Raw genomic sequence first — 117708 nt, 5'->3', positions numbered from 1 at the left:
CATAGAAGAATAAGGACATAGAAAAAATGAAATATTCCTTATCACAAGAAATTTATGTTTTAGGGACAGGGATGAATATAACATTTACATGGATAAATGTAACTCAAACAAATAAAAATGGAACAAAGAGGACAAGAGATAGCGTAGATAAACTATTCTTTAAAAATATATATTTGAATAGGGAGAGAGAACTAATAACAGAGAATTGGGGAAAATTTCATGAAGGAAGTGGCATCTGAGCTGACATTTGAAGGAAAATAAGGATTCTAAGAGGAACATGAGAAAGGAATGCATTCCATAATGATGGGATAATTAGTGTGAATGCACAGAGGTTAGAGATAGGATATAAAATTTAGGAAATGATAGCAACATAGTTTGGTTATAATGTAGAGGGAGTGAAGGTGATATAAAATTAAGTAGGGAAGGAAATCAGATTTAGACTGTTGAAGGCCCAACAAGACTGTATTTACTCTATGGACAATTGGAAGGCATTGATATTTTTGAGTAGGGATTGACATTGTACATTAAGAAGATTATTTTGACAGCTGTGAGAAGATTGGAGAAGGTAAAAACACAAGAAAAGGAGATGAAAATTACAGCATCTGAGTTGGAAGGGACCTCTGAGACTATTTAATTCAACTTTTAAATGAATTATTTCTCAATAACAGAACCAAGATGTGTTTATCCAAGTGAATAGGAGGTTCTTACAATAGTCCAGGTGAGAGGTAATGAAGTTATGAAGAATAGTGGTAGATATATAATTAACAAACCGATAATATGTCATAGAAATGAAATCAGTAGAACTTGCCTGTTGATTATTTGTGGGATGTTGGAGAGGAGGAAGAGCCTGTTTAGAGTATAGGAATGATCAGGCAGAAGAAAGAAAGCCAGGAGACAATTTTGTCACAAAAACCAAATATGGAGAATTTCTGGGATAAGGGGGAACATTTGTCAACAGGATTTTAAACCATTGATGGATCAAAAAGTGTAGATGGTGAAGGTTTAGTCATCTGGGGATTATAACTAACCTTTAAGGAAGCAGTTTTAGTGGAGTACTGGAATTGGAAGCTGATTTCAAAGAATGATAATTGAGCAGGTAGTAAAAAATATAGCCAGTGAATGATTTAAAAAATTCTTTCTAGGAGTTTGCCAATAAAAAAGAGGAGAGGTATAGGATGAAAGCTTGGGAAAATAATATCAAGTGAAGCAACTTTAAAAAAAAAAAAGATGGACAGATGTGTAGGCATCAGGTAAGAAGCCTTTGGGAAAAAGAGATAGAAAATCAGAGAAGGGAATGCAATATTATCAAAGGAGATGGGATAAATACTACTAATACCACTTAAGTAGCATTGACAAGATGAGGGATCTACTCTGAGGCTGGATAAGAGAGGATTGGTGAAAATATAGAGAGTTTTAGAGCAGGGAACCCTGCTTGAGTGATTTCAATTTTTTCAGTAAAGCAAGAATTTTGCTGAATAAGATTGTTTGCAAAATTGTGGTTGGGGCTTTTGAAGATATAGAATAAGCACTGCTGGGGGTGATAGTTACTCACTTTTCAATATTAAGGATCTGGTTGACCTGGGAGGGCATCAAAAATAAGGAATGGAATGGAGAGTAGGAATTATCTGAGGGTTGAAATAAAATGGTCTTTGTGGAAAAACAACAGGAAATAGATGGGAAGTGTATTTAAGATTGAGGATTGGCATTGACATGAATATTTGGAATCAGTGGTACGTTGCTAAATTTTAACATCCAGCTCTCTTAACAAAAACTGAATGCATGACTCACTTTAATCATGCAAGTTTAATCTGCTTGATCACTTTCTTAAGATTAGACAATATACAAAACCATAAATCAAGTGCTATTCATTGCATACCTGACAGTTACCCAGATTTTGGAGGTGTGAGACTGAGAAATAGATGCAAGGACAGGAGATTGTTTTTGGAGAAGAGATTGGTTCCAGATCATGGAGGTGTATAATTTTAGGTCTAAGGCTGATTTAAAGGCCTGGAAGATTTGTCATAGCGAAAGATAAAGTAATTCCCGTGGGGAATGATTTCTTTAGTCCTGGGCATCTACATATGGGATTACTCCATTCCACCAACTCTCCCCAGCACACTCTCCAGGCAGAGATGAAAGGGAATGGAGGGTCTGGAGCTGGGGGTCCCTTGTTGATATTATTTCATTGAGAAGATACATCCCTGCGCTCTTAGGTAGAAAGTTCAGGCCTCCTTGGGGTCAATGGAACTTTTGTAAACAATTTGGTATCCTCCATGTTCCTCAGATTTTGGACATCTCAGAAATGAAAACTTCCTTAGGAGACCCTACCTTGGAGAAGTGTGATCCTGGATGTTGTTTTAAGATCTGATCTGTGGGTAAGTGAGAGAAGTAATAATTTTGTAGAAAATAATTTTATAGACAAATCCTAGATTTTCTGAGATGGATCTCTCTATTGGCTCACCCTCCCTGATCCAAAATAATTTTCTTCTTCATTTTTCCTCATCTAACCTATCTTCTAACTACTTTGCCTGCATATCAGAATATTGGGCCCTGGAGGTTTCATGTGGCCATTTGAATTTGAGCTATGTTACCAGTTCCCATGTGGAACTGTCTGATGTCACCTGAGAATCCAAGTCTCATGCATACCCCAGAACCTTTAAGTCCATTTGGATCCAAACATTCAACTAAGCTCAGTTCTCAGTCAGTGCTGCCTGCTCATTATCACCTTTGGCAAATACAGAGAAAGAGATTTGATGGGGACAGTGGATTCCAACTGACACAGTGAACTGGGAAAACCCAGTCAGCTTGGGGGCTGATTTGAGGGGGGCTATCCCTTCCATCTCAGAAAGCCCCCAGAAGTTTCCTATTAGATAGTTTAGAGCTGCCATGGAAAGTTCAGGTGGGTGAGGAGACAAGGAGGGCTGTGAGGGGCTGTGAGTGATTTGGGTTCCTGGGGAATATTTTTAAAATGTCCCTCTAAGATGTTCACATGTGAGATAATTATGATATCCTAGACAATCAGAGCTTTGCATAAACTATGTAAGCAGAAAGGATTTATAGCCTTAGTGCCTTCCTCAAGAGCAGCTGAGGAATGGTCTCTCATTCCCTAAGATTTAGGATAAACACTTTTTGTAGAGATTTTTAACTATTTTTGCAGCAGAGACCCCTCTGGCAGTCTGATGAGAGCTATAGATCTCTTCTCAGAATGATGGTTTTAAATGCATAAAATACACGGTATTAAATGAAACCCATCATATTAAAAAGCAATAATCAAAATATTAAAAACAAACAAATTTATGGACTCCAGGTTAAAGATCCCTGGCCTGTAGCAAATCAGCCAAAGGCAGCATGAAGGATGATTTTGGACATGGGATAGCTCTAGAAAAATGGCAGCATGATGGCACAGTGCTGAGTTTCCAATCGTGTTTTGCTGTTACCTGACCTATGTAACATTTAACTACTTAACTACACTTCTTTGCATCTACTTTTCCTCATCTGCACAATAAGAGGTTTTGGAGAAAGTTTCCTTCTAGTTGTCAGTGTCTATGGTTCCATAAAGTAAGTTAAGCTTGTCTTTGGCTCCCTTCCCTGGGTTCCTATCACATATCCCATTTCTTTAGGCTGTGCATAGTTGTGAAAAATAAGGGAAAATCTGGCTTCCAAATCTGTCTCCCACACTTAGCAGCTGAGTGACCTCAGACAAGTCAATTAATTGAAATTCCTTGTGCCTCAATGCTAATTACCTTACAAGGCTACAATGCATATTACATACAATGGATCTGTATAAAATGTGTTTTATGAATTTTAGGAAACTATACAATTAACTAACAAGGTTGCTCTCAGGTAGGCTGTTTTTTTTAAAGTGAACCAAATTTCCATGTAAGTCTTTCCATTAATATATTTTATTTCCATGTTTTTCACTCTGTTTTCATTATTTGAAGGTATTAGAAATTTTATTAGATATGCTTTTGAAAAGGGAGATACAAAATTGAATAAGATGTGTTTTGTGCTCTTAAGGAGTTTACAAGTATAATAAAAGAAATGATACACAGATGGCCATCAAACAAAATCGATGATGATTCATACTCAAGGAAGGTACCCTAATTGCTAAATGCTTTCAAGGGAAAGAGAGTCATCACTTTCAGTTGGATTTGATCGTGGATGACTTCTTGAAGGAGATGAGATTCAAGTTAGTCCTTAAGTTAAAAGTAGGATTTCAGTAAGTGGAAACAGAGAGATTGTTAAGGATGACATAAGCAAAGATTTGAAGGCAGAAAAGCACAGGGCATATTAAAAACATACAATGACAGACTAGTTTGTCATCTCCTTAGATGAAAATTTGAATGTATCAAAGATGATGGGGTAGAAGGAAAGAAGAGGGGGAAATATGGGGAAAGGAAAAAGGGAGGGGAAACAATCAGTCCAAACTGTGGAAAATTAGGGATGATAGCAGGCCTCTAAGGAGGTAGTAGTGGTAGACTTAGATTTATGGTGCTTTAAAGTTTGCAAAATGCCTTATAAATGTCTCATTTGAACCTTTCAACAATTCTGAGAGGTAGGTGCTCTTATTATCCCCGTTTTATAGAGGAGGAGAACAAAATTTAAGGAGGATTCTCCCAGGATCACCCAGTCAAGATGTACCTGAGGCAAGATTTGAATCCAGATTTCCTGACTCCAGGGAATTGCTCTCTATTCTAGCTGTTTAGGTAGCTGAGAACCCAGAATGTTGCTATGTGGGCTATCCAAGTGATTCTAGTCAGTTGCTAATAAGTTAATTTATTATTAAGTAAATAATATTATTGTGTTACATTAATATATTATTATTAAGTTAATTATATTACATATGTATATATATATATATATATATATATATATAAAATTAATAAGAGGTAGTCCATTAGTGGCCCAAGAGATTAATTTTGGCTCCAGGCAATCCTGCGAGAACATTTAGAATAGAGTTTCAACAAGAGGTGGTGAGCCTTCAATCTATTTGGTGAGATAATCACCACATGGATCTCATTTTCAGCTATTCTCCTTTAGTATGCCCACTGTTGGGGTATAATTGTTACATACACTTCATGGAAGAGCACAGAACTTGGTCAGAAGACGTAGATTCAAGTCTCAGTGTCCCTGGTGACTTAGTAATGCAGCCTGTTAGGGACAGGTATATTGATATCTCAGCTTCCTCATTCATATGATAAGTATTAAAACACTCTCTATGCCTGCCACACAGCGCTCTTGGGGGCACCAAATAAGGCAATGAGGACCCTCTCTGGTGCCTTCCTTCTCTTATTCTCATTTTTTTTCCTCAGTAGCTTCCTTGCTGGCCAACTCCAAAGTCATATTAGAGACCGATGTACCCTCAACCTCAGAGGATATCACACAGTCTCCATCTCAGTCAGAAGAAAGGAATGAGAATAGACAGAAAAGAAAGAGGAAGGTATGGTCAGTGATTGAGTCAACAGACACAAAGCTCGTTTTGAAAAGGAGAAAAATTGCTGATTTTCGCCCAGAAGACTTAGAGGCTTTCTTCAGGCTCCTGGGTAAGAGACACCAATATCAGGAATTCCCGTTCATATTTGCCCAACCACATTCCCAATGTTTAGAGCCAAGTCTGTTAACTATGAGCATGATGTCCAGGAACCTAAACACTAGAAAAGTCAAATTAAAAATAATTCTACTTATAAGTATAAGATGTCTAACAACAATAATAACTTAATCAACTTGAAGTGAACAGAGGGATTCATCTCTTACTTAAAACTCTTGCCTGGATACAAACCCAAGATTCTCCAGTCTGTTCCTCAAAGGAAAAAATTCCCAGAAAATGGGGGCTCACCAGATGGTAAAATTAGGATGATAACTAACGCCCCAGACAATTCTTCAGCTCTAAAGCAAAACTTCCCATTCCCAACAACTAGAACTATTTCCAAATGGAATGCTTTACCCCACTAGTCACTGATGGTTTTCAAGTTGAGGCTGGAGGACTACTTTCTGGGGATTCACAGATCAGGTAGGGTTTAGGCTAAATGAAGTTAGAGTTTATGATTCTGTGACTCTAGCTACTTCTCACATGTCTAGAGAGACCTATAGAGACAGGGGTGGGGAAAATAAATTAGCCCATAGTTACTGCTTTTATAAGAAGAAGGACACCCAAAGGCCAGTTTCAATGTTTCCTGGCATTTGTATCTATAACCAGAACATTCTTCTGGGGTTGGAGTGTTCATGATTTCCTTGTCCTGTTCTGATGCAGCCTTTCTCCTCCACAGAAGACCCAGTCATTAGGAAATTCTTGGATTCCGACAGTCACTTTAAAGTAGCTGATAAGGTATCTGCTGCTCCCCTGGACACCTAACTGTGGGATTTGTTTTTGCTTTGTAATGATGGGGTAGGAAGGACCTTTCATTGTTTGTTTGAGGCTTTGGAGATAGGTTCTGGGGTTAAGTACTTGCAATGGGGAAACTGAGGCACAGTGTTCTGAGGCTGATTGTTCTATCATCTCTATGTTTTGCCACAACACAGGTATTCAGGGATCTTCTGGAGGTATGGCCTATAGTTTCCTCTAGAACAGTAGTCCCTCCCATGTGGTTCTCTTTTGAACATAAGGAAACTTTGCCTCATTACTCCTTCAAAGCGTAGCTGAGTTTAGCAGAGGAGTCCCATAAATTTTTCAAGTATTTAACTTTTGTCCATGAGATCAGGTAAACCTTCAAGTGCTGTAGAAATGCTAGCTATGAATTATGTTGATGATGATGTAGAAAAGGAAGTTATTTCTTACTTTTGGCTTAGCCCAACCCATAGCTGAGCTCCTTTCCATTAAAAGTTACACAAGGATCAGGGCTAGTTAAATTGTGGGCAAAAATAATTGCAACTTTTCTTTTTTATATAACATAGGCAATAACAATGCTATGTAAATAAAATTTTAAATATATAAGTATATTTTATTTATGTAAATAAAATGCTATATAAATAGTATTTTATGGTTTGCAAATATCTCATTTTATCTTCACAATAACCCTAGAAAATAGGTGCTATTATTATTTTCATTTTATAAATGAGGAAATAGAGGCAGGCCAGAGGTTAAATGACTGCTCAGATTCACACAGCTAATAAATGTCTGAGGTCAGATTTCATCTCAAGTTTTTCTCATTTCGGGTCCATCTATTGTGCTACTAGCTCCCTCATGCCCTCTACCTAACAAAATAAACATTGAAGTCACAAGCTCTCCCAGCCAAGTGGATTATTACTTTATGGATAGTGGGGACCTAGCCCATCCCCTCCATTCCAACAATCCTCTCATTGAACTAGTTTGCTCTTTATAGGAAACCCCCCTTCAATGCCCACTCTAGTCTCTTTCACCTTATTCTCCTTAGGAACATTCCCTTCCCCCTCCCCATCACTTTCATGCAGTTATCATTCTTTTCCCCGTGCCAAATTGCCCCAGAATTGGTTGCTTTTACACTCCTCGGTGCCTTAACATTTGAGCCGAGCTTTAAAAGTGGGGTACAATTTCGAGTATCAAAGATAAAAGGAAAGGGCATTCTGGGTGTAAGGAACACCGCTGCCCAAAGCACATAGATAGGAAAATTTGGGGTGTGTTTAGGGAATAGTTAATAATGCAGCTTGGCTGTGTTTTAAAGTTATATGAAAGGGAATAATATGAGGTTAGACTGGAAAGTGTAGTAACAGACAGTCTTTGAAGGCCCTTTCAAGAATCCTTTGGAGACAATGGCTCTGCCTTTTTTTTTTTGTCTAACCAATTAAGGAACGCAGACATTGGTAAATTATGCTGGGGGTCTTTGAGGGAAATGGGGGGGCACATAGACAACTGCTTAACCTATCACCAACATAAATACTAGTTTCTCTTAAGAAAATCACAATCTCTCTGGACCTCTGTTTTCTTATCTAGAATGAGGGTAGAATGAGGGGTTACATTACACTGGAGGGCCTCTAAAAATATTGTTCAATTCTATGATTCTGATTTCCTGAGTTTGCTCTCATTGACCATGTCCTTCTCTTTTGTCAGTACTTGCTCTCCATAGTTGTAGAATACTTTGGCCGGGTGAGACTTCCAGCATACACCTATAATCGGATCCATTTTTTTGTGGCACTGTGAGTATTCTCAGGGGTCAAAACCCTTATCCCCTTCCTGTCTAAATACATATAGTAAGTCAGAAGATCTCCCAGCCAAGTACATCACTATTTTAGGTGTGATAGGGACCAATGCCATCCCTTCCATTCCAACAATTCCCTAAGCTGACCTAAATAACAGAGACTGCTGATTTATCTGCATTATGAATACATACAAGGGAAAAGGAAGGAAATGAGTATTGAATCTAGTTTTGGAGTCCTAGTTTAGAGCATATAGAATGCTGGAGGAAAGAAAATTAGGATTCAAGGGCTTTTATGTGGGCCACCAGAAACTTTGAATGGGCTACTGACTTACCTTCCTTACTTTGGATATTTATTATTCCAATTTGACTATATCTCATGACTCACCAAATTTTAGACCAGGGGTTCTTGACTATTTTGTGGGTCTTGTGGACCCCCATGCCAATGAATTGAAAACTATAAATTTCATCTTAAAATACTACTTTTAAATGCATAAAATCAAATACATAGGTTTACAAAGGAAACCAATTATATTAAAATGCAACTATCAAAATATTAAAAGTTGCAAGTTCATGGACCTCTGAAGTCTTTGTGGACCTCAAGTTAAGAATCCCTGTTCTAAATTCTTTCTCTTCTTCTGATGTAGACTTTCCAGGACCTGTTATTTGAAATAGAAGGAAATCAGATTAGTTTGATGAAAATTGTTTGGAGTAAAGCTGTTATTAGTTCCTAACCTATGTATTACCTGGGTTATTTTGGGTACTTATTTCTCAGTTCTCCAGTACCACACTTTACTGGTTCTGAGTGAGTGGTCTGTCATTACTAGGCATCTGCTTTGTGTTTTTCCTTCCCTTGTGGGCAGATTCATTGCCAATCAAATTGAGGAAGATGACATGAAATCTAAATTCAATATGATGCCTGCCCTTTTTGGAAAGAGACTGTGGCGTAATCTCTACTATGATTTCCGGCGGATACAGAGAAAATTCATTGTTGCGATGAACTGGAGAGTTCTGGTCACTCGCCAGATCTGTGATGAAGTGAGTGTCTGATGGTGGGTGGCTGCTTCACTGGGAGTTGTGACATTGACACATGGGGGATGATCCAAACTCAAAAGAAGAAAGACTGTTGATGTTTTAGTTCTAAAAGCTGAAGTACTTCTAAAAGATTTCATTAAAAGAAAAGAGGCAAATCTAAAATAAACAAGGCACAGAAATGTCACTGCCCATGCAGGGAGAATAATAGAAGGCAAAAACAAGAGGAGCATGTGATCAGAGATGAAGAGCTAGAAGGGCCTCAGAAGCCCTAGAATTCAGCACCATTATTTTAAAAAATAGAAAGTTAAAATGACTTATCCAAGGTCACATAAGTTGTGAGTGGCAGAATTTGAACCCAGGTCCTCTAGTTACAAATCTAGTGCTCTTTTCATTATGACATGTAGTAACACAACTCTAAAGCTAGAATTTCACTTATCTTGGTATATGTTTGTGTGTGTGTGTGTGTGTGTGTGTGTGTGTGTGTGTACACAACACTGTGGTTGGTCTTCCAGATACAAATCTCTTGAACTGCAGGCCATCTTCCACTCGGTTGTCAAAGTAATCTTCCTAAAGTACTGATCTGACCATGACTATCTACCCTCCTTTCCTCAATGAACTCCAATGGTTTCCTATCATTTCCAGCATCAAATATAAAATCCTGTAGTATTCAAAGTCCGTTATAACCTAGCTCCTCTCCCTTCATTGTCAGTCTTCTTATACATCATCCCTAAATATATTCTTTCATCCAGAGTCACTGGCCTCTTTACCTCCTCAAACAAGACACTTTGTTCCAGGCATTTTCTTTGCCTGTCTCTCATATCTAGAATTCCCTTCCTCTTCATCTCTGCTTACTGGCTTCTCTGGCTTTCTTCTTATCCCAGATAAAACCTACCTTCTTGCTCCCTCTTGGTTCTACTGCCTTTCCTCTTATTTTTAATTTATGCTGTACATAACATATTTATACATATTAAACAACATGTTTACATGTTGCCTTTTCTATTAGACAACTCAAAAGCAGATACCGTCTTTTATCTTTCTCCCCAGTGCTCAGAACAGTGCCTGGCACACAGCTTGAGGAGTACATAGGTTTCACTACCCATTTTTTAAAGATGAGAAGATTGCAATTTAGAGAGGACAGATGATTTGCCCAAAGTAGTGGAATCAATATCTAAACTGAGGCCTTCTGACTCAAATCTAGTTGCTATTTACTGTCTCATGATAACCATTCTAAATATATGCACAGTTTCTGTGTGTAGGAATTGTTTTTTTTTTTAATTTTAATAATAGCTTTTTATTTTCAAAATAGATGCAAAGATAAGTTTGCAACATTCATACTGCAAAACTTTGTATTCCAAATTTTTCTCCCTTCCTTTCCCTGACCCCACTCCCCTAAATAGCAAGCAATCCAACATAAACATGTACAATTCTTCTAAACACATTTCCATATTTAACACAGCAGTTGGTTTTAATATGGAAATGTGTCCTGTCCTTTCACCAAATTCCTTTTCTGATGTCTCACCATGCATTTAACAATTGCCTATTAAGGCACAGAGAGATAAAAGTATTGCGATCTGTCTTAGAAAAGGGATTACACACAATGATGAAAATTTGAATCTTTTAAGTGGGGAAATGGTGTGGTGGAAAAAGTCAGAGGATTCAGACTTCTACTACTTATTATCTCCTGCCTCTATTTACTACTTCTGTAATTTTGGGCAATTGCTTACCCTCTCAGGTTTTGCTCATATAGAAATAAAGGTGATGATTTTGAAAATTCCTTCCATTTTAAAAATCCTAAGAAGGTCCTATGTCTGGGACCCGTCTTCAAGTGTAAACATAGACTCCCAGATGAAGCTGCAGAACATGCAACTTTTGGTCTCAATCTCTTTTTGCTTGTCTGTAAAACGAGAATAACCATATGTATCATTAATATTTCTCAGAGTTGTGAGGTTCCAATGCATTATCCATGTAAAAACACTTTCTAAACTCTGAAGTACTTTATAATGTATTATTTATGCCCAGAAGATAAGTGTCAAAACTTTCATTTCCATTTGACCAGGAAAATGGAGGAGAGATTTAAAAGGGAGATTATAGGAGTTTTTTTTGAAGGAAGAAAGAAGGGATTGGTAATGGGATCAAATGATAATTAACATTTATATGGCACATTGAGGTTTATAGAGAATCTTTCTGTCAATAGCCTTTAAGAAAGGTCTCCATTTTACTGTAATCTATCTAAGGCATGGAGAGGCAGATTAATTAATTTATCAGGAGTGGTGCAGCTAAAAAATATTATTGCCAGGATTGAATTTAATTCTTTTGATTCCAAGACAAGCACTTTCTTCCACCCATATCTGGGGGAGTGGAGGAAAACTTGAGGGTAGATACAAGGATATAGAGAAAAATACATAGAATAGAGTACAGATATGAGTGGAAGTAGGAAAAATAAGTAAAAGGTAGGTATTGGAGAACTGCAAGGTATGAAAATAAGGCTGAAGTCTGTTGATATAAAACCCTTAAAAATTAGACTAGAGTGTCTTGATTTACTCTCAAGGAAGAGGGTGATGAAGAAAAGACGTAGATAAAAAAAAACATGAGGAAAAGATCACACATTTAAAGATGAGACTTTAGATGTTCTTGAGTTCAGCCCCCTCATTTTACAGATGAAGAAACTGAGGCCCTGAGAGAAAAATATAATAGTAGCATTGTTATCCATTATACTACAATGCTAAGATTGACAGGAAATAATGCCAGAGATAGGAAGGCCAGTGAAGTTAGGCAGAGAATTCAGTGTAACCAAGGTCTAAAAAAAAGGATTTGTATATATGGTCAATCACAAACATTGGATCTGACTAGGTTGCAAATGACACAACAAGATTAAAGGGGAAATATCACAAAAACTTTTTAAAATTTATCTTGCTTTTAGATCCAAGCCCAAGCCCCTACACACTGGGTGTGGGACAGGGACCGAGACCTCCTCACTTAAACTCCAGCTCTAGGAGGGTGGGACGGAGGGAATAGAATGGATGATACCAACACTCCAACAAATCCAGGGTGAGTACTCATTCCCAATAGCCCCATTCCCTTGCTCAGGTTCCCACAACTTTGTAATAATCAGTTGGCTGCCTCCTATAGGAATTCAATTTCAGGATATTGCCATATTTCATTTGGAAAGAGGGATTCTGAGGTGTATTATTTCTAGATGTACCTGTTAAGAGAAGTGACCTTACTGAGTGATGATGAACCTATTTGGGATCCAAGTGGTACTCCTTGTCTGATAGTCACAAGTAATTTGTTTATATGCTGAGCCAGATGGGAATATATTGAAGATTAACTGTGCTAACTTACCAAAGACAATTTATGTGATTTCTCAGTGAGCTATCCTCTAAGTTGTATATTGAAATGGATACCAAGGATGAATAAGGCGTGTTCACCCTAAATTTGGGAGGAATTGGAATATGGTATTTCTCAGAATCATGACAGTGGGTCAATAAATTATGAGGGAAACTGTGTGGGTAAGCTATCCAGGTGGGACAAACTAATGAGAAACCTAGAATTTAGTTTAGTGTAAAGAAAGAGAGTTCTCTGTTAAAAGAATCATAATCACTCAAGAGGTACATTTTTTGGTCCCATCTCTAAGTATTTAAAAGTAGGAGGTTCTAAGAAAATGGGTAGATCATAGATCAACCCCAAACTTCTGAATAAGAAGACAAGGGCTCTCGTTCATCAGTAGAGGACTGTTGGAGCTGACTTTCCTAGGAGATTACAGCTTCACATTGACTTTGGGATAAAATGCAAATATCCCAGGTTGTCTTTTAAGTGTTGTTGCTAACTCTGGCACATATGGTGATTTCTTGAGAGTGGGGGGGTCCACCAAGCTGCCTGAGGAGAGGGCAAACTAGCTCAGCTTTGAAACAGAACAAGTCAAAACTAACATGCAGTTTAGCAATGGAGTCTGGCCTATGAGTGGCTGCTACATATCATCCAAGCTAAGTGAGATAGATCTTAGTCTTAAGAAAAAATAAAAGGAACAAAAATCATCAGTTCTACCCTATTTCCTTGATTCCAAGTGAATCTCCAAGGTAATTCTATTTGGATTAGGCTACTAGTCCTGGGTAAGAAAAAATACAAAAAGAACATATTCAACCTCACCCAAATTCTGAGTTAGACTGAGGGAATTACTTCTGGTGGAAGTAAAAGGAAGGACTCTCCCCTAGTTCATTGAAATAGCTTTTAGATAGAAATTAGACTTGGGAAAACACCTTATACTATATGTAACCATCATATGAAAGTTCATACTATAGAAAAAAATAGAAGAAAAGCAGATTATGTACCTCTCAGAAGGATCATGTTATTTTTGATGAAACAGGATAGAGGCAATTATAAAAGAACAGATTATTTAGAAATTGTGGTACAGAATATATAATCTACTATTAACACGATGTAAGAAATGATGAATACAGAGATACCTAGCTAATGCAATGGATAGTGCACTGGCCCTGGAGTCAGGAGACCCTGAGTTCAAATTTGACCTCAGATATTTGACAATTACTAGCTTCACAATCTTGGAAGACCCCCGAGATTTTGCTTCACACACACAAAAAAGAAATGATGAATACAAGTAAAAATGCAAAGATCTACATAAACAAATACAGAATGTAATAAACAGAGTCAAGAAAATAACATGCACAATGACTACAACAATATAAATGAAAATAACTATACATGAATCTAAACTGAATGCTGAAAAATTATAAAGAACAAGCATGTCTTGAAAGAAGAGATATTAGAAAAGCACTCCCATCTCACTTCTTTACAGAGGATGGAGATCTACAAATGTTGCACATTACACTTATTTTCAAATCATTATTGATATGTTGTTCAATTATGCTGATTCCTCTTTTTTTTAATCTTAAAAAATATTATTTGTTAAATAGAATGGCTTTCTGGGAGAGGAAGGAATTATGAGAGATACTGAGGAAAATATGATGATGTTAAAAAAAGTGCATCAATAGAAATGTATTTTTTAAAAAAAAGAAAGCAAGAAAGAAATAACCTTGAGATTATGAACAAAGGGTTCTCAACATTATCTTGCAGTGAAGAGGTCACATAGCAATTTTAAGTCATTGCAGGTCAGTAAACAACCAACAAATGACATCACTAGTTGTTTGGGGAAACATCCAACAGTTTCAGAGAGAAGTGTTTTCGTTAAGGAGTTGGTACTAGGATCATGAATTGTCAGGGCCACCTGTGATATCTTTCCCAATTACCCAATTTCCTACTTATGTATATGGGAGAACATGTTTCTGTGGGTATAGGGATAGGGGTATGAATACCCCTTGTTATTTACTTATTATGTTAAAGTGATTTTGCTTTCAGTTAATATTTTAAAGTGTAGCCAAATAAAAGAAACTGAAAGTGGGGACTTGGATACTGACTTAAAGCATAGTTTGAAGCTGGGTCTAGATTTTAGCGGATCATCTTTGTAGGAGGAGGGATCTAAACTACGTGAGTATTTTTTGCCCCCCCTCAAAACCTTATATTTACTTCTCTGTGTACATGCTGTTTCTCTAACACAATATAATTCTCCAAGGATAGAGCCTATGTTTTAGTCTTTGTAGCTAGAGTGCTTTGTATACTTCAACAATGAAAATCAATGTTTATTGAATGAACTGAATTGAGTTTTACCAGTGTATCACAAAAAATCTGTGGCAGATATATCTATATGAGCAGAGGCCTTTGATGAAGAATTCAATTAAATATTAAAAATATTTAGCACTGTGTTAAAACACTCAGGGAGATATAAGATTTAGATAAGGCATAGTTTCTTTCCCTTGAGAATTCAAGTCTAATAGGAATATGAAACACACACACACACACACACAGAAAAGCAATTTTCTAAGATTCTAATTTGCAGAACAGTTGTTGATCTGCATGGGAGTTATCTTCAAAAAAATCACAAGTCTATTCAGTTCAAAAAATCAAATACAATAAATATCTGAGAAATGCAAATTATGATAAGAGGTCAGATGGGTGAGGGTACTCCAGCAAATTTGTGTAACAAGGACTTTCTTCCATTGTGGAATCCTTGGGATTTTTCAACTTTAATTAACAGATTTTTTTTTTCTTTTTGGAATGAGAAACTAAGAATGGAACCCATCAGGAAAAACCTATTCCAAGAAAAGAGGCATGTAGGATTCTTGGCCAGAGTAAGGTGGGGAGTGGGGGCGAGAGGGAGGGACCTTAAAAACACACACACACACACACACACACACACACACACACACACACACAAAACACATGGTGCTATGTGGCAGAAAAGATAGAGGAAGCTGGTAAGTGGCAAGTACCATGAAATCTGAAAGTAGGACTTGGGGAAAGGGAAGAAAACCAATTTCATAGTTTTCCAAGGTTTTGTCTTGCTCTTAATTAAGGATAGGGAAATAGATGGACATGGAAACCCTAGTTTAATGTTCTCACTCTCAATTTTCCTTGCATTTATCTGTGTATATATGTTTCCCAGTAGATAGTAAGCTCTTTGCAGGCACTGCATTACACATAGTAGGTGCTTAATAAATGTTAAACTGACTTGAAATTATTGAAAAACTATGAAAGTGATACAAATTATTATAAAATGTTTTATTTTTAAGTATTTTTGTTTTAAAATAATTCGTTGCTAACTGTGCAATACCAATACTAGTTTTCAAAGTCCTCCACTTGAGGACTGCAGGGATCAGAACTATAATCACACTGTTCTAATTTTCTCTTAGAAAAAAAGTGTAATACAGGATACAGACACACATACACCAGTCATCCTGCTTAAAAATTCACAAATATATTAATAAAAATATTATCCATTGAAATTTAACTGTATTCAAAAATAGCAAACTTGATATTTTTTAATAGAGAGAAAAATTCAGCTTGTTCCAATGAATAAACTATTGGGTACAAGTAACAACTATGGTGATCTGGAAATTCTACTTTGATTTAAATTGTTGTTCACTTAAACAGTTTACACAACAATCACCAAAAACTTACTGCTCATGAATCCCATAAAATTCACATTTGGACATTTGGTTTAAAAAAAAAAAAATTCTTTGGCAAAAGGAAAAAATAATACACAAATTCCACAGTCTTCTGAGCGTCAGAAATTTGCATTCTTTAGAGCAAAAATTTGATTAAGGGTTCCCAAGACCCTTAAGAGAAAAATAAAGAGATAACTCTACTCTCAAAAAGTAAGGGTATTTAAGGTAAAGGGTATTTATACAAAGAGAATAATAAAGATTTAAATTGTCCCTCAGTAGCAAAAGAGCCGTGAGGTTCATTTTTGGTAAGGCATCTACTCACTGCAAATCATAACCTCTCTGAATTTTGGGAAATTCTGAAACTATAAACTAGAGCAGGTTATGATTTGTATTCATGGAAGGGGCTGCTACACTGATAAAAATACAGGTCTTTGATGGACCGACATGAGTTTTTCCTACAAGTTTAGAGGAGTAGTTAAAAGGATGCTATGTAAATATTTCACATTAAATTATAAAGTGGGGGGCTAGGACAACTGTGCCTCAATACCATAGTTATTTCCTTGAGCCTTTGATATTTCTTAGCAAAATAAAAAATGAAAAAGTTGTAAATGAAAAGAAAAACATTCAAAATTAATAGCGTATTCTTAAGAATTGCCATTTGTTTTTGGTCCCAGCTAGAAAGCATCATCTTCTGATTCATTGTCACTGCTAGGTTTAGTCAGAAGTTCCAGTTCTTCTCCATCCTAAAGGAAATATGTGGAAATTAATATATTAAAACAACATATTATAATTACAGCTTTCAAATTACCTCCTTTCTTGAAAGGAGGGAAATGATGGATTTTGTTTTGTTAAGTTTTTGCTGTCAGATCAAAAAGGCATATTTATAGCTTGCAAAACCAGTTACTGAAGATCTCATAAAACTCATTTTATAATATGATAAATTTTGGTAAAATGTACACTATATTTATTGCAAAGTTAAAAACCACATCAAGATTTTAGTATGGTCATAGTTTTTAAAAGTGTAGATAGCACACTCTGCTGGTCGATACCAGTAATGGCTATGGATGAAAACAAGAAAAACCTAAATTCTTTCTGCCTCCTAATTTTTCCTTTCCTTTCCCTTTTCCTTTCCTTTTCCCTTTCCCTTCTCCCCTTTTCTCTTCCCCCCACTCACCTCCCAGAGTTATCCTTTTCAAAGGTCCTTTAAAAGTGTTGGCTATATCTTTTAGATAAAAAGGACAATAAATAATTGTTATTTGGCCAAGAGGTAGAGCAAAAAATTGGCATAGTCCACTTGACAAATTTCATTCTGAAATAATTATTTCCAAATTTTTGGTCAAGCAAGAGATATGTCAACAAAAAGAATCTTAAATTGTCATTCAACATCTGAGAGAACTATAATGCCATATTATACACATCTGCAGTTTGGCCTCCCACACTCACTAGCTGAGTTAAATTAAATCTCTTAATTCCTGTTTGCCTCAGTTTCCTTATTTATACAATGATGATAAAAACATCCACCTTGCAAGGTTGTTGTGAAGACCAAATAAGATAATAGTTGCAAAGCTCTTAGCACAGTGCCTAATACATAGTAAGCACTACATTAGCTATTATTATTTATGAATGAAGGGAAAATTAAGGAGCTCAGTTATGTTTATTTACATATTATTGTTTACATTTCCATGTTTAAATATTATTTTCTCAACTAGAACACGAGGCTAGGATTTTAGGCCACCTTATTTGTATATTCTATATAGCATCTTGCATCTTATCTAGAGTAAATATTCATTAAATATTTGCTTATCCAAAAGATATTTTCAGAGATTCAAGAAATTGTTTTTCATCTTTTTACATTAACAACTAGCCTTAGAACTCTGATTGAGGAGACAGAAAATAACATTCACTCACCCCACTTGATCGTTCCCAGAGATTGCCACTTAGATCTTTGATCCTTTCTTGAATAGAAGCATATTCCAGACTTCTAGATTTACCAGAGTTATAAATAAATATAGAAAGAAGGACTGTTGGGGCTTCCAGAAAGAACTCCAAAGATGGTTTGAAGTCAAAGATTAGGACAGATATTGTAGTGATTATCACTGTTGTGACTTGGGCCATTAGAACATGGAACATATTATCCAGAAATTTCAAAATAAAGGCTACTGAAAGACCCTGGAGAGCAGTGACAAAAATAAGTGCTACTGAAAATGCATTGTGGCCATAAAAAATTCCACAATTCTCCATCTGGCCATGGTTACTGATCTGAAGGCTTAAAGTCAATCCATTGAAAATCACTCCAAAGGCATAGAGTTTACTATTTTGTATGAAGATATTTTGAGTGAGTTGATCCCCTTCCTTCAATATCTTTTCATTATAGATGTTGGCCATCGAGGAAATAAAACACTGAACCACCACAAGTACATGTCCCAGGCCCAGGCGGATACGACTGAAAGTCCCGGCTGTGGTATTCCATTTCACTTCAGGAAAAGTCCATTGCTTTGCTGTACAATTGTCTTTTCCATGGCACTCATTTAGTGGCCTTGTGAGGAGGAAGCAAGAGTTGGATGAACTGAGAAATACATTGTGATGAAATCTATGTCTTGCCAAGTGTATATTTTCAGTCCCTCTAGTCAGGGCAACAATTGACAAAAAAAGAATCATCAGAGAAGCCCACTGTATCCAGGTGAGATGTCGCCTATTCACAAAGAAAAAAATAAGATTATATTTACTCCATGTATTTTACCCTCTATATTTAATGGTTATCATTAAAACCAACTCATTAGTATTTGGATTAATAAATCCTGCAATGCTCTCAAATAATCCTTTGCTGCCTGAGTTCAAAGGAAATTGATTGTTGTTTCTGGGTCTTAAACTTAGACTTTTAATTAATATTTATAGGATATCCTTCCCTTCAGGTCACTGAATCACCTCACACTGAAACTCATTTTGGAAACCTTTCTTTTAACTTCCATACCTAATTATGATGTTTTAAAGATTAAGACCGACTTTTTTGTCTACTGTCTGTTTGGATATGTTCTTGACATACATTGATTGGGTTACTGTAAGCTGTACTCACAGATCATTGTATCATAATCTTGAGAAACCACCAGATTCATAAAAATTAATAAGAGAATAAATATTTTTAAGTATCTAAAACTGTTTTTTTAAAAAGTACAGAATGGATAGATTTGTACAACTAAATATATTTGTATATCTAAAAATATCTAAACACTTGAGGCTAGGGAAGGGAATAGTTGCACTGGGTTAGAGATTGTTCTCTTGACCAAAACACCACCATTTTACAAAAGCCACATTTTTTTCAAGTGGTCTAACCCAAAACAAAAACATAGTTTTGAGTTTCTTACATGTATTTTTGTGTCTAATTAGACAATGACTAAAATGTCATCATAAAATGGTTTTAATTTGACAAATTGTGATGCAAAAAAAATTATTGCTTTAAGTTTGATTTTCATGATAGCTTGGGACTCCATTTCCCTCCCCCCACACTAGAGGAATACATACCTAATTTTAAAAAGTAAATTGATAGGAAAATACTTTTGTACCCACAGACATTTGCATGATAGTTATTTTCTAGAATTAGTCACAAAGTTGAGTGTAATTTGCAAATATTTCAAAATATATTTCTGAAAAGCTCCTTAAACTACCTATTAGTTAAAATTTCATTTTCATAATTCATAAATAAAAGGCTAGTACTAAACTAAATTAGATGAGATGACTTTTATTTCAGATTCTTTCCCTCCCCTCTCCTTAAAGACCATAAAAGAAAATTTCTTCTGGGCAAAGGAAAAATCCTCAAGGAATTTCTTAGACTTGGAGAATTGCTGAAGATATCAAATTATCATTCTTTGAAGGATAGAAGTCTGACAATTGTATATCCTAAATCATTATTCATAGTGTCACACAGATATGTGATTTGAGGAATCAGAAACAGAAAAAAGAAGGCCATATTATAAACAATTTGATTAAGCTTCCAATTTCAATGAGGATTAAGAAGGATTAAAGATCTGAAGAATCATAAGCTCCAAATGGAGACAGTATGGTTTGTTGGAAAAAAGACAAAAGATCTTGAGTGGAATCTCACCTCTTCAATTTCCTAGTTCTCTTATCCTGGGCAAGTTATTCAACTTTAATCTATGAAAGAAGGAAAATAATACCTCCTCTATTTTCTTCATAAGTTTGCTGTGATCCTCAAAAGACATAATGAATATAAATTATCTAACAGAGAAAAGCAATACATAAATGTAAGCTAATCATTATCTTAATTTAGGACACTTCAGTTACTATACTTTAAAATCGTGCCTAATTAACAAAGCTGAAAATACTTAATGATCCTAATTTTAAATTATTTTATTAAAATACATGCAGAGATTAGTTTTTTCATTAGACTGAAAATTTAGTTCAATTCCTTGCACAGTGTGTTAACTTTCTGACTAGCTTAGAATGAAATAATTTGTTCCACAGGGATCTAAAAAATATTTCTATCATAATGTGAAAAGTTTAAGCCTATTATTATTAATCTATAGTCTATTTGTAACATTCCAACTTGTCTTAAGAGCTATTTTTAAAATGAAAAAAGCTACAGTTTTTTTTTTTTTAATACTTTAACATATTATATAAGTCCTATCTCCCAAACTAAAAACATATCCAAAAATTCATGGCTGCCTATGTTTGCACATATGACTTAGGGAATATGAATGAATGAAAAGGCAATTATTAATTGCTCCTGTGTTAAACTCTGCGCTAATAAGGCATGGGGATACAAATTTAAAAAATCAATTCAGTGCTTCATCTTAAGAAACTCACATTTTAACTGGGAGAATGGGAGGATAGAGAGGAAAGATGGATGGAAAGGCCCAGATGCCTTACTTAGGAATTATTTGCAGAAACCCAGAGTCTCAAAAATAAAATACTAACACTACTTTGCACATTTATCTTTCTTTGGAAGAGCTCAAACTATTTAATACACCTTATCAAGGGGATTTGGTCAAATTTTCATTGGAGCTTTGATTTGAGTTTCCCTACTTTCCAGATAGGTTAAATAACTTATCCAATACAACAAAGAAAACTAGGAATAAAATCCAAATTGGACTCTGAGATTATGGTGTTCAAGGTTATCATCTGAAACAGAGTGAGGCAATTTTAAGGTATGATATATGCTTTCACAGTAAGTTACTTACTTTAGCACTATCCTGAATAGAAGAGCTGTTGTTATAATGCTAAAATTTGAGAAGAGCACAGCCATGGCCTAGAAAGAAACAGAAGATAGGGTTACAATGGAAACAAAGTAATGACCTCAGAAATCTCTCAACTTGGTGTTCACTTGACAAAAAGGCTTTCTGGTCAAAATATAGAGGTTATTAGGGCAGCTCTTTCACTAGAGGATTAAATTCCATTGTTATTGCTGGGTAAATTTATGCAGATATAATCAAGTATTAAGCAGGACTTGAAAATCCATGCTTAACTGCTCATGTAAACAATCTGCATGTGCAGATTCAAAGATAGACATAAATTCTGAAGGTTTGGCTTTGGAAGCTAAGTAAGCACTAAGAGTAATTTTCATCAAATTTCATATTCACAATGAATATCTCAAGTTCTCAAAGTATTTCTTTGAATCATCTCATCAATTTCTATGAGATAGGCAGGGAGCAGTTACTATTATATCCCCTAGTCAGGTGATAATTTGTTCTTCATGAGTTCAAATCCAGCCTCAGACACTTACTGTGTGACACTGGACAAATCACTTAATGTGGTTTGCCTCAGTTCCTCATCTTTAAAATCATCTGGAGAAGGAAATAGCAAAGCACTCCAGTATCTCTACTAAAAAAACAAAACAAAAAACCTAAATAGGCTTAGGAAGAGTCAGACATGATTAAAACAACTAAACAACAATAAGGATAGTAAGAAAAATGGTCATACCAACTGATAAATGACTTGTGGAGAAGAGGGAAGAAGGGAAAACAGGGCTTAAATCTAGGCCTTCTTACTCCAAATCCATTGCTTCTTGCTATACATGTTTCTGACTTACTTTCTTCATAGTTAATTTATATTGTTGATTTACTGGAACTTTCTGTTTTTTAAAGTATTATTAAGTTTCCTTACTAGGAGTTCTCTCTATCAGTGAAATCACGGGTTTTCTATAATCTTGGAGAAGAACTTAAAATCTTGTATTATTTTATTACATATTTATAGAAATCTACATTGGGATGAGGAGTATTTGGTATATTTTGTTGAAGATAAATGTTTGTAGGCTATGCAGTGACAATGATAATTCTGGTCAGGGCTGATGGAAATTTTGTCATATAAAGACAATTTTATTTGGCCAAACAAATAGAGAAAACTATTAACAAAGCTAGTATAGAACAAACAACATATTTAATTTGGAACACTTAGTCTTTTGTTATGTTATACACAGAATAAATATGTAATTATTTATAATATGCTTGACAACTGATCATCCATATTACAGAAAAAGTCCTTTAGTGTTGGAACATTTTCTGAGGGAACATCAATACTGAATATTTTACTGACTATAATTAATAGTTTTCCTTAACATTAAACATTAGACCAAATTAATCTCCTTCTTTAATGATTTGTCCTATTTGATCTTATCCACTTTCAACAATTCTGCTGCAATTTCTTGCTGGCTTTGTGAAATCAAGGATATTATAAATATTCTTTTTCACAACCACTGCCTCCTCTAATAGATCTAGATAATAAAAAGGCTGTGAAATATTTTCATGATTATTTAACTTATTGTGTATCCACAGGGCAGATAGTATTCATTGTTCTACATGCAGTTCAAATACAGTGTCCCAGAAGTTTTAAAGAACTTAAACTTTAAAGTTTTAAAACTATTGAAGCTTGAAATCACAGTAAGACCTTTGGGATACTGAGTATGGCTTAGGTTAGGTGAAATAAAAGTTAAATATTAATAGCAACAACTAACATTTATTTCGCACTTTAAGGTTTTGCAAAGGATTTTACATGTTATCTCATCTGATTCTTATAACTCTGGAGGATAAGTTTTATTATCATCCCCATTTTACAGATGAGGAAGCTGAGGATGAGAGAGATTAAATCATTTATACAAAGTCACAAAGTTATTAACTATAAATCAGTATATGAATTCAGGTCTTCTATAAATCAGTAAATGAATTCAGGTCTTTCTGACTTTGTTCTCTCTTCTCTCCACAATGCCATCTAATTACTGTAAAAAAAAAAAAAAAGACTCCTGTCTTTTGTAAAGAGAAATCTCAAAATCACAATATAATGTGAACATATAGATTCATGTACCAATAATAACACACATATAAAGAAGTGAAGGCACCCTAGATACATAAAGTGGTTGAGGAGATGAGTTATATGCCAAGTTACTAATAAAAGTGTTCCTGGAAGAACTGGATTTTTAAATTAATATTAAAGCCTGGTAGAGCATAGAACAGTTTAGGGTAAGAGCAATCTGGTTAAAGAAACTGTTTGACTTTCCTTCAGGTCAGGTTAACACATTCCTCAATATAAGTAGCCCAGATGAATAACTAGTACGATTAGAATGGCAAGTATTAGGCATGTAGATCATCTAGGTCTAATACCATTGAGTGACAAGGAGAAAAAAGCTTTCAATATAAATATTCCAAATGGAAACAAGGTAAAGACTTAAGAACAAGAATAACTTCTCTGGCAAAACTGAGTATAATCTTACAAGAGGAAAATATAGCTCTTTAATGAAATTGAGGACTTTCCAGCATTCCTAATGAAGAGACCCAAGCTGAGTAGATACTTTGAAATGGAAACCACAGCAAGAGAAGCATAGAAAGGTAAACACATAGAACAATTGGAAGGGACTATATAATAATGAAGTGTTTAAATCCTAAAATTTCTTTAGAACCCGATTTTCAGGGATCACAGAGAAAGTAATAAGTCAGAGGGCAGAGGAGAAGTTTGATTTGGATCATCTTATGAAAATAAAAGGACAAGAAAAGAAGAAAAGAAATACATTAGAGAAGAAAAAAGAAGTAAAGAGGCTAGAATTTGCCACATACTGGAGTGCATGAAAAAGAAGCTGCACAAAAAAGCATATTTTCAACTGTACTGAGAAAGACCATACAAATATGAACAGTTTGATGACGAAATATATTAAATACAACAGAAGGTTAGAGAAGGAAGGAGAGAGGGGAAAAGAGAATTGAGAGAGAGAGACTTAAGCAACATAAATTGAAGGGCAGGGCTTAATAGGATAAAAAGGAAGGAAATACACAAGTAACAATTCCAATTGTGAATGTGATTAAGATCATTCACCCATATAATGGAGGGAGAGCAGTGCAGATTAGAAAGCAGAGGCTCATATGTTGTCTATAAGAAAAACATTTGAGACAGAAAGCTTCAGAGAGGCAAATACCAGAATAAAATTTATCATGTTTTAACTAAATACAGAAAAAAACAAGGACAACATCATGATCTCAGATAAGGCAAGAGTAAAAATGGACTTGAATAAAATAGGGAAATTTCATTATGCATAAAAATATCACAGACAATGAATTAATATCATGTATGTATAGCAATGATTTGTTGTTGTTGTTCAGTTGTTTTAGTCTTGTCTGACTCCTCACAACTCCATTTGGAGCTTTCCTGGAAAAGATATTGGAGTGCTTTGTTGGAGTGCTTTGTCATTTTTCTCTTCAGCTCATTTTACAGATGAAGAAACTAAGGCAAACAGGGGTAGGTGACTTGCCCAGAGTCACTCAGTTAGGAAATGTCTGAGGCCAGATTTGAACTCAGATGAGTCTTCCTGACTCCAGGCTTGGGTCCCTATGTGCTGTGGGCCCACTTAGGAGCTCCAATAACTTATCTTTAGATGGAACATCTTAAAAGGAATCAGCACCCAGTGAGTGCAAAGGCATGGGGCAGGGATGCTGCTGATTGTGGATACTTGCAGGAGGATGAAGCTTTTGGTTTAAGGTTCCTGGTCAGAGGGGAGAACTGAAGGGAAGCTTGAGATACATCCCCCCATTTCATACCTCTTGTTTAAAAAAAAATGAATGGACAAAGAACAAAGAACCCCACCACTGAAATATATTATGGAAACAGGGAAGACTGGGGTCTTCAGAGGAGAGCCCTTTAGTTAAATAAATAAATAAAAAAAAGGTTCTACCCCAAAGAGTAACATGAAAAGGCTCCCTGACTAGAGAGAATTTATAGAACTAAAAAAAAAAAAAAAAGAATTTAAAAATCAAATGAGAGACACTGAAGAAAAACAAAAATAAATAAATAGGTGAATAAATAAATAAATGGATGGATAAATAAATGAATGAATAAATAAATAAATATCACCCAAGAAAAACAAGAAGATTTTGGAGGAAAAAAAAAGATAACCAATTAGAATAGACATACTCAGAGATGAAAATAATTCTTTGAAATTAGAATTGGGCAAAGGGAAGCCAGTGAAGCTATAAGAGATCAAGAAATAACAAAACAGATTATAAAGAATGAGAATATAGAATCTAAACAACAGATCTGGAGAACAGATCAAGAAGAGAAAAATATAAGAATAATTGGACTACCAGAAAGTTGTGACCAAAAAGAGAACCTTGACAAAATAATGCAGAAAATAATCCAAAAAAATTGTTCTGGAGTACATGAGGGGAAAATAGAAATAGAAAAAATCCACTGATCACTACTTCAAAGAGATCCTTTGTGGAAAACACACAGAAATATTATTGCCAAATTTTGAAATACCCAGATCAAAGAGAAAACTTTGCAAGAAACAAGAAAAAAGCAATTCAAATACTCAACAAAAGACTGCAGGTCCTGGAATCATATCTACTGACAATCTAAAGAACTGGGCTGTGGCCAAAAATATCATATCCAGCAAAATTATCTATAATTTTAAATGAGAAAAAAAGGACCTTCAAAAAACTTGCAGATTTTTAGGACTTTCTATCAATCAAACCCAAACTTAATAGAAAATTTAACATATAAAAGGCAATATTAAAGATCAGTTTTAAGGAACTCAATGTGGATAAACTGTTTAAACATGGAAAAACTGCTTGTTTGTTTTGTTAACATGGGAAATGTATACTATAAGTTTAAGATTCATATCAACAATAAGGTAGTTCAAAAGAAAGATTGGCACAGTTAAGGTAAAAATAGTAATGAAGCTATAAAAATGAGGTGCAGAGGAAGAATAGATACAGAGGCATTAGAAGGGGGAGGAGGACTCATAGTTGTGAAAACTTATTTACACTGGGAGTGTGTTCAATAGGCAACACTACATATATACCATAAAGAGTCCTTCAAAATCTAAAGAAATAAAGGGGGAAGGATGGGCAGAAACAAAGAGTGAGAGAAGAAGACAAGAGAGGGATCCTTGGGTGAGGGGAGGTTAAGTAATAGCAAGGCAAAGTATGGAGTAAAATTTAATTAAAGAGTTAGCAGGGTAGGGGCAGCTAGGTGGCTCAATGGATAGAGCACCAGCCCTGAAGTCAAGATGATCTGAGTTCAAATCTGATCTCACTTAATACTTCCTAGCTGTGTGACCCTGGGCGAGTCACTTAACCCCAATTGCCTCAGTGGGGAAAAAAAAAGTTAGGATAGGAAAGATGTATGTCTACATGAGGGGTGTGTGAAAGTGTATGTATGTATATATCAACATATATATATATATATATATATATATATACATACTTATAAAACATATCTTTTCTTAACTGTAGCTTGTTTGGGAGTGGCAGGGGGGATAAAGAATAAAGTAAATAAGGTATACAGCAGAGAATCATAGAAAAATTTACAAAGAAGTAAAGAAAAAATGGACATTCATGAATATAATTTCTGCTATATATATATATATATATATATAATTGATCTGGTAATTTATTTTTACGTATTTTGAATCCTCTCTGATATTCTGTTGAGCACATGACAATGTTCTCTTTTGTTTTGCTTTATTTTGTTTTCTATTCCTTTTCTGTTTTTCTTTTTTCTTACCTTTTTTTCAAATAAACTAAAACAGAATAAATAAATAAAAATGGGGATAATAATAGCTTCTACCTCATATGGTTGTTCTGAGGATCAAGTAAGGCAATATTTGCAAAGTGCTTGGCATAGTGCCTGACACATAATATAAATGCTAGATATTATTACTGTTTGATTTTGTATCCTCAGAACTTAGCACAGTGCTTCATTGTGTAGTAAGTTCTTAACAAATATTCATTGATGACTACTTTGTATAAAGAAAGGCTACTAAATTCAGAATTCAGAATAATCAATTTTTTCTTTTAAAAGGTATTAAATCTTAATTGGCCCAAAGGACAAAAGATCAAATCATAAATGCAGGTTTTTGGTGACCTAAGCACACAGCCAACACAAGAGGAGTCCTAGCAGCTCTTCCCTTAGACTTCTGACATGCCACTAGCATGGTCAACTCAGAGGCAGGTAAGCTATGCCTAATTAAGTCAGTGAATCTATATTCACTTGGATAGCCCTTCAATGTTACGGCTAAACAAACTTCCATTTATTAACTTTTTTAAAAGAAAAAAAAAGTGAATAAAATGATTGGGAATAATGATGAAGTCAGACAATGTGGATTTGCAGGAAATCCAATCTGGATGATTTTGTGACTTCATTCAACAGTATTTTGTACTTCCCAAGTAGTACCAAAGATGGCAAAATAGTACAATGAAAACAATGCTATTGTCTGTCTTTGGAGCCAGGGGATGTTGATTCAAATTCCAGCCCTGCCACACTCTCTGTGTGAACTTGGGCAAGTGACTTTACTCCTCTCCTCTAAAACTTTCTCTTGCATAGGACAAAAGAGCTGTACGGGCAGATCTGTCTTTTTTTTTTTTTTTTTTTTTTTTTTACAAATCTAAATATTGATGATCCTAAGATAGACATTCCTAAGACGAGGAGTATTACAGTTTAAAAGGTTTAAGGACAAAGGGGAGAGGGAGGTAAGGACTGTAAATAGTGCTTAAAAAACATACACGCGCCCACGCACGCACACACACACACACACACACACACAAACACACATTAAATCTAGGTTCCAGATAGTGAAAGGAGAGAAGTAAAGCCAGAACAAGGTGATGGACTAAGAGAACAAGAACGCTATTAAGTGTAGAGGAAAAGAAGGATGAAATGGAGGGACACTGTGGGAGAGGGAGAAAAATACCAGGAAATGATTTGAGAAGGATTTTTTTTTTTTTTTTTAATTTTGGATCAGTTTGAGATGGCAATAAGACTTAGACTGATGGTCCTTGGCAGTTGCTGAGATATACTGGAAAGAAAAACCACAACTGAGGAAGTTGATAAACTTTATGAAGTCAGGGGTGTTTGTGGGCTCACTGACACAAAGACTTAAGTTCCCACGAAAAAGAGAAAAGGTTAAGTAGAGATAACTATAAGTCAGGGACTAAGGACTTATTGAGAAGTAGATGAAGGCAGTAAGGATCTGAACACTGAATAGATCTAAATAATTGAAGAAATATAAATTGCTCATGATAAAATTAACATAATGTAACTTTATTTATTCAGTGCCATATCAAGCTATCAAAGGATTCAGTAACATATCAAGTTATCAAAGTATTACTTTATAGAATTAGAAAAAATGGTAATAAAATTCAAATGGAGGCATAAAAGGCCAAGATCTCAAGGAGCATGATGAAGAAGTTAGAATGAAGGAGGTCTGTAGGCCTGGTAGTATCAGTATTCAAGCTTCATTATAAAGTAATAATTCTCAAAACAATTTTTTATTGGTTAAAAAATAGAGAGATTGATCAGTGCAACAATTTAGGTATACAACATATAGAACCAAATGAATCTATTAACTTGAACAGTAGTAATATATATGGAATAAATTAGATTTAGATTAGTAACTCATACCTTATACTGAGATAAACTCCAAATATCTATGTTATCTAAATTTAAAAGATCACATTATAAACAAATTAAATAAATAAGAAAAAAATAACTATCTGATTAATAAGGGGAGAAAAAAGTATATTCATGGCCAAAGGATAGAGAGAATCACAGAAAATAAAATCAGACATTTTTCAATTAATAGGAAAATGTGTTTTGCTTGACTATGTATATCTGTTATAAGGAACTTTTTTTTTTTTTTTTGACCAAAGAGGTGGGGTTGGAGTAAGGAGAGAAAATAAATTTCTGTTAATTAAATCTTTTTAAATGTTCTATATATAAAGTGAATCTCAAAGGAAGAAAGACTGGTGGTAAAAAGATGAACTGAAAGTAAGTCAGGAGTATTTGTATGCTGATTATTCCAGCTGGCTTCTGTATGTACCCTCAAAAGAAAGGCTGACAAAGGATAATATATCTTCAAAAGAGAGATTTCTGAGTGCCAGGAGACGCAAGAAGGGTGAGGAAAAAAAAATTGGAGATGAAGTGTATTGTACTTTAACAACAGTGTGGAGTTTCCTGAGGGCTGGTAGAAGGGAAAGAAAGATGAGAATAGGGGCCAGGAAGCATTTTGGGTGACCTGAATAAAGTTAAGGGTACAAGGAGATCTGGTAAGGAAAAAGTAACTTTGCCTCAGAAGATAGTTTTCCCAATCACAAAAAATAAATGAATAGAAAGTAGAAATTTGCTAGCAAGGGAACAGAATGTGTGCCAAGTATTTTGAAGTTTTAAGTTACATCAATACAAGGTTCTACCTAGAATAGTGCTTCTACTGATGTTATCAGGAGCATTTTTAACTTTCTTTATTAACTTCACCTCCATTCAGCTCCAGATGACTAGAAGAATACATTTCTTTTTTTTATTTAATATTTTTATTTTCTCAGTTGCAGGTAAAATTATTTTTTACATTTGTTTTTAAAACTTTGAGTTCAAGATTTTCTCCCTTTCTCCCCACCCCAACCCTGTTTAAAAAGGGACATGTGAAGTTGTGCAAAACATTTCTATAAAAGTCATGTTTTAAAAGAAAACATACATCCCTTCCCTCCAAAAAAGCCCTTGAGAAAAAGTAAAGAAAAAGGATGCTTTAAACTGTTTTCAGACATAACCAGCGCTTTTTCTGGTATGTATGGCCATTTTTTCATCATAAGTTTTTCAGAGTAGTCATAGATCACTAATACTGAGAATTACAAAGTCATTCACAGCTGATTACTTTGTACACAATACATTTCACTTTGTTTCAGTTCATAGAAGACTTTCCCAGTTGTTCTGAGAACATCCTGTTCATCTTTTCCTATAAAACAGTAATATTCCATCATAATCACATACCACAATTTATTGTCATTCTTCAATTGAAGGGCATCCCTCGGTTTCCAATTCTTTGCCTTGAGAAGAGAGCTACTAGAAAAAAATTTTGTACATATAGATCCTTTTCCCTTTTTAAAAAATCTCTTTGGGGATTCATGCTTAGTAATGGTATTGTTAGGTAAAAGAACATACACGATTTTTCAACATAGCTCTTATATTTTGATCATTTATCAATAGGTAAATGGCTCTTATTTTTTAAAATAAATTGACTCAATTAATTATCCATTTGAGAAATGAGGCTTTCATCTGAGAAACTTGATTCAAAATTATTTTCCAATCTCTATTGCTAACTATATTAGCCCCCTATTTATTCTATTCTCTCTTCTTTTTACTGACTCCCCCTCAAAAGTGTTTTACTAACCACTCTCTCCCCAATATGCCTTCTTCTTTATCATTCTCCTCCCTTCCTATACGCTTTCCCCTTCTACTTTTCTTCTGGATAAGATAGATTTCTATACCCAAATTGAGTCTGTATGTTATTTCCTCTTTGTTATCCCCTCTTCCTTTTCATTGCAAAAGCTTTTTCTTGCCTCTTTTATGACAGATAATTTGTACCATTCCATCTTACCCTTTCCCTTTCTTCCCTTAATTTTTTTTAGATATATTTCTTCATATTCAACTTATACCTGTTCCCTGTCTATATATATATATTTCTTCCAATTGCTATAATGAGAAAATTTTGATTTCAAATATTGTCCTCCCATGTAGTAATAGTTTAAAGTGATTAACCTTATTAAATCCTTATGATATCCCTTTCCTAATTAGCTCCTTATTCTTCTCCTGAGTCCTATATTTGAAAATCAAATTTTCTTTTCAGCTCTGGTCTTTTCATCCAAATCCTTAAAATTCCTCTATTTCATTGAATATCCATCTTTCCCCCTGAAGGATTATACCTAGTTTTGCTAGGTAGTTGATTCTTGGTTGCAATCCTAGCATCACTCACTGCTCTTTAGAATATCATTTTCCAGATCTTCTAATTCTTTTGTGTAGAAGCTGATAAATCTTGTGTTATCCTGACTATGGCTCCACTATACTTGAATTGTTTCTTTCTGGATGTTTACAACATTTCCTCTTTGATCTGGGAGTTCTAGATTTAGCTATAATATTCCTGGAAGTTTTCATTTTGGTATCTTTAGGAGGTGATTGGCAGATTCTTTTAATTTCTATTTACTCTTAGTTTTCCTTTATAATTTCTTGAAATATGATGTCAAGACTCTTTTTTATCATGATTTTCAGGTAGACTAAAATTTTTAAAATTATTTCTCTTGATTTCTCAGAAAGTCATTAGCTTTCATTTCCTCAGCTATTAAGTTTCAAGAAATTATTTTCCTCAATGAGATTTCAGACCACATTTGGTATTCCATTTGGTAAATTTTACATTCTTCTCTTCATTATCTTTTTGATTTTCTCTTCCACCAATTTCTCATTTTTTTTTCTAATTTTCTTACTTGATTTTCAAAATCCCTTTTAAGCTCTCCCATAGCCTAAGATCTTATTTTTCTTGGGGGCTTTAGACGTAGGAGCTTAGACTTTGTTATCGTCTTCTGACTGTGTAAGTTTTGATCTTCCTTGTCACTATATTAAATTTCTATGGTCAGAATTCTTTTCTGTTGTCTACTCATTTTCCTAATCTATTACTCAGTTTTTAACTCTTTGTTAAAATAGGGCTCTGTTTCCAGAGTGGAAGGTGTACTGTCCCAAACTGTTTTAAGAGATTCTTTTAGGGACCAAAATCATTCTTTTCTCCCTTGGAAATGTAAAGAATGTTCCTGCTCCATTGTAGCTATAAGATTTAGTGTGCTAAAGCAACAGTACTAGTAAAGAGGCTTCCTGCAAGTTTAGGCCTCTAGAAGGTGCTGCCTCTCTTGTTGCCCATGTCCATTCCTGGTTTGCTCACCCTACTGACAGATTTTTCCTGCTGACCCTCCAAGTTGTCTTTGGTGTCTCTGGGATGAAAGGTCTAGAAACTACCAGTACTGCTACTGATTCAGAAACCCAAGGCCCAATCTTCCTTTGCTGATGCTGGAGTCAGGATGGGGCCAGGGTTGTATTGGCACAGCCTGTGCCAGGACTGCATGCTGGACTCCTCATGCCACAGATTTTTCCTGCTGACCTTCTAAATTGTTATCAGCTGGAAAATGTTCTACTCCTCTTTTGTATGTTCTAACACTCTGAAATTATGTTTAGAATCATTATTTAAAGAAATTTGGAGTGGTTTAGGGAAGATTTCAGGGCCTTTACTCTACCCTCTTGGCTCTGCCTCCCTATTGGTAGATCACATTTCAAGGACCCAGACTCTTACAGAAAAGAGGTGCTTAATAAATGTTCACTGAATTTAATCAATGAATCAACAAACTTTTTGTTAATGGTGACTATGTATGTGGCAAACATTTTTTAAGCATATACCAAAAAACCCAGCAACAACAGTCCCTTCCCTCAAAGAGTTTACATTCTGACCAGGAAGTAAACAATTATGTAAATAGGTACACACAAAGTACATACATAGTAGATGGAAGGTCACTGGGAAGAACAGTAAAGACTGATTGTAGAGGGAAGCATTGGAATCAAGGATGCTGAGCTGAAGAAAGCCAGGGGTTATAAGAGACAAAAGTGAAAAGGAAAAACATTCCAGGGGTGGAATACACAGTGGAAAGGCAAAGAAACAAGTGATAAGATTTTCTATGTGAGGAACAGAAATTAGGCCAAGAAAACTGGCCCAAAGAGAATAATAGTTAAGATGAGGAAGATTGGATGAGGCCATATTATAAGGGTTGAGGATACTAAGGAATCTATTGGAGTTTAATGAATAAGTAGGGGTAGGGAGAACATGGTTAGCTTTAAGAAAATCATTTTGATATTTGTGTGGAGAATGGATTAAATTAAATGGAGATTAATTAGAAGGCACTCACAGATTGCAACTGATATTCTCCCACCAAAAGACTTCCCTCTTCTAACAGAGAGACTATGTGAGTGTAGGGCTGTTCCTCACAAATTGCCAAGATTATAGGCTTACCCACTGAAAAAATTCTTGTCTAGGAGTTTAAAAATAGCTAATATTAACTCAAGAAGGCCAATAATAGCAATAAGTAGCATCAATGCCAATGTCAACATAAGACAACCAAAGCCAACAAGAATAATAAAAGAACAGTTCATTTTTTCTATATTGCTTCAATGTTTTTTTTTTTTCTTTTTGTCAAATTTACTTACAGGCTGAAGATAGGACAGGACATAGAAGACAATCAGATTATCCAGAAAATAAAGGAAGGCAGGAATGGACCACTTCATATAATGGCAGAGATCTCTCCAAGATGCACATCCAAAATCTTTACACTGATAGTCCTCTACAGGAAAAGATAAAATGGATACGGAACTGGTATTGGTGAAAACAATCAAATTTTAGATGAAAAAACAAAACTAGATTTCGTTTCTAAAAATACTTCCTTTAAAAAAGATTTATGGATTTGTCTAGATGAATGCTCAATTACTTTAAAAAAATAAAAGAAAATAATGGATATAGCCAAGAAAATTAATGTCTTATATTATTCTTGTTGATATACCTCTTCACTGCCCTGAGGAAATACAGTGAGAATGATGGTACTAATTTCTATTTACTTGAGATCCTGGAAGTAATAACTGAAGAGATCCAGGAATATGCTTTACATCTATTGGCATAAGATTAAGAAGGAAGAATAAGACAATTTAGCTAAAAGAAAAGGTTAGATATTTAGAGAAGAAACTTATTTTCTCATTGTAGTTTTAAAGAGATAGACTAGACTTCAAATTTGAACATACCTCTGCAACACTAAAAAAAAAAATAAACTTGACTTTCATTTTTCTTTTATGAGGCAATTGAGAGTAAGTGACTTGCCCAAGGTCACACAGCTAGGAAGTCTTAAGAATCTGAGGCCATATTTGAACTCAAGTTCTCCTGACTCCAGAGCCAGTGCTCTATCCACTGTGCTATCTAGCTGCCCCCTAAACTTAACTTTTAAATGAATAATCTGAATTATTGACTCCTACCCTGGTTTCAAAAAAGTCTAGTGGAAGTCATCCCACAGGAGTGGAAAGGGTAGTAAGACCAATGGCACAAAGTTCAAACAAAGCATAAAAATGCCCAAGTTTCATGCATTTTTCAACGTTTCCCACTCAAGACTTTTGGATTAAGAAGCTTAGTCTAATATGAAATAAGGTAGTCAAATGTAGTAAATAAACTGTTAGAAGTTCTCTTCCTACTAGATGTGAGACATTGCTTGTTTATGTTAAGCCTCATAGTTGAAGTTTACTAGATGTAGGAGAACAGATTTGATACATGATTTTCTAGTAATCAGTAAATTCATCAGAATGAGACAGTCTCTTCCCCAACAAAGGCTTCTTAAGTAGATAAAATCCTAGGGATTTTTTGAAGGACAAAGAAGTTAAATGATCAGTCTAGGGCCACACAGCTACTAAGCATCAAAAAAAGGATTTGAATTTTGACTCCAAGACTCCAATTCACTTGAATTCACTAATCCTTTTTCAGAGCCAATACTATACAGAAAATATACAGTATTTTGTAATATAGCATGTATGTAAAATATAAATAGCTTAGATAACATAAGTAATGGGTTTCAATAAATAAATACTAAGTACTTAATCATTTTTTTATTATCAAATAAACTATAGGGTATTAATTCAACAGCAAATTTGATATGAAAAACCAAAAAAACTTAATGTTTGGCTATTTTTAATCAACATAAGGTTAAGAAACAGCAAGATGAAAACAATGTTACTGAAATATTATAAAAATATACTTTTAAAGAGATCTTATTAGGAAGAATGATGATTTTGTTACATTAGAAGGATAATGAAAGTTAGAAAATATGATCATTTCAAGTTTTACAATCACTATGCCATTTTTTACTATTAAGATTAAGTTTCCTTCTATTGAAGTTCCTTCAATAGAACACTTACAAGTTCAAAATACATGTCTCATGGTTAAAAGTTCAACTGACAATTTATAATAGACATTTTTTTTCTAATAGATAATATAATTCAGAATTTACATGTTAGATTATGGATCAAGAGATGTTAGGGATACAAAGACAAAATGAAATAGTTCTTAAAAGAAACTTATTTAAGATGAGAGAACATGCAAATACAGATTTACAAATTAATTCATAACTACATGCAAGCTTCTAAGATATGAGCTGAATGCATCTTTTTAAGATTTTATAGCTAAGCCAGTGGATTGATCACTGTACTAACAAACTACAGTACTTAAATGTAATGGAATACTCCTGGGCTAAAAAGAAACAATGAATATGAAGAATGCAGAGAAGTATGGGAATGTTATATGAACTAATGCAGAGTGAAGGAAAAAAATATAAATAATGACTATAACAATAGCTAATATTGATATAATACTACAAGGCTAGCATATCATCTCATTTTATCCTTATAATTACTCTCTGAGTTAGCTATTATTTTCTCCACCTAACAGATGAAGAAATGGGGACGAACAAAGGTTAAATGACTTGCTATGAACATAGTCAGTTACTTTGGTGTTATTTGAAACCAGGTCTTCCTGACCTGCAGGAACTGTAGTACTGTTATCATTATAACTCCTGAATATAACAATGTAAATGGAAAGAACAACAAGAGAAACTTTGTGTGACATAAGTAAGCTTAATTGTGGGAGAAAACACACATTCTTGTTTCTTGACAGAGGTCAGGGACTATGGGTATGAAATATAACACAGATTATCAACATCAGCTGATACACTAGTAAATTTTGCTGATCTTTTTTTCCCCTCCCCTCTTTTCCGAAAGTCACAAGGGATGACTTGCTGGGGAAGAGGAACATATTCAGAAATGAAGGTGAATAAAAATAAAATATATAAATATATGTACTCTTACATAGTTACAAACTGTACCACAACAAAAATCTACATAATATTAAAATATTATCATCACCCTAAGACAACTAAAAAAAAAATGAATACTTCCTTATCAAAAAGGAAGAGTTTTGATAGACATTCAAAGAGCACATGATAAGCAGATCAATAATCTATAGAAATAATTTTGGAATAAGTAGATATTGTTTTACTGAGCAACAGTAAAAGTTGATAACAAGTCCATGTCATGGAATGATTTAGCTCTGAGAGTCTATGAATTAGCTAAAACTCAAGAAAGAACTCAAAGATTCCTCTATGGGCAATATCTGTATGAACTTAGAGGATAACATAATGACAAAGAAACACCAACAAATGGATGGCATGCAGATTTGTTTATGATAGCAATTCAGTACTAGGTGATTGCTACCAGAAATTATAGAAAGGTTCTCCTTAAGGAGTCCAGGTTTAGTGATAAATGTTGATTATATAAGGAAATAGTAGAAATTGTGTCTACACAATTGTATCACTACAAGCTTCAAAAATGTAGCACCTACTAAATATTCAAACTATCTGACTAGCTATTAATATCACACATGATAATTTTTTATTGACTGATAGATTACAATTTTCCAAAGTCCAATACCATTAACTTCAAAATAATCTGAAGAGTTCAAACTCTTATTGGTAAATGAACCACTATCATAGCCTGAATTGTTGTCCATATTCACCCAGAAATAAACTTGATCCAAAGAAACTTTTAGAATAACATTTTAGGGGCAGCTAGGTGGTGCAGTAGATAGAGCACCAGCCCTGTAGTCAGGAGGACCTAAATTCAAATCTGGCCTGAGACACTTAACACAGAGTTGCCATACCAATGTTATACTCTCCAAACTAAATAAATGAAAAGTTTTCAAAATATATAGGACTAGTAGAGAAAATAAAAATTATATGGGAATAGGATGAAATCCATATCATTCCTGTTGTCCTATCTGCTATCAAAGTTGTATCAAGGATGCTTTCAGTAAGCACACAAAAGGCAAACTTACATACTAATAATATTTTTATTAAACTACAAAAAGCAATTATTTTATCCAGCTCTGAAATGGTAGACTGAAGATTAAACATAAAAGAATAATCATTAGATATTGACTTGTCCCAGATCCAACAGAAAAAGATGAGAAAAAACCAAGCTGTTAAAAAGAATTGCTTACATTTATAGAGCTACTAACACAATGAGGTGGAACAATGGAAAAAAGTGTTGGCACTGGAGTCATGAGGACCTGAGTTCAAATGTCTATGGGACCTTGGGCATTTAATCCTTTTTGCCTCAGTTTTTTCATCTGTAAAATGACCTAGAAAAGAAAATGAAGAAGCACTCCAGTGTCTTTGTCAAGAAAACGCCAAAAAGAATCATGAAGTGTTTGATGTGACTAATCAACTACACAACAGCAGATAGCTATGAACTAGTCTTGAATTACTATAGCATTTTCATAATTCTCCCCGCTTTTAGTTTTGCCCTTTTCTAATCTAGCCTTCACAGAGCTACAAAACTGATATTCCTTTTTTTTTTTAGTTTTTCATTTTGAAAATATATGCATAGTTTTCAACATTCACCCTTGCAAAACCTTGTGTTCCAAAATTTTTTCCCTTCTTTCCCCCCACTACCTCTAGACAGCAAGTAATCCAATACAGGTTAAACACGTGCAATTCTTCTATACATATTTCCATATTTATCATACCGCACAAGAAAAATCAGATCAAAAAGGAAAGAAAAGAAAAAAGAAAAAAAGCAAGTAAACAACAAAGTGAAAATACTATGTTGTGATCCACATTCAATCCCCACAGTCCTCTCTCTGGATGCAAATGGCTCTTTGCATCTCAAGACTATTGGAACTGGCCTGAATCATCTCATTGTTGAAAAGAGCCAAGTCCTTCAGAGTTGATAACTGCATAATCTTCTTGTTGCTGTATACAATGTTCTTTTGGTTCTATTTACTTCACTTAACATCAGTTCATGTAAGTTTCTCCAGGCCTTTCTGAAATCATCTTGCTGATCGCAAAATTAATATTCCTAAAGCATGGTTCTGACCAGGTCAATTCCCTGCTAAAGAAACTTCATAATTAAAATAGCTTTAGGATAAAACACCTATTTCTACCATTTGATATTTAAAATTTCATAGAATCTGGCTGCAACCCTTCTTTTCCCCATCATCTCTTCTCTCTGAGTTATTCATTCTACATTCCATCTGAACAGGCCCCAGATTATATAGTTTCCTATATATGAACCTTTGTATAAGATGTTCCCCATGACTAGAATGTATGATGTTCTTCCTTCCTTACTTTGAATTCTTAGAATTCTAATTCCCTCAAAGTTTGTTTCAAGTTCTGTCTTCTACATAAGGCCTTCCCCAACATCTTCAATATTCAATATTATCTCTCTACCCTGAAAAAATTATTGTTCAATTTATTCATAGATATTTTATGTCTATATACTTGTTTCATAGCATAAAGCAAGTTTCTTGAGGGAAGAGACTTATTTTTTCATTTTTGTCTATCTACATTGTGGGTGTTTCATAAATGCTTGGTGAATTGAACTAAATGCTTCTTTAACAGAGCATGTGACCAATTTCCCCAGGACTCAGTGTTCCCACTTGTAGAATGAGCTTGAATAAGATGATTTGTAAGGTCCCTTTAAGCTCTAGAATGCTGATGTTGTTGTTCAGTCATTTAAGTCATATCTGATTATTTGTAACCCCATTTATGGTTTTCTTAATAAAGATTTTTGGAATGGTTTGCCATTTCCTTTTCCAGCTCATTTTACAGATAAGGAAACTGAAGCAAACAGGGCTAAGTGACTTGCCCAAGGTTACATACTTAGTGTCTGAGGCTGGATTTGAACTCGGGAAGATGAGTCTTCCTGACTCCAGGCTTGGCACTCTAATCACTGTGCCACCCATAATTTTAACTTGACACAGAGACTCTAAGGGATGGGTCTCTCTTACCTTTCTTTACAACCCAGAGTGCCATAGCCACACAAAAGGTCAACTTCACAAGTTCTGAACACATGTTGACAGTTGTAGGAAGATAATCATATTTATTCTCTAAAAGGAAATAGAGAGGAATTTATTTTGGCATTAACACAGTCATTAATTTGACAAATATTTTATGAAACATTTGTTATAAATATACCTCTAGTGAAACACTGTTTTAGAGATAATTTGTAAAACTGGAATATATTGGGGCATTCAGATATTTCCTCATAAAAACTATGTGAAGTAGAGAGATAAATATCCCTGTTTATAGACGAAAAAACTGAGACTCAATGATCCTATTATATGCCAAACACTATGTTAAGCACTGGGTAGACAATAAAATGTAAAAACATCATCTTTGTTTTTAGGGGCTCACATTCTAAGAGGGAAACAAGATGCAAAAAAATAGGCACACAAGATAAATACAGTATAAACAGAAGATGACAATACTGGGAGTGGGGAATAAGAAGAGAAAATATCTCCACCAAAATTAGGATTAAAGTTTTGTGTTGGCAAAAGTCAGGGAAGCTTAGAGGTAAAGGTGAAGAGGGTGAGCATTTCAGGCATGAGTGGACAGCCAGTGAAAAGACAGTCAGGAGATGGGGTATCCTATCCAAAGAACAATGTAGCTAAATTGTAGCATTTGTAGAGAGGAATTAATGTGTAAGAAGGAATTGGGTTATAAAAGGCCAAAGAGAGCATTTTGATTTGACACCAGAAGTAATATGGAACCACTGTTAAATGTGTTAAGAAAGGTTAGACCTATTCTTTAGGAAAATCAAGTAGTTTTGATAAAAGGAATAGGGAAAGGTGGAGACAGAAAGACCACCCAGAGGCTAATGTAATGATCTAGGTATGAGGAAATAAGGATTTAGACCAGAGTGATGTTATGTTAGTGAAGAGAAGGGAATCTATATAACAGATGTTATGAAGGTTAAAATGACAAAATTTGACAATTAATAGATATATATAAGGTAGGTGGGAGTAAGGAGTTGAGGATGGCACCAAGATTGAGAGTCTGTGTTTTGGGGATGCTGGTGGTGCCCTCAGCAGTAGGAGGGAAAGATTCTCAGGTCAGTCCCTGCCTAGACTGCACTACCTCCTCATCAACCTCTTCTTCACTTTGGGATGCCTGTAGCCTGAGATCTACTCTCCTGTTTGCTGTGTCCCTGAGCAGGACTGATGTTTTTCAGAGTTGCTCAGACATACCTGCTTGACAGCTTTGAGCCCCATCTGTAAAGGGCAGAAACTTTAGAGAAATATATTTAAGGCTCAGTATGAATGATTTAATCCTACAACAAGGTGTTAACTCAGTGAATTGATAAGACAATGGTTATCTAGTTTACTTAGTACTTTAGCATGGTGATGTAATAGTTCTACAGATGATGTATTTATAATAGAGTATATAAGAGCTAAGAGATCTGGGAGGAGGACAGACTGGAAGATAAAACCCTTGTGATGGCTGTCCTGCCTCTTTCACTTCTCCACTGAGAGGAGAGAGATTCCATCTTTCATCAGTCTCTGGTGGCTCTCCTGCCTCCTGCATTCCTTCACCGAGACCAAGACCCATTCCGGAGGGCCTCCAGAAAGCTAGCCAGGCCCCAGGCTAAGGAGACAATAAAGACTTTGGACTTTATCCCTGACTATTCTCGTGGTTATTATTCTGCTGAAACCAAGGCTGATCCAAAGGCGCTCCAGAAAGCCAACCAGAACATTACACCCATCTCTCTGCTTTCCAGCTTTCTTATAGATTGTCATGCCCCATTATAATATGAGCTCTTTGTAGTAAAAACTATCATCTTTTCTTGCATTTGTTTTCTCTAAAATTTAGCAGAGTACCTGGTATATAGTAAGAACTTAATAGATACTTTATCTTAAAAACAAAATAAATAGGGAAATTCCGGAGAGGAGATAGTTTGAGGGGAAAGTCATCTATTATAATTACTATACCACAATACTACTATATTCTAACCAAAAGTCCAGAGAAGTAAGGATATCATAAAGCTTGCACCAGTAGAGCTCTACATAGGAACACATTTGAAAGAATTTTGTAATCACTAATTCATTACTTTCACATGGTTATTTCTTCATCTTCAAATATCATTCATCTAAATTTATTCCTTTTTTGTGTTCTATTTTGGTTTTTTTGTCAGTCTTTTGAAAATTGGTCTCAGTCATGTATACTTTTAATCAATTTAAAATGTCTTCTTCATTAATCATAAGTATCTTAGTAGTAGAAATTATGTTTTATAATATATATATGTACATACATATATATGTGCATACAGATATGCTTACATACATTGGGTTGTGTGTGTGCATATGTGTCAATATTCTTTGTTTTTCCTATGAACTATGAATCCATTTAATCATATCATCATCTAACAACTTTCTCCATCTTAACTACTATAAATATACCATAATAAACTTTGTTACATGACTTTATGGTCAAAGTACGGTATACTAAAGCTAGTATAATTTTACAATGTGATGCTGATGCTGTCAACATAGGTAGTTCTTAATGTGGATACTTCCTCACCAATGAAGATCTAAATCATGTTTTGAAGATGTCCTAGGGAATGTGAGCCACAGAAATTTAATGATTTCTTTGGTTTACACAGCTGGTTAATTTCAGAAGTAGAATTTGAAGTCTGGTTTTCCTTACTCTAAACCCAACAGAAATGCCAAACTGTTTCCAGCTTAGGAAACTGATCAAAAAAAAAAGAAATGGGATTAATTTTTCATGATTTTTTCTTAATAAGTCCATATTATATTCCAGTTATTACTTTAAATGATTACAAACTTGTGACTCAGATGATCTATTTTTAAAAATTCTGCTGAGGATTGATAAAATATTTATCTGCAGAGTCTAGAATCCCACTTTTCCCCTTATTCAGTAACTAGAATATCACTCGCTTGTCTTCAGCCTTCAGCAAACATCCCATTCTTCATTATGTCATAAAGATTATTGATAAGTAACTCCATAATTACACCTGTAAGCTCACTGATATCCTGTAAAATAATGTATTTGAGGCTAGAGAGTCTCACTAAAGTGACTACAGGATGTCTTACTAGTCTTTCTCCTCTCTGGACTTTTAAGTCCCTCTTAATGATATTTTTCTTCTACCCTTTCTAGTTTAAAGGATTTTCCTTGATGGGAAGATAGAAGCATTAGAATTAAGTTTAGTTTTCTCTTTCTCTGTCAAATGTTTAAAAAAAACTGTCTCCCCTAAGCAATGATCCTATCTTTTTCTTGCTTCGCATGCTGTAAGCTGGAGAAAACAGATGGCAAATGGAAATTTTAGAAAAAAATACCAATCAATATCTATAAAATAAAAGTCTCTATTTAAAGACAGGAAATTCCCCCATGCATATGCCCATCAAGTTGGACAACTACTTCAGGAATATGAATGATATGGTAAGCACCAAGTATTACTATGAGTAGAAACAGAGCTTATCTGATAGGGCACCTAGGAGCTCATGATTGAAAAAAATAGACTTTTGGACAAGGTAGCACCATGACAAGAGGAGATTGAATAAATTCTGCTAGGAATATAATAGAGTAACATTATGTTGAATGAAATTAAAAGACATGATTTTAAAGAATCCTGAGTAGTATGAAATGATATAGAATGAATAGAGAAAGACTAAAAGAACAATTTATACAAAGGAAACAATATTGTAAAAAACAATTTTGAAAGGCTTAAGGACTCTGATCAATTCCATAGCCAATCATGTCATCCTAAAATCTATGATGAAGCAAATTATTCATCTCTTGGCAGAGTTGACAAGCAGAATGTGTAGAAAGAAGTCTACATTTCTAGTTCAGCATCACTTTGTGGAATTGATTTGCTTAACTATGTTTTGTTACAGGGCTATTCTCCTTATTTTTTTTTCAGTTTTTAATTAGGAAGGGGTTGAAGAAAGGATTTGCAATAGTCATTTCTGCCCCACACCCTCACTCAATCTCAAGAAGCTTTTTTTTTTTTTTAAATGTAAAGAAACAGAAAGTAGTTTAGAAGGAAGAACAAATAGATTGGTTTTGAAAATGTGTAAAATTTGTTATATACTTAAAAATAATCAAGAAGTATATGAAATGGAGATTCCTGGTTTCATAAAGAATCCTCCTTCTGTGTTATGTTGTGTCATGAAAAATTTTTTGTGTTTAAAATTCAGAATTAATTTTTTAAAAAATTCATGTTAGCAACATAGACCACACTAATTGATTATTTTCTCATATTTGTCTATTAACCCAAGCATCCAGGAACCCTACAAGATAAAACATGTTACTTAATAAGGCAAAAAAATTGAATATGAATATACTTATTGCCTATATTCAGCAATTTCACTTTACAGTGGATGATTTTAGTCTAGAAACTAAGGACAAATATGACTCACGCTGAAATTGAGTCATGGGCAGCAATAGGAACAGAATATTGGTTTCTAGAATTACAATGAAAATATTAATATACCTTCATTGGCTGAGAGTTTCATCAACAGAATACGACTTGAACTTAAAGCCACAAATGTGACCCCCAGAAGACTTGTGGAAGCCACTGATGCAATCCGTGGTCCAAGCCAACTGCAGCACTTGCCTTCCATTCTGATGTCTGACTTGCCTGGCTGTTTGTAACCTTCAACAAAGCAAAACATCAGTGTTAGAAAATGGAAAAGCAAGTTCTCTGGCAGAACTAATGGCACTTTTCTGAGGCTCATTACACATCACTACCCTGACACCTTCAATTTGAAATTACCTGTATAAGACACATCATCTAACACTTATGTTCCTTTGAATGGGTTGTGTCCCATGCCTGGAATGCTTTTCCTCTACACCTCCACTCCTGGAGCCTTTGATTTCCTTCAAACTTACAGCAAGTGCCCCTAAAGGGGACATGTTGAACCCTGACTCTGAATCCTAGGCTAACCTATGAAAATATCTAACATAAGCATTTTCTAAAATCTCTCTCTTTCTCTCTCTCTCTCTTGCCAAGGACTTGGACTTGTTTTGTAAATGGGAAAAAATAAAGTCTAAGATTTTATATATATATATATATATATATATATATATATATGTATATATATATATATATATATATATATATGTATATATATGTATATACATATATATACATACACACACACATACACGTGTGTGTGTGTGTGTGTGTGTGTGTGTGTGGTCTATCCCAAGACCTGAACCTTAGAGATTCTTCTTGCAAAATGCTTTTGGCCACTATTAAATTTGTTAAAGGTTTCAAGCCTGATATCTCGGATGATCCCCTTTTCAAAGCTAGTCTAGGAACTTATCAAGTTCTACATAAAACTGCCTGACCTCAGGCAGGATCAGGATGGTCTCCCAATTAAGTATTTTAATTGGGTGCTTTGTTGTTCCTATTTGTCTTGTCATTTTGTCCTAGTCCATATCTCTGTGTCTGCAGAATGTCTGTTATTTTGACTGTTACTCTGTGACTTTGAAAGATTTAAAATGTAGTCAGCCAGAAAAGAGCTTCCAAGGGCTGCAGTTAGAGATAACACTCTATAGGTTTTTCCTGACTAACTTAAGTTATTATTTATCTATGCACAGGAAGACTTCCATTATTTTTGCTTTTGCATCTCTCAGTGTCTAGAACATAAATGCTTCTTCAATTGAAACAAAAATGGAAACTTATTAAGTAATCAACACCACTGAAGTTCAATTGAGATAATATTTCAATTTTAAATTCTTTCAGGAAATGATACAACTTCAAAGAAATTAATAATCAATCTGAAAAGTCAATAGTCCACATTCACTTCAAAATGAATCATCCAATGGAGGTTTTATATATAGCTAAATAACAAATTTAAAAACCTATAAGAAGACCTACTACTTTAAATCTATAGTTAGCATCTCTGATAATATACTGCAGCATAATAGAGAGACAGCTGACCTGGAAGCCAGAAAGTCCTGGGTTCAAGTTATACCTCTAATACATTCTGTGTGACCCTGGGCAAATAACTTAACCTTTCAGGGTTGTAGGCAACAAAGAAGGTATTTTGCATTGATAAAAGAATTTCCTTCTCTGAGAGGACCTAAATCAATGAAACAATAGGTTGAGTCCTGATTCTCTATCTCTCTCTTTTCATGGTGAATGCTATGAAGACAAATAAAACAATTCACTTATTTTAGTCAATGGTCAGTCAATTTCAAATTGTTAGAACAACACTGGAAGTTAAAGACAAACTATCCTAAACATTGAGCAACAATGAAAAAGGACAAGAAAAACTGAAAGTTGATGATATATATCCAGTGTAAGGAAAGGAAAACTTTCATTGGTTGTTGATAGTTATAGAACTCAAGAAATCTGGGAGAAGCTGGAGGGAAAAAGAAACCAAAGAAACAAGTAAAAATGTATAATATACAGAGCAAAGAAAGAGGGGTGGATAGAAGTAGTAAGACTGATGATAAGCAGCAAATATTGACACTGAAGAAAAGTAAATAATGAAAAAGAAACAGAAAAAATAAATAGGACAGCTTAATAATAAAAGGCATAAAACTCCATATATCTCAGTAGTCCCTATTGTGGCATGTATTATAATAAAGACACTAACTTTGTTCCTGAATTTTTGACTCTGGTAACAATTATTCAAAATAAAAGCTAAATCCCGTCTGATTCCCTCTTTCCTTCTCTCCCTCACCCATTTTATTCTCTTCCTTTCTCTTCTCTCTTTTTTCTGCCTCTTTTTCTAAATCTATTTCACCTGGGAGGAGATACAATAGTCACTCACAGTTGCACCAGAGTGTTGGTACGGTACTCTGTTCCATTTTTCCAACTTGGACTGTTTTTTCCTTCTTGGGCAACCTCTGTTCCCTAGCTCTTCCTACTGATTCCAAACTTAATGTGCATATCTGTTCAACTTAACCCTATTACAACTCAGAACTCAAACTCAAAGGATCCATCAGCCTCAGTCTTCTCAAGGAGCAGGGATTATAGGTGTATGTTACTATGTCCAGTCCAGTATCTTCCAATAGCTACATAAGATATCACTTTTTCTGGTCCTGCTATGCTGAAAGTAAACCAATATAATTAAGCACTCTGTGGAGGCATTTAGTCTCATAAAGTCTCATAAAGCAAACACTTCAATAAATATTAAGTTCATTATGTACACATCAGTAATAAGATCTCAACTGAGACCTTATTTCAAAATGAAAAGAATACCTTGATGGCAGGTAGTAGTATCACAGTTAAGATTTTCCTAAAGTTATAACTAGTGTTGAATAAATGGGGTTTTGCAGTCATGAAAGTTTTGGGGTGGCATGGAATACTTCTTCCCTGAGGTGATCACTACCTTAGTGCTTTTCAGTTCTCTACCAGCTCACTCCATCACCCCCAGGATCCTACTGACATAGTGCTCCTCTTCTCTCCCAAGCCCAACTTCTTCCCAAATTGCTCGAGGAGAAGGGATAGACTGTCCTTTTTCTCAAAGCAACTCGATATGGGATTAAATTATCTTTTTTTTTTTAAACTTTCATGTATGTGTGTGTATTATTTTCCCCAGTTATATGTAAAAGTTTTTTTCATTTGTTTTTAAAATTTTGAGTTCCAGATTTTCTCCCTCTTTTCCTTCCCACCCTCCATTAAGAAGGCATATGTGAAGTTATGCAAAACATTTCCATAAAAGTCATGTTGCAAAAGAAAACATAGATCTTACTACCCCAAAAAAACCCTTAAGAAAAATGTTTTTTTTTTTTTAAAGTATACTTCAATCTATATTCAGACACAATCAGTTTTTTTTCTGGGTATAGATAACATTTTTCATCCTAAGTCCTTCAGAGTAGTGTTGGATCATTATATTGATGAGAATAGCAAAGTCATTCACACCTAATTATCCCACAACATTATTATTACTTCATACAGTGTACATTTCATTTTGCATGAAAGACTTTTCAAATTTTTTGGAGAGCATCTTGCTCATCATTTCTCATAGAACAATAGGATCCCATCATTATCACATATTACAATTTATTCAACTCTCAATTTCCAATTTTTTGGCCTGAGAAAAGAGATGCTATAAATATTTGTATACATATAGATCCTTTTCCTTTTTTAAAAATCTCTTTGGGGATATTTCCTCTTCTCCTCACAACCTATCCCCAATATTGTCACCTCTTTGAGATCACTTTCTACTTATACCACATTTATCTTGTGTACCTATTTTTATTTTTTGCATCTTGTACATATAGATCCTTTTCTAAAAATCCCTTTTGGGATTCATGCCTAGTTGATATTGTTTGGTGAAAGGACATACATGATTTTATAGCCCTTTAGGCATAGTTCATAATCATTGATCATTTAACAATTGGGGAATTGCTACTGACCACCCCTCCCCCAATATGGCCTTCCTTCTATCATCCTTACCCCTTTTTATATTCCCTTTCTCTTCTACTTTCCTGTAAGGTAAGATAGATCTCTATACTCATCCTGAGTGTGTATGTTATTTTCTCTTTGAACTAATTCTGATGAGAGTAAGGTTCACTCAATCTCTGCTCCCTCTCTTCCCCTTCACTGTAAAGCTTTTTATTTCCTCTTTTATAGTAGTAATTTATGAACATTATATCCCTGCCTTTATCTTTCTCCCTTATACTCCTCTTTCACCCCTTAATTTCTTTTAGATATCATTTGTTCACACAGCTGTGCCCTCTGTCTATATATACTCATTCCAACTGCCATAATGACAAAGTTCTTATGTTACAAATATCATCCTCCCATGTACAATTGTAAATAGATAAACTTTATTAAGTCCCTTTATGATTTCTCTTTCCTGATTACCTCCTTATGCTTTTCCTGAATTCTATAATTGAAAACCCAATCTTCTATTCAGCTCTGGTCTTTTCATCACAAATGATTGAAAAACCTCTATTCCATTGAGTATCCATCTTTCCCCCAGAAGGATTATACTCAGTTTTGATGGGTAGATGATTCTTGGTTGTAATCCTATTATATTGCTCTCCAGAATATCATATTCCAAACCCTCTGATCTTTTAATGTAAAAGCTGCTAAATCTTTTTTGCTGGGAGTAGGACTATGCTGGCATGTCCTGCACAGGGATTATGCTGGATCTTTCCTACAGAACTTCCAAGTTGTCTTCAGCTGGAAAATTGTTTCATTCCAACTCCTGGTGGGTTCTGATGCTCTAAAATTTGCTTAAAGTCATTATTTAAATGAATTTGGAAGGATTTAGAGGAGAGCTCAGAGGAGTTCCTGACTCTCCCATCAAAGATTCTGTCTCCCAGATTATCTTTTGAAAAATCATCCCTTACTTTTTGCACCAGGTGAAAAAATTTCTAATCACACTTTAGCTTGATTAGACAGACAGTATAGCCGAATAGTCTGATGCTATTCATTATAGTATAATAAAAAGTTAATTCAAAATAAAATAGAGGACCCAACACATATAGTAGAATGCATAAAAAGTCAACACAAGATTAGATACAAAGCTTACTATAGTTAAATGTACAGGGGCACTTTTGTCACAGCTCAAATGAAAACTGAAAAGGTAAAAGATTTTTATCATCAAATGAAGAGTTCTATGTATTTTTCTATGTATTAATAGAATAATAAAAATGATTAGTAAAATACCATCAAGTACACCTGATTCAATTATTCGATTTTAAAAAGATTCCATTTTGCCCCTCCCTTTTTTAACAAATAATTCATTTCTGATTATAAGGTATTTTCTGAATAGTTTTACAATCAATATTAATTAAATTGGTCTGATCAGATGATATTCACCATCTTTTTCTTAACTGTGTTTCTCCTACATTTCTATCAAACAATTTTTCTATGGAGTTTTGAAGTTTGCAGTGTATGCTTTATATAGATGACCCATATTTGAGGTTCATAACAAGCTTGGGAGGCAGGGATGAAGATATTAAAATCTGAGGAATAGAGACATTGAGGTACTTGCCCTTGGTCACATAGTAAGGATCACAAGAAAGAATTTGCTGGCTGATTGTCCTGATCCCAAAAGCATTCAATTCATTGTACAGTGCTGTACTACATATATACTATTACATAATTTGCCATTATCACATTTGCTAGTGCTATAAATTCTCTTAAAATAAAAACTTCAATGATTTGAAAATTTAAAAAATTTAAAGCTATTAAAGGAGGCATACACTTACTTACTGTTTCCAGAGACAAGGTGTTTCAGTTTCAGGACATAGTTTATCTCAGGTTAATCTATTTATAGGAGGTTAGAGTTCAGCTTTGGAACAGACTTTAGTGCTTCGTAATATTTTTTTAATCAATGTTCTTGTTGACAATTTTGCCACATTGATTTAACCATGGACACAGATTTTATTCAAAATATTAAATATTATTACAGAAGAGATATCATTATCTTTGATAAAGTTGACTCATTATAGAACAGAAATGATTTTTATATCTCATTACCTTGAAAACTATGTTTTAAGTTCTATTAAAAGTCAAAGATGAAGGAATGATGAGATAGAATTTCTGGACTCTACTGTATTGATTGCCTGTAGGAGTCCATAATAGCAAAGTCACATGCCATACTGTACCATACCCTCATCCCAGAGGAGATTCAGAGACTATAGATCTAAAGCAACAAACTCGCAAAAACAATGAAAAGATTAGTTTTACTGAGGACCTTGTTACTACTCTCTGAAAAAAAGTTCCTGATTCAGAGAATAACTGGAATTAGTTATTCTGGTTTTTGATATCATGTAGGGTCCCTCAGATACTTTCCTAAGACTCTTGGATCAGGGCAAGTTATTTCTGGACTTTCTCTAGGATTCCTCTTGACCTGGATCTGCTTGACCCTCAAGACTTCCTGACTTCTATCTTCCATATTATGGATGATATGAAGGTGTTTCTTCAGGAAATCAATTCTGACACTCCCCTTAGACCCAATGTTGCTAACTGGGACATTTTTTGGCTTCAAATATAAAGGCCATACTAGATTATATTGGCTGAGCTGACAGTAGGTAAGGACAAAAGAGGCCTGTGGCAACTCCCACCAAATTCCCTCTTCAACTTGGTGATGGTGATGTTTCATTTTATTATGGATTTGCTCTGTGTTAAGTAGTATAGGCACTCTGGCTAAGCTATATCATTTCCTACCCTACTTTGTATGTCCCACCACCTTTGAGGCTGCTAGCATTAATTGAAGAAAATTCCTGAATTTTTCAACTCCATTTTTTTTCTCACATATCAAATCTAATCGAGGTTTCCAAAAGTCAAAGAATGGAAGGAAGAACAATATTCCATCTCCCATTTGTGTGCCTTTAATATTCACTCCTATGTCTTTAATCAATTAGCATTTATTACATGCAGGGCATTGTATTAGTAGCTAAAGATAGAGAAAAAGCAAAACCAACAACAGTTCCCACCTTTAAGAAGGTTACATTCTAAGCTTACATGTCTAATTATAGACAATGCATATAAATTAAAATATACAAAATAAATAAGGAGTAGATGAAAGGTAACCTCACAATGTATGGCACTAACAGAAGACTAGCAAAGGCCTCCTGAAGGAGGAAGCATTTGAGGTGAATCTTAAAGGAAGCTAAGGAATTCAAAAATCAAAGAATGGAAGGGAGAACATTCAAGGCATTGAATATCATGGGCAAAGTTAAGGAATAGGAAATGGTCTATCACGGACAAGGGACATTAAGTGGACCATTATGGCTGCAATATTGTATTCATAGAAAATTGCAGGATATAAAAAGAAGTACAAGTTGTAAAATGAAATTTAAATGTCAAAGATTTCTATATTTGATCCTGTGAGTAATAGAGAGTCAATGGAATTTATTTAGTGCTTTAAGAAAATCACTTTGGCATCTATGTAGGGATAAATTTGAATATTAAAAGATTTGAAACATGAAGAGCAATTAGGAAGCTAATGCAGTGATTCATACATGAGGTGATGAAGGCATGAACCAGGATGGTGGCTGTGCAAGAGGAATGCCTATAAAAAGATTATGGAAGAAGGAAGGAAAATCTGGTAACTGATTAGCTATGTGAAATAATTGAGAGAGAAGAGTTGAGGGGGCAAATCTGGCAGTCTAGCCAATATAGAGAAGTTTTGAAAAAAAGAGAATTTGGAGGTAAAGATAACGAATTCTGTTTTGAACCCATTGAGTTTGAAAAACCTATGGGTTGTCATTGAAATATCCAAAGGCAATTAATAATGCTGGACTGATGCTGAAGAAAGAGATTAGGGCTAAATAAACAAGGAATCAAGCAATGATGGTAACTAATTTCATGGAAGTAACCAGCTAAGAATGAAGAGAAAAGTGAAATGAGCAAATCTCTTAATCTTTCTGCTTTTCAGATCATTATACTGTAATATCTTTCCCATAGACTTGTTATAAGGCTCAAATGATAAAGCATATAAAGCACATATAAAGCACTCATTTACATGTACCTTAAAATCCTTTAGGTGCCCCATCTAAATGAGACCTTTCAAAATCTCCCTATCTGCTGATATCCTTCTCCTAGAAAAATAATTTTGTACTTATTTTATATACATTTATATATGTTCTATATTATCTACACTGACAGAATGAAATTTCTCTAAAGGTACCTGCTGCTTCATTTTTATCGTTGTATTCCCACAGGGCCTTTGTTAAGCACTTTGTTAGCACTTAATAAAATGATAATATCACTTCAACCCCAAATTATACACTTTAAATACCTATCCACCACAACTAATTGTGTAAGACACATTTTTTAGGATATCCTTGAGAAGAAGGAGAAGGTATGAGCAGTCATCAGCACCTTGTAGATCAATGAATTTTTGTTCACTGGTCCATTTCTTATAATAAGACAGGGTTATTAAACCAATATTTATTGAAATATAAAAGGTAAAAAATTTATCCAAAGTCATATAGCTAGTTAGTAGAGGAGCAAGGACTGGAATCCAGATTTCTTGCTTCATTCTGGCATGCTTTCCATTATATCTAGCTAGGTATCAAAAACTTATCATAGTATCATAATAAAGTGTCTAAGCATTGAATATAGGGGAAATTTTCTGCCGTTTCCTGAAGCCAATCCTATTATTGAATCCAAGGGAATCTAAAAATTTATTTAGGTTTTCACTTTTTGTCATTATCAGTATTACTTCCATCTGTATTTTGCTAGTTGGTTTGTCCCTTAAGTGGATTTACTAACCTATTTTCATAAACAAGTGAGAAGATGCTTTCAGCTTGTCTCTTGAAGGAGAAGGTAGAGGTTACTGGCAAGAGTTAACTAATCAAAGACCCTGCATGTGAACCATCTTCTACTTCTACAATACTTTATTCATTTATATTACAACATTTATTCATAATGATGATGCTGAAAAAGTTAAACAATCTTCACTTTATTACATGCTGCTTAAGTTCTTGAGAAAATGGCTGAGTTGACTGTTCTAAAGAGACTGAAGACTACTGATGAACTTTGATTACATTTATTATTTTAAAAACTTTTTATTCATATAGGATATAGTTAAGAATTTGTCGTATTTTTGTTGACACATCTGTTTATATTCATTAAGAACATTTAAATTTTTAATAATAAAATTTATAGGCACATCATTAATCTTTGATAATTCTGAAGTTATACTTGCAAAGATCTAGCTTTTTATCTGTAAAGTTTTACTTCCCTCATTTGTTAAAAATTAAAGATGAACCTTCTTGATGAATAAAGTACATTAATCAGTTTCAGTGATTAATCTAATATTTGCTTGTCTCTTATTCTCTGTTCTTTAACAGAAATGGTAGTTTCTACCTTAAGGAGAAAATTTATTTTACTTATTTTCTAGGCCTTAAAGAAAACATTGTTTATAAGTCCTAAGGCCAGAGAAAATATAGAAAAATTTATTACCTAAGTGTGAATCCCTCAAGCCTCCAATTTTCCAGATTATGGGAACAGAAATTAAGACTAAAATAAATCCTAAGGTAATTTAGTTCAACTCTCTAATTTTACAGATGAGTAAACAATCTCAGAGGGGAAGATGGGTAAAATGTGGCAGATTCAGAATTTTAACCCAGATTCTCTAATTCCAAGTCAAATAACTCTTTTCACTTCAGCACATTTTACTCCCTCCAACAGCTGACATAATTTGTGGCCTTCTGCATTAAGGAAGTCAAACCCAAAACTGGGGGTGGTGTAGGATCATAAAGGTCAAATTTCTTCATCCCTGTGATAGTTAATCATAACATTTTTTCTCCTCAGTACAACCACACCTACCTTCATTCATCACATTTCCACACTAAGTTACTCCCCTGTTTTGAACTGGATTTCATCCCTTGAGAGCAGTTTGTAACAACATAGCATACACAATTTAAGAACTCAGCCTCCCTATTCCATTGTTATATATCCACTCTCAGACCCCAGCTCATCTCAAGACAGTGACAGACCCCTCCAAGAATAGGCTCTGCATTTGAGATTGAGACCTTCCCCCTTTTTACTCTGGATGTATTAACATGGATTGTGTGCACAGATGCATGGATAAATCCATGGATGCATGGAAGAATAGGGATGAGTAGGTTGCAACATAAAAATCCTGGTTCACAAAATCAACTTCCAAGTATTGTTTCTTCTACTACATTTACTTCACCTGTCCCTTCTCTTTACTCTAAATGCCATATTAAGTCAGGATCTCATCTTCACCTGGAGCATTCAATAGCCTAACTAGCTTCCCAGATTCATCTCTCCCCTCTCTCTAATCTATTCTCAATCATTTTTTTTCCTTGGTGTTTTATCAAGTGTCTATTTTTGTTTTTTAATCATTAAGTACTCCAAAGTTGCTTTATTAAGTATCTACTATGTACTAGAGATGGGTGGCTTGGTCCTAGGTAGATAGTGGGTATTGACTGGAATAGCCTGTTGGAATCTTTACAAAGTGTTAAGTCATTAGAGTTGATACAGACAATAATTATCTAATTTATCATGGTTCAGTATGATTGATCTGATCCGGACTGGAATAGCCTAAATTACTTTCCTAAATTCCATTCAAAATAACGGTCGATAGGATAAAATATTTGGGAATCTATCTGCCGAGGGAGGATCAGGAACTATACGATCAAAAGTACAAAACACTTTCCACAAAAATAAAGTCAAATCTAAGCAATTAGAAAAATATCAAGTGCTGTTGGATAGGTCAAGCGAATATAATAAAGATGACAATACTACCGTATCTATTTATTTAGTGCTATACCAATCAAACTCCCAAGAAACTGACTGAAAAAAAAAACCAACAACAAAATTCATCTGGAAGAACAAAAGGTTAAGAATTTCAAGGGAATTAATGAAAAGAAAAGCAAATGAAGGTGGCCTTGCTGTACCATATCTAAAACTGTATTATAAAGCAGTAGTCATCAAAACCATTTGGAACTGGCTAAGAAATAAAACAATTGATCAGTGGAATAGGTTAAGTTCACAAAACAAAATAGTCAATGACTATAGCAATCTAGTATTTGACAAACCCAAAGACCCCAGCTTTTGGGATATGAATTCACTATTTAACAAAAACTTCTGGGAAAATTGTTAACTAGTATGGCAGAAACTAGGCATTGACCCACACCTAACACCATGATATACCATGATATACCATGATAAGGTCAAAATGGATTTATGATCTAGACATAAAGAATGATATTTATAAACAAATTAGAAAAACATAGGATAGTTTATCTCTCAGATCTGTGGAGGAGGAAGGAATTTGTGACCAAAGAAGAACTAGAGATCATTACTGATCACAAAATAGATAATTTTGATTATATTAAGTTAAAAAGGTTTTGTACAAATAAAACTAATGCAAACAAAATTAGAAGGAAAATAATAAACTAGGAAAACATTTTTACATTCAAAGGTTCTGATAAAGGCCTCATTTCTAAAATATATAGAGAACTGACTCAAATTTATAATAGTTCAAGCCATTCTCCAATTGATAATGGTCAAAGGACATGAACAAATAATTTTCAGATGAAGAAATTATAACAATTTGTAGTCATATGAAAGGGTGTTCCAAATCATTATTGATCAAAGAAACACAAATTAAGACAACTCTGAGATACCACTACACATCTGTCAGATTGGCTAAGATGACAGGAAAAGATAATGACAAATGTTGGAGGGGATGTGGGAAAACCGGGACACTGATACATTGTTGGTGGACCTGTGAATGGATCCAACCATTCTGGAGAGCAATTTGGAATTATGCTCAAAGAGTTATCAAACTGTGCATACCCTTTGATTCAGCAGTATTACTATTGGACTTGTATCCCAAAGAGATCTTAAAGGAGGAAAAGAGACACACATGAGCAAAAATGTTTGTGGCAGCCCTTTTTGTAGTGGCAAGAAACTGGAAACTGAATAGATGCCCATCAATTGGAGAATGGCTGAATAAATTATGGTATATGAATATTATGGAATATTATTGTTCTGTAAGAAACAACCAATAGGATGATTTCAGAAAGGCCTGGAGAGACTTACACAAACTGATGCTAAGTGAAATGAGCAGAACCAGGAGATCATTATACAGGGCAAGAATAAGATTATTCAGTGATCAATTCTGATGGATGTGGCTCTCTTCAACAATGAGATGATTCAAATTAGTTCCAATTGTTCAGTGATGAAGACAACCATATACACCCAGAGAGAGGACTGTGAGAACTGAATATAGACCACAACATAGCATTCACACTTTTTTTTGTTATTGTTTGCTTGCATTTGGTTTTCTTTCTCAGGTTTTTTTTCTTGATCTGATTTTTTTGTGCAGCTAGATAACTGTATAAATATGTATACATATATTGGATTTAACATATTTTAATATTTAACATGTATTGGACTATCTGCCATCTAGGGAATGGGATGGGAGGAAGGAAGGGAAAATTTGGAACAAGAGGTTTTGCAAGGGTCAATGTTGAAAAATTACCCATGCTAATGTTTTGTAAATAAAAAGTTTTAATTAAAAAAAAATAAATAAATACATTGAGACAACTGGCTGAAACCCCAATATGTTTCTGGAGTCCAAATTCCTCCCCAACATTTATTTTATGGATGTAGGGGGGAGTGATAGGGTACAACTTCTAGGGGAGATGTAGCAGCAATCCTAAGGCTACCTGCCCTTAACCCAAAGGCCACCTGGCCTTGGGAATGTTGTAGTTCCACAAATAAGGCTGGCTGCCAGATAACAATCTGTTTGGTCAGTAATAACAAAGTTTCTGAAATAATAATAAGGTGCATCCCCAAACACTCTTCAACTCCACCTCTAGGATTACTCTTCAATTCTACCTCTAAGCCATAAAATTAGCATATCAGTGACATGAAGCACCTTACCTCTCTTTTTCCTATAAATTTACCTTCTTGCTTCTGGTTCTTTGCCTGGAACTTAATCTATTCAATTGATGTTGCAATTACAATAAACTCTGCCCCTTGATATAGAGATGAATTTAAGCCTGCAAATTCTTTCAAGATAACTTGCAACACCAGTCTGTGACCCCAACCTTTTGAGGTCTCTTTCTGAACCTCAACATTTGGTGGCCCATACAGGGAGAGTCTGGCCTCCCCTGGCTTCATTTCCTCCTTGTCAAGGTAAGCCTCCAATCTTTTTTTTCTCCCTCAACCAGATAGCTGGGACACCTAAAGCAACTAGGAAAAAGCTTGTCTGGGTCCTCTTGAAGTAGGTTGTAGTCTCTTTAAGAAACTGATTTGTGATCCTTTCTAATTGATTTGTGATTCAGATTACTCCCAGCCCCTCCTGGCTGATGCATTATCAATTCAAGAAGCTAGGACCTTTGATTCACAAATCCTGGTCAAAAGCATCCCTTTGAATTCCAATAGGAGATCACTTAGGCTCTCACAGCCCCCATAGGATCTGAGCCAACTTGGAACTCCACCCACAGGCCCCTTTAGCTAAATCTCCCATTATAAAAAGAACCAAACTAAAATCCTCTCTTTGCAGATGTTCTAAACATACCAACACTACGTTTGGCACACCTAGGGTCTCTGCCCACTGGAATACTGACCTCTTTTATCAATCTAGGTTTTTGGGTCTGTAAATTCCTTTACAGGGGATCTTGTGCTGCCACTAGACCTCATTTAACTCCCTGACCACCAGAAACCCTAATTTCATTTGGGTACCCCAAATCTAAACCTCATCAGTCTTGGGATGCCCAGACTTGTAAATTCTTGCAATTTTTGGCAAAGTTTCTAGGCAACCTTTGCCACCTTTCCACCTTCTCTGGAACACCAGAGGAGATGAAGTGCTATGGGATGGTGTTTGATAAAGAGATTTTATAGTTTTTGGCATAGATGGGACAATCCTCTTTCATATCATTTTTGTCTGTGTCTGTGTCTCTGCGCAGAATCTCTGTGTCATGTTTGTTATATGAGCTAGATTCTGTTAGCTGGAAAGATTTAAATGTAACCAGCACCAAAAAAAAAATTTCTATGCAGCAATTAGAACCCGGGGAAGATTTCTTAACATCTTTGACTCCCACATTAAAAGGGGGAAAAGGCTGACTTTTTCCTGTGGACCTCAGCTCTAGCTAAGTTGGAGGCTACATAAAGAAAGTTAGCTAATTAAAATTAAAATAACTTCTTAGCAGATTTTCAGGGTTTTGAGAGCAATGATTAAAAAGTCTGGCAATTAGTCATTTTAAGAGTGGAAGAAAAAATTCCTCAAACAATGGTGATAATTCCAGGAATTTACCCCATTCTGAAAGAAAAGAAAAAACAAACAAGGTAAATAGCAACTTTTTGCTAATCCTTCCTTGACTTGTCTGGGATCTCCTTCTGCTCCTCTGGGAAAGCATCCCAGTAGGTAATAAGGGATTCTATCCACAACCTTGATTGATTAGCATGCTCCACTCCCCAGAGACCTGAGTACATTTTAGTTATGGGGATTGCTAACAAGATAGATACAGTCTAAATTCCTCTGTTTGCTAACTCCTCTCATCTCAGATAAGATTAAGAAAAGAGAATGCTAAAGAACTGTGGGGAAACTCAAATTCCTCCCTGCCTGTGGAAAAAGGGGAAGCAGCAACAGCCATGGAGACCCCATATAACCTTGCCCAAATACCTCCTCAGCCCATTTTGGGGGAGTGGGGATGGAATGGGAGTAAGGTTCCATGGTTAGCATTCCTGAAATTACCATCAAAGGGATCTTGGCACCTGGCACCCCAGCCTTCAGCAGATCCTATCCAGCAACTTCCTGGGAAGAATCCAGATCCCCTGGCACCATCCAGCATGGCAGTGTGAGGTGAGAAAGCTAGTCAGCCTCTGCATTTTGTAAACCCACCACTCTCTGTTTCAGTTGTGGATATGTATTAGCTATGTAATTTAAAGCAAATTATTTTATCTCTGACCAGTTTTTTGATTTGTAAAGAGAAATAGTAATGATTATTGTGAAGATCACATGGTTGCAAAAGTACTTAGCATAAAACAAATGCTATATGAAACTGTTATATTGTATGTAATGGCTTCATGTTTGATAACTTTACATAGGTTTTTAGATGTGGCCAATATACAATATCAATGTTGAGATAAATGATATTTTGTGTGTGTGTGTAAAGTAATTTGGAAGCAATTCAAATAAATTAAGACCTCCCCAGGACTAGGAGGTTAGTGCATAGAGCATCTCTTTCTCTTTCATCCCCCTTCCCTCCTTTCCTGACTGCAGCAGGGATACGTGGAGGCAGAGGTGAGAAGGAAAGAAAGAAAATACACTCAATTTAGGGAAATTTGTTATTTGAGATATATTAATAAAAATAATTTTAAAGGCGCTCTAATCAAAGCCTACTACAAAGAACCTGCTTTTGGGTTATCTAGAGTCAGATTTCTGAGGGCCCTGCCAGTAAAAACTGGCATCTTAATCCTTTCCTGGCTCACAAAAGAGAAATAGTTTGTGAGAATTGGAAAATAACCAAATGACAATTCAGTTTGTTTGGAACATTTAGTCAGAATTTAGGGAATCTCATGTACTAAAATTAAATCAATTTTAAAATCTGTTCTATCTCAATTTTAAGAATTATCTTGTTTTCTCCCTAAAACAAAACAAAAACAAAAAAAAAACCAAAACAAAACAAAAAAGGAAATTTATTTAAGGGAATAGAAATCCTCCCTGAGAGTTTCCAAAGCAGCAACTGCTTGGGAGCAGAATAAACTTGACAATTAAAAGAAAGTAGAAAGTTTATTTAGCTTTGCTAATCCTGTTCTATAATGCTGTGTAATAATGCTGTGTAAATATAATCTAGGAAATTAGGTATTGTCATTAGAGTTGTCATCATGTTAAACCTAAAATTAATAATTACTGTGTGTAAAATAAGAGGCATGAGGTGAAAGCCTTATCAGTTCTCCAAGTATCTGAGGATGTGCATCACCTTTTTCTCTCTTTGAAGAATGAGGAGAGGTATCCAACAGCACAGCCTATGAAAACACTAAGAATAGTTGGGATGGGCAACAGCAAGCTCAGCCCCTTCTTTGGGGTCTCTTCCAACTTTCTTTACTTTGTAAGCTTGCCAGTTTTCTTGAAACCATCAGGGTAAACTAGATCATCAGCCCTGAGAAATGAGCCTGTTTAGAATATATACTTTATAAACAAGGAATATGTTTACTAAGAATCAATAAGTTAAACAAAATCTCCTAAGTCCTGATAAGCTTTTAAAAATAATGTTATCTAGCCTTAAGCTGTGATTAGTAGAATTTGCTATTAGAGATAAAATCTCTTGGAAGTATAACTGATATTCTTTTTGAGTTTTGAATTTGAATGCCTGATCATCAAGTCAGTAAGCCACCAGAGAAATGTCATAAGTTACTCAAAGGGTTATCTTCCTGAACTGTGGTAATTGGACATCTTAAGTGGTTAAGAGCTAGGAAGAAAACCTTTGCTTCTGCTCAAAGTCAGATCCTTCTGATTCAGTTTCCCAGTTCTGTTTCTTTGTTTCAAACCTGATTATTTCTGAATCTGGCTATGAGGTGGAATTGTTACTACATGATTGGTTGTCAAACAGAGCTAAGGATGCTTTTATCCTGTCATGTATGTGCTCTCAGGGTTGAAGCTCTGAAGGATCAGTTTTGACACTATTATTATCAGGTTAACCGCCTCCCCTTCCCACCCCATCCCATTCTGAAGCCCATCTGGAAGAGGAATACCTATTTAGGGGAGAACTCTCAGATAGATTTTACATATAAGCCCCCTTGCAGGGGCTTCAAATTGCTTTTGGGTTTTGTTGACACCTTACTAAGTGCGTAAAAGCCTTCCTTTGCAAGACCAAAAAGGTTCAGAGTTTTTGCTAAAGGAGATCATACCTTATTTTGTCCTGCTCAGATCTTTACAGAGTAAAGCTCTGTGATTGAGGCATTTTAAGATTAAGGATCATCTCCACCCTGCCTGTCATCCTCTCTACTCAGTGCTTAATGCCTTTTAAACATTATGGTGCTTGCACCATATGCCACCTGAGTACTCCTTTCAGGGTATATAATGACATTATTCTACCCATTGCCTCTACTTCTTTGAGGAGACAAAAATAAGGATTTGGAGGAAATGTTCTTTGATATTTATCCTGAATATCACCTGATACCAGATTCTGACACTCAGCACTCCCTGGATACTATTGCCACCATCTTCAAGTCATGTACCTTCCTTCCTCAGCCTGGACCCTATTAGGCAGGGCCAGCTCAACTCCCCTTATCAACCTGAAGCAGTTCCAGAAGATGTGACCTTTGTGCCTTTGTCCCAAATGAATTTGGGATTCAAACTGCTGAGAGGGGAATGTTCCGATGCAGTTTTTAGGGAAGATGTAGCAGCAAGCCTAAGGCTACCTGGCCTTGGAGTGCTGTAGCTGCCAGATAACAATCTGTTGGTTAGTAATAATGTTTCTGAGATAATAATGAGGTGCATACCAAACCACTCTTTAACTCCACCTCTATGACTACTCTTCAATTCTACTTCTAAGTCATAAAATGAGCATATCAGTGACATGAAGCACCTTACCTCTCTTTTTCCTATAAATTTACCTTTTTGCTTCTGGTTCTTTGTTAAATTCTTTTGGAACTTAGCACACTTCAATTGATGTTATAGTTACAATAAACTTTGACTTGAGTCCGAGGTGGATTCAAGCCTACAAATTCTTTTGAGACACTTCACAACACTGGTTTGCGACCTCAACCATTTGGAGTCTTCTTCTGAACCTTAATGGGGGAATACCAAAACCCCAATACATTTTTGGCATTAATGCTTATGTACCCCTGTACCCTATCACTAGCACCTGACAGAATGATTTACCTAGCTGTCAGCTGACCATGTCACTCACTCCCCTATTCAATAAGTTCCAGTGTCTCTCTATTGAGTGTAGGATCAAATATGTAATTTTTTTTTTGTTTTAAGTTTTATGTCATACAAAATTACAAGCAAGATAGTACTCATATATAGATAAAGAAGCAAGTGCAAGACATTGATATCAGTTTGATATCAATGATATCAAACTGAGGCTTTATAGGATAGGTATCAGTATAACCTCTAAGAACATAGGGGTTTAAAAACTATGGTTCAATTCAATTCACAATTCAAAGAATTATAAAGTACTTGTTATGCATGAGGAGATAGAAACTGAGATATCAGTGCAAGCCTTTTAAGTAAAAGAATAACTTCCCTTCTGTGATCCTGCCACCTGGGCAACCCTCCCTTTCTGCCTTAGCAGAAAAAGTAGTTTAAAGGGTAGCTAGGTGGAGCAGTGGATAGAGTACCAGCCCTGAAGTCAGGAAGACCTGAATTCAAATCTGGTCTCAGAAATCAAGTCATTCTCCAATTGATAAATGGTCAAAGGATATGAACAGACAATTTTTGGATGATGAAATTGAAACTATTTCTACTCATATGAAAGAGTGTTCCAAATCACTATTGATCAGAGAAATGCAAATTAAGACAACTCTAAGGTACCACTACACACCTGTCAGATTGGCTAAGATGACAAGAAAAGATAATGACGAATGTTGGTGGGGATGTGGGAAAACTGGGATACTGATACATTGTTGGTGGAATTGTGAATGCATCCAGCCATTCTGGAGAACAGTTTGGAACTAAACTCAAAAAGTTATCAAACTATGCACACCCTTTGATCCAGCAGTGTTACTGCTGGGCTTATATCCCAAAGAGATTTTAAAGAAGGGAAAGGGACCTGTATGTGCCAAAATTTTTGTGGCAGCCCTTTTTGTAGTGGCTAGAAGCTGGAAACTGAGTGGATGCCCATCAACTGGAGAATGGTTGGGTAAATTGTGATATATGAATGTTATGGAATATTATTGTTCTGTAAGAAATGACCAGCAGGATGAATACAGAAAGGCCTGGAGAGACTTACATGAAATGATGCTAAGTGAAATGAGCAGAACCAGGAGATCATTATATACTTCAACAACAATATTATATGATGACCAGTTCTGATGGACCTGGCCATCCTCAGCAACGAGATCAACCAAATCATTTCCAGTGGAGCAGTAATGAACTGAACTAGCTACGCCCAGAGAAAGAACTCTGGGAGATGACTAAAAACCATTACATTGAATTCCCAATCCCTATATTTTTGCCCACCTGCATTTTTGATTTCCTTCACAAGCTAATTGTACAATATTTCAGAGTTTGATTCTTTTTTATACAGCAAAATAATGTTTTGGTCATGTATACTTATTGTGTATCTAATTTATATTTTAATGTATTTAACATCTACTGCTCATCCTGCCATCTAGGGAGGGTGGGGGTAAGAGGTGAAAAATTGGAACAAGAGGTTTGGCAATTGTTAACGCTGTAAAGTTACCCATGCATATAACCTGTAAATAAAAGGCTATTAAATTAAAAAAAAAAAAAAAAAAAAAGAAATGACCAGCAGGATGAATACAGAGAAGCTTGGAGAGACTTACATGAAATGATGCTGAGTGAAATGAGCAGAACCAGGAGATCATCATGCACTTAAACAACAATACTATAAGAGAATCATTTCTGATGGAAGTGGCTCTCTTCAGCAATGAGAGGATCCAAATCAGTTCCAATTGATCAATGATGAACAGAACCAGCTACACCCAGCAAAAAGAACACTGGGAAAAAAGTGTAGACCACAACATAGCATTTGCACTCTTTCTGTTATTGTTTGCTTGCATTTTTGTTTTTCTTCCCAGGTCATTTTTACCTTCTTTCTAAATCTGATTTTTCTTGTACAACAAGATAACTATATAAATATACAGACATATATTGCATTTAACATATACTTTAATATTTTTAACATGTATTGATCTACTTGCCATCTAGGGGAAGGGGTGGAGGGAAGGAGGGGAAAAGTTGGAACAGAAGTTTTTCCAAGGGTCAATGTTGAAAAATTGCCCATGCATTTGTTTTGTAAATAAAAAGCTATAATAATTTTTTTTTTTAAATCTGGTCTCAGACACTTAACACTTCCTAACTATATGTAACCCTGACAAGTCACTTAACCCCAAATGCCTCAGAAAAAAAAAAAAAGAAAGAAAAGAAAGAAAGAAAAGTAGTCTGAATTTTTTAAATGGCATTAGGAAAGGAAATGATTTTTGTTCTCTGCCATCAAAGAGAACCACCACCATAAGAAGGAGAAACCCCTAAGTTTGTCTATATTTGTCTTCCTTTCCTTCTCCTGATGTCTCCTCTTAAATAAAAACACGGGCGAATTGATTTTTCGATAAATCGTTAGGATGGCAAAGAGACAAACCCCAGACAGAGAATGGAGGGAGCACAAAAATCAGATTCTTAAAAACAAACGATCACGTTTCCTGCCAGATGTCTCCACAAAAGAATGCAATAGATACCTCAGCCCGAGGCCAAAATGAAGGGGAGAGAAAGGAAAAGGGGGCCGCGAGGTTAACAGAGAATTCGCTAAAAATAAGTAAACAAAAATTATTTTTAAAAAAGGACAGAAAAAAAATTACATATTTTTTCTTCTTAGGGGACTCAGCCCCAGAAAGAGGCCGAAGGGCCTGAGCATCCTCCTCAGGTTACCTGGCCCCACCTACACAGCAATTGCCAGAGCAGCACCACGCAAGGCCGCAGTACACTTCCACCAACCCCAAATGACAGCTCCCCAGCGGGCGGGCACATTCTAAGGGCCAACAAGCCCCGCCCCTAACCACGTGACAAGAACGTTCCCTTTCGTCTCGTTCCTCAACCCGGAGGAAAAAAACCTCCACAAACAAACCTCTTCTTACACATGCGCAATGGCTCAGAATGTCTCATTGCCTCCGTGGGCGCCTCTGCCTACGCATGCGCTGCTTTCAGTGAGCGGGGCGCTGTTACCTATCCCTGGTGCTGGGTGCACCTGCGTAGAAGGAATTCCATCCTAGGCTGGCGAGTGATGGGCAGATGTAGCAGCCGTAGATTTTGAGAATTGTCGAGAAAGGAGAAGGGAATGAGGAAGGGGAAGAAGAAGTAAGGGGAAAGAAAGGGACAGATTAGATCGTTTCTGTTCCCTGAGGTTCAGCTTCTTGAACTGCCAGAAGAATTGGTACCAGAATATTACCGGTCAGGAAATGAAACGATAAGGAAACCCACTGCTCAGTCGCATTGTGTGGGGAGGGAGGGAAATATTTATGAAGTGGGAGGAGAGAGAGCTAAGAGAGAGCCATGTGACTCCGCTCCTTCCCTCCTCGCATCACGTGCAGGAGCAGTCCGGGGTCATGTGAGCCCTCCAATGGCTGCGAGGTTCTAAACTACGGCGAGAGAGGGAAGGAAGGAAGGGGTGCGAGCGTGTGAGAGGCAGGAAGGAGAAGGCGCGCGCTGGAGGGAGGGGTGCGCCGCCGCGCTCGTCCGCTTATCTTCCCCCAACTTTCCCTTGGTTTAACTCCCGGCGGCCGGCGCGGTCTGAGATAGCGAGCTCTCGCGCCGGGAGCCGGCTGCCCCTCCCCCGCGGGGGCCGCTTGTGGGCTGTGAGGCGGCCGCGGGGGGGCAGGGCACCCAGGTCCGCTCCGGTTCCGGTCCCATCCCTCTGCCCCCTCCCCCCATCTCCCGCCCCGAGCTCCCGGAGCCCAGTGCGCGGCGCGTACCCCGCGCCGCCGGCCCCGGCCCCGGGATGCAGAACGTGATTAACACGGTGAAAGGGAAGGCGCTGGAAGTGGCCGAGTACCTGACCCCCGTGCTTAAGGTAACCGGCCTCGCCCCCAACCCTGAGGGAGGATCACCGGAATTCCTGTTCTGCCGTTCCCGCCGGGGATGCTGGTGGGGAGGGGATGGGGCCGGGGCTCCGGCGTTAATCGGCGTGCGACCCTGGCGCTGGTGCCGGCGAGTCTCGTCAGCTGCTGCTTGAGTACTGTTCGCTCCGAGAAGTCAGGGCTGGGCTAAACCTGACCGTAGTCTTGCTCCTTGGGTGGCCCTCCCTTAGAAGGATGGCTTTAGGAACTGCTGCTTCAAGCCTCCCTCTCTCCCCTTCTCCTCTATATCTTCCCTCTTCCCATACTCACGTCGGTGCTTGATCATATTCTGGCATTTCGCGGTCCTCAGACAGCAGAGCCTGGAGCAAATGTGGGTGGGGGTGGCAGAGGGGCAGATTTTGGCATCCTGTAAGGGAAAACTTGTGGGAAACTAGTTCTGTCAAAAAGTGGAATGGAGTGCCTTGGAAAGTAAGTGCACCCCATCTCTCTCCCGAGAGACCACCAATGTCAAACGTCAGGCATTTCTCAGGTATCATTTGAAACTAGCTGACATCATAGCAAATCCAAATAGAAAAACGATCCCAGCTGGCCACACATTGAGTTAGAAAACCACAAAATTAACATCTCTGGTGTATTATATTTTTATTTTGTTAAAACATTTCCCAATTAATCAGGTTCCAGCAGCACTTGGGAATTTTGCTACCTGATTTTGTCACTTCTACTTTAAAACACTGACATTCTGTAATAGAATGGCTTAGAAATTTAGAATTTAAAACGATCACGTCTAGAATAGTTTAGAATAAGATTTGTTTACTTGAAATATGTTGATTGCACTTACAAATTATTGAGTGATGTAGACGTGGTATCTAAGAGATATGGACTACTCCTCGGATGAAAAGGGTCAAGGAAGTTTTGGAACAAAGTAGAGAAATTCAAATCTGTTTTCATGCTGAAACATTTTTGTCCTGGCCATGAAGTTTCCCTTGCCGATACAGCATTTCCTGTGAAACTTAATTTTAGAGAATTAGAGGTAAGGGAAGATAAGTAACTTGCCCAGGTTTATACAGCTAATATTGTTGGAGGCCCTCACTGAAAAAGTTGTTTGTAGTAAGTACTTTCTATGCACAACATTTTAATCTGGTTCCAGCTGTATCGGTTTGCTGCTGGAGTCTGACAGTTATATAATACAGTAAGCTTTTCTATGCAACATATGTCTTTACTATTTCACCTTAAGCCACCAGAATTGCTCAGGATACAGGTTTGGGAAACATGGCTATAAATTGTCTTAAAACATCAAATATTTTTTCTCTAAAAGTTTTTTTAAAGTACCATCTGTTTAAGTTTTATGTTATGATTGAAGTATAAAACTGTAACTAAAGTTGAATCCTAAACATTTAAATTTGCAACAAACTTAGACTTCATGAAATGATTCTAAATGAAATGAGCAGAATAATTTGTTTTCTCAAGTTCATTTTTCTTTTCCTCAGCTAGATACTGGTGGCTAACATTATAATTGGCACCAGATATAATCTTGTGGACTTTAGAAACAGATATAAAGTTAGACCTCTTAAATTAATGCTAGTTTTTCTGATGAAAAACATCAAGTGCACATGGAAGCAATTATAAAATTGTTCTATTTTCTTATTTTTTCAAAAAGCAGATTTATAGATAATGAAACTACTTCCTGGATTTTTAAACTTATGTCATAAGCCATTAGAATCATATGATGGCATTTTGTATATACCTACTTAGTCTTAGTTTTGAGAAAGATGTTAATTAATATTCTTAGCATTTAAACATCTTTGAAAATATCTAAGATTTGATTTATTTAAGACAGATGGAAAGCTATACCTGACAAGCGTAAACAGTATTAAGTACATAACTCTAGCTCAAAACAGCTAGGGTTTAGGTCTGTTGGGGGGGAAAATGCATTTTTTTATGATTTATGTCATAAGGCATTAGAATCACATAATGTGAGAAAACTTAAGTTGAGTCCATTGGAAGTTGCTTATATATGATTAGAAATGAAGTAAACACAAATGAGGAAGCTTTTTTTTGGTGAAAGACCATAGACCCATTGTAGAAATTAGTTGGGAATCACAAGTAAAAAGTAACTTTGGATTTTTTTTTTTTTTGGAAAGAAATTCTTACTTTTAAAATTGAAATTAAAAATCTTTAAAATATTAAATTAGAAAAATAAGTAGATTTTAGAATACAGAACATCTATATTTGGCTTGTTGAACCCAACTCTATATAATTAGTTATCTAACTGTAGCTGTCATTTAACTTTGCTGGGTCCGATTTTTTTCAGGGTGTTCCAAACTTCCAGCTAAATATCAAAGAAATTTTGATATAGGCTAAACAGAATTGTGATACTTAAACTAGTGCAGTCTTCATTAGCAGAAAAGTTATTTCTGAGCAGTTTGGTTGTCAAGGAAGGTAAAAAGTGGTATGAAGTTTCTAAATTCCATTTCTAATATTAATGGAGGAGAAATTAGACAAGTGTTGTAGTGCTTTTAAATATCTTTGAGACCATTTCACTTGCTTATACAGTAAAAATTGTGCATATGTAAGGCTCATTGTGTATAAAGAGCTCTAGATTTATGCTATAAGTGATTTTTACTTTTGATTAATTTCAGGAATCAAAATTTAAGGAAACAGGTGTGATCACCCCAGAAGAGGTAAGTTTAATTTCTTTTACTTTTCTTTGTAAAAGATTTTTAGTAGTTTTCTCTGATTTTGATAATTTGATAAATTCTTTAGTGATATACTGCTGGATATATAATAGATATATATTTAATATATCTATTAGATCATAGATCCATATGAATAATTAAACCTTAATTGTATTAAATTAATGTTTTTTTTTTCTCATATTAAAAATATCCTGAATTCTTAGCTTGCTTGGAGTAAAATTAATACTTTTCCTCTATGATTAAAGAGTTTACAGAAATGAACAGTTCAACTACTTCCTGTAGAAAGGATTAATTCTTCCTCCTTTTCTACTTTGCCAAATTTTTATGTAGTTCCTCTTTGCATAGGAATAGAAAAGGTGTAAAAAATCAGGTCATCCAAGCTCATTTCAGATTTACATGGCACTGATGCTTGATTTAGCTTTACCTGTGCAAAGACTGTTCTTTGATGTTTACATTTTAGCTTTTCTAAAATGTTCCTTTTATAAAAGCCACTGCAGAAGGTGAGAGCCTATTATATAGCTGCTCTTGTGTGCCCCGTTTGCTTTAGTATGTTTCCCACTTACCTAAATATCACTGCTTTGGAGCTCTTTTAGTCTGTTGGAGGTAGAAAAAGTCTTAGTCCATTTCAATCTAAATTTACTATTTACATGAATTTGTGACTTAATTTTATAAGCACATATCAACTTTATTCTTTTAGATACCACTGCCACCTGTAGTAACTTTTTTGAGCAGCTGGAAAAGTTATATCTGGTTCATTTAAAAAAAAAATTTTTAATGAACTAGTACAGATTTTGAAGTCTTCTATTATTTAAGCTTTTCTCAATTGGTCTTTCCTTCCCCCCAAAAATGTTATAAGCAAATTGATTATAATAAAAGTATAATTTTATTACTTTGCAGGAAAAACTAGTTTTTCATGTTTTAAAATGAATCGTGTTGGATAATCTTATAAGGATAGCAGTCAGTGAGAGAATTGTTTTTTCTAGAATAGTGTATCATGCTTATTAGCAATCCTGGAGAATTCTAAATGTGAGATGCCAAAAGGATAGTGATATATTTTTAAGTTTTTGACTGACCTTCAAGAAAAGGTAACAATTTTAGTTTTAGAACAGTTTACTTTTACACACATATAAATGTGTATTTTAGAAATGATATTTTGAGTATTGTTCTGAAGAATTGAAAGCCTAAATCCATGCTAAACAAATTGAGTTTGGGGAAGATTAAAAAATTAAAAATAAATAAATTTCTGTTTATCTTTTTTTACATTTTTAAAATATATACATATGTTTTTACGTTACCATCATTTCCATATATATGTATCCCTTCACAAAGAAAACTATCCTTATTACAAAGGAGTGCATAATAAAAAATTTTTGTTGTTTTATCAAAACATAAATTGTTAAAAATTTTATCAAAACATAAATTTATCAAAAACATAAATTGTTTTTATTGACTACCCTCTCCTTTTCCCCCATTACTACAAATAATTTTAGCACAGATGGACTTTGCTAAATCAGTACACACAGTTTTGTCTGGTCTTTCTTATGACTGTGGGTATTTGCTCAATTATAAGACAGTTATAATTAAGGGAGTAGAATAATGTTTGAATAATATCTCACATTTATATTGTACTTTAAAGTTGAATAATACACTTTACTCGCCAAAGCTTTATATCTGTAGGGATTGTTGGTGTGATCTTCATCTTAATAGTTGGAGAAACTGAGGTTGAGAGAATATAAATGACTTGCCCATGGTCATGAATTGTCAAGTGGAATTAATCCCACACATCTTAGATTTCAAGCCTGACTTTCCCATTGCCTTTTTAGATGTTTCACATCAAGGGCTAAGCTCATGGCCTTGCTACCATTCACTAAAACACCTATTGAAAGCTTATTTCCTAAAGTGTCCTCTTTTATAAAAAAGCATTACTAGCTGTAATAACACCTATGCAAAGGTTAAATAATTTTTTGGATGAGGATAGTGCAATTATAGAGTGAGATTAAGCCTGGAACTGGAATAGAGAGAGAAATAAAGTTTCTCAAACTTCCTAGCTTATAAAGGGGATACTGTGGCTCTCTCTCATATAGTTGTATGAAAAAAAAACCTGAAATAGCAGAATTGTGGTGTGATAGAATTGTCTGTTTTATTTTACTTTCCCTCTGGCTAAAATATCTCTATAATTTTTTTCCATCTAATTGCATGTGTAAAAAAAAAATGTAAGTCTTATTATGGTAGAGAAGTTATTACTTACCTATTAGCAAAATATACTTTTACTTAACCTTGATAAGAGAACTATAATTAAAAATATTTAGAACAAAAACAAATTTTTTTTAAAGCAAAACAGGAATAAATATAATTTGTCTATCATAAAGTAAGGTTGTATTCTTTTGAGTACTATGAACTATTAGTATGTTGCTTAAAAGTCACTGAATAAAGCCAAAGTTTTTGCAGTTATATTCATGCATTTGAGTCAGTAACTGAAATGTCATGTCTGTGAGATGTGAAGCAAATCATTGTAAGAAGGAAGAAAGATAGCAAAGGTACTCTATTTATCGGATAAAACTCATCTTTTTTTATGGTATTACCTTCCCTTAGAGTTCATTCTGAGACACTTAGGGAAATGAAAATAGGGTAACATTGATTACATATTCTGCATAGAATATATTGGAATTATATATCTCAACTTTGCCATTAACATTTTAAGAAGATAATTGGGTTCTAATCTCTTCTATTAATTTTTGCTATATGATTGTTCCCCCCCAGCTCCCACCCCCATCCCCAGCTTCAGTTTCTTCATCTGTAAATGAGTAATGTTGGACTAAGTGATCTCTGAGATCTCTTCCAGACTTAAGAATATAAAATAATCTTATTACTATCTTTTTCTTAAAATGTTATTCTCCAAGTGTTTGATGATATTATATTAATCTATAATCATTCTGTCATTCTTACCATGAAACAGATTCCTTTATTCAGTATTGAAAACTTAAGGAAGATGTCTTTTTTTCAGTGCAATATATTCTTTAGTAATAAATGATTGAGAAATATTCCCAAATGATTAGGAAAATGTACATATCTCTTGTTAAGTTAGTTTGTACTACAAAATATATTTCTTAGGAGACTATTCTGAAGAATACATTTTCTAGTCTACCTGAAGGTAAGTTTATCTCTTGACCAGATTGAAAAATAAAATAATAGATATGACACTTAAAAAAATTCCACCATTTAGGTCAGAAATATATATTTGCCTTTGTATATTATGCAGTATCTGTACTTGGACGATTCTGATTCATATAATGTCTAGAAGTTCTTCAAAGGTCTAACAGCAAGTTTTAAATCAGACACTGGAATGTATTCTTAAAATTGATCATATTGGAAATGAAAAACATATACCACAATGTATGTAAACTTGGTTCTTGCGTAAATAGTATCAACATTTTCCCTATACTCTACCCTATTACGCTTAATGAATTTTCAGCTAATGACAAATATGAAACACTGGAATACATATAACAGCTTAGAGGGAGTAGTGAAATAAATTTAAAAAAACCTTTTTTCAGGTCCAGGAAGTTTTGTGATTTAACGAATGTAAAGTAAAACTCTCCAATAAGAAAGGGGATGAGCCTGTCAAATATAATAGAAAAGATTTCCGAATTTGGTAGGAGATTGAATGAAATGAATTTTGATGTCCCAATTCTCAAGTAAATGTTTATGAATTTTGTATTTTGTTGTCTCAAAATATATAAATACATGTTTATGTGTGATTGCATCAATGTAAGAAATTCCCAATGTATAAACTCTCTACTGATTCCTATAGTCAGCTCTTTTGTAACTTGTAGTCTTAATTTTAAGGTTCTGAGAAGTTGACAGTAGTTACCCAGGAAATAATGTGTCAGTACTGTACTTGAATAAGATCTTTTTGATTCTAAGGCTTGCTTTATCTATTAAGCCATATTGCTTCTCATAGTTATTCATTCATGAACATTTTAAGTTGCAACTTTATTATATTGTGATCTTCACAGATGGCTATTTTATAATTTAGTGATAATTATCTTTAACGCAAATAGTTTATTTCACTTTCAAATTGAGTTTAAGCTTTTTTCAATGTTTGAACTTTTGAAATTTAATAATCATCAGAGATAGATCTAAAGACCGGTAGAACAGGTTTAGTTCCTGAGTACATTTTGAATTTATATGTGCTGCTAAGGTTGCGTAGGATAATCAGATTGGTATCTTGTGCCACTTGGTATCCAATGATATTCAACCTTTTTTCCCTTTTCCTATTCTTTCTTTTATCTTTCCTCCAAACTCGAATAGTTTGTTGCAGCTGGAGACCATTTAGTCCATCACTGTCCAACATGGCAATGGTAAGTAAACTTCAGAGAGATTAAATTTTAGACATAGACTATGGTTTGAAATTATATGAAGCTGCATTTGACACAGTTTCAAAATATACAGCTATGTAGTTTTGATAAATTTACCAAGGACTTCTCGATACTGAAAGTAATTCAATGTTTCTCAAAGTGTGGTTAATAGAGAAGGAAGTAAAATTTAGTTTTTGTTTTGTTCTGAAAGCAGAAATGATAGAAATTTTTTGATAAAAATCTTTTCTTTCCCTATCTTGAGCTTCTTCCTTAATAATCTGTACATCTCAGCTTTTGATTATCTTGTTTTAAAAGCTCAAATGCCATTGAAACATGACTACTTTTTTTCTTTCCAAAATGAATTTTAAAATAATTATCAAGAAATAAGACTCACTACGTGGTGAGTCTTTAATTAACCTGCTTTTGAGTTATATGTATTCCTCAATTTATTTAAGACTCAAGATAGGAACACATTTAGTTCTGTAGTAGTCATATTAAAACAAGTATTGGATACTTTGGTCTGCAGGTGTTGAAGATTGGTGATTGTAAACTGGAGTCTATCAACTTCAAGACTTTTAAAAGTAATTCTTAGGAAATTTCACTGAATTGGAATAAAACTTTAAGAAAGACAAATATAAATAATAGAATATTTTAAGAAAATTAGTCTTATTTTAAGTGTATATACAGTAACAAATTATAATGACCAAAAAAGTTTTCCTAAGAACCACTTTCATGTATGAAGATCATTTATAAATTTGTTTTTGTATGAAAATGCATGCTACTGAAATAGCCTCCCAAAGGTGGATAAATACATCTATACTACTTTTTATGTTCTAGATTTATCTAGCAAAAATCTTTTTCATTGAGAAATTTATTAAATTCCTGCCTGTTGGTCATGGATTTGTGGAATACTGATTTCTATTTTGTTATATGCTAGCCTCAAAGCTTAATTAGCTAAATAGTTTTAAATTGGTTTTAGGCGAGTTTTAATCACATGTTTATACTACTTTCTTGGGCATTTCTTTCCTTGAGGCATGATAGGGAATACATTGCAAATCATTTTGATGAGTGTTTTTCTTCAGCCTTTATGTTTTAGATTTACAGCTGAGTTTATATTTGGAAACCATTTGATTTAGTATATGGCAATTTAAAAAAAAAATTCTTATACACCTATTACCATGCATATTGTAATTCCTTAAATAGCTTTCAGAATCATTTAACCTGTCAAAAAAAATTATTTTACAAAAATCTTTTTATTTGCATCTAAAATTGTCATCAGAAAAGCTCATCATTGTGAAGGTAATATTCTTTTACATTTCCTCAACAGTGCCTAATCAAAAATTTAAATTCCTTGATTAATATAAGGGTTAGTAGCCTATATTTAATACATAGAATTTATTTTTATTGGTACATTTAATATTAATTAATACATTTAGTAAAGTTGGTGTGGTAGAATTGTTTTGTTTTGTTTTGAATTCATTTATGGTCCTGACTTTTGATCCACACTTCTGCTTGACATCCTCAAATAGGCATATGATCAGGCTTATACTAGGACTAAAATAAGGCTGCTCATGCTATACTAGCCTAAATTTGTGTTTGAATAGGCTACTTCTAGCTCATTTGTTCTCACTTTGGCATGATTGACGGTGAACCTGATCTACTAAAATAATTGTTCTTAAGCATGAGATAACCTTTTATGTTGCCTTTTTCTCAAAAGTTAATAAACAGGATTAAGAAACAATAGAATGATAAACTTTTTTTTGTTCTAAGAGTGAATGTAGTTATTAGTAGTTTGATATTATTCTATCCTATTGTATCTAAGTTTATATTTACTTGAGCTCCCCTCTCTTAAATATTTGTTTTATAGTGTCTTAGTGCATGTCTAGTCTTTATAAAATAGTTATGTTGTTCTTAGTGTAACTTATTGTCTCTTTTTTGAACGTTTGAGCAAATCACTTGTTCTTATTTTTTAAAGTCATCTCTTAAACACACTCTGAAAAGTGCTACTAATAATAGTTCAGCAAGACACTATCCTAGGCACCGTTTTAAGGATTTTCTGTGCTTTGTTTTCAAACTTTTAATGTGATAGTTTCGAATTTACTTGAATGTTTTTTTGTTTGTTTGTTTGCTACTTTTTACTTTTTTAAGGGCTTCAGGGGAAGAATTGAAAGTCAAGGCATACCTTCCAACTGGCAAACAGTTTTTGGTAACTAAAAATGGTAAGATTAAAAAAAAATTTTTAATAATAGTTTTTTTTTTTATTTTCAAAATACATGCAAAGATAGTTTTCAACATTCACCCTTGCAAAATCTTGGGTTCCAGATTTTTCTCCTTTCCTCCCCCTCATCCCCTTCCTCCAAACAGCAAATAATTCAACATAGGTTCAACACTTGCAATTCTTCTAAGTGTATTTCCACATTTATTATGCTGCAGAAGAAAAATCAGATCAAAAAGGAAAAAAATGAAAGAAAAAAATGGAAGCAAACAACCACAAAAAAAAGGGGGTGGGGGGAAAATCTTATTTTGTGATCCATATTCAGTCCCCATAGTACTATTTCTGAATGCAGATGGCTCTCTCCATCACAAGGGTATTGGAATTGGTCTGAATCAGCTCATTGTTCAAAAGAGTCAAGTCCATCAGAGTTGATCATCATATAATCTTGTTCTGTAGAGTGTTCTCTTGGTTCTATTCACTTCATTTAGCATCAGTTCATGTAAGTCTCTCTAGGCCTTTCTGAAATCATGCTGCTGATCAATTCTTATAGAACAATAATATTCCATAACATTCATATACCATAACTTATTTAGTCATTCTCCTGCTTGATGGACATCCATTCAGTTTCTAGTTCCTTGCCACTACAAAAAGTGCTGCTACAAATATTTTATACGTGTGGCTCCTAGACTTTTTTATATTAATGAAAATTATGAATCTGGGATCAATAGAAAAATATAATTACCCGAAAATATAGAAACTAAAAAAAGTTTGTGCTAATTCTACAAGAATTGGTAAATGTAATCATACTTGCCTTCTTACCTTTGAGAAAAGCTATGAAAACTAATGAAATTGTGTACTCTAAAAATAATTATGGATTATCTGAAGCTTTAGGAGATCTTCTAAATTGCTTCTCTTTTTTTTTCCAGTTTCATTTAATTTATTCCATGAAAAATCAGAATCTTTGTTGCATCTCACTTTTAACCAGTTTGATTCTTGTGTATTACTGAAAAGATTGTTGCAGATAGATGGCATCTTATTCAAAATAAAATGCTCTTTACTCAGAGTTTAGAGCCTTTAGGGAAGAGCAAGATTGAGAGTTGTTAAATGACATTTTAAAAAGTCAGATAGTAGGACAGCTGAATTCATTAGATAATACACATTAGAAGTTTTAAGTATGTTTTTAACCTTTTTTTTACCCTTTAAATAAATGAATGTAAAATGATTAAAAAACTAGTTTGAGAAATTGAAAGGCACCTCTACCACCCTATTGACTGGCAGATGGTACCTTTCTCTTTTTTCATGTCTGCCTATTCTTCCCCTGCTTGGAACATCAGGGATAACTATCACTGTGCAATGTCAGCCAATTCCTCAATGTCACCTTTTTTCAATCTACTGCCTTCCATGTCTGAGCAGATAGGATAATGGTATCACTAAAAACCAAGCCTTTCTGGCATTTTTCTTGGCAGTTTTGTCTGTCAGAGAGTTTTATGTAGCAAAATAAGTGTAGATTATGACTCAGTAACATTTTAAAGAGCATTTTAAATAGTGTCTCTTGAAGGTTTTTGTGTTCATCCTTTGTGAACTAAAGAATTACTGAGAAGAAACACTCCCTTTTCCCTAAAGAATCAGTCAGTAACTTCATTTATCCATTTTCTTTAGTGCCTTGCTATAAGCGGTGCAAACAAATGGAATATTCTGATGAATTGGAAGCTATAATTGAAGAAGATGATGGTGATGGGGGATGGGTAGATACATATCACAACTCAGGTAAGTAAAGAAATGGGAACAGAATGGCACATATAAAATTTGAAAAAACTTCATAATCTTTTACAACATTCTTTAAGCGAAAATTGTTCATGGGGCTTAGCAAATAGAAATAAAAGATATAAAAATTTTACTCTGAAAAATACTAAATTCCTAAAGTACTTTTAGTCCCAGTTGTTCTTTAGAGTTTGTACCTCTTTTATTTTTATTTCCTTATTTTTTTAAATAGCTAAATTACTTATTCATTGATAGTTCTGCAATTCTATTATGTGTGTGCCCTTTCTCCACCTTCATTGTCTTCCTGAAGTGTTAGCTGCTTGAGGTCAGGAATCATGTCTTATTTATCTTAAGTTTCATTCCCAGTGCCTTGCAAAGTGGGCACTTGATGGATGTTTGAATGAATTTTAAAAGGATTCTCGACTGATTGCCCTGCTTTGATTTGTGTCTCTATACATTATAATATAAGCAGTTCATTTGCAAACAGTTTAAAAATAGTAATAATAACTTACATTTTTATTCAGCACTTTTTTTGTTACAAAGCTCTTTACATATATTATCTTATTTGGTCACACAGCCATTAAGTGGTGGAGCCAGGACTTGGACCCAGGTCTTCTGACTACAAATTCAGTGCTCTTTCCACAAGTTGTAAGTTGGTTATTTGGAACTCTAAAACCATTTTCCCATCGAAACAATGTTATAAATATGTGAGCTTTGCAAAAGTATGGTACTAATAGTATTATTTTAATTACATCTGGCTACCATTTATAACATTGTTACTATGGAAAAATATATTTTGAGTCCCAACTTGTGATATTAGGAACATATCCTCCTACTTAGTAACTTGTTAGCTTTCTACACTTCTGCATATTAGAAGCAGCTCTTTACATCTCCAAGTCTACATAAAAGAAAAGGCATCTTTCTTCAATTCTGCATCTGCCTTAGAGAAGGCACCTCTCTACATGTCTTCATCTGCATAAGAGAAGGTACTTCTCTAGGTCAGTCATCCTCTTTGCGTTCAGAAATGGGGTACAAACGGTAGTTCGGGGAGGTGGAGATTTGAAGGGATTGCTTTCCCATATTTATTCTGTGTGTCATTGGTAAATTGAGTTTTCTTAGTTGGATAGCACCTCTAATCCCAAAGTTTGCAATTTTATATTTAAATTTAAAAATATATAAATGTTTTCCCACACTGAGTAGAATATTTGAAACTCCTTTTCTCCAACCTTTCCCCAAACTTTTGAGCTACTGTGTTTTATGAAACTAAAATTTTACTGTACGTAGAGGATATAGCAAAGAGAAAGTATTAATAAAATTCCCTATAGTCTGTTTCTTTTGATGAGAGAACTATGTTAAGGTTAATGAGATTTTGAATTCATTCATTTTGTAAGCCAGTTAGTTTTAGTTTATAACCATTCAGGAAGTAGTAAGTTCCCCATCACCGAATGTCTTTAAGCAGAAGCCGATTGTTGTTTAGATACTTCATGCTTCCAGTAGAGAATGGGAAAGATCTCTTCCAGCTCTGAGACTCTGTGGTTGTGATCTCAAAGTATCATTTTTATATGTGACAGGCCACACAATTTCTGATTTGATTTGATAAAGTATTTGTATATAGGGAGCACTGATTCTTATAGAAAATATCTTTGACCTTAAGTTTCAAAATTCATTATTTTAATGCCATTTGATTTTTCTAACAATCCTTGAGAATGTTAACTTCTTTGACATTGTCAGTGATGGTTCTACTTGTAAGAAATTTTGATTGAATTGGGATTTCTATTGTATTTAGATCGAACCATTTTTTTTTAAAAAGGGAATAAAGATACATTTATCTCTTGCATAATTTCAGAGAAGCACTTAATAAAAAATTTTCATATTTATGATAAACATTTTATAATAAGTTTATGTGTATTCATTATTTTACCAGCGTATAATAAACCCTACTACCAAACAAACCCTACTATCATAAGAATCTTTATTTTAGAGTAGTATGAGTTGTGGCCATAGATTTTAGTGCAGGCATTTAGGGGATTGATATATCTAAATATTATCAAAATGGTATAGGCTCTGACAGTTGGCAGTCGGTTTTGAGTAACTTTTGAGATTCTGGTTCCCTAATGTGTATTTCTTTTTCATTCTTGTCAAAGCATCTAGTCAAAAATGTTGGCAGATGTTTCTAACTTGGAAGCAGTGCCATGTAGCTTATTACTACCAATATTTGGCATTTTTAGCATATTCTTATCAAAATATCTAGGTTCTGAAGATTGTAGAGTATCTCTGTTTATACATACCTAGGATTACTTACATTCTTCTGAAGCAATAGCTCAAATTTTATTGAAAAATCTTTTGGAAATGAATTAAAAGTACAAATGAATATATTTTAGATTTTAATCTTTCAATAAAATTATGTTAGGAGAAATCATTTTAGCACATAAAACTAATTGAGAAATTATCTAGCATGAAATATGGGATTATGAGTGAATGGACATATTTTTATTAATTATAAGATATGAAATTTCATTGAGGGTCTAATGCCTATATTTGTACAATGAAGTTATCACCTCCTTAATTTTTAAGAAAGTTGTGAGGATTTCATTATTACTTTTAAAATATTTTGGCTCCCTTAAATAAGAGTCTGTATTCATACCAGATAATGAAGAATTTTTAATCTAATATTAGTAATTCTGATTGAATTTTATAGGTATTACAGGAGTGACAGAAGTAGTTAAGGAGATTACTCTGGAAAGCAAGGTATTAATTTCATTTCTTATTCTGAAGAGTATATTACATTTTATTTATTTATTTTTAAGAGAAATTTTTATATCAATTTATCCAATTCAAATATGTTGGACTACTCTACTGTGAAAATTCAACCTTTAATTAGTACTTTTTCCTTCATGTATAAGCTCTTCCTAAGCTCTTTTTGTTTTCTTAAATCTCTTATTTAGGAAGTTTTTGATGTTCTAAATGAAGGAAAACTTCATTGGTTCATATGAATTGGCAAATTCAATCTGAATTATAGATTATTTTAAGATAAATGTAGCTTTGTGTTCAAGTATTATTAACAGCAACAAATGTGGCCACCTAATGGAAGTTCTTGGTAGATTTTCCTGCTTTAAAAATAAGATTGCATGGGTAAAACAACTGAAGCACTAGGTGTAAATGATGCTTATTGGCTTTTGAAAATTGTGCTGTCACTATTTTTCAAAGTAGTTTAAGCATTCTCTCAGCAATCTTTTATGCAGTATTAAACTGACGAGCATTTTCTTCATAGAGACTGAAAAAAGATTTAGATTAGATTAGATTATGAAGAAGCTACTTCAAATTAAGGAGGTATTACTTTATAATAAATATATTTCCTTTTATTTTTTGGAGGAAGGGATATTCAGATTAGGGAAATAATTATCCTATGTTGAGAATTTCACTCAATCTAATGCTATACAACTAGCCAACTCTAAATTAGATGTGTGGTTATTTTAGTATTGCTTTTTTTCAGCCATGTAAACCATATTTTACCAAAAAAAAATGGTCTTACTGCACATATTTATACATGTACATATACATTTTATATAATATAAATAATTGCTCATTTATTCCAACATGAATAGATACTTGATAAAAAGAACATCTGAATTAAATTATCCTAGGTAAAAAAGTCATGGCTTACTCTCATACATTTAGCAATAGGTCTTTGTTTTGGTTTAATGTTGATCTTACATCATTTCTTAAGTATTAGTTTGGGATTGGGATAAATTTATTCAAATTTATTTTTTAATTTCCTCGTGATAGAGCTTCAGCTTTCTTTTAAGATAAAGCTTTGTGCTGACTGATAAGTAAGTCTTAGAGATTTACATTGACAAACCTTTTCTAAAGAGGTACTGAAGAGCTAGTTAAAAGCTTTACACTGATGACTTTGCATCTTTAGATGCAGTTCATATGATAATCTTTCTTGGCTTCTATCTCTGTTTTGCTTGGGGCCAGTGACTTCTATCATTCATTATCTGTTATTACAAGCAAATATATTTTTCCAGGGATAAGTAAACCATTGCTATGAATATTTTAACTTTCTGTTTCTATTTTGTTTTCATTCAGGTTTGTACATTGCTCCTAGCACATGGGATAAAACCACCTATGTTTTAATTATTTGCTAAATATTTTCTCATTTGCAATTAATCTCTTCAGATTCACTTTTGTTTGAAATAATTATTTTAAATGGTATGCTTATTTTATTAGCAAAGATAATAGCTAAGCTAAGGTTGAAAAATCTAGATTTAGAATGATAGTTAATTCAGATATACTAAATATTGGTCATGTAAAAATGATGATATTTTGTGGAGCATATGTACCTTCAGTAGTTGCATCCTAGAATTAATTTAAGGAAAATTTAAATTGATGACTTTAAATATCTAAAGTGTTTCAATTAAGCATGATTTTTACTTTAGTTAGACATAGGATATTTTGGTGAATTTAGCAGGTAAATACTTTTTATAGTACTTAACAAGATATTCATTTTACTTTGAGATAAAGTATGTTAAAATATAGTTTAATTTTTTCTCACTGGGGTCTAGATTAACTCAATCTTTTTTATTGACAATTTTTTTAAATGATTTATTTTTAAATTGTACTATAATTGTCTTTAAATGTGATTTTCAAAGGATAGCATAAAGCGAGACTGCTCAGCTTTATGTGATGAGGAAGAAGAAGATGATGAGGGAGAAGCAGCAGATATGGAAGGTATTTTTTCTTTGGACTTATTTGAATCATTATAATACTAATTTGAGGATGATATATGTGGTACATGTAATATAAGCCTTAACAAAAAAATTTCTTGAAATACAGTATAGAAGGGTATGTAATGTAAATTTATTTGCAGACTGGGGAAGGGAAAGGAGGCAGAAAAGGGCTCCCCACTCATGGAATAAAGGGCTGACATACACTTCAAGGACAAACAGGGAGTAGGTGAGGACTGAGGCAAAAGAAGGAGGGAGAACATTTAGGGCTGGAGACAGATGTGTCCCAGCATGGGCTGTTAGAAAAACAGATGGAGAAGACATTTAGGCAGGTGGTTGCAACAGGCAAAGGTCTCCTCTCTTGATTCCTGAGGTCTCTAGCCAAGCTTCCCTTTCTCCCCATCTGTCCTGTGCATTTCTCCATGCCTCTCTTCTGCTTTTACTTGGAGGTTGGTTGGTTTGGTATTTTTGGTGGAGGAGAATGGCCGACCATAGAGTACTGATCTCAGACAAGAGTGAAGAGAGAGACCACAAAAGTGTAGAGTCAAGTGACCATCGAAAATTCTTTATGTAAAGTTGAATTTATGTTAAATGGGAACTTGCTCTGTTTCTCTATGTACATATACACATACATAAACACATATATGCACATGCATATATATGCATATACACATACTATTCATGTAATTAATTGCTGCTGTCACATAAAGAATAATTTACACTTTACTACCTTATAAAAATATAAGCTTATTTGCAGAATCACATGGCTAAAAACTTGTATTCTTTACAAGTTTTGCAAAATCTTGCATGACCTAGCAGTTTCCTAATTTACAAAGACTAAAAATATCTTCCTGTTTTGTAATTCTGGAACTTACACATTATATCTTAAGTGTAACAACTAGTGGGAAAAGTGTATCTCTAGCTTTGTCATGCCAGTTGTTCTTAATGCTGTGATCTATACCAGAATATGCTAGGTTCCAGATGTTTAAGTCAGTTTTTTACCAGGTAGATGAAATTTGTGTAAGTGTACCATGTTGTCAATTCCCTTTTCTGGTTATTTACATAAGCATTTTGAAAGTCCATAATTGTATTGGATTCCTTCACTAATGCATATTGCAGTGATCTTTATTTTCGCAGTTTGTGAATTGCTGGGCTCTAGAAAACATCAGTATCTCATGGCCAACATTTTGGTGAATGAGTCTTCAAATGAGCTAGTCATTCTTAGAAAACGAAACATTCTCCTCAGAGGTTCTATGCATGAGCTTTTGTAGCTTGATACATAGAATGTCATTTTGTACTTTAAGACAACCTTACAGGGGCCAGGTTAACTTGACATTACAATGAGGCATTGGAGTGGAACTTAAGGAAAAAAATTTTCTTACTGTCATTTTTTAAAACAAGGTGTTTTGTTTTGTTTTTTTTGTGGGGGGAGGCAGGGGTTTAGACACACTGAAATGGTGATGTATTGTAAATTTTTGATTCTTATTTTCATTAATTGTATTTTGTTTTTCCTATCACAGAATATGAAGAGAGTGGACTCTTGGAGACAGATGAGGTTTGTAAATGGACTTCTCAGTTGGTATTTTTTAGTAGTTAAGTTAATTTTCCAAAGATATATTCACATTCTTGTTTAAAGTTTCTAATGAAAAGTTTTAATTTTGACTTAAATTATTTCCCTTTGGGAAAATAAGTTAAATGTAAAAGAAATAGGGTAAGAGAAACAGTTTATAGGATTTATCATAAACGGCTAACTTTATAAAATGTTTTAAGGTTTTTAAAGCATGTTATCTTATTTGTTAATAATTTTTTCTTCTTTTTTCTTTCTTTTTTTGGGGGGGCATTTATACCTCAGGCTACTCTGGATACAAGGAAAATAGTAGAAGTTAATAAAGCTAAAAATGATGCTGGAAGTGAAGATGCTATTTTACAAACCAGAACTTATGATCTTTATATTACATATGACAAATATTATCAGACTCCAAGACTCTGGTTATTTGGTTATGATGAGGTAAACCTATAAGGACATAATTTTATGAAAATAATATGCATTGTTAAATTTGTTTTTTGTTCTCATGTGCCTAACATTTGTGATTTTATGAGACTGGTTTGGTTTTTATACCTAATACTTTTGAACTTGAATTTATATTTTGAAGGAATTGTAAATTAGGACTATGTTAATAATGTTTTAAGCACATATGGATCATTACTTTATTACTATTAGTCTCTTTGGTTCCACCTACAGTTTTATGTTTGAATTTTTATCTCCAAAATTTAAGAGAATCAAACTTCGTTTTTTTTCCCCTAGGTTTGTTACTTTTAATAATATGCAACTTTATAGCACCTTGTAATTTTGAAAGTACTTTCCGTACAATATCTGTGTGAAGTTAATACAAGTGTTATTTTTCTCCAGATTTTACAGATGAGATTATATATAGCTCAGAGAATTGAGAGAACTTGCCAACATTCACCTCCCCAGAACTTAACAGAGCCAGGAGTAATATCTGGGTCTTCCCAGTCTGTCCTAGTACCTTTTTATAAGATCATATGGTTGTATTTTTTTTGCCCAAGCCTTGTTAAATATTTGTCTTACTTGTTGAAATAAAAGAAAACACAACATATCCTCAAAGGAATAGCAAAAAGAAAATGGTGTATCAGAGTAAATTGGAGGTAAAGAATGATTATGTTTTATCATTGTGCCTCCTGTATCTTTGAGATATTATGTTTCATAAAGGTACCCTTTATGGACCCTCTCCTTGGCTCTAAAAATGTTTCCTGTTACCATTGATGAATCAGATTTTTCAAAAGCAGGATCTGGAAATTAAAGAAGGGGAAATGAAAAATGTAGAGTATTTGGGGAAGTTTTAAGCCTATCAAAAATACCAGTCTTTTAACGATACTAAGCAATTTCAAAACATTCTCTGGGCCTTCAGCAACGACAGCCTTTAACAGTAGAACATATGTATGAAGACATCAGTCAAGATCATGTTAAGAAAACAGTGACCATTGAAAACCACCCTCATCTTCCACCTCCTCCCATGTGTTCAGTTCACCCATGCAGGTATGTTTGATTTCTTTTGCAAGTCTTATAATACAGAGAGGAATGTCCTGGGAACCTTTTTGCTACACAAATGTAGAAACCTAGACTTTTTAGGCAAATGAGATTTTATTTGATTAATCTGCTAAGCATAGAGGAAAGTAAGAAAAATTCTTTCATGCTCATTTAATAATATTATTAATCATTTTGTCTTTACACATTTTATGGCAGCTAGGTAGTACAGGAGATAGATTACTGGCCTTGAAATCAGTAAGAAGAGAATTTAGATCCAACCTTAGACACTTACTGGTTGTATGGCCCTGTACAAGTCACTGTTTGCCCTCAATTTCATCCTTTATAAAATGAGCTGGAGAAGGAAATGACAAATAACTTCAATTTGCCAAGAAAACCCCAAATGGGGTTATAAGAAGTCAGACTTGACTGAAATGAATAGACATTTAAATACATTTTTTCCTTTGTTTTGTACATGTGTTTTAGCTCTCAAGTGTGTCATTAGACTCTGGAATTATGGACTTCATAGCAACCATGTAACTCTCAAGAATCCAAAAGAACTTTCAGATTTTATGACTATTTTTAGCAGATTATTTTGGAACAATCTAGATTTCTCTAGTATAAGCCTATAAAAGTAATTACATGAAGTTTTAATGTTTTTATTAGTTACTTGTTAAATTGACATACATAAAGAAAACAGACTGGTCTCAGAGTTAATTGTTACCAGTCAAACCCCTTTTCTCTAACTTTAGGTTCCTTAGCCAAAGGCTCCTAGTTAATAATCTCCTAAAGATGTTTTAGAACTATTTGTAATATTGAGGGATCTGGAAGCTCTGATGTAGATGTAAAATTAAATCAGTTTTAGCATGAGTGAAAAACATTACCTTTTCTATATTGTAGTTATATTTAACGTATTGTACCTTTAGGGAGGGTATAGAGAAGGCTAAAGTAGCGAAGGCATTCCTGGTTTTTTATTTTTTTACATCTTAGTTTAGCGAATCAGTGGTTTAACTTAATTCAGATCTGAATACATGGCCGGAAAAAAGCAATGCTCTGACAGCCATTCTTGTCCTATAAAAACATTTTGATTAAAATAATATATAATGAACAAATACTAATTTCTGCCTCAAAGTAGAAGGATACAGAAGCAAGAACAAGGCATAAATAAGGAAAATAAATGGTAGATATGATTTAAACTTTTTTTGGGCTAAATTTAGGATACTTAGTGTGCTTCATAAACTGAAAGTTTTGCTTTCATAAATTGAAACATCACCTAAACATCACCCACAGGTTTTCTATTCTGAGTGCTGGCTTTTGAGCTCTATGCACTTGAAGTTATTCATTTGTGTTCACTACTATCCTGTATCCAAATCACTCAGTCTGACAGATTTAATCAGGTGTTAACTATCCTGGGGAGCTCCTTGGGTTTGAGTACCACCCTGTTTTCCTTTTGACTACCAGCTAATTGATAAAATCTTTCAACTCTTCTTTATTAACTTCTTTTTGCCCACTAATTTTCAGTTTTCAAAAAAATTGTGTCTTTCCCCAAACATATCAGAAAAATGCTGAATCTTATTAAAAACAACAGCAACATAACATCAGAATTGTGTATTTGGGTGGGTGCATGCTATTTTAGGTACATATGTATCTAACTGCTTATAAAACTGACTAGTTTTATTTAGTTCAAATTCTACAAATTTGAGGCTCTGTTCAGAATTGTTTTTAGTTTCTTAGGGCTTTACTAGCCCAGAATGGATTCTTTTCATTTAATAATGGTGTATAATATTAAAAGGGCCTACTGTGTCCTAGGCACTATATTAGGTGCTTTTAGTTTTCACCAATTGACATTGGTTCAGCTGTATGGATAGGAAATCGGGATAAATCTTTACCACAAAAATTAAGTTAATTGTAAATAAGAGTTGTATGGTATTTTATGGAACAGAGTACCGGGAAAAAATATCCAAACTCCAAGCATCACGACAAATTTAGGAGATTAAAAACTCTACGCTGCCTTTTTTTTTTTTTGTCTGTTTGACCCACTTAATCTGACTATTCTTGGCCATTATACAGTTATATTAATTTTTTTTTCAATATGAGACCATCTTTACTTTTACAAGCCAGAGTGTCTCAACAGCTTGCTTGAACTTGACAGTTCTAATTCTGAGATAGCGGACAAACTCACTCGTTAAACTCTTTTTTAAGAAGCACTACTTTCTTTTGGAGTGTTCTCCCTTTCTGGTTCCTCTCTGCTTTTTTATACCACTTTATCTCTCAAAGCAAACTAAGTAAAGGACTTAGTATTTCTGAATCATTATGTTAAAACAAAAAGCACACTATATCTTTAAACCTAGTAGATTTCTTCCTTGTGCCATTGAGAAAATGCCATTTTTCACTTTGATATGATTGCCTTTTATTATTTTTGTTTGTTTTATTTTTCAGACATGCTGAGGTAATGAAAAAAATCATTGAGACAGTTGCAGAAGGTGGAGGAGAACTTGGTGTTCATATGTATCCTTGGCTAGTAGAAGTGTTTAGTTTTTGACAAATCATTTGTAGTTCTTACAGAATTTTTCTTTTTACATATGACATCATAACTTTGAAATTGCAAAGTTCCTCTTGTCTTAGAAATTTCCTCTTACATCTTGAAGACTTAATGAGAAGTTTTAGAATTTATTTTGAAGCATATAGTGAGTTAAATTTTGCTTTGTTTCATGGTCATGGTCTGATCCTTTAAACTTAGATATGTGTATTTTTTTTTTTTTTTAAAGGATTGAATAAGTGTATGTGAATATCTCTTCAAACTCTTCACTCATACTGGAAAAAAAGAGGGCAGAGGGTGATTTGGTGGATCAGTAATACTATCTGCATGTAAAAAGATAAAGTACTTATTTTCTTTTTTTCCATCAATCTTACTTACAATTTAGTATGTTGGTTTATATAACCATGCTTTATTAGTTCTCTTAGTATTAATATTATTAGTATTAGCATTATTCTCTATTAGTATCTTTGCAGGATAAAAGAGGATTGAAGATGAGGATAGAGTGCAAATTGCACCAAAGCTGTTAAGTGAGAGGTGCCAAAACATTAATTCATTTATGGTTATTATTGTTCACTGCACATCTTATTTTGTGACTTCATATAGAAACTTCAAAGGTAGTATACAACATTTCTTAGATTAGATTATAGTGCTGGCCTTTTCTGGTGTCCACCTCTATGTCACCTAAAGTTTGTTTGGTTTGTTATACTATTGTCGAGATCTCAGTAAGTCAGTTCATGTCCCAGTGAACTTGAGTAGAAGATGTCCTGGATCTGGCTACTGTAGATCCTCCAGAAAAACCTGTTATTGAACTGATGTTGACCACATAGAACCAGTCATAAAGAAAGTCAGTAAGTTTGATGTGTTTTGAGTTTGCATGTTGGCTGCTAGATTTCATTGAAACCACTCAGTTTAGAAATCTTCTATTTAACTTTTTTATTGCTTTTCACATTGCTTCAGTGCGTTTTATATCCCCCAGCATCTCTTATTTTCTAATTCTTGTTCTCCTTTTCTGTGATCCTTCCATCTTAGATTTTAAGGCTATCCTTTAGTTTTTTGAAAAGTTAAGTGATAATTTTTTTTTCTTTCTTTTTTAAGGAATAATTTTCTCTTGTTCTTGCTTTAGATTTAAAAATGAGAAACTTTGAAGCTTTAAAGATACTGAATGGGATTAAGTAGTCATAGATGTTAAAAGTAATAGAGCCCTTGGTTTGGGATAGATATATAAATAATAAGATATAATGCATTTTGATTTGATACTTGTCAAAATATTTACTTTTTAGTATTTTCCTTATGATATGGTACTTTTTGTTAAATGCATTGGTATTTTTGCCTTATAAAAAATCACCTATTTATAAAACTTATTTTCCTTAGCTGAATTTCATTAGGTATCTTCTCATTTTCCTGAAATTTGTACAAGCTGTCATTCCAACAATAGAATATGACTACACAAGACACTTCACGATGTAATGAAGAGATAATAAATTCTATACTAATTATTGATTCTAATTTTAAAAGATTTAACCTATAGATGTGACCATACTCACCAATGAATACAATTTCTGTAATAAAGGGACTTATGTTTATTCATTAAACAAAAAAAGACGTTCCATTACCAGCCTTGTTTAATAAAAATCTGTGTGCAAAGAAACTAGCTTAACTTGGCTTGTTTTATAAAATATTTCCCTTTATGCTAACTTCTTAATGATACAGTACTTCCATACTAAGGTCTGTAAGAAACAGTTTCTGTGCATGAACTCTATGTTTATTAACTATAACCTTTATGATTCATTTAGGAAGTTTTAGGATAATAGTTTTAATGTAAATAAGCTATCCTTTTTTAAAAGGTTATAAATTTTCCCTACTAGAATAAATTTAGGCAACTTTGCGATATCTAGTTTAAATGATATGTAATAATATAAAATATATTAAAATATGTACTTTTATTGATAATTTTATATGGATTATATATAAATAAAGGTGGCATGACATAATGGATAAAAACCTGAACTCGAGCAGATAAAATCCTGAGTTACAGTTCTGCCCGTGATACATACTAACTGTTACTATGAGCTAGTCACTTAATTTCTCCTTCCCCTCCTGTCAAAGTTCTGTATAATGAAAATGGCCAGTAATTATACTGTCCCTTAAGTTTTACAAAGTGCTTTTAAACAGATCTCATTTGATCCTATGAGGTAAATGTTATTATTATCCCTTGTGCAGTAGATGTTTTTATTACTCGTATTTTGTAGATGAGGTAACTGAGGCTGAAAGGTGTCCCCTTGAAAGGGGAACTTGCCCAGGGTCACACAGCAAGTGTCTGAGGGGTCATTCAGGCTCAGATAGAGTACACTAATAGTGATGCTCCTTGAGTTCTGAGATGTTAACTTGCCCTACATAATAACTATACCAACAGAAGCACAAGTTCAGACTTAATAGGGTGTTTGCATGTATATAGAGATATATGTAAATAAAACAACAACTTGAAATTCAGTGGAAGTGCACCAGTATCAGAGAGGTGAGAATCAGCATACAAAAATGACCTGTAATTTCTGTTTCCATAAAATTGCTTCTTGGAGTTTTCTGCTTTGCCCCCAGATGTTTCTGTAATGATTGTTTCTTCAGAAAAATAAATGGAAAAGAGAGAAGATTCCAATGGAAGCAGGAGCATGACATTTGTCTCATCTGCCTAGCTTATACTACAGATGATTATGGTACTGTATTCCTCAAAACTCCATGATTCTCTGTTAGAATCCTTACAAAGTATTAAGTCATTAGAGTTGATAGAAACAATGTTTAAGTTTACACCTTTAAGAGTTTACACATTAGAGCTCATACTTTTAAGAGAGTTTACACATTAGAGCTCACACATTGGAGTTCACAAGTAGGGGAGATTCACAAAGTTAACTTTGTAACTTTGTGAATTCACACCTCCCATAATCCTACTCTCGGAGGAGGAATCAATCTTTGAATTTATACCTCTAAAAGAGCATAAAAGGAACTGAGTTAGTGAAGTGAGTTCAGTTTGGGAGACTGAAAAGCCAGAGACTGCAGTAGGGCAGAACAAAGCCTCCAGGAAGAAGAAGAGACTTTGGGAAATTGATAAGTGAGTGGAGAAGTCAGTGGAGGAACATCAGTGGAAGAGATTGAGAAGCCAGGAGTCGGAGTTGAGTTAAAGACAAAAGAAGCTGGAAGAGCTAAAAGACAAGCTGCAAGAACTCTGGGAACCAAGGAGGGAGATAGGCCTATAAGAAAGCTTACCAGGCTATTTTAGAAGAGACAATAAAAGATTGGGTTTTAACTCCTGGCTGTATTTGAGGTGATTATTACATTGAACTGAAACTATAAGGCTACCTCCAGAAGCTCCCCAAGAAATCTGCTCCCGGAGAACGATCATATATTAGAAAAGAAGAGAACACTGCACTTCTCTTTTACAATCCAGATGTGCCTTTTCTCTCTTTGCTGTTGTCTTCCTGGGCCCCTTCTAATCTTTCTGCTTTGTTGTCTCCAACCACAAGAAAACCATTAGGGTTTTTTCTTAGATCATATGTAATGTGGTAGCTCCCCTTTACTGAATGATTAAGACAAGGATTTGGTATAGAAATCTTGATGGATCCTTTCCATTTGATCCATTCAATTTTTAATTGAAGGCCATTTTGAAGAACCATTGGAGATTGTTATTGGGGAGAGGGACTGGATCTGTGATTATTGGTATAGAGCAATGGTTCTCACACTTTTTGGTCTCAAAATGTCCCTCTTTACATTTTTAAAAATTATTGTTGAGGATTTCTCTCTTTCCCTGAGAGAACTTTTGCTTACGTAGGTTATATCCATTGATATATACTGTGTTGGAAATTAAAATATCTCAGCATTATGTTGAAAATAATTTAATCCTTCCAGACTCCCTGAAAGTTTCTCAGGGACCATACCTTGAGAACCACTGGTATAGGGAATTCCCAGGTGAGGAAACTTCTCTGCAACTTGGAATTTTAGAGATTATTATAGAGAACTGTGAAGTTACATAATTTTTTCATCACACAGCTAGTATCTCAAAGAAAGAATGTGAACCCTGGTCTTCCAGGCCTTCATATTAGCTCTCTTTATATTTCACCTTTAAAGTAAATTCAGGGCGGAGCCAAGATGGCGGAGAAGACACACGCGACTTTCTAAGCTCTTCTCTTACCCTCTTTATCAATATTATATCGAGCCTCAAAAATAGTCTTGACTGCTACAATTCGTAAAGATAAGAAGTAGAACAACTCACCGCAAGAAAATCTGCAGTCTCCCAAAAAGGTTGGTTCCGGGGCCAGGGGAGATCGGGCGCAGACGGGAGAGAAATTAGGTTCCGAGGAGAGTCTCAAACCGAGGGTGAAAGCACAGATCTCAGCACAAGCACGCAGCCCCAACCCACAGTAAGGGCTTTTCCTTGGGGCAGTTGTGATCCTGCACGGCAGGAGCACGCAGCCGGTTAGCCTCCAATCTGCACAGTGGGGAGCTCGGCTTGGGGCCATAGAAACTTTCCAGGGCCGATTTGCATTGGGCAGAGACACTGGGGCAGAGTTCCGGGCGGTCTGCGGTCTGCGCTCAGCTGCTAATACTACAGTCCCACAAGAGGCTCCGGCCTGGGGCAGTGACACTTTCACCACTTAGTCTCTAGCCTAGGGCAATCGACAATCCACTCAGCCCTACTAAACCGCTTTGATAGCTCTGCCAGTGCTGAATCCACTTCCTGTTGGGGAAGGGAAAACTCTCACTCGGAGCACTCCCATACCTCGGAGCCGGAATCGCTAAATCTTTACCTGCTCTGCAGAGGAAGCTGGTAACCCCTTGCCTAGAGACCTACCCTAAAGGCTTTAAAACATGAATAAAAAGATGAAAAGAACGATCGACAGCTTCTATGCAGAAAAGAGCAGGTCAGCAAACCTGAAGAGACCTCAAACAGCAAAAATGCATCAGACTGTCCTCCTTTACATAATGCTCTCATAGAAGAGGCCATTAAAAGTCTCAAAAGAGAGTTAGAAGATAAATGGGGAAAGGAAAGAGAAGCCTTACAAGAGAGCAACAACTTCCTGAAATACAATTGGAAAAGTTAAAAATTCCCAGGAAGTGCAAATTGGTGAATTGGAAAAATAAAAAAATCACAGCAAAGTAAGAATTGTGAATTGAAAAATAAAGAATTCACTAGAAAGTAGGATCCGTGGAATTGGAAAAGACAAAGAACACGCAAGAAAGTAGGATCGGTGAATTGAAAGAAAATAATTCACTAAAAAAAAAAATTAGTGAAATGGAAAAAATTCACAGACCAAAACAATACATTCAAAAACTCAATTGGACATATACAGAAAGAAGTAAAAAAGCTAATGAAGAAAATAATTCTTTAAAAATTAGAACTGAACAAATTGAAACTAATGATGCATTGAGACAGCAAGAATCAGTCAAGCAAAACCAAAAATGACAAACTGAAAACCATGAATTATCTATTGCTAAAATGACAGACTTGGAAAATAGATCTAGGAGAGATAATCTGAGGATTATTGGACTTTCCAAAACTATGATGAAAAAAGAGCCTAGATACTATTTTACAAGAAATCATCAAAGAGAACTGCCCAGATGTAATAGAATCAGAAGGTAAAATAGGCATTGAAAGAATTCATCGAGCACCTTCTGAAAGAAACCCTAAAATAAAAACCCCAAGGAATATTGTGGCAAAATTTCAGAACTATCAGATTAAGGAAAAAATTTTACAAGCAGCCAAAAAACCATTTAAATACCGAGGTGCCACAATAAGGATCACCCAAGATCTGGCTGCCTCTACATTAAAGGAAAGAAGGGCCTGGAATATGATATTCGAAAGGCACAAGAACTTGGGATGCAGCAAGAATAAACTACCCAGTTAAGCTGAGCATTTTCTTCCAGGGAAGAAGATGGACATTTAATGAAACAAATGAATTCATTTGTTTCTGAAGAAAAACCAGAATTAAACAAAAAATTTGATCTCCAAGAATAGAACTCAAGAGATGCAGAAAAGGTAAAAATAATCTTTGAGAATTGTATTTCGTTGTGGATATACAAAAAATACATGTAAAATTTGATAGTACTGATATAACATAAAAAAGGGAAGTAGATATGGAAAAGGGATGATGGCAGAATAAGGTGGGAAGGAGGGATAAAAGAGGGAAACCACATCCCACAAAGAGGCTAAGGAAACTTATCATATCTGAGGGAATTTAGAGAGGGGAGGAACATTGTGTGAATCTTACTCTCATCAGAGTTGGCTCAAAGGAAAAATAATTGACATTTGTTTTAGAGAAAATTCTCTCTCGCCTCATTAAAAACGGGGAGAGGAAAAGGGAAAAGAAAAGAGTAATAAGGGAAGGAAGGGGAAAGACTCAAAGGGGGAGGGAGGGATTATAAAGAGGATAAGTATCGTGATACAAGAGGGGTACATAAGTTTAAAAGGGGAAAGAGGGTTGGGGAGGCAAGAATAAGTAAAGCACAATCTGGGGTTATTAGGATGGCAGGAAATACAGATTTAGTAATTCTAACCGTAAATGTGAATGGGATGAACTCCCCCATAAAGAGGAGGCAGATAGCAGACTGGATCAAAAGTCAGAACCCTACAATATGTTGTTTACAAGAAACACATTTAAAGCAGGGGATACATATAGAGTAAAGGTAAAAGGCTGGAGCAAAATCTATTATGCTTCAGGTGAAGTCAAAAAGCAGGGTAGCCATCCTTATCTCAGATCAAGCAAAAGTAAAAATTGATCTAATTAAAAGAGATAAGGAAGGAAACTACATCCTGCTAAAGGGTAGCATAAACAACGAGCAATATCAATATTAAACATATATGCACCAAGTGGTATGGCACTCAGCTTCCTAAAGGAGAAGTTAAGAGAGTTGCAAGAAGAAATAGACAACAAAACTGTAATAGTAGGAGATCTCAACCTTGCACGCTCAGAATTAGACAAATCAAACCACAAAACAAATAAGAAAGAAATTAAAGAAGTAAACAGAATATTAGAAAAATTAGGTATGTTGGATCTTTGGAGAAAATGGAATGGAGATAGAAGGGAATATACTTTCTTCTCAGCAGTTCATGGAACCTATTCAAAATTGACCATATATTAGGACATAAAGACCTCAAAATTAAATGCAAGAAAGCAGAAATAGTAAATGCTTTCTTTTCAGATCATGATGCAATAAAACTACATTCAACAAAAAATTAGGGGAAATAGACCAAAAGTAATTGGAAACTAAACAATCTCATCTTAAAGAATGATTGGGTGAAGCAGCAAATTATAGATACAATTAATAATTTCACTCAAGATAATGACAATGATGAGACATCCTACCAAAATTTGTGGGATGCAGCCAAAGCGGTAATAAGAGGGAATTTTATATCCTTAGAGGCTTACTTGAATAAAACAGAGAAAGAAAAGATTAATGAATTGGGCTTGCAACTAAAAAACTAAAAAGACCAAATTAAAAACCCCCAATCAAATACTAAATTGGAAATTCTAAAATTAAAAGGAGAAATTAAAAATATTGAAAGTAAAAAATCTATTGAACTAATTAATAAAACTAAGAGTTGGTTCTATGAAAAGCCAATAAAATAGATAAGCCTTTGGTAAATCTGATTAGAAAAAGGAGGGAGGAAAATGAAATTAGTAGTCTTAAAAATGAAAAGGGAGAACTTTCCACCAAGGAAGAGGAAATTAGAGAAATAATAAGGAGTTATTTTGCTCAACTTTATGCCAATAAATTTGATAACCTAAGTGAAATGGATGACTACCTCCAAAAATATAGACTTCCCAGACTAACAGAGGAGGAAGTAAATTGCTTGAATAGTCCCATTTCAGAAAAGAAATAGAACAGGCAATTAAACAACTCCCTAAGAAAAAATCCCCAGGACCAGATGGATTTACATGTGAATTTTACCAAACATTTAAAGAACAATTGGCCCCAATGCTATATAAATTATTTGATAAAATAGGGAATGAAGGAGTCCTACCAAATTCCTTCTATGACACAGACATGGTACTGATACCTAAACCAGGTAGGCTGAAAACAGAGAAAGAAAATTATAGACCAATCTCCCTAATGAATATTGATGCTAAAATCTTAAATAAGATATTAGCAAAAAGACTACAGAAAATCATCTCCAAGATAATACACTATGATCAAGTAGGATTTATACCAGGAATGCAAGCTGGTTCAATATTAGGAAAACTATCAATATAATTGGCCATGTTAATAACCAAATTAACAAAACCATATGATCATCTCAATAGATGCAGAAAAGCATTTGATAAAATCCAACATCCATTCCTATTAAAAACACTTGAGAGTATAGGAATAAATGGACTTTTCCTTAAAATAATCAGCAGCATCTATTTAAAACCATCAGTAAGCATCATATGTAATGGAGACAAACTGCAACCATTCCCAATAAGATCTGAGGAAACAAGGTTGCCCACTATCACCAGTTACTATTTAATATTGTATTAGAAACGCTAGCTATAGCAATAAGAGCTGAGAAAGAGATTAAAGGAATAAGAATAGGCAATGAGGAAGCCAAATTATCACTCTTTGCCGATGACATGATGGTATACTTAGAGAACCCCAGAGATTCTGCTAAAAGTTATTAGAAATAATCCACAACTTTAGCAAAGTTGCTGGTTATAAAATAAACCCACATAAGTCATCAGCATTCTTATATATCACTAACAAAATCCAACAGTCAGAGTTACAAAGAGAAATTCCATTTAAAGTAACTACTGATAATATAAAATATTTAGGAATCTATCTGCCAAGGGAAATTCAGAAACTTTATGAGCAAAATTACAGACCACTTTTCACACAAATTAAGTCTGATCTAACCAATTGAAAATATTAAATGCTCTTGGATAGGGCGAGCAAATATAATAAAGATGACAATATTACCTAAACTAATCTATTTATTTAGCGCTATACCAATCAGACTCCCAAAAAACTATTTTAATGACCTAGACAAAATAACAACAAAGTTCATATGGAAAACAAAAGGTCAAGAATTTCAAGGGAATTAATGAAAAAAAAAATCAAATGATGGTGGCTTAGCTGTACCAGATCTAAAATTATATTATAGAGCAGCAGTTACCAAAACTATTTGGTATTGGCTAAGGAATAGATTAGTTGATCAGTGGAATAGAGTAGGTTCAAGGGATAAAACAGTCAACAAATATAGCAACCTAGTCTTTGACAAACCCAAAGATCCCAGCTTTTGGGATAAGAACTTACTGTTTGATAAAAATTGCTGGGAAAATTGGAAACTAATATGGCAGAAACTAGGCATTGATCCATACTTAACGCCAGTACACCAAGATAAGGTCAAAATGGGTTCATGACCTAGGCATAAAGAATGAAATCATTAATAAATTAGAGGAACATAGGATAGTTTACATCTCAGACCTGTGGAAGGGGAAGGTCTTTATGACCAAAGCAGAACTAGAGATCATTACTGATCACAAAATAGAAAATTTTGATTATACCAAACTGAAAAGTTTTTGTACAAACAAAACTAATGCAGACAAGATTAGAAGGGAAGCAATAAACTGGGAAAATATTTTTACAGTCAAAGGTTCTGTTAAAGGCCTCTATTTCCAAAATATATAGAGAATTAACTCTAATTTATAAAAATCAAGCTATTCTCCAATTGAAAAATGGTCAAAGGATATGAACAGACAATTCTCAGATGAAGAAATTGAAACTATTTCTAGTCATATGAAAAGATGCTCCAAGTCATTATTAATCAGAGAAATGCAAATTAAGACAACTCTAAGATACCACTACACACCTGTCAGATTGGCTAAGATGACAGGAAAAAATAATGATGATTGTTGGAGGGGATGTGGGAAAACTGGGACATTGATTCATTGTTGGTGGAGTTGTGAACGAATCCAATCTGGAAAAAAAAATCATATACTGTTTCTGTCTTTCTGCATTTGATTTTGAGGTTTTTATGCCCTAAGACATGGTGAATTTTTTTATAAGTTCCATGAACCACTGAGAAAAAAGTAAACTCCTTTCTGTCTCCATTCAGTTTTCTTGAAAGATCTATCATACCTAACCTTTCTAACATTTTTTTACCTCCTTAACTTCTTTCTTATTTATTTTGTGGTTCAATTTAACTAGTTCTGAGAGAACGAGGTAGTGATCCCACACTAATATAGTTTTGCTGTCTATTTCTTCTATCTCTCTTAACTTCTCTAGGAATTTCCATGGTATACTACTTGATGCATATCTGTTTAGTATTGATATTGCTTCATTATCTATGGTACCTTTTAGTAAAATATAATGTGTCTCTTTTAATTAAATCTGACTTTGCTTTTACTTAATCTGAGATCAAGATTTTTACTTCACCTGAAGCATAGTAGATTTTGTTCCAGCCCTTTACTTTCATTTTTTATGTATCACTATGCTTTAAATGTGTTTCTTGTAAACAGCATATGGTAAGATTCTGGCTTTTAATCCTGTGTGCTATCTGCTTCTGTTTTATGGGAGAGTTCATCCCATTTACATTCACAGTTAAACTAAACTAATTCTGTATTTCCTGCTATCTAAATTTACCCTAAGTTATATTTTTCTCTTTCCTTTCCCTATTCCCTCCTCCCCAATATTTTAATGACCATCTCCGTCAAACAGCACTCTTCCTTTACATCTTTCCCTTAATACTTGTGTTTTCCTTTCTATTAGTTTTTCCCTTTCTTTTCGCCTTTTCCCTCCTACTTGTCTATAAGGTGAAACAAATTTCTCTATGAAACCAAATATGTCTGATATTCTATCTTAGAGCCAAATCTGATGAGAGTAAGATTCACACAATGCTTATCTCCCTCCTTTTCCCTCCTCAATTATAGTAGTTTTCTTTGCTTCTGCATTTCCCTTATTTTACCTCATTTTTCCTCTTTTTCCAGTATGATCCCCTTTCCTCCACAACAACCAACCAAACAAAAATCCTCTGCCTTTAAGGAGCTCATGATTTAATGAAGAAGACAAATATAAATAACAATGCACAAACAAGTTAGAAAAAAAGATAAATTAGAGATAATCTCAGAGGGAAGGTACTAGCATTAAGTGTACTTGGAAAAGCTTCTTGTAGAAAGTAGAATTTTCTCTAGGACTTTAAGGAAGCTAAGAGGTGAAGATGAAGATGAGTATTCCAGGGGACAGTGAAATTGCATTAATTTGGGAGAGGAAGTGTTTTTTTTTTTTTTATGAGGAACAGTGTCATTATATTGTAGTGTATATAGAGGGACATAAGATGCAAGAAGACTAAAAAAGTAGAAAAAGATCTAATCATGAAGGATTTTCAAAGCTAAACAGGATTTTACATTTTATACAGGAGGTGATGGGGGGCTACTAGAGTTTAATAGAAAGGAAAGGGGTGATGATGACATAGTCAAACCTGTGCTTTGGGAAAATCATTTTGAAGGCTGAGGGAAATTAGAGTAGAGAGACCTTTGAGGATGGAGAAGATATCTGAGGATGAGAGTCTAATATGTAGGCTATTGAAAAAGTCCAAGGGAGGTGATAAAGGTGGTGGCAGTGATAGAAAGGTGATAGAAAGGAACATATAAAAGAATGGGAAGTTAGAATCAACAAGATTAGGCAACAGACTAGAGAGGTAACAAAACTCACTTCCCTATAGCTGAGAAGTGAAGAACAATATTGTATGCACAGTCAGAAAAGATATGCTTAATTATTTTCTTTGTAGGATTCAACCAGGAGGAGATGGAGAGTGGGAAATGCCTAATATATAAACAAAAGGCATCAGTGCACATATATTTTTAGCCCAAAGAATCCAGTCTTCTATCAGATATCCCTTAAGATACAGAAAGATTACAATCTCTTTTTCATGATAAATAGAACTACTGTTTCTATGCAGTTCCTAATTCTCATGTTATTTGGTTATTATCCCATGGGCCTGGTTATTTGTCAAGTGTTCTTCCTAAAATGTACCCAGAACCAAACACTGTATCATCTTATTGTGTCTCATCAGCATAAGGGATAAGATTGATAATTTCCATTGGTTTGGATATTCAGTTTCTGTTCTTGTAGCTTAAGATTGTGTGATCATTTTTTGGTTGTCATATTACTGGATTGACCAATATTAAGCTTAAACTCTATGAAATACTTCCCCAGAGCTTTTTTCTTAAGAGCTCTTTTCTAAATATGCCCCTTTTGTCCTGAACTTGTAAAGATGATTAAAAAAAAATCTCATACATTTCTATTTCTTATTGAGACCCACTCTTCTACTTTCTTGAAATATTTTTAGATCTTGATTTTGTTATCTAACATATAAACTGCATAATTCAGCTTAATATCATCTGCAAATTTGATGGGTGTACTATTTACGTCTTTTTACAATTGATTGATAAATGTATTGAAAGAAAAGGAACAGATTCTTGTGATATTCTATTAGATACTACACCTTAGACTGATAGGCATCTATTAAACACCACTTTCTGAGTCTAGTCATTCAACCAATTCTTATTCCAACTGTATTGTTACAGTACTCACATGTTTTCATCTTGTTGACAATAATATCACAAGATGCGTTATCAAATGTCTTCCTAAAGTCATGTGTATCATATCTCTGGCAATTTGAATCTATCAATCTAATAACCCTGTTGAAAAAAGAAAATTACAATGCAAGACTTTATTTTTAAATTTTTTTGAAATATTTTATATTTTATATTATCATTATATTATATATAATTATAACAATATACCTATTATATTATTTATATATTAATATTTTATATTAACTTCATTTTAGAATATAACCCTTACCTATTTCTTTTCAATCCATATCCAGCAATATATTTCTTGTAACATTTTTTTTAAAAAGAGGGGAAAAATCAGCACAGCAAAACCAACCAACATCTTATGTAATATTCTACACTCATAGGCCTCCATTTCTACAGAGAAAAGAGGGAAATATATTTTCTCATATCTTCTCCAGGGCCAGGTTTGATCATTATAGTTGTACAATGTCCACAGTTTTTCCTGTTTTGTTTTTGTTATTATTATTCTTTCCATTTACATCATTGTGCATGTTGTTTTCCAGGTTCTGATTATTTTATTCAGTATCAGTTCCTTTAAGTCTTCCATGCTTCTTTGAACTCTTTGTATGCATTATTTCTTAGGTTGCATTTATATGCATGTTGCACAGTTTATTTAGTCTTTTCCCAGTTGACAGGCATCAACTTTGTCCCCAAGGTTTTTGCCACTACAAAAAAGTGTTGCTATGACTATTTTGGAGTATGTATATTTCTTTTCTACATTTCTGTCTTCTTGTGTATATATATATATATGCATGGTGGTGCGTTCTTTGGTCAAAGAAAATGGATATTTTTATCACCTCTATTGCAAATTGCTCTCCAGGATGGTTAGTTGGAATAATTCATAACTCGATCAATTTTATCAACTTGTTTTTCTTTTCACAATCCTTCTGACAATGATTATTAATCTTTGCCACTTTATTAGTGGAAGATAACACTATAGGATTATTTTTATTTTTATTTCTCTTATTACTTATTAGATATTTGGAACAATCTATGATTTTGTATGGCTATTAAAAGTATTTAAGAACTATGTTCATATCCTTTGACCATTTATCCATTAGGCAATGGATCATAGTCATATTTTTGTTAGTTTGCTTTATATCTTAGATATTATCTTTATCAGATATAATTTATGCAAAATTTTTTTCCTCAAATGGATGCTTTCCTTCTTATTCTGTATGATCTGGTTTTCTTTGTGCAAGAAGTTTTTGATATCATATCATAAAATTATGCATTTAAAAATTTTAAATAATTTATGTTCTGTATTTACTTAAGAATACAAATTCTGGCTAAATTAAAGGTATAGAATAAGAAAGGGGAAAAAATTGAAGATGGGGCAATGATGGGGGGGGAAGTATTTTAAATGATCTGACTTTATCTTTAAAGTTGCCAAATACTTTTCATTTGTGAAGATGATTTCTTTCCTTTGCCAGTTATCTTTTGTTGGACAGTCAATCACTGTATAGTTTTATATGCAAGTTTCATAGAACCAGTTCTGGTATACTGAGAAGAGACCTTTATTTGATATAAGAAGGCCTGCGTTTGAATTCTAATTATTAGCTTCGCTATGCTTTTCCTTTCTTTCTTTCTTTCTTTCTTTTTTTTTGTATACTACTTTGTGATTGATTTACAAAAAACTTTATAAACATTATTTGATTTGATATTCACAACAGTCCTGTGATTAGCAAGATAGTATAAAAATTAAAATCTTTTATTGGATTAAAGAGGTTGATTTGTCCAAAGGGACACATAAGTTGCAGCTACAATTTGAACCCCTGTTTCCTCAATTCTTGATCCAATGTCCCATCCACTGTATTATAATAATATAATGCCTTACAATGAATCCTTTTGGATCCTACCCTTCAAGCCTGGAATATGATGGACCATTGACAAACATCATTACAGGTTGCATGAAAAAATTAGCTGACAGACTTCCTAACTACATGACCATGGAAATTATAGTCTCCTGAATCTCAGTTCCCTCATTTAAAAAAATTGGGATATAATTGGCATAATGATAACTTTTTCTATTTCATAAGAATGCTTTGAGGAAAGTGCTTCAAACTACTGTAAAATAGAGTTATGTTATTCCAAGTAGTCTAGGGTAATTTTTTTTTTACCTGCTGCAAGTGCCTTTTCTATGGCACAAACACAATGTTTCTGTTGACTCCTCTTCAATATGAATCCTACCAACCTTCCTACAGAAAGTTATACCTAGAAGGTATGCATAAGAGAACAAATACTAGACAATAACACTAAGTGAAAGAGCTTTCCCATTGGGAATGAAGTAAATCTACTCAATTTCATCCAAAGATAAATTCCTTTAACTCTCTGGAGTAGCAGGTTGGGGATAGGAACATGATGTAGACTGGCCATTCCTCTCATGTCTTCTTAGAGTCTTTTTTCTTCAGAAACCTAAAGTGGGTAGACCTTTTTGCATCTTCCCTTTTGATGCTGGAAGCCAAAAATGCCTAAGATGACTACAAAGACCAAAGTACTTCGAAACATGAAGAGAACTTGAAGATGACTTTCAAACTCAAAAACCTGATGAAAATTGAAGAGCTGTCTTCTTTCTTGCTTTCACCAACTTTATTCATCTTCATCAATAAAGAGAACATCTAATACTTATAGGACTTAGAGTTATATGCCTCCAATTATCTGTACAAGCTGTTAATGGGTGGCTTAACACAAGTCCGTCCCCACTACTAGGAAAAAAAGAAACTCAAAATATCTTTCTTTCCATGTTAGATCATTATAAACAAGGTAGATGTTATAAAATGAATTTTAGTTTTTCCATAAGAATTACATAAAATGTATGTGATCCTACTTACTCTCAAAAAGAAAATGGCAAACTACTCTGGCATCTTTGTCAAGAAAACCCCAAATGGGATTAGGAAAAGTTAGACATGACTTAAACAACTGGACAACAACAAACAGATGATAGGTTCACAGAGTGAGCTAACAAATAGATAATTTTATCTAAAGGGTAGAAGATAATAACAGAGGAGTTTGGGAGAGGGCTGTTCTCCCCTTTGAACAGGTTTTGGAGTGACAGAACCTACAAATATTCAAAGTATAATAATTTTCCAGGATAAGATATCTTGGAAGGACTTCAGAAAAGGTTTGTTTTAATTGGATAGTGGTGGACATGGCCCAGCAGAAGTGTAGTGCAGGGAAGCCCAGGGCAGAGAAGACTGATGCTGAAAATCTATTAGGAGGCTCTTAGACAAAATACAGCATTATTGGTTACTCAGTCCTGATTCAGAAGATTAGCAGACTAGCTGCGAGACCTCTAGTGCAACTACAGAAGACACATAGTGAACCCGCACACTCCAACATAACAGGCAAGACTTGGACAGGCCCACCTGGTGCAATGGGGAAGCTTGCAGCACCACCAACCCCAGCACAGGCAGTGAGAAGTCCCTGTCACTCTGCAGAGGAAGCTGGGGACAATCTCCCCTAATTAACCAATGGTTTATCTATTTTATTGGTTTTCTTATAAAACCAATTCTTAGTTTTATTAATTCAATAGTTTTCTTGCTTTTAATTGTATTAATCTCTCCTTTGATATTTCAGAATTTCAAATCTGGTATTTAATTGAGGATTTTTAATTTATTCTTTTCTTAGCTTTTTTAGTTGCATGCCCATTAGGTCTACCTGCCAAAATAAAGTCAGGAAGTATAGGAACAAATTTATAAAACTTTTTTTTTCACACAAATAAAGTTAGATCTAAACAAGTAGAAATATCAAGTGCTCATGAGCAGGCTGAGCTGATATAACAAAAATGACAATTCTACCTAAATTAATTTACTCACTTAGTGCTGGACCAATCAAACTGCCAAGAAATTACCTTATAGAGCTAGGAAAAATAATAAAAAATTCATCTGGGAAAAAAAGGTCAAGAATTTCAAGGGAATTAATGGAAAAAAATGCGCAAGCTATACCAGACCTAAAACTATATTATAAAGCAGTAGTTATTAAAACCATTTAGTACTGGCAAAGAAATAGAGTAGTGGGTCAATGGAATAGTTTAGGTTCACAAGATACAATAGCCAATGACTATAGTAATCTAGTGTTTGATAAGCCCAAAGACTCCAGGTTCTGAGTTAGGAACTTATAATTTGACAAAAATTGCTGTTAAAACTGGAAAATAACATGGCAGGAACTAGGCACTGACCACTCATTAAGTACTTGCTATATTCTAAGCATTATGAAAGATGCTCAAAATAAAATATAAGCAGAAAGATAGTCCTTGCTTTTAAGGAGAGCAATATTCCAATGGGAGAAAACACCATATAAAAGAAGGCTAAAAGTGGTAGTATATAAGAGTGGGAAGAAAGAAGTTTCTTCTGTAGTCATGATGAAGAAAGTTTTTAAAGTTAGAAGCAGAGCTCCGGGAGGAATAATGACGTGGTTAACTTGTCATTTTTCTTAAAATGGAAGTTCAAATAGAGGAACCAATCAATCAGAGGAAGTATTGCAAGTCTGGAGAGTACTGCCAAAGTGGGAAAGCCAGGGATAGAAAGGGCAGGGCAACATGAAGTTACAGGGTGAGCTTGCTTCCATGTCATAACTTAGTAGAGAAAGTCTTGAGAATTAGGAGCTTAGGAAATATAAGGGAAAATTATTTAAACTATGACTCACTCATTTGTAAAGAAGAGGGAGATGGCCTTGGTACCTTGCAAGGTCCTTTTCAGCTCTCAATCTATAACCCTATGTGTCAATGGAGGGAGAATCTATATTTCTTCAAAGTAACAAAGAGATATAGAATTTGATCCTCATTTCTCATTGACCAGATATGCAGTAAGATCATGACAAATATAAAAAAAGACAATCTCTTTAAACTCCCTGAAATCCCTTCCTAAAATGGGCCTCTAAACAATTTAAAATTTGTGCAGCAGAGGGCAGCAGTGTAATATATATGAACTTCATGTAACATTCAGATACTAAATGAGATTTTTTAAAAAGTAAAAATAGCAAATTTTTACTATATAGTTCTTCTCTGGAGATGTGTGGAGTCATAGATAGAGAGCTGGCTTCGAAATCAGATATCCTGACACATACAGGCTGTTACACATAAGAAGTCTCTTAACTTTAGTATCCCAGACAACTCTATATATTACACTATACAGAAAATATTTACCTGAATCAGCAGAGGATTTTTAAAAATGAGAATTCCATTTTTTTTTTGCTAAGGCAATTGGGGTTAAGTGACTTACCCAGGGTCACACAGCTAAGAAGTATTAAGTGTTTGAGATCACATTGGAACTCAGCTCCTCCTGACTTCAGAGTTGGTGATCTATTTCCTGAGCCACCTTGCTGTCCCTTATCTTGATGAAATCACAGGTTCAGTTAAAAAAAACAAAGAGAATTATAGTTGGTTTAGATTGCATAATTGAACAATTTGAGACTTGTGTAATGAAGAATAGAGAGCCAGCTTATGAGTGAGAAAGACATGGATTTAAGTCCTGCTTCTGACGGTGGAAAAGCCACTTATCCTCTCATTGTCCCAGATGTTCTACAGTTGTAGAGCAATTGTATATCTATTTGTTATGGGCCAGAACTCTGAACTTGAAACAAGGATTCTTACAAGGAACTAAGTGGAATTGATGATACAGTGGTTATCTAGTTTAGCATGGTGATTAATAGTTCTCTAAGTTCAGTATGATTGATTTAATCTTACAACAAATAATGGTTTCCTAGTGATATAATGATTGGTTTATACTCAGTGTAGAGCATATAAGCTAGGAGCCTCAACTAGGTTCATTCAGAGGCAGAGAAGACAGGGGACTAGAGGCTGAAGCACAAGCCCTTGGACTCAGATTTATTCATCCCATCTCACATCACCTTGATGGCAGGAGCTAATTGGGACCCAGAAAGGGAGACAGGACTTTGAAAGAGATAGTAAAGGATTTAGACTTTAACTCCTGGCTATTCTCATGGTGATTACTGAACTGAAATGAAGGCTGCTCCAAAGACCCCCCAAGACCTCCAGGAAAACCATTACATTTTGGCGCCTGAATTACATTTAGGGACCTACATCTGTGACTCAGAAATTAGGGTGAGTACAAGAAGGAAACTTTGTAAAGGGCTAAACTAGTGTTTCAGCTAAAATGGGACAGATGTTTAGAAAGGAGCCTTTTTTTCCACTTCAAGGAAAATGTGTCAAAAGCTTGGTTAAACTTATAAAAAAAATCAGGGTTTGATTTTAACTTGGGAGCAGATCATTGAACTTTTAGAAACAGTACAGTACATATCTCCTTGGTTTTCAAAGGAAAAAGAATTAGATCCAGAGGAGTGGAAATTAGTAGGAGAGCAACTATGTGAATATGACAGTGATAATGGAACTGAATTAATTTCTAAAGAAACATTTTATATATATAATTTAATATAACTGGCTTTAAGAAATTATATAAATATTAGAATAAGAAAAAAGAAGAAAGAGCAGGAGGGGGAGGATACAGACAAACTAGGTGAAAATTATGAAGAATCAGATAAGAATGGAATTAAATGCAATGTTGATGAAATTAAAGAGTGTGTTGCTTCACAGCAGGAGCCATTAGGGCATTCCCCAACCCTTGACCTAATCCCCCCCCCCCCCTTAACCCTTCATGGGTGGAGGGGGGAGGAAGAGGGGGAGGGGCAGTGACACAATCAGTACCACCTTTCATAAGATTACAAAAGGCATTAGTTAAAGAAAAAAAAAAAAGGACAGGATATAGCTGATTTAAAAATAAATGCATACCCAGTGATTGAAGAATTTGATTCTTCAGGTCAAGCCAGGAGAAGATACACTCCTTTTGATCTGGAAAAAAAAATCATAGATTTAAAAAAGGGTTGCACTCTTTATGGGGCTACATCATCTTATGTTAAGATGATATTAGAGAATTTGGCTTATGAAGTTTTAACTCTGAGTGACTGGAAATCTATAGCAAGGACATATTTAGAACTTGGATTTGTTGTGACTTTTGGAGTATAGTGAACTTTGCAGGATACAAGCCCAACAAAATAGGCAAACTGGAGTTAATTAATACTCCAATCACCTTTGACCAACTAGCAGATAAAGGTCAGTATGCAGACATTTCAGCACAGATTAATTACCCCATAGTAGTGCAAATTGCTGCTGCTGCTATCAAAAAATGGGTCATCCTCCCAGGAAAAGATCAAGGAGAACCCTTCATGAAAATAGAGAAAGGTCCCTATGAACCCTTTGCAGATTTTATGGGATGTTTGCAAACAGCTGTCACAAGAACCATTGGAGAAAATTCAGCTACAGAAATAATGATCAGATAATTAGCTAAAGAAAATGCTAATGAAGTTTGTAAGAGAATTATATGGAGAACACACAAAGATGCTCCTTTAGAGGAGATCATAAGATGCTGTGCCACAGTGGACACAAATGCTTATTATACCCAGACTATGATGAACATGGAAAGGCAGGGTCCCTCTTGGCAAAGGACTTCCAGAGAAACTCATCAATGTTTTCAGTGTGGAAAAATAGGGCATCTGAAAGCTCAATGTAGGCATAGAGATAGAATGAGAAGACAAGGTGAGAGAATAAAATCCCATGTCCAAAATGCAACCAAGGTTTCCACTGGCTCTCAGAATGTAGATTGACCCAGGGAAATGAGAGGCGGAGCCCAGCTCCAGGGTCCCAAACAAAAAATAAGTGGGGCATGATGGGAATTTGCCATCCAGAGACACCCAAAGAATCTTTAGAAGGTCAATACTCTGACATAATCAATCAGCCAAAAAGCAATCAGATGGGAAAAAGGGATTACAATTGGGGAGAATTATTTTTTTAACCCAATAGGGCAGTGTCCATTGCAAACAGCTCCAATGTAATTACCAGGTGATGAGGAAAGATTTAGAAAGTGGTAAATGGAAGGGACCAGATAAGTTAACTGCTTGGGGAAGAGGGTTTGCTTGTATCTCCACAGATGGAGAAGAAATCAGATGGGTGCCAATGAGCCATATTCGCCTTGTCCATCAGAGAGAGACAGAAAAAAGAGAAAAACCTCAAAACAAAGGAGAAGACTTAAAAACATCTGACACTGAAAGAGCATGCCTGATAATGAGACTGTTACAAAACTTCAGAAACAGCATGAATCATTGGATTCCCTGAGATGAAAAATTGTTGATAAGACTGTTGCAGAACTTCAGAACCAGCAGGAATCATTGGATTCCCTGAGACATGATAAGACTGATAACAAGATTTCAAAATCCGCAGGAATCATTGGATTCCCTGAGATGAGAAATTTTTGATGAGACTATTGCAGGATTTGAAAACTTGCAGGAATCATTGGATTCCCTACACATGTGAAGTAATGGATAATAGATTAGTTTGGACTATTTCTAGGACTTATGGACATGTATAGTTCCTCATGTTGACTCATGTTATTTGTCATATCACTACTAGCCTGTGTTGTATTGCTATGTGCTTATGTAATTTATGTAATTATGTATAATACCTCCCATGTTGATGGATTTATGTATACCTGTTTCAAGTTAGACCAGTCAGAAACCTGCTAATCTGGTTTGATTCCCCATTTTCCTTTGGTTTTCATCTCCCTTCCTGAGATGTCAGGAAGGGCATGATCACCTCTTTTTTGGGGGTTCTTACATCTTTGAGAAATCAGAGAGAGTGACCATCTTATGTTCTAAAACAAGAAAAAGTGGGAGATGTTTTGGGCCAGAATTCTGAATTTGAAACAAGAGTTCTTACAAGGTATTAACTAAGTGGAATTGATAAAACAATAGTTATCTAGTTTAGCATGGTGCTTAATAGTTCTCTAAGTTCAGTATGATTGATTTAATCTTTCAACAATAATGGTTTCCTAGTGATATAATGATTGATTTATACTCAGTGTAGAGGATATAAATTAGGAGCCTCAGCCAGGTTCATTCAGAGAGCTAGAGAAGACAAGCGGACTAAAGACTGAAGCACAAGCCCTTGGATTTGGATTCATTCATCGCATCTCACACTACCTTGGTGACAGGCTCTCCTCCTTAGTTTCTCCACTGAAATTAAGACTCCAGAAGACTTTTAAGAAAGCTAACGGGGCCCCGAATCATAGGATTACTGGAAGGAACTTTAGGAACCATCTAGTCCAATCCTTTGTTTTTATAGACCAGGAAGCTGAGACTATAAAATAAACATAATAATAAAACCTACCTTCCAGGATTATTGTGAAGAAAAAAATGAAATAATATTTTTAAAGTGCTTTGCAAATTTTAATGTGCTATATATTAAGAAAAAGTTATTGTTACTGTTGCTGCAAATGATGGGCTGCTAGATAGTGCAGTGGCTAGAGGACGAGTCCTGGAATCAGGAAGACCTGAATTCAAATCTAGTCTCATATATTTACTAACTGTATGACCTTGGGTAAATCTTTATCCTGTTTGCTTCAATTTTTTTTTCATCTGTAAAATGAGCTGGAGTAGGAAATGGTAAACCACTCCAATAGTTCTACCAAGAAAACCCCATTGAAATCACAAAGAGTCAGACAAAATTAAAATGGCTGAATATCAACGACAAGATTGTTGTTTTTATGTTTATTATGTTTATTTCATTTCCAGCCAAGAAAGTGCATCCCACTAGTTGCTCTACCACAATTTATAGCCTATTCAGTTGTTTACTTCTTCCACTGGCAGTGATGCAGTTATCATCTTTCAGGTATGTATTAATGACGCAACATTTGGGAAAAACAAAGCAAGACAAAAAAACAACGAAGCTATTAATTGGATGCTGTTTCAGAAGCAAAGGTTGTGGCAGTGAAAATAAGGGGTGTATTCTTTATCTTATATTTCCTGATCTTTCTTACATTAAAAATTTTAATCTAAAGGTTGCAAAGATACAGATTTCTTTAAATTTTAATACTCTAGTTCACTAACAAAACTGAGGAAAACTAAAGTAGCATAAAAAGTAGCCAAGGTGAAAGAAGTTAGTTATGTGCTGAATCTTTTTGCACAGTAGAGCTTTTAAAAATGAGTATTAGCTTTGAGAGACAGTTAAAACCACAAGAGAGAGTGCCATGTTATTCTTTGCTTATTTGTACTACCCCAAAAGTACCTGAGCTCTTCCTATTTCCCTCTTTGTTGCCTCTCTTTTCTCAGTTATCTTTACTTCTGACATTTAGCTGAGCTATGCAACCAGAGCCACCAGTGAAGAACTCAGGACATAAAGTGACTAATATAATCCTCCTGATATGCCTCTGATATGAAGACATCTTCAGTCATGTATAAAAATGAAGCCTTCTTTCATGTCTTTTTTGTGTTCTCAGCTCTGGGTATCTTGTCTAAACAAGGTAAGGCAGTTATTCTGATAGCTCTGTTTTTGTTTCTTCTTCCAGATAAATGTCACAGATATGTTTGGGAAAATATTTATTTCTGGCAGACACCAGATGATAATGTTAAGGACCAAAAATGCAGTGAATGCTTGTAAAAGAAAATGGAGCAGGCAGAGTTACCTTAACAAATATGATATAAGAAAAACACAATTAGGTGATATAAATCACATGAATTATACCTTTGAAGCCAGTTATTTTTGAGAGATGGGCTATTGGTAACAGATAGCAAATTAAAGAGAGTTCATGGCTCAATGTTACCACAACTAAAAACAAGTAAACCAAAATATTTTCCACCATATTATGCCCTCCTAATGATATTACAATAGAATAAACAAAAGTCAATGGGTTGGTTGTTGAAACCAACTCTTTATAGCCCATGTTCTTGATTGTTAGATCAAGGTTACTTTTTCATGTTTTGTCTCTTGATTAAAGTCTGTTGCCTTCTTTGGGTGCTATCTGTGTCTCGACAATCAATCAGATCAGTTAATCAGTCACTCAACAGGCATTTTTATTTATGCCTGTTCCAGCCACTGTGCTAACCAGTCTGTGCTCTTGTCCTTTTAGTGGGGGAGCTAACACATATATACATCAGTAGTTATAAGGGTAAGTACAGAGGAGATGGTAGGTGACCCTGGAAGGGACTAGCAGCTGGAGCCAGAAAAGAAATCAGCAAAGGTCTCCTGCAGGATGGAGCCCTTGAGCTTGAATCTGAAAGGAAGGCAGGAATTCTAAGAGTCTGAAGTTAGAGACAGAACATTCCAGGCATTATAGATAACTGTCAATGTTATGCAATGACTACAACAATGAAAAGATCACTAAAATAAGCAAGTGAAAACTCAGTGATGATCTAGGGAGATAATGAAATCATTCCCCAGAGGTGAGCTAGAGATAACTAGAACTGATTATTAAATTTTTGTTGTGTTTACACTCTCATGGGCAAATACCATGAATTAGAGATTGATTTATTGTTTTGTTGATTGTCACAAGGGTCCTCAAACTATGACCCGCAGGCCAGATGCAGCAGCTAAGGACGATTATCCCCCTCACCCAGGACTATGAAGTTTCTTTATTTAAAAGCCCACAAAACAAAGTTTTTGTTTTTACTATAGTCCGGCCCTCCAACAGTCTGAGGGACAGTGAACTGGCCCCCTGTTTAAAAAGTTTGAGGACCCCTGGTCTAGAATAAAAGGGGTGGAGAAAATGTTAATAGTGCATATTAAAACTAAAAGTATGTTAGATCTACAACCCCCCTACCCTACCTTCAAAGAATTGATTGTTAAACGTTTACTAGAACACTCCCATACACTTTCCTCTTCATGTCAGAGAAACAAGGAACAATCAGGGCAGAAGAGGTATATGGCAGGTTTTTTTTGCTTATTGTGTTTTTTTGTGTATAATAAAGAAGAGTTTAATCTATAGTGCTGGTAAAGAAAGGATATTATATTCTGAAATCATAACAATGTAAAAGAAAAACATTAATAAAATATTTTAAAAGAATAAAATGTTTTTTACAAATTTTGTTTCACTCAGAGCCATGAAAATCATTAGGTACTGAGGAAAAGAGCAATTTGAAAATAAAGGTTAAAAAAACCCTAGAGACACCATTCATTGGCTGAAATGACCTCTCCCCCTCTCCCCCCATTGTTAAATACCATTTGCTTACAGTAAAAAAAAACAGACTTTGGAAATTTTATCTTTTGACACAATTTCTGCAACACTCCTACTCTTTTCACACAAACTAACTCAGTATCTTTAAACAGACAAGTTTTTCTCAAATTGTGCACATTTGGTCCTTTAAATTAGAACATAATATTACAAGTCTGTAGAGGATATAAGAGAGATAAAAATAGAATTTCTGAATTGGAAATGTGTTGGAACACACAGGAGCGCTGTTGGAATATGAGGGAGCCCCCTGACAGTGACTGCTGGAGATCCAATCCAGAATGGATCTCCTCTTGTGAGAGGAGGATAGAAGGAGACTGAGAGGCAGTTGCTGTTCTCTGACCTCTCTGACTGAGAAGCCATGGCATTGTCTGACCTCTCTCTTCTTACCTCTGCCTTCAATTTATCTTATTCCCAGTCTGCAATACCTGTGTCAGTAAAGGTGCCCTGCAACTCCTTCAGATGTTATGATTCACAGATGTAGAGGCTCTTGGAGCATTGGCCTGTCCCTCAACAGAAACAACTCCGTAACTTGTCTTTATTGGCCATTGCACAAATAAGCCTGAACAGATTATAGATGAGAGCTTCTTAAATTGTAGGTTGTGACCCCATATAGGGTCTCATAACTGCATTTAAGGGTCATGGAATTATGATTTATTATCAGTAAATGTTTGATTTGTATACCTATATACCTGGGGTCCTATAAAAATTTCTCAAGCAAAAAGGGGTTGCAAGTGGAAAAAGTTTAAGAAGGCCTGGTATAGATAGATGGTATACAATATTTCATTTATCTACTCAGGTGTGAGACATACTGACAATAGATTATAAATATCACAATTTCACAGATGACACATATAATCTTTCCACTTGCACTACATGATCCAGAGTTTGGGTAAGATCAAGTAAGAATAGGTATATTTTTAGCAAAAGAAAAAAGATGCTTAAACTTTTGCCATGGTTTTCAGCAAAGTCCTTTATACCAGTCCCAAGAAGATCTTTATCATGATAGTTCTTTTATTAATATTTATTAAACTCTTACTATGTGATTTATTAAATACAATAAGGAGAAGTGAATGAGTTTCTGCAATGATTCAAAGTCTTTTAAAAGTGATTGAAGGAAGGGAGGTAACAAAAGAGACATTCAGCACATTGATAAGATAATAGTAAATACAGCACAAAATGGAATCAGATATGTTCTTCTAAAGACCCACTTTCAGCAATACCAAGATGTTCCCAGGTGAATTTTGTCTCTCCCTCCATTTTGCTTGAGAGGCAAAGGCCATATACATTTTCTTGTTTATATTGAGGAAATTTTCATCTATTTATTTTTAACATTTCATTAACCATTTCAGTTCGATTCCTGTCATGAAATCTCGGTTCTTGAAAGAAACCTATGTATCTTTGAAGCCAATTTCCTTTTTTTGCAAGTAAAGAATCACCATAAATCTAGTAATTTGAATAAAGCCAAGTATATTTATATCTATTAAAAGGGGAAATGGACCCAAATGTGTATATACAAGCCCTCAAAAGGAGTCACTCCCAATGTCTTGCTTAATCAGTATCCTCCATTGGAACTCTCATGACTTTGGGAGAAAGGAAAGACTTCAGCATAATGGGATGGCTTCCTGTTTTGAACTTCTGAGACAACGTGGGCAAAAAAGAATGAATAGAATAGGCATGTATGGATTGTTTAAACAATGATTTAAACTGCATTGTTGCAGGAAATTCCCAAATAAACGAGACCTCAGATCCATTTGAGTTTTTCACAAATATATGTAACAAAGACAAGGAGGTATCATTATGTAGATGCTCAGAGCCATGTCTCTTGTAAATTTTCCTGATTTTTACTTAGCTTTGGGCTGTAACTCCATGTGAATTTTTAAAGAGGTCACAAAAATGTCAGATCATTTTTTTTTCTAGGAGAGGCAATAGAGATGCTTCTGAAGAAAACTGAGATGCAGATGAAATTTATTCTTTTTGCATTCATTCCTGTCTTACAACATTTCTATTGCTATCCTTACCTACACAGGCTATTGCTCAAAAATAAGCATTGCATGGAATGTGTGTTATTAGAATCTTATAGAAACCCTCAGTCACTTGCTCTTAATAGTCCACTTCAAGTGAATGTATCATTTATCCTCTTGCTTTTTCTCCTCTATTTATGTAACTTCTCCTGCCGTTGTCCACCTGCAGAAATCTTATAAGACCCAATTTAGATGCCAACTTTTCCATGAATCCTTCCCTAATAAAATCCCAGTCAGAAGTCACAGGATCATAGATCTTGAGCTGGTTCAAATCGAGTCCTCTTCACTGGACTTTCCTGCTGCCTCTTCAAGGCCTTAACATTAATTTGTAAAGCCTTGTATTGTGATTATTGTCAAAAAGGACTCTTCCAGCTATCCCTGCTTCCTAGATACACAAATTCTTAAAGTTAGTGACTGGGTCTATCTGCCTAAAACTCCTCACCTAATGGTTATTATTCATCAAACTATACAAGACTGGTAATTACTCACTTTCTTTAAGATAGACCTTGGTGAGGAGCTTTGATTTATAACAAGTTGAAAGACTTTCTGTAAATGTTATGGTTTCTGCTTAGATCACAGTTATTGCTTCTGCAGTCCCTGTATGAGGTTTTTCAAGGCACATTTCTAAGACTTTCTTTGTTCTTTTTATGTCCTCCATCATCAGAGATCATTGTACATGGCAACAGGGAGATTATACGAAGATCAATTCTGATAGACATGGCTCTTCTCAATAATGAGATGTTTCAGGCCAGTTCCAATGATCTTGTGTTGATGAGAGCCATCTATACCCAGAGAGAAGAACATGGGAACTAAGTGTGGATCACAACATAGCATTTTCACTTCTTTTGTTGTTTGCTTGAATTTTACTTTCTTTCTCATTTTTCTTCCTTTTTGATCAGATTTTTCTTGTACAGCAAGATAACTATAAACTCTATAAATATGTATGCCTATATTCAATTTACATATATATTTTACCATGTTTAACATACATTGGATTAGTTGCCATCTACGGAAGGGAATGGGGGAAAGGGGGAAGAAAATTGGAAAACAAGACTTTTCAAGGGTCAATGTTGAAAAATTATCCTTGCATATGTTTTGAAAACAAAAAGCTTCAATCACACACACACACACACACACAGATAGATAGATAGAGAGAGATCATATATTTGTATTGAAAAGAGAAAAAGAAGAAACCAGTTAGTTCAATTAAAAGATGAAAATTGAACCAAAACCTACATATTAAATCAGGAACATAAATTATGCCTTATAGAGTCATTACTTTAAAAAAAAAAAACTAAATGTTATATTTTTCAATAACCCAAAATCTGCCTTCTCACTCTCTCCCAACCTGCATTGAAAAAGAAAGAAAAACAAAATCTTTGTAATGAATACATTATAAATATTGCCACACTGGGCATTTGCAAAAATATATTGCTCAATCTAGGTTCCTAGATTGTGGAAGAAATCCATCACTTCTCTGAAAGGAAGTGGGTAACATTTTTCACATTAAGTCCTCTGGAATTGTGGTTGGTCATTGTGCCCAAGTCTTTCAAAATTGTGTCTTTAAAACATTATAGTTTTATATAAGTTGTTCTGATATTTCTTGTTTCACTCAGCATTAATTGATTAGTCTTCCCAGGTTTCTCTGAAACCATCCCCTTCATCATTTCTCACCAAATAACAAAATTTCATTGTTATTGTATACCCTCAAAGGTACATCTTCCAGTCTCTTTTCAGCTCTGTTTTACATGTTGTCTTTCCTCATTAGGATGTAAATTCATTGAAGGAAGCAGCTGCTTTTAGTTTTACTTTTATTTGTAACCCCAGAGTTTGGTATAGTACCTAACCCATAGTAAGCAGTTTAAAAATGCTTATTATCTACCAATCTACCTGATATGGTATAGCTTCTGAGGAAATATAGCAGTGGTTTTGGGGTCCCCTGCCCTAGGGGGACTTTTGTTCTAAACAATAAGACAGTAGTCTTAAACCTTCTTTCTTTAAAATCTGCTTCAGGAAATTCCCACACCCAATCTGTCTGATTCTGACTACTCCTTAGTCAGATAGTTTCTGGCCTTAGGAAACTCCCACAGATCATATTCCTGAGACAATAATGGATAGCCACTGCTCAATTCATTGCTGACTAATAATTTTGTCAGTAATCATCTGGTCAAGAGAACCAAATTCCAGAGACCACTGCTTCCTATCTATGAGCCATAGAGTTAGAATATCTATGATTGAAAGCTGCATAATTGTGTCTCCTTGCTTCTATTTCTCTGCTGAAATTCCCTTAGAATTCCAGCCTGCTTTGTAATGGTGTTACTATTACTATATAAAGCTTTGCCCCTTTGCTAAGAAGATGGGTTCAAGCCTGCACATTCTTTTGAGACACCTCATGACACTGGTCCAAAACCCCCCCACCCCCCTTTCCAATCTCAATATTACCTATTATGAGGAACGGTCTGTTACTAGACTTTAACTGATAGAAGTGACTCCATGTTTGACCACAGATTGACCTGCCTGTATAATACCCAACAACTGGCTTGGTCATCTGCATTTATATTTAGGAGTGCAAGAAAAATAGTAAACTTTGCTAATCACAGTGTCCTTTTGGTTGATGATGATAAGTGGAAATCAAAATATATACTACTTGGTCATTGACTGACCCTTAGGTGTTTCTGTTACTTAATCCCTATGAATCTGGCCAGCAACAATAATCAGATTTAAGGATAGAGACCCAGGATACCTGGACTCTCTATTGAAGTAAAGTCATAATTCTATGTCCAAGTATCTGTAGGGCAAAGGAGTTACACATAAGTTTACATTCCTGTGAGTAATAAACTGCTTGACTTATGAGGGCTTACATTTCTTCTCTATATGTCCTCACTCATGATTCCTTTGCACCTACCTAAAAGCAACTAGTTTATCCTTTTTTCTAAATGATAGATGCCCTCTCAGTTTCCAGTACTTTATCACAGCAAAAAGAGATACTATATATAACTTTATATGTGGGTTTTTTTTTCTTCCTTTCATCTCTTTGGAGATACATACTTACTAGTGATAACAAAGGATCAAAAGCTATGAACAGTTTAATAATTTTTTTTATCACAGTTAAAAATTGCTTTCCTGAATGGTTGAACCTTTCACATATCTACCAACAGTGCATTAATATGCCTATTTTCTCACAGCTCCTCCAGCATTCATCATTTTCCTTGATGATTATTTTTAGGCTATACATCATATTTTCCTGCTTAAACACAACCTATTCTGATGTCAATTTATTTTCTTCCACTGGGGGCAAGAACATTTTCCATCTTAGCTTGAAAAGGCAATTACTGACTCTTAAATCATAAACTTTTCATTTTTTCCAGGGTAATTTAGTACCCAGACATCAGTTTTAGGTCAGACTTTTATTTGTCCAAAGGAACAGGCCTGTTATGGTACAAAATGCATGTATCCATTAGGGATTCATTTCACAAAAAAGTTAACTCAAGAAACATATATAGCAAATTAGCTAAAGGCTTAAAAAACAAATTGAATAAGATTCGAAGGAAACCTTACATTGAAAAAGTCAAATTTTTTTAAAACAAGGGTGTAGAGAGCCAGAACTCCAGAGAAGCATACTTGAAACAAGGTGCTAACTCAGTGGAACTGATAAGACAATGGTTATCTAGTTTAGCATGTTGATTAATTGTTCTCTAGTTAAGTACATGTACTTAGTACTTAATATAGTTCTACAAGATTGACCCTGTTCTACAAGATTGACACCTATGATGATGTAATTATAATAGAGTATATAAGAGCCAACAAGGACTGGATGAGAGCCATTCACTCCATCTCCCACCACTGAGGTGGCTGGCCTGTTTGTTATTTCTCCACTGAGACCAAGGCCCATCTGAAGGGCCTCCAGATAGCTAGCCAGGGCCCCAGGCAAAGAAACAGACTGTGAAGGAGACAATAAAGAATTTGGACTTTATCCCTGGCTATTCTCGTGGTGATTACTATGGTGAGACAAAGACTGGTTCCAAGACCTACAGAAAACCAACCAGAACACTACAAAGCCATAGCATTTCTGCAATGTTTCATTAGCATTACCACTATCTCCATTCTCCTTCACTAAATCAACATCTATCCATCTAATCACAATTTAGCAGCTGTTGTCAAGCTACAGGACACTCATCCTCTTTCCGCAATGAGGTCAGTACCTGACTTATAATCTT

At 34.6% G+C, this 117708-nt stretch overlaps 3 protein-coding genes and 1 long non-coding RNA gene across 13 annotated transcripts; 3 read left to right on the top strand and 1 right to left on the bottom strand.

The window, feature by feature from the left end:
• Window positions 1-5263: 5263 nt before the first annotated feature.
• Window positions 5264-18633, top strand: LOC105749822 (speedy protein E4A-like; the record flags this gene model as incomplete). The annotated part of the gene is made up of 6 exons (XM_031959661.1): window positions 5264-5543; window positions 6267-6325; window positions 8024-8109; window positions 8972-9146; window positions 12064-12191; window positions 18537-18633. Coding segments are annotated over 5 exons (660 nt in total), but the record flags the coding sequence as incomplete, so codon positions are not given.
• SLC35A5 (solute carrier family 35 member A5) lies at window positions 15762-64824 on the bottom strand. Of its 6 annotated transcripts, none has more exons than XM_003763585.4 (7): window positions 64659-64824; window positions 43832-43993; window positions 39330-39428; window positions 33662-33795; window positions 21358-21425; window positions 18071-18854; window positions 15762-16905 (listed from the first exon to the last, which is right to left on the bottom strand). In XM_003763585.4, the coding sequence occupies exons 2-7, from the start codon at window positions 43959-43961 to the stop codon at window positions 16837-16839; spliced, it is 1284 nt and encodes a 427-aa protein (XP_003763633.1). In that variant the 5' UTR covers window positions 43962-43993; window positions 64659-64824; the 3' UTR covers window positions 15762-16836. The 6 variants fall into 6 exon arrangements, with proteins under 6 accessions (XP_003763633.1, XP_023354759.1, XP_023354761.1 ...); XM_023498991.2 differs by lacking the exon at window positions 64659-64824 and adding an exon at window positions 64571-64650; XM_023498993.2 differs by lacking the exon at window positions 64659-64824 and adding an exon at window positions 64561-64635.
• LOC116422372 lies at window positions 18758-33763 on the top strand. Its single transcript, XR_004232987.1, has 3 exons — window positions 18758-18842; window positions 27458-27607; window positions 33664-33763. It is a non-coding gene; the product is annotated as an uncharacterized LOC116422372 (long non-coding RNA).
• Window positions 64711-88499, top strand: ATG3 (autophagy related 3). Of its 5 annotated transcripts, none has more exons than XM_031959660.1 (14): window positions 64711-64883; window positions 68149-68190; window positions 72517-72566; window positions 74712-74782; window positions 76438-76545; window positions 77117-77187; window positions 77414-77537; window positions 79238-79287; window positions 81192-81270; window positions 82787-82821; window positions 83119-83274; window positions 84197-84324; window positions 86752-86820; window positions 88237-88499. In XM_031959660.1, exons 5-14 carry the CDS (start codon window positions 76464-76466, stop codon window positions 88316-88318), a joined length of 876 nt encoding a protein of 291 aa, XP_031815520.1. In that variant the 5' UTR covers window positions 64711-64883; window positions 68149-68190; window positions 72517-72566; window positions 74712-74782; window positions 76438-76463; the 3' UTR covers window positions 88319-88499. The 5 variants fall into 5 exon arrangements, with proteins under 5 accessions (XP_031815520.1, XP_012399972.1, XP_003763632.1 ...); XM_012544518.2 differs by lacking the exon at window positions 64711-64883 and adding an exon at window positions 64991-65502; XM_031959659.1 differs by lacking the exon at window positions 64711-64883 and adding an exon at window positions 66441-66539.
• Window positions 88500-117708: the final 29209 nt, after the last annotated feature.

Source organism: Sarcophilus harrisii, chromosome 3 (assembly GCF_902635505.1).
Source record: "Sarcophilus harrisii chromosome 3, mSarHar1.11, whole genome shotgun sequence".
NCBI lineage: Eukaryota > Metazoa > Chordata > Mammalia > Dasyuromorphia > Dasyuridae > Sarcophilus > Sarcophilus harrisii.
Note: the sequence above shows the minus strand (reverse complement) of the source record. Positions and strands in the feature narration are given on the sequence as shown.

Excerpts from the sequence above, each read along its gene's own strand:
- SLC35A5 (XM_023498990.2), bottom strand. The coding sequence starts at position 46,161 with ATGGAACAGAGTACCGTACCAACACTCTGGTGCAACT. Across the intron at positions 43,994-46,124 it reads ACCAACACTCTGGTGCAACT|GTTACAAACAGCCAGGCAAG; the intron begins GTGAGTGACTAT and ends GCTTTGTTGAAG. Across the intron at positions 16,906-18,070 it reads TCTGGGAACGATCAAGTGGG|GATGGAGAAGAACTGGAACT; the intron begins GTGAGTGAATGT and ends TATTTCCTTTAG.
- ATG3 (XM_031959659.1), top strand. The coding sequence starts at position 66,456 with ATGCTGAAACATTTTTGTCCTGGCCATGAAGTTTCCCTTGCCGATACA. Across the intron at positions 81,271-82,786 it reads AGAAGCAGCAGATATGGAAG|AATATGAAGAGAGTGGACTC; the intron begins GTATTTTTTCTT and ends TTCCTATCACAG. Across the intron at positions 83,275-84,196 it reads GGTTATTTGGTTATGATGAG|CAACGACAGCCTTTAACAGT; the intron begins GTAAACCTATAA and ends CTGGGCCTTCAG.